Raw genomic sequence first — 144,179 nt, 5'->3', positions numbered from 1 at the left:
ATGTGCATATTAAGGATTTCTCAAGCATATTTGCAAGGTGCATGTTCATGCGTGGGAATGAAGCAGAATTTGAAAAGGTTTGGCATGAAATGGTTGCAAATTTGGGACTTAATGAGAATCGTTGGGTGACCGAGATATATGGGAAACGTAAAAGATGGGTAGAGGCGTATTTACGTGGAAATTTCTTTGGAGGGATGAGAACTACACAAAGGTGTGAGAGTATGAATGCATATCTAAATAGATTCTTAAAAATTCGTTTGCGACTGTATGAGTTTGTACAACAATTTGATAGAGCCATAATGAGAATACAGCAAAACGAGGCAAAGGCAGAGTTCGAGTCGAACAATTCTTCACCAGTGCTTTCGACCAAACTATCCATAATTGAAAATCATGCTACGACGGTATACACGAAAGAATCTTTCCTTAAATTTCGTGAGGAGATGAAGAATGCAGAGTTATTCTTTGTGGTAGGTCTTGTAAGTGATCATTCAATGCGGGCATACACATTATCTAAGTTCAGACACCCGAACTTAAATTGGGAAGTACAATTTTGCCCGGATATTGTAACATTAAAATGCTCATGCATGATGTTTGAGTCAATTGGCATCCCATGTTGCCACATGGTGGTGGTTATGAAGGTGGAGCATTTGGAAGAGATTCCTCAGTCATGTATTATGAAGAGGTGGACAAAGTTAGCAAAGGTGTATACAAGATCAGTACGAGTGAATGAGACGGATAATGACATGGATCGGTTTGTACGATATGGTTCATTGAGTTCGATGTGCAACAAGCTCTCCTACTTTGCGTCAGATACGTCATCTTCATTTATAGAGGCCAAAAATGAAATACAAAATTTGACGGCGAGAATGGAGGAACTCTATAACTATAATTTGAAAGGGAAGAAAATAGCAGCAGATGGAGCGACAAGCAATAACCAAGTTCGTGATCCAAATATTGTGAAAACTAAAGGGAATCCAGGCAAAGTGGCAATGAATGTTTAAAAGGGAAGACGATGTAGTCGTTGTAAAAGAGTGGGTCACACAATTCGAAAGTGTCCAGAAGCTACAATCCCTCAAAATGCTCAGCCGGGTTATATGGTATGTCATATTCAGTTAAAAATTGCCCCTAAGATTAATTTTGGTAGGTGTACTTAAATAAATGACTAACATAATTGTTTTGATGGCATTATGAGTACGTAGGAGGAAACTAATTTGTCTTCCCAATGTGACATTCAAATGGAAATGATGCCTTCAACAAATTCATCAGTTGACATTTTTGCAAGCATACATGTATGTACAATAGGCTTGTTATATAATTTCCAAACATTGATAACATCTAATTGAATAATAATTGACAACACTTAATTTTTGAAAAATGCAGGGAATGTTAGGGGAGCATTTGTCGAATGACCGATCTGACATGTACATAGATTGTGGTGAACTTAATAATGTAAGATCGGGAATAAAGAAACACTTTTGACATGAATTTGAGCTATGCATTATTTAATGATAGGTTTAATTAATTGGAATGGAATTGGACAGCTGAAAATAACAATGGAATGTGCATGTGCAGATAGCAGGATTTCAGCAACATGAACAAAATATGACAACACCATGTCAAGGTGGGGATCCAAACAAATATCCAAATATGGTGGAAATGCAACCTTTTTTTTATTCCTTAACGGAGTAAGGGATGGTAGGTATTAAATCAGTATTTTTATTAGTTGACGTTATCGCTTCTAGTAATGTGTACTTTTAACTTGACTATTTAATGAAAAGTTTGAATTTTGATCAAGAGTCAAGTTGATTGATAGACTGCAATATCCTCTACATCTATAATTTAATTGATTACAAGTGATAAAATGATTGGTAAATGGAGAAAACGATTCATTTATATCATGTCGAATAAAACGGTTAATTATGCAGATTTAATTAAATTCAATTGTGGTTAAAGTTTGACAAATTAGGTGGTTATGAGTTAACTATAGGAAAGTAATCAATATGATGTGTAATTCATATGAAACAAAGGTGTCGGTTGAGGGAATTCCCTCAACCGGTTGAGGGATTTTTCCACCAGTGCCTACCGGTTGAGGAATTTTCTCAACCAGTTGAGACAATTTCTCAACCGGTAGCCACTGGTGGAAAAAACCCTCAACCGGTCGAGAAAATTCCTCAACCGGTTGAGACAAATTCCTCAACCGGTAGAGGTATTTTTCCACCAGTGCCTACCGGTTGAGGAATTTTCTCAACCGGTTGACACTGGTGGAAATTGTCTCAACCGTTTGGTACATGCGGTCGACCGGGTAGGTCGACCGGTTGCATGCACTTTAAACAACCCTCAACCGGATGAGCAAATTCCTCACCCGGTTGATACCCATCTTCAACCGATTGCAACTGGTTAAAAAACGATCTACCCATTGAGAAAATCCGTCAACCAGTTTGCTATATTTGTCAACCCGTTCCCACTGGTCAAATCATTCGTCAACCGGTTGAGACAATTTCTTCATTGATCAACCGCTTTCCACAACTCAAAAAATTGGTCACTCCCTTTAGAAAAATATTCAATCACTCAATTGAACGCCGACACCGGGTCATTCTGCATCCAAAATTGTTTGAGGTGGTTGGGACAAATCCTGAATGAGTTCACACTGCATCCATAGGGTCATTATCAATATGAGGAATGTTCTCAACCGGTAGGCATAATGCGTATGCCTATGAAAAGTGGACTTAGCTAAATCGTTGGACTGGTTCTTACCGGCTGAACCTCATTCATCAACTGGTCTACTAATGTACTAACTATATATTTTTAGCATAGATAAATGAATATTTACAAATCTGATTAGGTTAAAGATCGTACAAAACACACATGTCGAACATGAATGATACCAATATATTACAATTTCATTTTGCCTACCATATTGAAAGAAGAGTATTTGGATAGTCAAATAAAATGGACTTAATCATTAATAATGTATGGTCATCGAATCTCACAACTTCCCAATAAACATGACCATATGTGGAGATGGAAATGATAAATATTAGAAAAATAACAAATATCATAATAATAATTTTTTCATTGCTCGTGTCGATGTCTTTGTACAAACAATAGCCACAATGGTTTGTTTTTCTCTATTTCCCTCGTGTAAAACTAAATCACATGCTATTTCTCGACGTATTTTAAGGGAATTACAAAAGTCGGATCTCGTCATCGAATCACCATTTTTGAATCTCTGCATATGTCTAATGACATGCACTCCACAGTCCCACCTAAGAAAGAGAAAAGAAAAGCAAAACAACTTATTGAATGGTTGTCTAATTATACATCAGAAAAAAGAATATTAATGTGAGTTATGTATTCATACTAACCCATTATCTTGGGTTGGAATCGAAGGAGCCCAATCAATGGAGAATTGGAAGACATCTTTCCCTATGTCATACAGTTTGAAGAACGTTTGACAAAATTCAACCTAATTTAGTTTGAAAGTGGTTAATAAATATAGAAGAGGAAAAAAAACCAAATAAACAGGAAAACAAAAAGGAGAAAGCATACCACTTTTTTCACACTCTTAAACCGGAACTCGTCCCGACTCTTCGATCGTAATGAATCCAAAATTTGGATATCAAAGTCTTTGAAGTCAATGACGCACAGATACCAATGACCAGGGCAATCGTCATGCATTGGAATAAATAGCTGTAAAGGTAGGAAAACAATATATATGACTTGGGCCACAAAAAATATAGTATATTATAGGTGAAAACATTACAAATAATTACTAACCTTCTCGCAATCATCCAATTCGCTAATGTACTTACTCACGATGGATGTTTTTCTATCGAAAAAAGGATGAGGACTCCCGCCCAAAATCATTTGCTAATAAGAAAACATAATACGAACATTAGTATATTGTACTTAATATGTAAGTAAACAACAAGAGAAATATGAGCTTACTGAAAATGTCGTGGGAAGATAGCATCTTATACTTCGTATGCCTATGAATTGTCTTTCAAAATAATTTAGCTTTGAGGCTTCTAGATTTATTACCTGTTGTTGAACAATAACTTCAATAAATTTATTTAACTAATATAGCACGCATTTGATATAAATGAAGTAGGTACTTACAACATCGAACAAATTTTGTCTAGGACGTAAGCAGTGAAAATCTCCACGAACTCCATGTTCATGACCAAAGTCAACAAGAACCTCACTAAAATAATAATATGTTCAAACAAACTTGAATAAATTGGAAGCATATGAAGGCTAAAATTGTAACAACACATCTATGAATGTTCTAGACACGACCAACCTTTTTTACAATGCTCTATTGAAAACATAATCAGCGACAAGAGATTGAAGTACATTGAATGATTGAGTATCCACCACGTCTTCACGAATGGACATGGGGATTGACTAAATCGAAAACAAGACATAATTATCAACTATATATGTTAAGTATCAAAAATAAGAACAATGAGATTAAACTATTTGTATTATACCTCTGATGCTTCGTGTTTTACCATCTTCCTTAATTTGTGTACAAACGGGGAGACCTTGAATTTACTTGGTTTCCTCTCCCTTGATGAACGTGTTTTCATGACATGATTAGGATAACCACATAGTGCTCGTAATGGTTCCTAAAATGGAAAATGCAATTAATATACATCTATTTACTATGTAATGGTTAAGTAGTTGTAAAGAAAATAATTTTTTCTTTTATATGATACATACCTTTCCATAATCTCTTCTACTCCTTTTGATTGGAAGTGGTAAAATATTTTCATTTTCGTCTGGAATGATATGCACTTCAATTGATGTAGCACATGCATCTTCATTCTTTTCATTCAAGTCCTCGGTGCATAACTTCTCATTTGACAAAGTGTGAAGATAATGTTCATTCACATTCATATTGTTCGTATCTTCCAAACTTCTCTCGCATGGGAGCATGTCATTCTTCGTTCCTTCCTCGTGAATTCTCAAAGGTTTTCCGCTTGACCTAAGGAAGAGACCTTTCACTGTAGTATAATTCTCCTCAAATTTAGCCAAAATTTGATCACAACTACTACTACTTGCACCATAAGCCATATCAATTAGATGTGTCTTTAATTGTTGAAAGGTTTTATCCATCTCCATTAAGTTCCCACCATCAACCTAGTCATATATACGAACGTGATTAATAACATCATAATACAAAGCTTCAATGCTAATATAGATAGTCACAAAGAATATTGTAAAACACTTACTCGTTTAATAACATCTTTGTTTTGATTGATTACAAATTTCTCATCGTCCTCATTCTCACTCGCCATTGTCGTTGCATTTCCATCAACGCAATCCCTTATCTCGTTTTCTATCACCCATATTTTGAGCTACAATATATTCATCAAAATATACTACATATCAGATTTTAAACCACTAAAAACTTAAATAAATAGTAAACGACTTTCAAAACTATAACTTACATTCTCATTTGCATATCCACCAAGTTTTTTCAATCTTCGTTTCCTGTCCAATACTTCATCATCTCCCCAAGCAGTAATCCGAGGAGAAGGTCGAGTATAAAGCGGTAGAAATTTCTCTTCAAATGATATATGCTCGTGGTAGAATAACTACGAGTATATTTGACATAGATATATAGTTAGTTCATAAATTATATTAAAACAAAATCGTATTTCACTATGATGTAAATTAATTACAAGGACATTACCATTAAAAACAATAAGCAACCGGAAACCCCACTTTGTTGTTTCTTCTTAAACTCTTCAATCCCGTGCACAAGATAGGACAACACAAATTCTGCCCAATTCATCTTCTTTATTGAATCGATGTCTTCCACAAGATGTAAGAAAGAACGATTCACAAAAAGCTTCATTGTTGGGCACAATAATGCACCCAACACAAATAATACAAAACGAACTTTAAAATCGTTTCCACCCTCTTTATCCTCCCTAATTTGATTTTCTAACATCACTAATGGCAATCGCCCTTTTTATCACAATATTTTTTACATAAATCATTCTTATGGCTAACATCTTTGTTCATGCCAATCTTGAACCCTCTTGCCCTCAATCCCATAATAAATTCAACATCAATGGGGGATAATTTGATACAAGTATTATACAACTTTAAGATATAAGTGTTCGGATTAAAACTATTTATCAACCAAAGACATAACCCATGATCAATTTTCCTACATCGAAGTTGCAAGAGGCTACCAAATCCTATTTCTTCTATGGCTGCCTTTTGCTTTGGTTCTAATTTCTCAATCACTCTAATCACTCGCTCGGGGGAGCATCGAGTCTGAAGATATAACTGAAAAGATACACAAACATCAAACATGTTTACATTAATATAATTTCCAACAAATACATAAGTAAAGAAATTAAATATTCATTACAAAAAAAAATTACCTTTGGAACCACACCCTTTTGAAGTGAATATTGTTTTGAACTTTCTTTCGACTTTGCCATGAAATTTTCTTTTTCTACTTTAGAAAGTGCATTCCACTTCTTGCCCAATTTTTTCCTCAACTACATTAATTGGTCACATAATTTAAATTCTAATTGTAAAATGTAATTATATTAGACATAGCAATATTACTCCTTACATCATCATTTATCTTCACTCCTTTATCCTTCTCTTTCATCATGGCTAATTGATCGTTACTACAAAACAATTTCAAACAAATTTAACTATAACAACCACAAAAATTACATTAAAAAACATATTATTTTACATATTTCTATTTTCCCTTACTAGTAATGTATCCAAGCGCCGATAGGCCTCTTTGGATTTCTAACAACTTCAAGACCATCGCGTTCGCTCCTAAAAATTAAATCAAATCGTTTAAGTCAATTTTTATAATATGATTTCGGATATAATAAATCGAACATACTTTCACCACCACATTATCTCAACATAAGTTTTTTTTCACATTTCAATAAATTTTATATTTATATCTTCCTACAATCAATCAAATGCCAATTAAAATACAAATACCATTACAACTACAACATCCTCCCTAAATCTTCGAGAAGAAGAATCTAGCAGAAAAAATAGCTGACCTGGACATCGGGAGAAATGAAGTCTAAGACTCGGATCTTGGCACCGACCTCGTCCACAATCCTGAGCTCGCGGTCCTTGAGGGAGACTTCTTTGATGAGCTCAAAGACGTCGGCTTGGAGGAGGTTGGCCCGGTTCACGGCGATGGTGGTCTCCACCCACCTGTGAAGACGTCTTTGATCCCGGTTGACGGCGAAGGTGGTCTCCACCTAGCTGTGGAGACGTCTTTGATAAGGTATGGGACCTCGGCCTCGAAGAGGTTGGCCCGGTTGAAGCCGACCGTGGTCTTCACCCAGCTGTGGAGAATCAATGGAGAGCAAAACGGGAAAAGGGAGAGAAAACAAAGATGAGAGCCGACCGTGGTCTTCACCCAACCGTGGTCTTCACCCAGCTGTGGAGAATCAGTAGAGAAAAATACGGCAAAAGGGAAAGAAAACAAAGATGAGAGCCGGCCGTGGTCTTCACCCAGCTGTGGAGAATCAGTGGAGAGAAAAACGGGAAAAGGGAGAGAAAACAAATATGAGAGCCACACAGCACAGCCAGCTACGGACGGGAAGAGAGCAAACTTGGGGGGGGAAGAGAGCAAATTTGGGGGGAAAAGGAGGAGAGATGGGGGAGAGAACGGGAGAGGAGATACCCGGTTTTTTAAATTTTTTTTTTTCATTTCCATTTGGATGCTAAGATCTAGTCATTTTGATCCAATGGCTGAAAAAAAATGGAGGCATGGTACCGAAGGAGGCATTGTAGAATTTCCCCGAAGTGAGAAGGTTTTTTTCTTTTTCTGACCACCCGGGAAATGGACTGCTTTGGGCGGCCAGATAGGACTGGGAGTGAGCTGGTTGTGGTGGCCAGATGGGACAGAATGATAGCAGCTGGGGAGGATAGTTGAAACGAGGCATTAGCAGGGTGATGGAGAAAAAGATGAGTGCTGGCAAACAAGCACATCTTGCAAGGGGAAGGGAGTTCCAGGTATGAGCACTGTGGACTTCCTATTCATCTCCTTATTATATCACTCCTCATGCATTTATCTGGTCATTTTATGGCTTTCCTTTGTTACTTGGGTATATTATTGCTCTGTTTTTTTTGTCGTTTTCTCCTGGTATTCACTTCAAAGATAAATCTGGATATGGTTTGAGTTATGCCACCGACCATGGAGCTCGTCTATTTCAGCATGAAATGGGTTCCCACATATTGAGTCTTTGTTTGTTTGTTCGTCATTTTGAACGTGCTCCGTTGGGGGGGGGGGGGGGGGGGAGAGGGGGAGGGTTCATCTTTGTATTTGGTAAGGGTCGGTACTCCCAGCGTGTAGGGATTGGCGCTCCAGTGTATGCGGCTGCCGCTGCCGCTCCTACTCCAATGACTGCTGCCGCACCAAAAACAATTGCTTCTTCTGCTCCTCCTCCTATTCCGATATCAACCGGCTCGCGGCACTGTTTGTCGTCATTTTTGCTCTCATTTTGCTTCAGCTTCGCCGCATCCATGCCTTCGTTTGCCTGCCCATGCTGCGGCTCACAAGTGGTCGCTCCCATCCCATTTCTCCATTCCATCATCGACATCAATGTGCAACCATTGTCCCTCTTCGTTAGGTTGTCATCCATTGACCTTCAACCTTGGGCTTGATGAGCTTATACTCATTTGGGCTTTATATGACTGGGTTTTATTGTAGGTTACTTGGTGTATATATATATATATATATATATATATATATATATATATATATATATATATATATATATTTATTACTCGAATCTTTGTTTACTTGGGACAGACCCCAATGGGCCAAGTATTTGACCCTCCTTAATTTTTTTTTTTTTATTTAATGTAATGTTAAAAATTTAATTTTATAAAAATTCTATTCTCAATTAACTTTCCAAAATTCACGTTTATTTTAATTTCCAATTTCTAAAATTCCAATTTTCACATTTATTTAGTCAATCATTATTATTTTCATTATTATTATTTTATTCTTTATTTTTAAAATTCCATCTTTAAATAATTCTTTAAAATTCCGATTTCCAAGTTTGATTTCCACTTTCCAAAATTCAAATTTTCACATTTATTTATTTAATCATTATTATTTTGTTATTATTATTATTTATTATTTTTTTTTTTAAATTCATCTCTAAATAATTCTTCAAAATTCTAATTTCCTAATTTAATTTCCAATTTCCAAAATTCCAATTTCCACATTTATTTATTCAATCATTATTATTTTCGTTATTATTATTATTTTATTATTTATTTTAAAATTCCATCTTTAAATAATTCTTCAAAATTCCAATTTCCAATTTGATTCCCAATTTCGAAATTCCAATTTTCACATTTATTTAGTCAATCATTATTATTTCGTTATTATTATTTTATTATTTATTTTAAAATTCCATCTTTAATAATTCTTCAAATTCCAATTTCCAAATTGATTCCCAATTTTCGAATTCAATTTTCACATTTATTTAGTCAATCATTATTATTTTCGTTATTATTATTTTATTATTTATTTTTAAATTTCCATTTTAAATAATTCTTCAAAATTCAATTTCCTAATTTAATTTCAATTTCCAAAATTCCAATTTTCACATTTGTTTATTATTATTATTTATTTTTTAAAAAAAACTTCATCTTCAAATAATTTCCAAGATTCCCATTTTCATAATTTAATTTTCATAGTTCCCAGTCTCAAAAAATTTTCAAAATTCTAATTTCTTTCAAATTTAATTTCCAAAATTCTAATTCTTAAATTTACTTTTAAAACTCCAATTATCAAATAATTTGCTAATTTCTTTCAAATTTAATTTTCAAAGTTCCAATTCCTTAATTTAATTTTCAAAACTCTAATTCTCAAATAATTTTAAAATTCTAATTTCTTTCAAATTTAATTTCCAAAATTCAATTCTTAAATTTAATTCTCAAGACTTCAATTTTCAAATAATTTTCGAGACTCCAATTTTCAAAAATCCAGTTTTCTCTCTAGTAGTTTTAATTCCACTCTGGTTCTCAAATAATCTTTTGTTTTTCTTGATTTTACATAAGTATGAATGCAATTTTCATAATTTCAAAATAATAGAATTTGTGAGACTAATTTGTGCAAGATATATTGGGTTTTGGTGGGGGCCCCACATATGAGTTTTCTTTTTGATTGTCAATTGTTATGTTTGATGAGTATTGCTTGATTTTTGTCTTGTTCTTTGATATGCATGTGATGATTTTATACTTGAGCTAACCCTATTTCCATGATAGCCATTATTAATTGCTGTTAAGGTACATCTCATCCCCATTTTGCTTATTCTTATGCATGATTCACTTTATTATTGGATTATTTCATTTTGATATCCATTGATCTCCTAATCAATTATCATGCTTGCTTCACCTTATTTAGTAGAGACACATTTTTAGGGCTTAGAGGGGCGCTATGGTTTTTATCGTACCTTCCCAATAAGTAACCTGACCCTCGAATCTAGGTTCGATTTTTCACAAACCTGCTTTTCCAAATAAGGAGTCACACTTAGGGTTATTTCTTTCTTATTTTGTTTTTCCTTTAAAAATAAAGCAAAAATAAGTGGTGACTCCAAGTCTTTTTCTAAAAATCATATTTTCACCAAACAAATAAAAAAGCAAGTTTCGCCATCGAGTGGGAACGCATCGAGCGAAATACGGGGTCCACACATATATTTGAAAAATGATTTCCAATGAAATACCAATTGAGCTTTGGCTGCAATGCTTATACCTTGTCATGGTCTGAACTTGGCCCGATCGTGGCTCCTACGCATGTTTTAATCAAATCAAATACTAGTTGTTATAACATACCCATACATATTTAATATAAACAAATTATTGTTCTTTCCCTATATAATAATACAATATGAATTATTGAAAAAAAAAAGTGGTGTTTGGAAACACTTTTTGTCTTTTGTTTTTTTGTTTTTAAAGTCTTCTATACAATCTAGTCATTTTTCTTAGCAAGAGAGGAGATTTATCTTATATTTTCTAAAAGGTTTTTTAAAATTTTAAAAAATTTGTGTTCTTAAATTAAAAAAATAATAATTTAAAAGTAGTTTTGAAAACATAATGTAAGTCTCTACTTGTATAAAAGTTTTGTTTTTATAAAAGAATAAAAATTAGAAGTATGTCCAAATTCCTACTAAGTCTTTAATATCCATTAGTGTTTGATTAATCTCTAAGATATAGAAATTGCTCTTTGATGAATTTTAAGTTAAACCCAATGACTATTGCATTGTCACAAAAAAAGAAAAAAAAGGGAAAAAAAACATTATTTTAATTTTACAAACAATATTACACTTTTATAATAACAAGTAGATTATTTGTTAACAAATGTAAAATCCATTTGTAATATGTAGCACAAAATACAATACAGTTGGAATATGCTACATTCTTCTTGCTCCTCTTCTACAAGTACTTCTTTTGAACCTTGTGATCGTCTTGTGAATGCTCTCTTCTACCATCGTTGTCAACCATTTAGGTTTCCTAATTAAGAAAATAAGACACCCAAGAGACAACCCAATTATCAATCCACATCCATATTCCATCAATGTGATTTTCCAATCAAACCCACTTTCAAACTCTGCATCCATTTCTTTTGAAGGCTCTAGTGTTTCATCAGCTATGCATTTCTTTGATAATGGAAATCCACATAGCCCTAAGTTCCCGTTGTATGAATCATTTCCAAATGTCTCAAATTGATTGCCTTGAGGTATAAATCCGGTGAGATTGTTTTGGGAAAGATTCAAAACTTCAAGAAATGTCAATCTTATTAATTCTTGAGGAATTCTTCCACTAAGCTTGTTTGAAGAGAGGTCCAATGATTCAAGCAACTTCAAATTCCCAAAAGATGGTGGAATATGTCCTCCAAGGTTGTTATGCGACAAATTGAGCCCTCGAAGTGAATTAAGATTTCCAATGGACTTGGGAATCTCTTCTTAGAATTTATTGCTTGATAAATCAATTGTTGTGAAAGTATTCAAGATTTTCAAAAATTCAATCTCCAACCCCTTTATTGTCACCATTACGGAATCTTGATAATAACCGTTCCCCATATATTTTCTTGTTATGTTGCGTTCATCTACATTCATTGTTGCTTTCAAACTTCTCAAATATATTTCAGGCAAGTCACCCTCGAAATCATTGTGAGCAAGATCAATGATTCTTAAGCTCATGAATGGGGATTTGATTTTGGAACGCCCTATATGACCATGGAAACTATTAGAACGCAAAACAAGAACTTGCAACTCTGGAAGAGTTGCCAACCAATGGGGAAATGTATCGTTTATCTTATTATTCCCAAGGTCTAGAACTTCAAGTTTTCTACAAATGATCAAAGATCAAGGTACTAGGCCTTCCAATTGATTATCGTTGAAATCAAGATCCCTGATAGCATTGCCCTTTAAAAATGTTTGAGGAATGTTGCCATGAAATCGATTCCTTCGTAAATTCAAAATTAAGAGATATTTACTAAAATTCCCCAAACAATGAGGAAGCATGCCAATCAAGTTGTTATTAGACAAATCAAGAATTTCCATGGAAATCGCTTTGCAAATCAACGATGAGATTTCTCCACTCAATTTGTTATGGGAGATTGAAAAGAAAAATGTAGAATTTGGAGGAGTTGGAAGTGGTCCTTGTAGCAAATTGGAATGAAGATCTAGAATACCTATATTTTTCCATGGAAGCATCTTAAACCCACTTATCGAGTTATATGAGAGATTCAAGTACCATAGTGTATCCTTTCCCATGTTCCATGACCATACTCTACTAATCTTATTGTTTGAAAGGTCTAGCGACTCAATGTTAGGTAAAATGGAGTTGGAATTGCCAGAGGTGGTCAATGAGAGCATGTTGTTTGAGAGATTAAGCTCAATAAGATTTCTAAGGTTTCTAAACTTGTTGTCTCCAAAACCTCACTCAAGTTATTTGAAGAAATATAAAGATATCTAAGGTTTATAAGCTTAAATATTGAACTTAGAATTGGCCCATGTAACTCATTCATATTCAAATAAATATTCTCCAATGAATCAAATTGGAATTCATCAATATGACCAATGAGTTTGTTATGACTAAGATCTAACACCACCAACGTTGACAGAGTATACAACAAGATGGTATTGTCTCGTTGAACAAGTTATATCCTAAGTTGACATGGGATAGACGGAAAATGAAAACTCATTCACATGAGAATGAATGACTCCTTCTAGCTGATTATTGGAGAAGTCTAAATCATAAAGGTTTGTTAGATTTCCAATTGATGGTGGAAACTGACCCCTAAAATTGTTGTTAGAAAGTCATAGTGAAATTAAATTTCTAAGGTTATTAAAAATATTTGGAATTTTACCACTAAAATGATTCCCAATAAGGTTCAAGGATGTGATTTGTTTAAGGTTCTCTAGGAAAGTGGGGATGGACCCTAAGAATTGGCAAATAGAGAGATCCAAAGTCTTTAAAGACTTTAAATTCCCAATTGAAGCAGGAACATCTCCACTAAAATTTGTGGAAGCTAGAACCAACTCTCAAAGGAAATTGTTCTCACCGAATCGTGGAAAATTTCCATTGAGAGCATTATTTCCCCATAAGTTGAGAACCTTGAGTTTTGGAAGATGAATGTCATGATCATGGAAACTCCCATGCAATCCACAGTCAGAGAGATCTAATGATATCAAAGAAGACCAATTTAGCAAGGAATTAGGAAAAACTGAAGAGATGGATATACCTTTAAGGTGAAGCTTCTACAACTTAGTTAAATTTTGAAGCAAAGAATTGAAGCCATGCGGGGCAAATTTTGCCCCATTCCCAGACAGATCGAGTGAAACCAAGTTGGAGAGGTGAAAGATTTCTGGTGAAATTAGGCTTGAAAATCCAGAGTCAGAGAGATTGAGATGCGTCAAGCTTGAGAAGGGGCCAACCCAGCGAAAACAGAGGACCCATTGAAGTCATTGAAAGCAAGGTTGAGCCTTCATAGGTGGGAAAGAAGAAGAGGGTACTATTGGAATGGATGGTGCCATAGAGCAGCTGCAATTGAGGTCTAGCCCACTTACATGGCCTGTCACCTTATCACATGTGACCCCATCCCATGAGCAGGAATCACTACCCTTCTTCCAAGACTCTGTTTTCGGATAAGAAGTGACACCATAGTAATTGCATCCCCAAAAACTAGAATTTTCAATAAGGAAAATGATTTCCTAAGGTGGAACAGAGCACGAGATTGGTGACAGGGCAGAGTTTGGTGGAATTAGAGAAAGAGAAAGATGAGGAAAGAAGTTGAGAGGATGAGAGAAAGAAAAGAAAACAGAGGAGGAAGAGTTTAGACATCATTCTTCCCAAAACAATTGAGAGAGAGTGGTGAGATGAGAGAAATGGAGATGGGTACACTCCAATTTATATGCAAATAATTCACTCTGGAAAACTTCTTGGAAATTTGAACTTACCCAAATAAGACTTTTCTTATTACGATTTCCAACACATTAATTGTGGTGTCCTTTCAAAGGGAACCTGTATGCTACGACTTTTCTTGTTAAAATTTCTCGTAACACATAAACCAAAAAGACACGTTTGCCTTTTGGTTTAGATAAAAGCAATTTTTTTTTAAAAAAAAAAAAACTCTTTAAATTGAAAGGGGAAGTTAATTGTAGTGAAGTACTCCATTTTTACGGTGGAAGTTCATCATCAGTAGTGGTCATGAAGCTTTTGGTATTTTTCTTTTAATTAGCAGTGGCATACAGACTACTAAGAAAGTGAAAAATCAAACAAGATCATGTAGTTAATGTAGAATAAAAACCTAGACCGAAGCACTTGGTTTTTTAACCACTATATTTATTGTAAGAGGGAAACCAAAAAGATATGTTTCCTTTTGGTTTAAATAAAGGCAATTTTTTTTAATAAAAAAACTTTTAAGTTTCATTGAAAAGCATTCTTCCATAAGTATCATTTTAAGAAAAAAAAAAATAGTATGTACATTTTTCCTTTATTAAAGGAAAAAATCCTAGTCCAATTACTTTTTCTTTTTATGAAAAATTCATTGATGTCTATTAAACAAGACAATTTTTAAATCTCATCCATAAGAGATTAAAATTTCAAAATGTTCGTGACTTATTTAGATCATTATCTTGTCCCTCTATATCCAAATATACAAATATATAATTTCAAAATTGTATCTCACTTTTTAACCCTATAAACAAACATAACCTTAATTTATGTCATAGCCTTTATAATCATCATAATCTACTTCTCAACTCCAATTATATCATAAATAGATTGAGGAGGTGCTAATTTTTTCAAATTGATTAGATGAAGTGTAGTTCAAAATAAATGATTTGATGAGACATGTCACTTGACTTTGACTTCTACGAGTCTAAGAAAGTGACAACACTATGAAAAGAATATATATGGCTAATTGAAGAGTTTACAACACGTCAAAAATATTTTCTTCCTAAAATATATATATTATAATAATAAAATAATAAATCATCCTGCAAAACTATCTTTTTAAGTCTTCATATGTATACTGTAAAGATAACGATTCGCTATCAATTACACTAATAGTAAACCTACTAGAACCTTTCTTAAGACCATAAAAGTCCATGAAAAATTAGATTAAGCATTTTAATTATTCATGAGTACCCTATTAATATATTTTGTTAGTTTACAAGCTTAAGATTCTAAGAAATTTGGTAATTGAATATGGTATTAAACCCTGTTTGGCGAGAATTTCAACGCATAATATTTTAATTAACCATTGAAAATAAGAAAAAACCTAAATTATAATAGTAATGATTTAATTTTTTTTAATATGTAATAGTTGACTTAATCGAACCTAACAATCTAATTTTATTCTCGAGAGACATTTAACCCCTTTTGTTATAAATTAAACTCTAGAATTACCTTCATTTTATCTTCTAACTTACAACAAATTGTTAAAAAAAATTATGAGAATAAATATTTTATACATTAACTATTGAAGAATTCAATTTTAATAATAGTAGAATTGAAAGTGAAATATAACTTTAAAAGGAAGACAACTGTTTATCAAATTGTTATTTAAATAATTATTGAAGATTTAAATTGGGAGGGGAAAACTATATTGATAGTGTTGTTTTCAACTAATTATTTAATTTTAGTATCAAATAAATATTTTTTTTTCTATCATATCAAACACTAAATGATGTATTGGATTTTCATCTAACACTAGTATAAAAACCGTACATCATAATTTGAATCACTCTAAAACATGTTCATCAGTGTGTTTTGTACCAACATAAAAGAAAGATATATACATTACAATTTTTATGTTTTCTTAATTAGTATTTATGGATACAAATCTTATCAAGAAAGTACTAAAGAAGGAAAAAATTGTGAAGAAAAATGATTTTTTATTGTTTGATTTCACTTTGAAAAAAAAAATCATATATAATTATAATTAATTAAAATTTTATATATTTTTATTTTATTTTATTTTATATAGAAAATAAAAAATAAGTAGAATGAGTTTAAAAACTCAAATAAAAATAATTTATTAACTTTATATTTATTTTTTCTTTTCTTTCTATTTTTCTTTAAATTTTTTCAAAAACTTCGAGTTCTTCATTTTCTTTTCTTTCTTATTGGAAAAGCATCTTTGAATATAAGGAAGAAATGGTCCCAGACCAGAAAAGTAGTGATCAACACTTGGTGAAATAATGAGATCCTAAAGCCTGTCAATATTAGATAATGACTTCTCAAGGTGGAGCACAACAAGGCTCCAGTCATGGGGGCATAGTTTTGTGGAATTAGAGAAGACAAGAAAATGATCCTGCCGTATTGGAAACTCCTAACTTGCAAATTCAGTCATGACTAAAAAACTCCTAACTTGCAAATTCAGGCATGACTCTCTTGAGTCATAGAAGTCATCTTCCTCTAACTAATTCATATATGTTGATTTATCATTTTTATCTTATGCACTTTGCTTTTCACCCACCAAATTCTATATCTTATTGATTTTACAAGTTTTTTTTCCATGTATTGGTATGTATTGTCCTTTTTTTTTCAATGAAATCATTGTTATTTTAACCTAATTATACGGGGGTTAATTTCATTTACCTTTCTGTGATGTCTTGGCTAAATATAATTAATGTCCACTGATTTGATTTCATATATCAACTACTCAAGAATTCAATTTTTTTTAAAAATATAAATTTAGAAGGACGACAATTATTTATCAAATTGTTATTTAAATAATCATTGACGATTTAAATTTAGAGGCTCCAATACTGAGAGCACATTTTTATGAAAAAAAATAATAATAACAGATGAGAAAGAAAATAACACAAAGCTAGACTTCTATGACTTGAACCATAGCTAAATTTGCAAGTTAAGAGTTTCCAATGGGCAAGATTAGGTAGGATATTGAAAATTCAAAAGGTAACATATTATGTAAGGTTAAAGTAGAATAATAATGTTTTTATGAATAGTACAACTAAAAGGACTATGAGAAAGCATCAACCAATAGCAACGAGAAGAAAGTATTTACTACATACATCTTCTCTAAGAATTGAATATGTAAGATGTCAACCATCGGCATCATTTGTTAGAAAACAATATTTCTAATTTTTTTTTTCTACATTAAAGCAATTTTGATGATCCGTCCCCTATGACAAAAAAAATTCACCGGATTCTTTACTAACAAAAACAAAAAGTGATGATACAAGTAGAATGAAAAGCTAAAAGATTTTGTTTTCTTAAAACTATATATATATATATGTAAATTTGAAAGTTATTATCTTGTATCCTACCTTATTCTTTTTAGACTTTATTATTATTATTATTATTATTATTATTATTATTATTTCCAATATGACTTTCTTGTATTTTGCACGTATAAGTGTTGTAACTTTTTATTTCCTTCCAGATTTTCTTTTTATTTTATTTTTCTCATGTTTTTCCTTAAATTTTTCGAACTAAACATAACCTATATGTTTTGATTTATCGTTATTATCTCATTCATTTTTCCTTTCATCTTCTAAATTCTATACCTTATCCATTTTTCAGTCATGGTTTTTGTATATACTAGTGTATAATGGTTTCTTTTAAAAGAAATAATTAAAAAAAAGTCATTATTAGCTCATGATGCACTTCCAACATATTTTTCAACAAGTTATGGGAAGAATTATTGAGCACTTGAGAATTCAATTTTAGAAACACTACAAAGTGAAAGCATAATCTAATTTTGGAAGGAAGACAACTATTTATCAAATTATTATTTAGTCTGTTCTTAAATATTTAAATTTAGAGAGGAAAGCTCATTTATAGAACCACATTTTTCATTTATTTATTTAATTTTAATAAATAAATATATATATATATACTTTGAATTTTTCTGTATCAAAAGTCAAATAATTATAATCATATCATATTTTTTTAAACCATGTATGAAACATAGTAGGTATGCAATTGTGGACCCTACATTTCAGCTCAATGCATTCACACTCAATAGCGAAACTCATTTTTTTTATTTATTTGTGAAAAAATGATTTTTAGAAAAAACTTGGAGTCCCCACTTATTTTTGTTTTATTTTTAAAGGGTAAACAAAATAAAAAAGAAAACTCTAAGTGTGACTCCTTATTTGGAAAATGCGGTTTATAAAAAAAAATCAAATATGGACTCAAGGATCAAGTTACTTATCGGGAAGGCAAGGTAAAGACCATAGTATCCCTCTAAGTTCCTAAAAACAGGTCTTTACTAATAAAATGAAGCAGGTATGAGAATTAACCGATAGATCAAGAGATACCAAAGTGGTGTTACACGCACGAGATTCATAACAATACAGAGAGAATGGTCGAAGTGAGTGTGTATGCGTACCTTAGCAGCAAGCACTAACACGCTGTCATAAAATGGGGTTAGTGCACAATAATGAACACAATGTATATTACACATGCCACTAAACAGAGTAAGAAGTCATCAGATATCACATTGCACTTCACTCAAACTTATTTTTGTTTTAAAACTTCTCTGATGTGGCCCCCCACCAAGGCCCACTTCATTATCTACCCCAAACAAATCAATAAATATTCAAAAACCGACAGGATATATAGAGGAATGATAAGTTTCCAAATCAAACAATAAGCCTGTAACATTCATACCTGAGAGTGCCCTTCTCCAGTAAGGTTTTGTTCAACTTCAAACGCCCCAAATCCTCCTCCAAAACCAAGGAAACTAATGAAATAGCATATCATCCTCTACTCTCCAAACACACAACTTTCTCTCTCTCTCGCTCACTCTCAGCTTGAAGACCTCCCCTCTGTAGCTTCTCCCTCAAGCTAAAAAAACAATCTCTCTCAAAATATCTCCTGTAGTCCCCACCTTTACCTGCAAAATGCTCCCCCAGAAAGATGAATCTCCTCCAAAAAAAAAAATCCATCTCTCTCTCTCTCAACCTCAGAGAAAAACCGTCCTCTCCCCTCAGCTTGCTTGCCCCTCAAGCTCCAACTCTTTTTTTAAAAAAAATATCTCTCCAAAACCCCCTGAAAGCACCACTACCCCGCTGGCTAGAATACGCTCCTCCTAACGGCAAAACCTCCTCTAGAATCACCCTTTACAAGTGTCAACCTTCTATTGGCTCCTCAAAAAGCACCATCTGATTCTCCACCAGCCAACCATGGATTGACACGTGGCTCCTTGAGAACCATCCACTACAGAGAAATATAATTTGTAGAGATGCAAAGAATGAGCTCTAAATGGGGTCTACACTAATATATGCTTTTTAATTTTGAAGTTCCTATTATATTCATTTATACCATCCAAGAGTGCTTGAATTTCTAAGCTTAGTTTAAAATTTAAAAATTGAGAATATCATTGTTTATTAATAATTTTTTTTTAGAAAATATAGATGTTAATTAATATGGTTTATAGCATTTCCTTTAAGATTATAATATTGATTGAGATGTCTTTGACTCACCATAAAAATACAATAATTATATTAATTTGATTGACTAATTGACTCAAAAAATAGTTTTTTTTTTTTTTGAAAAAGGATCAAACTTCAATATAGAAAAAAAAATGCTAATATTATAATTATGAGTTTTGACTATTCAATTTCAATTTTTAAATTGTTAAATATAAATATTTCTATATAATGATATACAATTTTATTTTATTTTTAGAAGAAATATATATTTTAGAAGAAAAAAAGCTCAATAACCTATCTTCTAACGCAATTTAAAAGTTTTTAAGATTGGAGACGTTGGTTGAGATGTCTATTGAGTCAAGGATAAAAATACTATAATTATATTAACTTGATTATCTAGTTGATTAGAAGGACAATTTTCTATGATGTTCATATAAGAAATATAAGATACAATAATTTTTCAATTATAGTAATTCACAAATATTTTAAATATTTACATATATATTAAAAGAAGAATGAGACTTCATGATAAAACAAATGGTTATAAGTTTTGGTATTTAATTTTAATTTTTTTAACTATTAATTTTCCTTTTCAAGAAATACTAATATTACTTTGTAATGTTATATAAAAATAATATTTAAAAAAAATTCAAGAAAGTTATTGGTTGAAATTGCCATCCTATGCTACACCTTCTAAGGAGAATAATAAGCATTTTTTAACATTTTTTATTTCACCACTATACCATAGAAAATTTTGCTAGCTTAGAAAAATAGAGTTATTTACCAATTAAAATGGGTGCAATTTTCTTTGCATAATATAATGATAAACATTTTCATTAACTGGTTTTTCAAATACCATTGTGGACCCTGCATTTTGGCTCATGCATTTCCCACTCGATGGCGAACTCGATTTTTTATTTTGAAAAATTATGATTTTTATTGATTAAGAAAAATTGACTTGGAGTCGCCACTTATTTTTGTTTATTTTAAAAGGGTAAACAAAATAAGAAAGAAAAACCCTAAGTGTGACTCCTTATTTTGGAAAAGGTGGTCTGCGAAAAAAACCAGATCGGGTTCGGGGGTCAGGTTACTTATCGGGAAGGTACGGTACAGACCATAGCACTCCTTTAAGTCTCTAAAGTCGGGTCTCTACTAATAAAATGAAGCAATCATGACAATTGATGAGGAATCAATGAATACTCAGAGTGATCATGCATATGTGGGAATCGGGACTTGCATAAAGAAAATGACTTGAGAGAATGTGGATGCGTACCTGGGCAACGAGCCACCATGCGCTATCAAGAAAGGAAGTTAGTGCATAATAACAATCACGAGATATATCACAGGGCATAATAAAATCTATCATTCATGGCAATTAAATCAATCAATTATAAATTCACTTATGTGGGGCCCCCACCAAAGCCCGATTGATCTTGCACGAATTAATCTCACAAATTCCATTATTCTGAAATTATGAAAATGACATTCATGCTTATATAAAGTCAAGAGGAACAAAAGATTATTTGAAACCCGAATGGAATTAAAAACAGTTAGAGAGAAAACTGGGTTTTTGAAATTTATTTTAAAATTGGAGTCTTGGGAATTGAATTTAAGAATGAGAATTTTGGAAGTTATTTAAATGTTGAATTTTTAAAAAATAAACAAATAAATAGGTGAGTAAAATGATAATGATTAAATAAATTGATATAAAAATTGAAATTTCGGAAATTGGAATTTAGATTTAAAAATCGAAATTTTGAAGAATAATTTAAAAAAATTGAATTTCGAAAAAAAATAAGTAAGTAGATAAATAAACGAAATAATAATGATGAAAATAATAATGATTAAATAAATAAACGTGAAGATTGAAAATTTTGAAATGAGAAATTAAATTTGGAAACCGAGATTTTCAAGAATTTGTTAATAGATAAAATTTTAAAAATAATCAACTAAATAAATGAACAAAGTAATAATAATAACGAAAAATTATAATTAAATAAATGAACATAAATAGTTGCATTTTTCTTTTTCTTTTTTTCTTTTAAGTTGGAAATTAAATTCGAAAAAAAAAAACTAGATTTTGAAGGAAATTATTTTGGCATGGAGTTTTTATATATACATGCATAATATATATATATATATATATATATATATATATATATATATAGATGACACGTAGGGAGCCATGCATAGCCCAAACATGCCAACCTATGCTTTATGTATGCCATCAAATGCAAATCATGCTGGTGGGACCCATTCCAAGATTCATTTCTCCATAAAGTTCTCTGCCAACATTATTTCATCAAACTTCCCAACCACTACTGGCATAATAAAGAGCCCCATCTGCAGTCACCACCGGCACTTAGAAATGGGAAAATGCAAACCTGGACATATAATCTGGCTCGTCCACCTCCAAAGACTCGACACAAACGCCCATTTCCGACATTACTCCATCATCATCATGAAATGGAGCCATAAACAGGGGAAAAGAAATAAAGAAAGAAAATAAAAAAAAAAAACACGAAAAGAAACAAAGCATGAACCTAGCTATGTATCATGGGCATTCAAAATGCTAGGAACAAACGGAATCCAAAGGAAATAAGAGCGCGATTTCGATACATTAAGTTCAGAAAAGAGCAAAGCAACAGATATTTACAAGAGATCAAAACATCCAAAGATAAGACCTAAAACAAAGCATGCTTATAAGGAGCAGATCTAACTAAGCAAAATGAGCAGGCCAGTAGTCATACCTAGAGTGATCTCCTCAAGCCTGGAGTTTCTCGGATACCCGTTTGGCTTCTCCTTCTTTTTCAGCTGGAAAATCCTCCATTCTGCTCCCGTCCCCCTTTTTTTTTCCTTTCCTTTTCCCCCTGCTTCCCAGCTCTGCCCCCCCCCCCCCCCCCCCCCCCCCAAAAAAAACCAGCCCCTCTCTAGCCCCTCGAAAAAATCCTACTTCCTCTTTGTGGCTTTTTCTTTTCTTTTTCTACAGCCATCCCCCCACCTTCCTGTTCTTGCATCAGCAGGTATGGCTCCCCTCTCTATCACCCACTTTCTTCTTTCTTTTCTCTGCAGCCCCGGTCCTTTTTCAGAGAAAGGGGGTCCCCCTTGTTTTTAAAAAAATGCCCAGAAGAGAGCTAAACTCTCCCCCCGGGCCCTCACCTTCACAGGGGTCTACAACCATGCACCAATTTATTATTATTATTATTATTATTACCTTTTATAGCTCTCAAATAACTTTTATGGTTGACCTCTTCTCTTTTTTATTTATTGATTTTGTGCATGGAGTGGATGTACATCCTTATTTATTAAAATGAACTTGATTGAAAAATGTTAAATCATATAATTTAGTTATGTTTCTTTCCCTAAATATCTATAACAAGTATTAAATTTATTTAAATATTTGGCATACATCACTAATAATAATGGGGCTAATGTTGTACATTTCCAAAGAAAATGCCAATTGGGCTTGGGCTCTGACTCATGGATCTTAAGTTAAAGCTAGCTTCAGCCCTTAGGTTGCAACATTGATTCTATCTTGTTGTGGCCTAAACTTGGGCCATGAACAAATTGGCTCCCATGCATGTTTTTAATAAAAACAAATACTAGTTGAAAATAATCCCTTCTATACATATTGAAATATAAACAAGATTCTTGTTCTTTCCTAATTAAGGTTCTTAAATAAATTGGGATGTAATGAAAAGACTAAATAGTTGTTTACAAGAGAATGGAGGACAACTCTTTTAAAAGAAGGAGCCAAAGGATTTAATTAAAGAAAGAGAGAGAAGGGTTAACGATTAGGCATACTAGAAAAATCAGCCTTTCTTTCCTATGGATTATCACATTTGAGTGTTGGCTTGAGAAAAAAGGCACTCCTTAACTTTGCCTTACATTGATTGGGGATTGGAAGGTAGGAACAACAAATCGATCAGTTGGAACCATGTCAATTGGAGGAATTGAATCATTTATTGGTTTGAACTTGAGGTCTCACTCATCTAGATCCCTATTGGTGAGAAAACCCATGGTGAGAAGCCTGACTGTCATCCCAAAAAGTGATCAAGGGCAACTAAAGTAGAACATATGATGTTACAGCCTGTTTGATAAAAAATGGAAATGTATCCAAATGTCTCCTAACTCTTTAATACTTATTTGTTAGTGTATGGTTTTCAAGATATGACAATTGCTTTTTGAGTTTTAAGTTACCATATTGATTGGAAAAATACTAAACGAATGACTATTGCATTATCACAAAACAATAATAATAATAATAATAATAATAATAATAATAATAATAATAATAATAATAATAATAATAATAATAATAATAATAAGGAAAAAGACATTATTTTAACTTTATAAACAAGATTGCACTTGTATAATGACAATATAGATTATTTGCTAACATAAGAATGTAAAAGCCATTTGTTATATGCAACACATAATAAAATGGGAGTGGAACGAATTAATTTCTTCTTGCTCCTTGCCTACAAGTGCTCCTTGTAGACCTTCTGATCTTTTTGTGAATGTTCTCTTCAATAAACCAAACAAACCGTTTAGGTTTCCCAGTTAAGAAAATGAGACACCCAAGAGACAACCCAATAACCAATCCACATCCATATCCCATCAATGTGATTTTCCAATCAAATCCACCATCAAACTCTGCATCCGCTTCCTTTGAAGATTCCGATGCTTCATCAGTTATGCATTTCTTTGACAATGGAAATCCACACAACCCTGAGTTCTCATTGTATGAATCATTTCCAAAAGTGTCAAATTGATTTCCTCGAGGTATAAATCCAGTAAGATGGTTTTCAGAAAGATTCAAAACTTCAAGAAATGTCAAACTTGTTAATTCTTGAGGAATGCTCCCAATAAGCTTGTTTGAAGAGAGGTCCAATGATTCAAGCAACTTCAAATTTTTGAAAGATGATGGGATATGTCCTGCAAGGCTGTTATGAGACAAATTGAGCCCTCGAAGCGAATTAAGATTTCCAATGGACTTTGGAATCTCTCCTTGGAATTTATTGCTTGATAAATCAATTGTTGTGAACGTATTCAAGATTTTCACAAATTCAATATCCAACCCCTTGATTGTCACCATTACGGAATCTTGATAATAACTGTCCCCCATATATTTTCTTGTCACATTGCCTTCGTCTACATTCATTGTCGCTTTCAAACTTCTCAGATACATTTCAGGCAAGTCACCCTCGAAATCATTGTAAGCAAGATCAATGATTCTTAGGCTCATGAATGGGGATTTGATTTTGGAACACCCTATATGACCATGGAAACTATTAGAGCGCAAAACAAGAATGTAGACCCTCAATTTTGTCCCTTTAACACATGTCTTTAAGTTCGTTTTCAGTGCTCCACAGTAGTTCCTTGGTGGCCCAGTACTACTCACCACTTACCTTTTTTTGAGTCACCTTGGAGACTTTGGTTGAGGGATTATTTGATTCCTTATTGTGACCCTTGGCAGCCCTAGCTTAGACTTAGGCTTTTCTTGTTTTTTTTTTAGGATAGCTTTTAGATACACTTGGCCCATTAGGCACCACCTTAGGCTCGCTTAGGTACCCTAGGCCCATTTAGGCATACTTAGCCCATTAGGCATCACCCTAGGCCCATTTAGACACCTTAGGTTCACTTAGTGCACCTTAGGCCCATTAGACGCACTTGGCCCATTAGGTACCGCCTTAGGCCCACTTAAACACTTTTCAAGGTTTAGTTTCATTTAGATTTGTTTTCTTGTTTTACTTATTTATTTATTTTATTGATTGCTTTTAAGATTAAGTGAGTTTTGATATATTTATATTATTTCATCATTATTATTATTTGTATTTTTGTTTATTTATTTTATTTTATAATTGCATGAAATGAGTTTTTATTATTATTATTATTATTATTATTATTATTATTATTATTATTATTATTATTATTATTATTATTGGTGGCTTGAGTTTGACACTTCGACTATTATTATATGTTGCATTAGTTTAATTCTTTTATTATTATTATTAAATATATCTAACATTTATTTATTTATTTTTAGATATGTATCTTTTTATCTATGTATTGATATTTTCCTATTTGGGATTTAAGGACTTCTTGAAATTTTAATGAAAGGAATGTTGACTTTGAATGACGGGAATAGTTTTGACTTCATGGATTCTTGCTTTCTTTTTTGGAATTTTTTATTTTATTTTATTATTGTTATTTTTCCATGTAGGTGGAGTCAATGGAAAGGTGTGCAGAAGACGCTCATGGAAAGGGATCACGCCGGTTTTGGAAGGGTGGATTCAGGGCAAGATAGAAGGACACTCATGGGAATGAATGAAGACAATTTTGTGGGGAAGATACAAAGGGAGAGAGGAGTTTTTTCTTTAGAAGGAAAGGAAATTTTCAGGGAAGAAAAAAGGAAAATAACGCAGCATGGAAGGGGAAAAGAGGATCAACTGAGGATTTTAGAAAAAGGGGGGAGCACTCTGCAGAGTGGGGGAAGAAGTTGTAGCCACACGGGGGGCCGAGGGATTTTTCTAGAGGTAGTGGCAGCCGCACCGGGAAAAAAAAAAAAGAAATTTTTGATTCCAGAGGAAGGAAGGCAATTTTCCAGAGAGTACCCACACGGCTGCAGGTTGAAGAGGAACTCACCATAGCCGCACCATCCATTGAGAACCAGCCGCACCACTTCTTTGAAGGAAGATTCAACACATATCTCCACGTAAAGGAGATACATTCACACGGCTGTCACTTGGAGAAACAAGCAATCCACGCACCAATAAAGCCTCCACGGGTGGCACTTTTGAGCACCATCTCCATGCTGTAACCTATTGCTACTTGTCCCTAAACACCATAGCAAACCAAACACCATTCAGATTGCTTTGGAGCAGGCAAAGCCGACCAGATTTGACTCATCATACCACCCGCTTACACAGCTGCCACTTTTGAAAAGAACATCCACGCATTCTGGACTTTGAAAGGAGCTCGCCATTTTGCCCAGAAACCAGCCACCAAGAAGGACTCCATGTGCGGGCTGCACCAAAGGGGATCACGCGGCCATAGAACATGTCATTCAATTTAAGGGGTTGCTGCTTGGAGGACATAAAGGAGACCACCAGATTCTCTCTCAAGGACAACACACTGTCAAGGAAGATTTCTCTCCACTAATACGCACTGTTTTGGTGACTGTGCAAGTATCTGCAGCCACCAGCCATGCATCATCCGAGTTGTTTATTTTAAATAAATATAAAAAATCTTGCTCGGTGGAAAGTGGTCAAGTTTTGAAAAAGCCCTTTGAGAATTTGCTGTGCATGGATATCCACCACACAAGTCACCTTTGGAATTGTTTTTTTTAATAAAAAACTCTTACTGGTGGAAAGTGGTCTCCACGTTTTAAGGTAAACTAATTCATCCCATTATAATTTTGTTTCATGAGATATTCAACTCAATTCATACTTGTTTAGGATTTTATCTATTATTTAGGTTTAATTATTTATAATAACATTATATTCATGATTTAGTTTTAAGATTATTCCTATTTGGCCTATGCATTTTAAATTTTATTTTATTCTTTATTGTAAATTCATATGTAGTTTAAATGTTAATTTTTAATTTTTTTTCTTAACTAAATAAACAAATTAATTTTGACTTATTATTCTAACTTGAAAATTATGATTTTTGTTTGATGTAGTTATAATTTATTTTCTTAGTTTGACAAATTAGTTTTTTAGTATTGGTTTGGTTAATTTTGTTAATAATGGAAAAGTTAAGATCTTTTAGAGTTTAGATAATTTGTTATGATAGTTAAAAAATCATTTTCTATGAATTGATTCTATAGGTTAGAGATTTAGTTTTAAAATCATTTTTGTTAGTTTTTAATTTTACCTTAGATTTAAGCACTCTTATAAAATTTTAGTTCATTGAAATAATTGATCATAAATATAAATTTATCTATTTATAAGTAAAATTGATTTTATAGGTTAGGGATTTAGTTTTTAAAAAAATCGTTTTATAAATTGATTCTATAGGTTAGATATTTAGTTTTAAAGATCATTTTTGTTAGTTTTTAATTTTACCTTAGATTTAAGCACTCTTATAAAATTTTAGTTCATTAAAATAATTGATCATATATATATTTATCCAACTATAAATTAATTAATTAATTAATTATTATTGATTTATTATTCCATCTTGAAAACTATGATTTTTGTCTAATGTGGTTACAATTCATTTTCTTAGTTTGACAAATTAGTTTTTTTTTAGTATTGGTTTGGGCAATTTTTGTTGATAATGGAAAAGTTAGGATTTTTTTAGAGTTCAGATAATTTGTGATGATAGTTAAAAATTTAGAATTTTGATTAGCATTATTTTTGTTCTCAATTAGGAAATTCATAATTTCATACGTTTTAGTTTTAATTTATCTTTTAGTTTAGATGTTATTAAAATTCAGTTTATTAGTTCAATTGATTCCATGCCACTCTTTTCATATCTAAAGGTTGTTAAATTTAATTCATGATTCATCCTTCTAGTTTATTAGTTTTAGAATTTAAGTCGGTTAATTTATTTCATTCTGCATTGATATATTCATGTTTTAAAATAAATAAAGAAAGAAATTATTTTACTCTTGATCGATCCTGTTTTAGTTGATATTTTTTAGAGTTTTAATTAATTCGTTTGGTTTCATATTGTTTAGTTAAGGTTAAGATTTTTTTTTTTAATTCCATTTTTCTATTAATTCTATGCTTTTAAATTGTAGGCTATTAGTTTAATCTATCCCCATGTTGTCATTTTGTGTTTAAGAATAGTTCATTTTAGTTTTGATTAATTTTATTTATTTTATGTGTTTTATTATTATTATTATTATTATTATTATTTCATTATTCATTTGTTTAGTTAGTCGATTAAATTTATGACTCCAAATCGTCAATATTAGTTGATACGTATCGTTTGTACTATTTTAAAGGTCATATAATATTTGGTGCTTGATTAAGTTTATCTTAAGATTAAATGTTGTTAAAGTTTCAGTGCTTGTAAGATCTAAGGTTTTGGTTTATCACTCTGGTCATCCTTTGTCAAAATCAATTTTTAGAGGCTATCGGAAAATAGTGAAGATTGGCCTACATTCCCACCACTTCAATTTTATCGGTTGTCAAAAATTCTACTTTGTGATTTGTTCTTTTTTTCTTTTGCTTGGTATTTTGATTCATACACTTTATTGCTTTCAAATTAATTTCTTTTATATAAAACTAATCTCAAAATCCCATTTTCCTTAAAAATTCATTTCAAAAATTCATTTAGAGTTTCTTAGAGTCAAAAGATCCCCTTAACAATCCATTTCAAAAATTCATTTAGAGTTCTTAGAATCGAAATCTCATTTTTTAAAATAATGTGCAACCATGTTTTGATCGGTTCACATCTTTCAAATAAAATTACAGTTTTGAATAAAACACGAATCAAAGCTTGTGGTCCCAAATAAATGGGATAATTCTAAGCTAAATTTGTGTATATCAATTGGGGAATTGGTGAAACCCCTACATAAGAAAATCTTTTCAAAAATTATTTTTGTTGCCACTTTTGTCACTTGTTGAAATTATGTCTATCTTTTTTTAGGAACTGTATACAAGATGAGTGTGATAATTAGTGTTTTCATATACTTTGATAATTTTTGCTATACTAATTAGATAACGAGCATGCTAGGATTTCTATATTTTATTATTTATTATCTAACCCTTCATGTCTTATGGAAGCGCATTGTAAGTTATCTATGTTATCCAGGTACGTCCCTTATCACCGACTTTCTAAATTTTGTAAACAATCATGTCACTATGAAATATGCATATGTTTGATAACCCTTAGGTGCTTAGATGTATGCTAGATTTGCTATGATTAAATACATGTTGTATGCTATACTTCTATACTAACTTTAATGTCTTGTGATAGCGCCTAAGAAGCAGTCCAGGTACGTACCCTAAATCTTCTTCATGATTGTGATTGGTTTTCCTGCTAAGCATGCTATTTTTCGAAATCACCTAGCCTACTTAGGTATCCATGATTAATCGGTTAATTGCTATATTTCCCCCAACTTAGTCAGTAGAGACCTCTTTAGGGCTTAGAGGGGTGCTACCTCCTAGAGGTACCTTCCCAATAAGTAACCTGATCCCCGGACCTAGACTCGGGTTTTTCAAAGACATGCCTTTTCCAAAAATTATGGAGTCACATTTTAGGGTTTTTCTTTCTTGTTTTATTTTCCCTTTAAAATAAAAATAAAATAAGTGGCGACTCCGACTTTTCCAAAAACAACATTTTCATTAAATAAAAGCGAGTCTCGCTGATCGAGTGGGGGCGCACGTGAAAAATGCGGGTCTACAAAGAACTTGCAACTCTGGAAGAGTTCCCAACCAATGGGGAAATGTATCATTTATCTTATTATTCCCAAGGTCTAGAACTTCAAGTTTTCTGCAAATGATCAAAGATCGAGGTAGTAGGCCTTCCAATTGATTACCATTGAAGTCAAGATTCCTAATAGAGTTGCCCTTTAAAAATGTTTGAGGAATGATGCCATGAAATCGATTCCTTCCTAAATTCAAAACAGAGAGATATTTGCTAAAATTCCCCAAACAAAGAGGAAGCATGCCACTCAAGTTGTTATTAGACAAATCAAGAATCCTCATGGAACTCGCTTTGCAAATCAACGATAAGATTTCTCCACTCAATTTGTTATGGGAGACTGAAAAGAAAAATGTAGAATTTGGAGGAGTTGGAAATGGTCCTTGCAACAAGTTGGAATGAAGATCTAGAATATATAATTTTTCCCATGGGAGCATCTCAAACCCACTTATTAAGTTATAAGAGAGATTCAAGTACTGCAGTGTATTCTTTCCCATATTCCATGACCATATTCCACTAATGTTATTGTTTGAAAGGTCTAGACTCTCAATGTAGGGTAACATGGACTTGGAATCGTTGGACGTTGTCAATGAGAGCATGTTGTTTGAGAGATCAAGCGAAGTGAGGTTTTTAAGTTTTCCAAAGTTGCTTGTCTCCAAAACGCCACTGAAGTTATTTGAAGAAAGAAAAAGATATCTAAGGTTTATAAGCTTAAATATTGAACCTGGAATTGACCCATGCAACTCATTCATACTCAAATCAATATACTCCAATGAATCAAATTGGAATTCACCAATTTGACCAGTGAGTTTGTTATGACTGAGATCTAACTGCACCAATGATGACATAGTATACAACCAAGATGGTATTGTCCCGTTGAACATGTTAAAGTTATCAGAGAAATATAAGTCCTGAAGGTTTGTGAGATTTCCAATTGATGGTGAAAGCTGCCCACTAAAATTGTTGCTAGCAAGTCCTAATGAAATTAAATTTCTAAAGTTATTAAAAAAATTAATAACCTTAGAAATTTTACCACTAAAATGATTCCTATCGAGGTGCAAAGCAATGATTTGTGTAAGGTTGCCTAGTGAAGCAGGAATGGAACCTGAGAACTCACAACCGGGCAGAGCCAAAACCATTAAAGACTTTAGATTTCCAATTGAAGAAGGGATGGACCCTGAGAATCCACAATTGTGGAGAACCAAAATCTTTAAAGACTTTAGATTACCAATTGAAGCGGGAAGCTCTCCACTGAAATTTTTGGATGATAAATACAACTCCGTAAGGGAATTGTTCTCACTGAATTGTGGAAAGGTTCCACTAAGACCATTATTCCACCGTAAGTCGAGAACCTCGAGTTTCGGAAGGTGAATGTCATGGTCAGGGAATCTCCCATGCAATGCACCATCAAGGAGATCTAATGATACCAAAGAAGCCCAATTTAGCAAGAACTTAGGAAAAATTGAAGAGATGGAAATACCTCCAAGGTGAAGCTTTTGCAATTTGGTTAAATTTTGAACTAGAGAATCGAAGCCATGCGGGGCAAATTCTGTGTCAATATTCCAAGAGAGATCAAGTGAAACCAAGTTGGAGAGGTGAGAGATTTTTGGTGAAATTGGGCCTGAAAATTCAGAGTCACAGAGATTGAGATGCGTCAAGCTTGAGAAACGACCAAACCCAGCTGAAATAGAGGACCCACGAAAGTTGTTGAAAGCCAAGTTGAGCCTTTGTAAATGAGGAAGATGGAAGAGGGTAGTGTTGGAATGGATGGTGCCAAAGAGCCAACTGCAACTGAGGTCCAGCTCAATTACATGGCCTGTCACCCAATCACATGTGACCCCATCCCATGAGCAGCAATCACTACCCTTCTTCCAAGACTCTGTTTTGGGATAAAAAGTGACATCATAGTAATCGCAATACCAAGAACTGGAATTATCAATAGAAAAGGATTGCTTAAAGTGGAGCAGAGCAATGGCCTGGTGATGTGGGCACAGTTTGGTGGAATTAGAGAAAGAGAAAGAGGAGGAAAAAAGTTGAGAAAACGAGAGGAAGAAAAGAAAACAGAGGAGGAGGAGGAGTTTAGACATCATTCTTCCGAAAGCAATTGAGAGAGAGTGGTGGGATGAGAGAAATGGTGATGAATACACCCCAATTTATATGCAAATAATTCACGGTGGAAACTTCATGGAAATTTTGTACTTAAACAGAAAAACCCAAACAAAACCTTTCTTGTTACAATTTCCAAACACATCAACTGTTGTGTCCTTTGAAAGGGAAGCTGCAAGCTACTTTTTTTGTTGTTAAAATTTGTGAAAACACAGAAACCAATAATAAAAATAAAATAGATGAAATAAAAAAAATCAATATCAATTATCTTTTAAAATTTTAAAATATAAAATATATGTATAACTATAAATTAAATTATTTAAATATTTATACATTTTCTATTATTTTGTAAGGTGAAAAATGAAGAGAAAATAAATGTTAAAAAACATGTTAAAAACTTATTTATTACTATTTTTTTGTGTATTTATCTTCTTTATACTTCTTTTCCTATATTTATGAAATTTTCCAACATTCTCATAAAATAGTAGGAAGTTCATCTAAATGTTTCTTGCCAATGTGATTTTTTTTTTTTTTTTTTTTGCCTTTTTCACCTATCTTAGAAAAAAAAAAATTAAACCACTAACTTATCGAATCTATACCTAACACGCTTTGAATTTGGATTGTTAAAATGTATGAAGGCATTTAAGTAATTGAATAAAAATACAAAGAAATAAGATCTATTAAAAAACATGTGATAATTTAAAAAAAAAAATTGATAATTCAAAAAATATTTTCAAATCCATATAGAAGGGAGGAATCAAAAGGGAGGAATCAAATAGGAAGTTGTCATTTGAATAAACAATTTTAACACTTGAATTAAATGTCTTAAAAAATATCATAGATTTGGAAATAGTTTTTGAAATGTCATATTTAGAAGAAAAAAAACTATTTTTTAATATATTATAGTTTTTGTCAAAATTCTCAAACAAATGAAAATAAAGGTCTTTTGGCTATGCTCCGTTATTTTCATGGTATTTATATGTTCTAATTTTTTATTTTAAATTACTTTTAAAAATTAATAGACTCATCAATGAATCTAATGTCACGTTATTTTCGGTTTATTCGCTGAGTGAGAAAACTTTATAAAAATATTGGAATTAATTATATAAAATATATAGTACAAAATAAATGACTTGACAAGACATGTTTTTTGACTTTGACTTCCATGAGTTGAGAAAGTGACAAAGCTAGCTAGGAGTTCACGGCAAAGATATTTTCTTACTAAAGCATCTTTTACAAAAATAAAAAAAAAATATAAAAAAGAGACTATAAATTATTCTCCAAAATTATCCATCAAGTCTTCTACGTAAAACAAAAAGGTTCATGAGAAAGCATGAACCATTGACTTAGAGTCAATAATGAAAATTAATAACTTGGGAGAAAATAGAACAGAGGAGCATGAGAGGGCATAGTTGGAATTCCTGCATATCAATTACTATGACCCAAAGAGCTGGACTTCTATGACTCAGTCTGGTCATGGCTGAATTTGCAAGGTTAAAGTAGAATAATAATGTTTTATTGATCAAATAAATGAAAGGAGAAACTCAAACCAAAGCACTCGTTTTTCTAACCATTTTGTTTTTCATGAAAGAGAGATAAAAACATTTTTTTTTTTTTTGGTTTAAATAAAAAAATAAATTTTTTTAAAAATAATATTAGGTTGTGTTTGGTTTATAAAAAGTATTAAAGAAAATACTAAGAAAAATAAAAGGAAATAAGAAATGACATAAAATTAAAAAAAAGAATATAAATTTAAAGGTGATCAATTATTTTTATATTCTTTTTTTCTTCGATTATCTAAAAATTGTAAAAACAAATACAAATATTTATAACTTTGACCACGATGGTAGATGAAAAAACAAAGGAAATGGGTAGGAGATTATATTTACTGTTTTTTTTTTTTTTACATATCCATATAAACACCTGCAATGAAACATGAAATATTGATGTAGTTACCATTTTCTTTTTATTAGCCTTTATTGTACAATAAAATATTTTTAATTTTATTTTTCTCTTTTCTTTATTCCTTTTAAATTTGATACCATCCTATGGTAATAATTAAGTGATAAAAGAAAATAATTTCTGTCTTGTAAGTTAGTATTACTGATAGTAGAATATCACAAGATTTTTGGTAATATTATTTGTGTAAAAAGTTTGAAAATGAAATTACCCCCTTGGATCGAAGAAAATATTAAAAAGATTAAAATTAAAATAAAAAGAAATTTAATAGTAATTATTTGATTTAATTTAAAATTGCAAAGAAAAATAACAATTCAAATTATTAAAATATTCATATCTTTTCAAAAATTTTATTTTTTGTTAAAGATAAAAGAGAAGAAAAAATAAATTTTAAAAAAATATGTAAACAAACTTATTAATTATAAATTTATTTCTTTTTTATTTAAAACCATAATATTATTAGCACTAGCACCCACCATAAATAAAACCGTCTGGGACCTTATTTTCTATGAATCATAAATTCATAGAAACTTCCCATGTCTCATTTTTCAACCATTGCTTTTTTACTTTCTTTTCTTATCTTTGATAATTCGAAACTTCTTAAACAAACAAAATAAATGACTCGATGAAACATGTTTCTTGACTTTGACTTCTATGAATCAATAAAATGACAAAACTATCTAAGAGTTTGTAACACCGTAAAGATTTTTTTTTTCTAAAGCATCTTTTGTAATAAATAAATAAATCATCTCCAAAATTATTAATTGAGTCTTCTAAATAATTAATTTAAAGAGAAAATTTATATCTATTAACTTAAAGATAGTGATCAGTCACTAATTACATTAATAGTAAAGTTATGAAACCTTAACCAATCAATTCCCTCTTAAGACCATAAAAAATCCATGAAAAATTAGATTAAGGATTTTAGTTATTCCAAAATATCCTAATTAATGATATTGGTAGTTTACACTATTGTACTTGTGGCCTTTAGCCAAATAAATAATGTGACAAGTAAATCTGGAAATAATTATATAGATTGTTGCCACTTTAATGATTAAAGGATATAGTTAAAAAGTAATTAATGTAAATTAATTATTTTCTTTGAAAAGTGATATATTAGTAAAGAAAGGATGATAAATAAAAAAGGAATAAAAAACAAAATTGTCATTTGAAAGAAGTGGAGTATTTTTTCAAATTTGCCATATCTTGTTCTTGATCATCTTTCCACGAAACTGTGTAGAAGCATCAACCATTGACCAGGCGTCAATAATAAAAAGTGATTTCTTAAATTGGACCACAACAAGGCTCTCGTAATGAGACACAATTTTGTGGAATTAGACAAAGATAAAGGAAATATCTTGAGAAAATAGAGCAGAGGAGCATAAGAGGGCATAGTTGAAATTTCCTGCATATCAATTACTATGACCTAGAGAGATTGACTTCTATGACTCACCAGAGTCAAGGCTGAATTTAAAAGTTTAGAGTATAATAATCTCCTATGAATTAGAGAAATGAAAGGAGGCAACTCAAATTAAAGCACTTGGTTTTCTAACCACTTTGTTTCTCGTAAAAGAGAAATAATAACATACTTTTGTTTTTTGATTTAAATAAAAAAACAAGATTTTTTAAAAAAAAAAAAAAAACAAGTTTTAGGGTGTTTGGTTTCTAAAAGGTCACCATAAATTTGTTTGGGCTCCACTCCTCACATTATTGGTGTGGAGAAGGAGTCTACAAGTGGAATTTAATGCACCAACCAAGTATGACTTTGAATAAAACCGTGTGGGTCCTAATTCATAATAATTTGTTTTATGTAGGCATACTACTTGTTTGGATTAGCCCATTCTATTCAAACCTAATATGATATTTATATGAAATTAAATATCAATATCAAGGTTTAAGTTAAGGTTTTTTTTTTTCTATATTTAATTTGGGTTAGACCTGGACAAAGATTCTAATTTAACTTAAACTTGATTTAATATTTTTATAATATTTGTAACCTATATTATCCTATATAATAATATTATTATTTTTAGATTTTTTAAGGAAAATATCATATTATAATTATATCATATATATTTTTTATTTTTTAAAAATATATAAATTTATTTATTTATTTATTTTTGTTATTATCTTGAAATTTTATCTCATTTACTATTTAAATTTTGGTACAAATATATATAAATTCTTTTCTAAAAAAAATATTGTTGATGGATTTTGAATCATATGAGTGAACTCAAATCTAAATCACTTACCTAATCTTAACATAAGGTTAGAAAAATGAGATATTGCCTTTACAGTCATCATAATCTATTTCTTGAATCGTTCAATTAAACCATAAAGAGATTAAAGTGATACTAATTTTTCAAATTGATTAAGTAGATTGTAGTTTAAAATAAATAACTTGATGAAACATGTTTCTCATAATCTATTTCTTGAATCCTTCAATTAAACCATAAAGAGATTAAAGTGATACTAATTTTTCAAATTGATTAGGTAGATTGTAGTTTAAAATAAATAACTTGATGAAACATGTTTCTTGACTTTGACTTCTATGAGTCAAGAAGTCACAAACAAGGAGTTTGCAACACGGCAAATAAATTTTCTTTATAAAGAATCTTTTGCCAATAAAAAATAAAAACCACAAATCATCCTCCAAAATTATCTACTAAGTCTTCTAAGTAATTAATTAAAAGAAAATTTTATATCTATCAACTTAAAGATAATGACCGACTATAATTGGATCAGTAATAAACTTTTTAGAACCTTGACCAATCAATTTCCTCTTTAGGTCATAGAAGTCCATGAAAAATTACATTAAACATTTTAGTTATTTCAAAATATCCTAATTAAAGTATATTGTTAGTTTATAACCTCTAGTCATAAATAATGTGACAAGTAAAGTAAATAGGGTAAATCAAATGTTCTCCCTAAAACTTTTATTGAAACATTTTTAAAAGTGATACATTAGTAAATAAAGTATGATAAAAAGTATATATATATATATATATATATATATAAGTGACATATCTTATTTTTTTAATTCATTATATCTTCTTTTCAATGCTTCAAGTGAAACCCATGGAAATATTGTTCAAAATTAGAATGACAATGTCTTGGTCATCCAACACAAAAATGTGTGAATTCCTTTTTTTAATAATGTTGAAATATAACATAAGAATATATAAGAAAACACCAACCATTGACTTAGGGTGGGAAAAGTATTTACTAATTTCACTCTTTTCCGTGAATATGATAATATTTCTAGAGTTTACTATGTGATAGAGCAATTTAGATGGTAGGGCCCAAAGAAGACTCGCAAAATTCTTTGCATATTAATTTCATTGTAGTTAACAAGTCTTCAATTTCTAAAATGGAAGTTTATCTTTACCTACCCAGAGGGGGAAAAAAATATACCAAGCATAATGAAAAACCAACAAAGATTTTGTCTTCTTAAAAATAAACACATTACAAATCAAGAATATTGTTAGTTTACTGTTGTACTTGTGGCCTCTAGCCAAATAAATAATGTGATGAGTAAGAGCTCATTTGGGAGTGATTTTAGAAAACGTTTATAACATTTTTAATGCTTGAAGGATAAAAAATTTTAAGTAATAAAAATATTAAAAATGTTTCATAAAATCATTATCAAACGGGTTCTAAATATGAAAACAATTATATAGATGGTTGCCACTTTAGTGATTAAAGGATATAATTAAAAAGTAATTAGTGTAAATTAATTATTTTATTTGAAAAGTGATATATTGGTAAAGAAAGTATGATAAATAAAAAAGGAATAAAAAACAAAATTGTCATTTGAAAGAAGTGGAGTATCTTTTTCAAATTTGTCATGTCTTCTTCTTGATCATCAACCATTGACTTGGCGTCAATAATGAAAAATGATTTCTTAAACTGGGCCACAACAAGGCTCTGGTAATGAGGCACAATTTTGTGGAATTAGACAAAAATAAGGAAATATCTTGAGAAAATGGAGCATAAGAGGGCACTGTTGGAATGTCCTGCATATCAATTACTAGGGTCAAGGCTGAATTTAAAAGTTTAGAGTAGAATAATAATCTCCTTTGAATTAGAGAAATGAAAGGAGGCAACTCAAATCAAAGCACTTGGTTTTCTAACCACTTTGTTTCTCGTAAAAGACAAATAATAACATAGTTTTTTTTATTTAAATAAAAAACAATATTTTTAAATAAAAAAACAAGTTTTAGGGTGTTTGGTTTCAAAAAAGTATTAAAGAAAATACCAAGCAAAGAAAATCAAAAGAGATAAAAAAAAAATTGTGAAACCAAGGTTTGGTTAATCTTGATTTTGATGATAACAAAACAAGGTTTAGAACTAATGATTATATTTCAAGTGTGATTAGGCAAGACGATTTCCAAAGTGACAATCACAAAGACAAATCAAGCCAAGAAGAAATCATGAAGAAGAAGACCACCTCAAAGAGAAGTATTTTTCAAGACCCAAACTTCATAAAATCTCTTTGTAAGGTTGTTGGTGCACTAGGATTTTCATGTATTACATTCTTTACTTATGCACCAAAATCATCCAAGAGTTATTTTGTTTTAAAAATCTTAAGAATTTAATGATTTCATGTTTTCAACTAAAACCTTGTATTAAATATTTTTCAAACTTGTTTTAAAATGTTTTAAGTTGAAAAAGGTTGGGTGTTGAACCAAAAAATGGTTCAATTGGTCAACCACCGGTCGAGGGAAGCCAAAAAGTTTCTCTCTTTCTTAGTGGCCTTCTCTTCCCGGTCAAGGTCCGGTTAAGGCTTAACGGTCACCTGCCAAGCATTTAATGCTAACGGCTAGTTAACCGGTCGACCCCTAACTCGATCGGTCGAACCCTCAAACGGCTAGTTTGGCTTTTCTCTTCTATAAAAAGGCTTCAATCTTCATTGTTTAAAAAGTTTTACCTTCTCAAACCTTTCTTGAATATATTTAAGCCTTGAAAGAGTGTTTTTGAGTGCACCATTGTTCTAAAACTTGCATATCCTTAGTGCACCTTTCAATCCTAGTTTTCTTGTATCATTTAAGCTTAAAGTTCTTGTGCTAGGATTTTTGTGAGATCATTTAATTGTAAATCTTTGAGATGAAGTTTTTCAAGAGTGGGATATCTCTTGAGAAGTGTAAAGGGTGTTTAGAGCCAAAAGTCCAAGAGGGTGAATTGGAATCATAATCCAATTGTATTGCTTGAAAGTTTGGTTTGGAAGCCTTAAAATAGTGGAACCTCAAGCTTGAGATTGAAGCTAGAGGAGAGTGGATGTAGGTCGGGTTGCACTGAACCACTATAAACTCTTGTGTTTGCATTCTCTCTTCCCTACTCTTTAATTTATATGCAATTGTTTTTATATTGCTTATTATATATACTTGCATATAATTGTCTCTTACATTCACATAGTTTAAATTTGTAAAAAGAGACCATCACCCTATTCACCCCCCTCCCCCCTAGGGTGATTACCATAGGTTGGATTAGCCTAATTTTCCCTACAAAAATGATAAAAAATTTTAAAAATAGATTTAAATGTGATAAATTATTTTTATATTCTTCTTTAAACTCATTTCACTTTTTTTTTCTTCTATATAAAGATTAAATGAATTAAAAATAAATAAATCTATAATTAATTTTAATTATATTTATTTTCTCTTATATTTTTTTTATAATAAACAAACATGAGAAAAAAAAAATTTAACATTTTTTTCTCTTATATTTATTATATTTAATTATAAATTAAACCTTGTTTAATGCCCATTACAACTATGAAAAGTTGGCTAGTGAATTGGGATTGAGAAAACTCAAAAACGCAGAGAATACTAAAATTAGACCAGCAATTGTATACTATTAGTGATGATGGTACCAAATTGCCTCCCATTGAATTGAATCGGGTTGGCCCAGGTCAAGTCAATAGGCCCAAATTCAGACCCAATAAGACGTGTGCAGTTTGGGCTGTACTGAGCTTTGAATCGTGTTCTAGGCCCAAATCTAAATTTGAGAAGGCCCAAATCCACCTATCTCCTCAAACTTGCTCAATCCAAATGCGTTTGCTTTCATCTTATAAATCTAATCAAAATTAGAAAATGCGAACTACCTATAGATTTAATCACAACGAACACACAAATAAGAAATATTAATATTTATTTATTTATTTAAAAAATAGTGGAAGTAACTAAATTTAAAAAAAATGAAAATAAAGCATGTGGCAGTAGTGTGGACCCCACTCAAGATTGTATACATTTGGCTGTTTTTTTAAATTTACAATTGAAGCTGAGTTTAATAATAAATAAAAGAGATAAGGTGATCAGTTGAATTTTTATATAATAAAAATTAATTTTGAAAATTAATTTTATTAGATTAAATTTCTATACATATTAAAATAAAAATGTGAATGAAAATGGATTCAATTTTTTTTTTTTTTATTTATGATTTTAGTTCCAGATTTTTTAAATAGAAAGTGAAAATAAAAATAAACTTTATTATTATAACGCCAAAAAATATCATTGGGTTTTTTTTTATCAAAATAAATATTAAAATTTTATTTCTTCGAATTAATAATAAATAATAAATTCAAAAAAAGTTATGGTAAATAACAACATTTTTATTAAATAATCAAGTATTATATTTTAAAAATCACACTATTCATAATAAATTAATAATATTTATTTATTTATTTATTTATTTATTTTGATAAAAAGATACGAGTATAAATTCATGAATATTAGAAACAAATTTCCGAAATCACCAACTTTTAAAAATGAATATTAGAATTTATAATTTTTTTATTAAAATCAATAATACTATTTTTAAAAATTACAATGCATACTAATATTTTTAAAATAAATATTAATATTTTAAAATGGTAAGAGATAAATATAACATGAATGAATATTAGTTTGTTTAAATGAATAATTATAAAAAAAAGTGCTTTTTCTTTATTGATTTTGTGCACTATCTTCAACCTTATTTATTAAAGTCATATTGATTGAAAAATGTTAAATTATATAATTTATTTATGTTTTTTTCTTCAAATATCTATAGCAATTATAGAATTGATTTAAATATTTAACATAGATCACTAACAATGATATTCTTTCAAATGAAAAGATATCAAGTGGTCCTTTCGTAAATTTTTCTTTTCCATAATGTGATAGTTGACATTTCTCAATAACATATATTTGAAAAATGATTTCCAATGAAATACCAATTGAGCTTTGGTTGCAATGGTTATGCCTTGTCGTGGTCTAAACTTGGCCTGGTCGCAGCTACTACACATGTTTTAATCAAATAAAATACTAGTTGTTATAATATACCCATACATATTTAATATAAACAAATTATTGTTCTTTCCCTATATAATAATAAAGTATGAATTATTGGAAAAAAAAAGGGTGGTGTTTGGAAACACTTTTGTCTTTTGTTTTTTGTTTTTAAACTCTTCTATAAAATCTAGTCATTTTTTTAGCAAGAAAGGAGATTTATCTTATATTTTCTAAAAGATTTTTTAAAATTTTTAAAACTTCGTGTTCTTAAATTTTAAAAAAAAAATTTTAAAATTAGTTTTGAAAGCATAATGTAAGTCCCCACTTGTATAAAAGTTTTGTTTTTTTTAAAAGAATAAAAATTAGAAGTATGTCCAAATTCTTACTAAGTCTTTAATATCCAATAGTGTTTGATTAATCTCTAAAATATAGAAATTGCTCTTTGATGAATTTTAAGTTATCATGTTGATTTGAAAAATATTGAACCTAATGACTATTGCATTGTCACAAAAAAGAAAAAAAGGGAAAAAGAAAATAACATTATTTTAATTTTACAAACAATATTACACTTTTATAATAACAAGTAGATTATTTACTAACAAATGTAAAATCTATTTGTAAAACATAACACAAAATACAATGCAATTGGAATGTGCTAGTTCCTTCTTGCTCCTCTCTTGCAAGTGCATCTTTTAGACCTTTTGATCTTCTTGTGAATGTTCTCTTCAACCATCGTTGCCAACCATTTAGGTTTCTCAGTTGAGAAAATGAGACACCCAAGAGAAAAGCCAATTGCCAATCCACATCCATATCCCATCAATGTGATTTTCCAATCAAATCCACCTTCAAACTCTGCATCCACTTCTTGTGAAGGCTCTAGTGTTTCATCAGTTGTGCATTTCTTCAACAATGGAAATCCACATAGCCCTGAGTTCCCGTTGTATGAATCATTTTCAAATGTATCAAACTGATTACCTCGAGGTATAAATCCAGTTAGATGGTTTTGGGAAAGATTCAAAACTTCAAGAAATGTTAAACTTGTTAATTCTTGAGGAATTCTTCCAATGAGCTTGTTTGAAGAAAGGTCCAATGATTCAAGCAACTTCAAATTTCCGAAAGATGATGGAATATGTCCTGTAAGGTTGTTATGGGATAAATTGAGCCCTCGAAGTGAATTAAGATTTCCAATGGACTCTGGAATCTCTCCTTGGAATTTGTTGCTTGATAAATCAATTGTTGTGAAAGCCTTCAAGATCTTCACAAATTCAATCTCCAATCCCTTGATTGTCACCATGACGGAATCTTGATAATAATATTCTCCCATATATTTTCTTGTCATGTTGCGTTCATCTACATTCATTGTCGCTTTCAAACTTCTCAAATACATTTCAGGCAAGTCACCCTCGAAATCATTGTGAGCAAGATCAATGATTCTTAGGCTCATGAATGGGGATTTGATTTTGGAACGCCCTATATGACCATGGAAACTATTAGAACGCAAAACAAGAACTTGCAACTTTGGAAGAGTTCCCAACCAATGAGGAAATGTATCATTTATCTCATTATTCCCAAGGTTTAGAACTTCAAGTTTTCGACAAATGATCAAAGATCGAGGTACTAGGCCTTCCAATTGATTATCGTTGAAGTCAAGATTCCTGATAGCATTGCCCTTTAAAAATGTTTGAGGAATGATGCCATGAAATCGATTCCTTCGCAAATTCAAAACAGAGAGATATTTGCTAAAATTCCCCAAACAATGAGGAAGCATGCCACTCAAGTTGTTACTAGACAAATCAAGAACTCTCATGGAACTCACTTTACAAATTAGGGGTGAAATTTCTCCACTCAATTTGTTATGGGAGACTGAAAAGAAAAATGTAGAATTTGGAGGAATTGGAAGTGGTCCTTGCAGCAAATTGGAATGAAGATCTAGAATTTGCATATTTTTCCATGGATGCATCTCAAACCCACTTATTGAGTTATAAGAGAGATTCAAGTACCATAGTGTATCATTTCCCATATTCCATGACCATACTCCACTAATCTTATTGTTTGAAAGGTCTAGGCTATCAATGTTGGGTAAAATGGAGTTGGAATTGTCGGACGTTGTCAATGAGAGCATGTTGTTTGAGGGATCAAGCCAAGTGAGGTTTCTAAGTTTTCCAAAGTTGCTTGTCTCCAAAACACCACTCAAGTTATTTGAAGAAAGATGAAGATGGCTAAGGTTCACAAGCTTAAATATTGAACTTGGAATTGACCCATGTAACTCATTCATACTCAAAACAATAACCTCCAATGAATCACATTGGAATTCACCAATATGACCGGTGAGTTTGTTATGATCGAGATATAATACCACCAATGATGGTAGAGTATACAACCAAGATGGTATTATCCCATTGAATAAGTTATATCCTAAGTCGACATAGGATAGACTTAAAAACCCATTTACAGGAGAAGGAATGACTCCTTCTAGCTGATTATCATACAAGTCTAAGTCCTGAAGATTTGTTAGATTTCCAATTGATGATGGAAGCTGACCACTGAAATTGTTGCCATGAAGGTGTAATGAAATTAAATTTCTAAGGTTATTAAAAACATTTGGAATTTTACCACTAAAAAGATTCTCATTGAGGTTCAAGGAAGTGATTTGTGTAAGGTTCTCTAGAGAAGCAGGGATGGACCCTAAGAATTCGCAATTGGAGATATACAAAGTCTGTAAAGACTTTAGATTGCCAATTGAAGCAGGAAGCTCTCCACTGAAATTTCTGGATGATAAATACAATTCCATGAGGGAATTGTTCTCACTGAATCGTGGGAAGTTTCCACTGAGATCATTATTTTCCAGTAAGTTGAGAACCTCAAGTTTCGAAAGATGAATGTCATGGTCAGGGAATCTCCCATGCAATCCACAGGCAGAGAGATCTAATGATATCAAAGAAGACCGATTTAGCAAGGAATTAGGAAAAACTGAAGGGATGAAAATACCTCTAAGGTGAAGCTTCTGCAGTTTGGTTAAATTTTGAACCAGAGAATTGAAGCCATGCGGGGCAAACTCTACTCCATAATTCTCAGACAGATCGAGTGAAACCAAGGTGGAGAGGTGAGAGATTTCTGGTGCAATTAGGCCTGAAAATCCAGAGTAGGAGAGATTGAGATGCATCAAGGTTGAGAAGCGGCCAAACCCAGCTGAAACAGAGGAGTAATTGAAGTCATTGAAAGCAAGGTTGAGCCTTCGCAGGCGAGGAAAGAGGAAGAGGGTACTATTGGAATGGATGATGCCAAAGAGCCAGCTGCAACTGAGGTCCAGCCCAATTACATGGCCTGTTACCTTATCACATGTGACCCCATCCCATGAGCAACAATCACTACCCTTCTTCCAAGACTCTGTTTTGGGATAAGACGTGACACCATAGCTATCGCAATCCGAAGAACTGGAATTTTTGATAGAAAATGATTGCTTAAGCTGGAGCAAAGCAAGGGTCTGATCATGAGGGCATAATGGTTTAGTGGAATTCGAAAAAGAGGAAAGAAGTTGAGAGCATGAGAAGAAGAAAATAAAACAGAGGAGGAGTTTAGACATCATTCTACCCAAAATCAATTGAGAGAGTGAGGTGGGATGAGAGAAATGGTGATGAGTATTTCTTCACTTTATATGAAAATGATTCACTCTAACTTTACCCTACTCTTCTTCGCTATGGAAAACTTCTTGGAAATTTCCAACTCAAATGGGGGACCAGAGAAGACTTTATTGTTAAAATTTCTCATTATAGAAAGACCACAATGTTACGTTGGTTGGTCTTTTGATATAAATAAAAATAATTTTTTTTTTCATAAAACAAATTTTAAATTTTATATCTCACATGTTAATCCTACCAAACCAACATAATCTAATTATATAAAAATTTTCATATATGATGATTAGACATAACTTAAAAAGAGAAGATAAAATATGAATTATTTTAAATTTTAAAAATAATATTCAATCCTAATAATTTGTCTTTTAATTGAATTTAAGTTGAGTTTAATGACTTTCCTTAATCTACTTAAAATAACTTCAACAATCTTAAAGAAAGGTCTTCTCGGAAATTTCCAGCTTAAACAGGAGCAATCAAAGAAGACCTTTCTTGTTACAGTTTCCAGCTCATTAGAGTTTTAATTATTATATTTTATCAGCACTGGTATAGATTGGGACTGTAAAAAATAAAAAAGAAAAAGAAATAAAATCAAAATACATCCTGTAGATTTGAAGTAGAAAAATGAAATTTTATAAATAAGATAAATGAAACCAGAGCACTTAGTTTCAGGGCACACTGGCCTTCATAACAAAGAAAGCAAAAAGAAAAATTTCTTATTAGTCTTTTTAAAAATTAATAAATAAATTTCATAAACAAAATTATTATAAAAGGTAAAATTCCACATTCCAAGAATTAACAAATTAAAGCTACATACTCATACGATTTCTAAAACCCCTTAATTAAGTCATAAATGGATTAAAGTGCTGATTATAATTTTTAAAATTGATTACGTGAAATGTGGTTCAAAATAAATGACTTTCTTGACTTTGACTTCTATGAGTCAAGAAAGTGACACAGCTAATTAGGAGTTTGTAACACAGATAAAATTTAAAATAATAAATCAAAATACAACCTGATGAGTTGAGGTAGAATAATGATATTTTATAAGTAACACTTGATACGAGTCCGATTTGTTAATTTAGGAATGACAATAAGAAGAGTTTAGTATAAGTTACTCTTGTTCCGATCTCAGTCCAATTCTTTACATCAAATCCTAAAACTTGTTCCAAACAATCGAAAAAAAAAATCTTTTATTAGGTATATTATGATAGATGTCCCAACATCATGCATATTAAAAAATGATTAAAAAAAATTAAAATCATTGCAAAAGAAAATAAAATGAAAGAAACTTGGCTTAAATAAAACAATTTTTTTTAAAAAAAAAAAAAACAAACAAACCTTTTAAAATTTCATCAACAAAACATTTTTCCTTTACTAATATTTAAGAAAAAACAATATGTACGTTTGGCTTTATTAGAAGGAAAAAAATCTTAATCCAATTACCATTTTTTTTTATTTGAAAAATTCATCAATGTAGTAATTTATTAGACAAGTCGATTTTTAAATGTACAGGAGATTAAAAATACTAGACCAGTAACTTATTTACACCCTTCTCTTGTCCTACCTATATCCAAATATGCAAATATATAATTTTAAAATTATATCTCACTTTTTAGCCCTACAAACAAACATAACCTTAATTTATGTTATAACTTTTATGTCATAATCTACTTCTCAAACTCCCCCAATTCTATCATAAATAAATCAAGGTGATGCTAATTTCTTCAAATTGATTAGATACATATAACTCAAAATAAATGATTTGATGAGACATGTCACTTGACTTTGACTTTTATGAGTCAAGAAAGTGACTCACGAGAAAAAAAAATTCATAAGATCCTTTTCATATTAACTCTATTATGGTCCCATCCTCCATTTTTAAAGTTGAAGCTATTTATTACCTATAGAAAGGAAAAGAAAGGATACCAAATAGAATGAAAAATTAGCAAAAACATGTTTTTTGAGAACATGTAAACTTAAAAGTTAATATCTTATATACCTTTTTCTATGGATGCCAACATCTTTTACCTTTCCTACCTTATCCCCTTTGGACTTTATTATTATTTTCTCTTTTTTCCTTTATTGTTTTTTTCCTCCATTACCATGCCTTAATATTTTGCTAGTACAAGCGCTGTAATATTTTGAGAAGTTTATATGTTTTGATTTATCTATTTGTATCTCATTCATTTTTCCTTTCATCCACTAAATTCTATATCTTAACCAATTTTCATTCTTGGTTTTTGCATGAACTAGTATATAATTGTCCTCTTTAAAAAAAATGAAAAAAAAACCACAACATTATTATCCATTTTCTTCCAATTATCTGCTTAAAAAAGTTATGTGAAGAAGGATTTAATGTAATATCCTGGACAAATAAATAAAATATAATAAGGAATTTATCTCCAATTATCTTAATTGATTTATTATAAAATAATAATAACAAAAATCAAATAAAAATGAAAATTATTTCATTCAAATTAAAAAAGTGGTATTACTATAAGGCACTGTCATTCTTTTGAATTCATACCAAGACCTTAAATAAGGTATAATTTTAATATTTGACTTTTTTTTTTTATTCTAAGTCATCCACCATAAATTGTTTGGGCTCCACTCCTTGCATTATTGGTGTGGAGGAGGAGTCTACAAGTGGAATTTAAGGCACCAACCAAGTATGACTTTGAATAAAACCGTGTGGGTCCTAATTCATAATAATTGGTTTGATGTAGGCATACAACTCGTTTGGATTAGCCCATTCTATTCAAAACTAATATGATATTTATATGAAATTAAATATCAATATCAAGGTTTAAGTTAAGTTTTTTTTTTCAATTAAACTAGTGTTATCTTATGCTCATTAATTATAGTGTCCCATGAGCTTGACTTCTATGAGTCAATAGAGTAATTTGTAAGTTAGGAGTATGTAATACAGCAAAGTCTCTTTTATATGAAACATCATAAATGGTCATGAAATTTTTGGAGTTTTTCTTTCAATCAACATTGGTGTAGGGACTAAGAAATTGAAAAATCAAACAAGATTATGTTGAGTTAAAAATGCTAGACCTATAACTTATTTAGGTCTTTCTTTTGTTCTTCCTATATCCATATATGTTATGATGTCCCTTGAGCTCAACTTCTATGAGTCAATAGAGTATTTTGTAAGTTAGAAGTATGCAACACGACAAAGTCTTTTTTATATGAAAGATCATAAATGGTCATAAAATTTTTGGAGTTTTTCTTTCAATCAGCATTGGTGTAGGGACTATGAAATTGAAAAATCAAAGAAGACTATGTTGAGTTAAAAATGCTAGACCTATAACCGTCTTTCTCTTGTTCTTTCTATATCCAAATATGTTATAATGTCCCTTGACCTTGACTTCTATGAATCAATAGAGTAATTTGTAAGTTAGGAGTATGCAACACGATAAAGTCTCTTTTATATGAAACATCATAAATGGTCATGAAATTTTTGGAGTTTTTCTTTCAATCAACATTGGTGTAGGGACCAAGAAATTTAAAAATCAAAGAAGATTATGTTGAGTTAGACCTATAACTTATTTAAGTCTTTCTCTTATTCTTCCTATATTCAAATATGTTATAATGTTATTTGAGCTTGACTTCTATGAGTCAATAGTGTAATTTGTAAGTTAGGAGTATGCAACACGGCTAAGTCTCTTTTATATGAAACGTCATAAATGGTCATGAAATGTTTAAAGTTTTTCTTTCAATCAGCATTGGTGTAGGGACTACAAAATTGAAAAATCAAATAATATTATGTTGAGTTAAAAATGCTAATATATAACTTATTTAGGTATTTCTCTTGTTCTTCCTATATCCAAATATGTTAGTGTCCCTTGAGCTTGACTTCTACGAGTCAATAGAGTAATTTGTAAGTTAGGAGCATACAACATGATAAAGTCTCTTTTATACGAAACATCATAAATGGTTATGAAACTTTTGGAGTTATTCTTTCAATCAGCATTGGCGTAAGGATTAAGAAATTGAAAAATCAATGAACATTATGTTGAATTAAAAATGTTAAACCCATAACATATTTGGGTCCTCTTATTCTTCCTATATTTAAATATGCAAATGCATAATTTTAAAATTATATCTCACTTTTTAATCCTATCAAACAAACATATCCTAATTATATATATAAATTTTTTTTACATACAATGGTTAGACATGCCCAAATAACATGAGAGCTCTTTGCTTGAGGACTCCTAATAATTTGTCTTTTATTTAAAATGGAGAAAATTAAAATTTCCAACTCAATTAAAAAAAATGGTTATAATTATGTTCACTAGCTATGTATTCTATTAGACCATTTATCACAATATTGGAATTAAGTTATAGCTCTTATGATCACTATAATCCATTTCTCAAACTCCCTTAACTAGATCATAAATAGATTAAAGTGATACTAATTTTTTCTAATTGATTAAGTAATTAAAATATAGGTCAACATAAAAAACTTGATGAGACTTGTCACTTGACTTTGACTTTTATGAGTCAAGAAAGTAACAATATTATGAAAAGAATATATATGGCTGATCCAGGAGTTTGCAACTTGGCGAAGATGTTTTCTTCCTAAACATTTATTACACAAAAAATAGAAAAAAAATTCATAAATTATCCTCCAAAATTATCTATTAAGTCTTCTAAATAATTATTAAAATATAAAATTTATATCTATTAGCTTAAAGATAATTGATTGACTACCAATTACATTAATATTAAACCTAAAACCTTGCCAATTCAATTCCTTCATAAGATCATAGTAGTTCATGAAAAAAATTAGATTAAGCATTTTAATTATTCCAAAATAACATAATTAATATATATATATATATATATATATAGAGAGAGAAGAAAAAAATAAGTAAAATGACTTTAAAGAACCATGTAAAAATTAATTAATTAATGTTATATTTATTTTTCTTTTTCTTGTGTATTTTCCTTGAAAACTTGGAAGTCTTCCTCTTTTTTTTTTTCCCCCTCTTATGGGAAAAAGCTTCCTTGAATATACATGGTCCCAAACATAAAAGTAATGATATGTGCTTACTTTAGTGATGAGATCCAAGAGCAAACACATCAAGGCTCTTGTCATGAGGGGACGGTTTAGTGGACAAAAGAGAAAGATGAGGAAGAAAATAAGATAGAGCTTGACTTCTACGATTCAATAGAGCCATGGCGGAATTTGCAAGTTAGGAGTTTCCAACACGGCAGAATAGAGATATTAAAAATTCAAAAAAGGAAAATAATGTTTTATGAATAGACAAATGAAAAGGAGAAACTCAAACAAAGCACTTGTTTGATTTTTGAAAAGTATAAAGAAAAATATCAAAAAAGAAATAAAGAAAAAAGAAATTGATAAAAAAATAAAAAAAATAAATTTAAAAGTGACAAATTATTTTTATATTCTTTGGAGGTAAATTTTATTTATTTTATATAATTATAGTTGAATCGCGGTAAAACTAATGACTAAATTAAAAATCAATAATATGTATTTTTTGTCTTTGATGCTATCAAATTAAATATACACGTGTTAATATTTTAAATTTTATTAATAGAAATATGTATGATATTTAAATATAAATATATTAAAAATGAAAAAATGTTCAATTATTTAATTTTATAATTTTTTAAAAATTCTATTATTTCTATTTAATATTATAAATTTTCTTAGAAAATAATATAATTTTTTTTGTTTGTTACATTAAGCATCTAAATGTATGTGGTTGAGTGCTTCTCATGGCTTTTCCTAAGCTTCGGGTCCTAAATTCAAGTCCTTCACCTGGAATTTCTTAAGCATGTTTTCTCTCCATAAACTTGAAAATATTAGAAAAGAAAATAATTAAGGTTATAGTTGGTTTTCGGGAAATAAAAGTTCAATAAATAACTTTTATTTACTATTTTAAATCCATTTTAATTATTTTAACATAAATATAAAGATCAAATAATTTTAAAATATATAAGTTTCTAACAATTTTCATTATATTTAATTTTTTTTTTTCATATAACAACAAAGTATGATAAATCATTTTCATTGGCATTTTCTTTCTTTTATGTAATATTTTCTAGAAACCAAACATACCCTAAAGGAATGTCAAGTTCTCTTTATTATGTTTTATCTCAAAGAAAAATAAGAAATAATTACAATTATTAAAAAAATTTAAGAATATATTTGATTCTCAAAACATTTGAAGAAAAATATAAAAAAAGAAATAAATTTTTAAAAACAAACAAAAATAATTTATTAAGTTTAAACTTTTTTTTTTCACTTTTTCTATTTTTTTTTTTTTCTATTTTTTTTCCTATTTTTTTTCTTTCACATTTTTCTTCAAATTTTTCAAAAACCAAACATAACCTTGATATTTTCCATGAACCAAAATGAGGCTTATTAATACTAAAAGTGAACTAGACATCTTTCTTTCCTTTTTGTCATAATTTCAATGTTTTAGGAATTTCTAAAAATAGAGAAATTCCCTGTGACAATCATAAACAAAAGGCTTAACAAGTAGTTTTTTAGGTGACTGAGGTATTAAATATTTGCTTCTTTTTTAAAAAATTATTTCAAAAAATTGAAACATTAAAAAAATGTAATACTTCATATTTCAAATTTTTAAAAGTAATTTTTAAAAACATAAAATAATTATATACGTTTTATATAAAAGTCTCTTTATCAAGCTGTCTCTATTTTTGTTTTTTAACCTTTTTAAAAAGAAAAAAAAAGGTAGTGTACCCAAACAAGACTTACGAATATAGGTGCAAAACACCATGTTATGAATGAAGATCTTATACAGGCAAAATCTTTAGTGGGAAATAATAAATAAAAAAAGAAAAAAAGAAAAAGGAAAAAGGAAATTAAAGATATTATGATGAAGAAAAACCTTCTTCGAGACACTGGGTTCTAATGTCTTGCATGAGGCGCTGAAGCAAGGTCGGGTTGCCGGTAACCATGGCATCAACACGCTCGACCAGCATTCTCTCCATCGAGGCTTCATCATCGACAGTCCAGGCGTACACCTTCTTGTTCCTCCTGTTAAAAACCTTGAATGAAATATTGAATAGAGAGAAGCTGGAAGCTGCTTGGAGAAATGTGGATAGAGTTGTAGAGGGAGGTCATACCCACGTAGAATTCTCACAAGCTTTTCATCAATCAATGGGTGGTAGACGCCGACGATTCCGGCAGCTTTCATTCTCAGTAAGTTGGTTCTAGCCCCAGTAGAAGGGTCCTTCATGACAATATAACCTACCTGCATGACAGTTAATGAGATTAACTAAAACTTCACGGCAGCCCGGGGAATGGTAGTTGAGCCATGTTATGCCTCTGGTACAGGTGCATAGTTGCTCTTCTATACTAAAATAACTTTGAAAAAGATAGCATGATCAAACAAACTAGATATATTTGGTTCCCTTTTTTTTTCCTTTTGTTGTTTTATATGCTAAAGATGAGCAAATACCCGATAATAGGTCAACAAGTACAGAAATAACCACTCCCAATGACTTAGGAATTTATGCTAAATAATACAAAGCAAGTTACATGATGTGATGAACATATCGTTCTCTATCCCAAGTGCTTTAGGGATTACAAAATCCCCATATAAATGCAAGATAAACCCAACAAGAACACAACCAAATCTGAGAGATCAAGTTGTAATATGAGATCGTAAAAGGAAACTTATTTTGATGAATAATAGCACCCAAAAGGGCTGGAAGAAAAGGAAAGAACCTGAGACTGCTTAACGGACACATGATGGTTTTTGTGTGTTCTTACAAGGTTAAAAACCTTGCCTACATGATAATAAAAGTAGTACTTGTTCTTACAAGGTTAAAAACCCAGGTTACTTGATACTACAAAATAGTAGTCCATAATGTATTTTCTTATTGGAGAATGGAGAGAGAGAGAGAGAGAGAAGACACAGAAGATGGAGGGGAGGGAGGGAGGAGGAGACAGGGGCTTATAATTTTCAAGAGAGGAGAAGCAGAGCACTAAGGTTTAGTACATTTTGGAGTAGAACCATAAAAATGATGAGAATACAAGGGTGAGCCATTAGTACAATTAGTTCATTTTGTGTTTCCAGTACAAAGTATGTAAGAATTTAACAAATCCCTTATCAAAATTATCACTTCTTCTACCAGGCCTGTACAGAACCAAAATCACGCGAGAATCTAATGTCTCCTTAATGAAGTGCCATTCAACTTCAAATCATTAAGCTCTATAACACTGAACCAGCTTATACAATGTTGATGTCAGATCTGTCATCATCCTCAAACAAAGTGCTTTTCTCTTAACAGAATTCTTAATTTGGCCATCTAAGCTCAAATGAACCTATTTACTAAACAAGAAACCTTTTTCCAGAGCTAAACAGCACGTCTCTTATTTTGATTTTATTAGGTAAAGGAAAGGTTATAGCCTAACATGCCTGTCTGCTTTAAAAGGTATAAGAAACTTGCACAGACCAATATGCGACTTTCTTAGAATTTGTAACCTTAATCCTGGGAAATTATCCTAAGACTAATTAAGGCTTCAAGATTTTGCGATTGTCATTCTTTTTACAACAATGGAAAAATACATGATAGGAATGACAAATAAACACAATTTCAATCTCTTAGCTTTTATACTGAGTTATTGTTCAAGAAAGGGAGCATATTTTCCACCAAGACTAAAGATACAACAGAGGCCAACCCAAGGGGGATTAACACATAGAGCCAAACTTGATCAGTCAAGCATATTGTATTTATCTCCCAAGAAGACATGAGGATATCAGTCCTAACACAGCCTACAAGTCGGTATTTCTTCAAGCTCGATAATGGCTACTCAGATTCCTCTATAACTAAAAGAAAACTAAGAATTTTGCTATCAACATTGAGCAATCGTATCTGAACCCATCTAACATTTTTTTTTTTCAGAAAAAAGAACATGAAGAGGAAAAATACTGTTGAACTGGTCCTTACCGTGACATCAGATGATAGTTTGATCACGTCCCTTGATAAACTGTCACTTTTAGCCCACACAACACAATTGCTACACTTTGTTCCCTTAACCTGAAAAGGTTCATAAAGGCCTTAGGCCTACATATCTTGGAAAGACATATATCTAAAATATGATTGACATATCAACTTGCAGAAAGCAAAACCATGGAAGATTCCCCAAAAAAATACCAAAATTCATAAGATAGTGATACATAGTTCCAAACTATATGAAACAATTTGTCCTCAACAAATCATGAATTCCCACATTAATTAATAAAAAATTAACTATCAGTAATAATATTTGTTTTCTCTTTGTAGTATATTGTGCAATAAAGATAAGTACGTCAAATTTATTTTATTGTGCATGTACATACACATTTTGGGAGTTAAAGGAGAAAAGAAAAAAGAAACTAAAAGAGGACAAAGAACAGAAACTTACAGCAGAAAGAATATCCTTTGCAAGCCCTTTTTCATATGAAGGAGGCCCAACCTTTGCATCCAGAATGACCTGCTGAACTGAACCTGATATCAACTAAGAATAGCCATTTGAACCATAATCAAACAAACCAATCAATGAAGCCTCAGAAGAAAAAGCAAGATTGTGGGTAGATATGAATGAATAGTATCAAGACATTTGACTCAAGTGCTATTAGGCATAGCTGCAACAAAAGACTGAATGAGAGTGATTGACATGGTGTGACAGTTACAAGTACACTAGTAAGAAGGGATATGAAAAGTAACTAGAGAAAGAGATCCTGAAAATACCATCAGAGCATCTTCAATGGTGGGTATCTTCACATCACTATACTCCCGGGGAATTTGATAAATGGTATCCAGCTCTTTTATCTGACAACCACAAACTAAAGTATATTCTCAATCAACAATACTCGTATATCTATCTGAAAAATAAGATATCTGGTGGGGATAATGTGATAAAATTGAAACATATTATTGGTTTTCTTAACAAGTTAAACTTAAAAATTCCAAAAGAAACTTGTTCTATGCAGTGGTTTATATGCTTCAAAACCAGAACTTTTTTTTTTTTCTTGTTTTTCCTGATAGGTACTTCCAACCAGAACATACAAGCTAGCAAACAACATAAGGATCAATGAAGTTACCAAAATAGCCAGAAGAAGGCCCTCATTAGAGGTTAGACAATAATGAACACTATATTTTGCTTCTAAAAGCCTAATGGCACTACTAAGTTAGAATTCAAATGATCCCTTTTATGACCTAGAACCTGTTTTATTAAGAAGTTAAACCATCTAGCTTCTAGATAACCGCAAAATATTCTTTAAGAAGCCTTCTGGTAGGAAATACCCAGAATATAAACCATTATAGTTTTCTTTTAGCATAAATTCATCAAATTTGTCATGTTACATCAATAATCTGATTAACCTTAGCTTTTGCACCAGAAAATTTTAAAAATGACAACCCCAGAATTGATATTGCAAAGGAATGAATCAGTTACTAAATCTGAACACATTGTTAATGACAACATTCACAAAATGACTTAATGCAGTTATTGGGAAGCCAAACCAGCAAACCTCACCTCCTTCATGCTCAAGTACCCAACTTTGGCAGTCATGTTACCAGATATCCGCTGCAACTCCCTGCCTGTGACATGTAAGAATCAAGTCTCCAAGCAGCATCCAGGATAATTCTAAGACAATCTAAGGTTAATGATGCTTGAAAATGAATTAAAAAGTCAGATTATTCTGAAGGATGCAGCATGCTGCAAATGATGTTCACCAAAAGGTTTGTTTCAATAAATAACTCTTCCTGCTCAAGGTATCTTTCCACTGACAAAAAAAATGTTCAAGATGCACCTTCTTCTTTCTTGCTATCGGTTATCTTAATGCAATTTCTCAAAACCTAAACCTCCAAAATCTACTATACAGGATTGTTGAAGTACAAAGTTTAGACACTAAATGAGATTTATCTATTGACAAGCAATGGTTTACCATAGTCAAAATTTAGTACTACAAACCTCACTAAGCGAAACAAAGCATATCTAGATTAAAATTTCATATGAATCAGTATTTTTTTTTTTTATGATAACTGAGGAACCTTCCACGGCCAAGCCCTTAGGACTCTCCATGGGGACCCAAACTTCAAGATGCTGACCGCAACCACAACAACCAGCACAAGTAAATCAGGGTATTTAACCAGTGGAAGGATTCATATAAATCAGTATATTATAAGTCCCAGAGCAGGAAATGTAATGAAGGTTCATCCTACATAACAAAATTTTACTTAAACACAGCAAAGCATTCTCTATTAACTAATTAAAGTCATTAATTTGCATAAGATGATAACCAGGAAGTGGATGGTGGCAAACCATTTTACAGTGAGGTGAAAGCAAAAAAAATACCTGTCATGAAGAGCAAACAAACCCCATCTGAAGAGCGAGAAACATCAATCTCAATGCAATCTACTTGTGAATGAAGAGCAATTCGATATGCATCCATCTGTAAATTGAAGAAGAAAGGAAAGGAAATAAGAATTAAAAACTTTCAGCATGACATATTTTTTTCAAAAAATGCATGACTGAAGATGCTGAAACATGTTAGTGCATCTATGGACAACCTTTTAACTAACATCAGAGGGACTGGCTGATTCTAGCACCATAATCCTCATTTATTTAATAAATATCGAAGAATGCTCACTTTTCAGTGACCATAAACCAATTAATGTTCAAGATCCTATTCAATAATTAGCAACAACATGGTTCTACATTCTTTTAGGCACAATATCAAGCTGCTGCAGGAAAAAAAAAAATCAAACCTAAAGTCGGTTTATACAGGGTTGACACCTTAGGCAACCCAACGTAAGACAAACTAATGTGTAGCGTGGACTAGTATTTCATTCTGCCCCAGTTCATCTTGATTTATTTGCAAATTATTCCAGAAAAATGCAGTCATACAAGGGTCAGAGAGAGGATCAACAACTTATTTCATTTGGCACTGAATCTTGCCATACCAGTTAGAGATATTAGCAACAAAAACTTCTCAAGTAATTTTTGGACCCTTCTCAAAAATAAATTTAGAATTTATCATAATTAAAACACTACAGAAGAAACTTATACAAGTTTTTAGGCCTAAAATAATATCATAGTATTCAATCCTAGATAAGGCTGTTGGAGGTGTTAAACTTACTTGCCTCATTTATCATATGTTACTCGAGAACTAGAATTGGAAAATAACTAATACATAACAAATAGAATCTCAGACCTCGAGACCTGGAAGATGAATTAGCATCTCAAATAGAACACTTTTATGAAAAAGGCAATAAAAATGGACATGAAATGCATACAGTGTTGGGGAAAGCCTTGGTCGAGTCACCACCATGAGCGCATACAAGAGGAGGATTATTCAACCAACCACACTTTCTCAATTGCATCTGTGTGACAATTATACAAAAAGGAAAACTAATTAGCCAATGCCTAATAGTAGAGTCAAACATATCCCCTCATTAAATAAAAATGTATTTCAAGTAAAATACTGTCAGCCAAGAAAGAATTTGGGCTTGTAGGTTCCATTTTCATTTTCTAGAAGTTGTGGTAAGTAAAATTTGTCAGAGAATTTGCTTCAATACCCTGTTTTCTAAATGTTAAAACCACAAGTCTTCAAAATGTTGCTCCCCGCCCATTAACGAAAGAGTAACCAAACCAATAACAAATTTAAGGTTTTCATCTTTTTAGAAAAAATTTGCTCAAACAAACTGTATTTAGAAAATCAATGCATATAATATAAAAATTGCTAAAAATAAGTTCTCCCAAATTAATATCAAAGAGAATATCTGCCAAGAATATTATCTACCAGGTGTCACTTCCATCCATTAATTTCAGCAAATAATAGATAGTTAATTAAAACAAGATACGAACTTTATCTTTCCCTGATTCACAACTTTAAATACTCAAAACAAAAAATCCAAATAAAACAAAGCATGGATTCGATCATCACATTCCTACAATACAGCTGAGCCTTAATACGGTTCATCACTTGGGCATATAAGTAACATACTAAAAATTCCACACTCTTTTTTTTATGAAAAACTCCCAGGTATTCAAATCTACAGAAAATTTTTCAGTAGGTATAAATTCCATAAAACAGACATTTGATTACCATATGGGCTCATTAACAACCTAAAACATGAAAATAAAACTTGGGTTTTGACTTCGATTGCAAATTTTCCATCGAAACAAGCAGAGACTTTCTCCCCCAAAAGAAACAACATATGGGTTCAAAACAAAAAGAGATTTTACAGTACCAGATTCCATTAATTCGAAAAGTAACAAGAAAATACCATCTTCTGGGTCGATCAAGAACCTGAAACATAGAAACAAAAACTGGGTTTTGACTGCAATAAATTCCTACCTGATGGAAACGTCTGAGTCGAAAATGGAAGAAAATGGGGGCACAATAGCGATGAAGGCAAGGCATATGATGATGAAACGTACGGATCTGAAAGATGAGATTCTCAGGTATCTCTGGCTCCGCCCATGTCTCTGAAGCTGTGGTTGCTTCTTCCCAATCCTAGAGATCGCCATTTTTTCAGAGTCAAAGGCTTCTGAGAGAGAAAATCAAAGGCATAAAGCCATGCTTTTGTGAAGAAATAGAAGTTCGGGGACTTTTTGGTAAATATCTGCAAAATTAATTAAATTCTTGTATTGTATTTATTTAGAAAAATGAATTTTTAATAGCAACGTCAAATATAAATCTGATAATAGTGTACAATTTTATTTAGTATTTATTGAGAAAATTAATAATATTTTATAAAAATGGATAATAATATGAATATTATTTATTATTGAATTTTCATTTACTTAGTTTAAGTATAACCCATATTTTTATATTATTCAATTTTTTATTTATGAAATAAAATAAAAATAATGTACCATTAAATTTTATATTTAGGAATGTATTTTAAAAATAATTTTATACTTAGTGAATGAATAAAAAATATTTATATTTAAATATTAGTCCAATATCAGAAATAAAAGATAAAATATTTTGCTTTTTTTTTTAAAATTAAGTTGAATAGATGGGGAGTTTGTACCACATGGCCCATCTGGCAGTTGCATTTTCATTTTCAGAAATAATTGAAACATGTTGTGAATTTGATATTTTTAAATTCCACATTTTTTAAGGAATATTTTTAAAAACAGTTTCTTACAATATTTTAGTTGATGTGTTTTGTTGGAAGCGTTTTTAGAATAATTACATACAAAGTTTCTTTTTGGGAAACACTATAAATAATTTTTCAATATTACAAATTATTTTTTAAACTTTTAAAAGTATTTTTAAAATTTTATCAAATATATAATTTTTTTTAAAATATTTTTTTAATTAAAAATATTTCCTAAATTACCACCAAATGCATAGACTTTATAATGGCTGTTAAGATAATGGTATAGTTTCTTATACCACTTCATTCCATTTCTATTACATATATAATTAAATAAATAATAATTTAATTTAATTTTTATTTTCTGTTTTAAATAATAAATAAAAAGTAGTGTACTTACCTTTAGAGAAATTAAATTAAATTTAAAAAATTAATTTTCATATTTAAGTTCTTAAATAAAATTATGTTCTTGAAAACAATTAAGAATCATTTAAAAAGTTATTAAAAAAAACTATTTCTTGATAACTATTTTTTTTATAGAAAAAAAAAAAAAGAATGTCATTAAACATACCTTTAGAGGTTGTGGTGAAATACTTTTTGGAATTGAAAAACATATTTGACGGATTTTGGAATAAAATCAATTATTTAAAAGTTAGTTTTTAAAAGAGGATAATTATTTAGAATATATTTGAGACATTTTCTAAGTATTTTTATAAATAAAAAATTGAGAATTAATTAAAAATTTAAAATAAGTCAAAAACTTTCACATTTTGTGGTTAAAGGGTGAAAAAATATTTTTTTATATTTAAATTTATAAAAAATGTATAAATCCTAAAACTATTCTAAATATTTCCATTAATTGTATGGTCATATAGTATGAGGATTAAAGGTAGTATTTTATATTTACATTTAATACATGAATGTTATTAGGATTAAAAATTTATATAAATAAAAAAATGAAAATTAAAAATATAATAAGATACATTTAAAATATGAAGCCCCATGGTCGGTCGAAGTGCATTGGAGGTAATGCCTTTCTTTGATGGAACTCAATTGCCATTTTTTAATTTATATTTATTGACAAAGGTATAAATTCCCTTATTTTACTTGTTATAAAAATTATGAAAAAAAATTTTAAATTATGGTGAAAAATTATTATTATTATTATTATTTGAAAAGAACCCCTTCTTTCCACCGTGGCAAGTTGCGAGTTGCCACGTCACAACCTTATTCCTGCTGTTAACAAGACAAATTTAAAAATAAAATAAAAGTAAAATAAAATAAAATTTCTTCTTTAAAAACAAGCTTTGTGTCGGTCTCACGAAAATTAAATGATTTCATTTCTGAAAAGGAATCGACACCAATTTCTAGGAGAAATTTAATGCTGCATGAGTCTGAAATTGTTTCAGTTTCAATCCACCGGGGGAATTTAAAGAGAAGAAGAGGCTTGAAGAAACCCTAAAGTAAATTTGGTTCATTTTTTTCCGGGAAAATTGGGCGGAGTTTTCTCGAGAAAATGCCGGTTTCCCCCACGAAGATCGGAGTTGGCCCTTGGTTCAATAAGAAGATCGTGGATCCTCTTCTCCAAATCCTTCGCAGGTCACTGCCTTTCTCTCTCGGTTGATTAGGATTTGGTGATATTGGAAGTAATTCACGTCTGTTTGTGTATGTTTCTGTGTAAATCAGTTCAAGGTTTGGATTTGAATAGTGTGTTTCTTTGTGTTGGATTTGAATTGGCATGCTTGAATTTTTAGGGCCTGTTTACTTGGGGAATCCAGAACTGTTGTCAGTTTCGGAAATTTGCTGACCTGCTTTCAAGGAATGATTTTTGGGGGATTTCCTGAAGATGAGACATGTCTACAAGACGTGAAAGGAATAGCTTTGAAAAATGCAAACACTTCAGCTATTAAAAAAGAGTTAAAAATTTTAATTCTTTAGAGAAAAAAAACTCTGAAAATGCCATTCCATTTCCACTACTAAGCAAGCTCAACTCTTTCAATGCTACTATATTAATCTTGTAGGGATATTATGTTTTGCTTATAATCTGCCTTCTGATGTTCTCTACTTGGATTGATTTTGAAATGCTTGTTGTTTGATCTAAAATTTGGTAGCAAACAATCGAGATTCTGATTTCTTCATGAATGATCGTTTTTTGAGGTATTGATGAGAAATTGGGTTGAATTTTCTTAGGGGGGCGGAGCCGAAGCAATTGGCTTTCTCTGCAGCTCTTGGGATTACTTTGGGAGTATTTCCTATATGTGGTATGTTGGTTTTGGGCATTTCTAATTTTATTTTAATAGCAGTATTTTGGGAATAAACTTTATTAAATAATCAAAAAATTATTTGTTTGAAATATTATTTTATCGTTCTAGCAGTTTGTATTCATCTTGACCCTGACTCAACTATATGAATTGAGTGCATCCAGATGATATCTTGATTTTGTATTGCAAATTTTATGATATTTTGATGCCATTCTATGACTTTGAACTTAAAGAGAATGTGGGTCTAGTAACCGTTTGGCAGAATTGTAACTTCTAGTGAAAATTATATTGAAAAGACCGATGTCTTCCAGAAAGAGGAGGCGGGTGGTTGTTTGGCGGGAAGTGTTGCTCACAGCCTAGAATTGGGTTGTTTTGGATTGGTGTTCAATGTCAAAGAAGTCTGGCTCATGGATTAACTTCATTGTTCACTGCCTAGAACTTGTTTTTTTTTTATAAGCAAACACAGAATTCATTAAAAGAAGGCTAAAAAGCCCCAAAGTATATAGGATGTATACAAGGCAGCTAAGGCCTTACAAGCAAAAAGGCCAAACACAAACCACCCCTTAACTGGAGGCTAGCCACTCCAGGAATCCTAAAAGGGAAGGCGGCTCCTCTTCCATATACAATTTAGCCCAACCCCAAATATTACATACAAAAGGATATATTTTTTTTTTTATAGATAAACAACAGAATATATTAGAAAAGGCTAAAAAGCCGCATGTAAACAGGGGGTATACACAAAAGCCCAAAACAAAGAGCTGAAATAAAAGAGGGGATAAACCTCGCCCACCCTCAAGTGGCCACAAGCCACTCCAAAAAGCCTAAGAGAGAATAGGTTTCCTCACCAATGTACATCCTAGCCCAACTCCACAAGTTACATACAAAAAAATTTTTGAATTTCTGAATATCTAATGACCCCCTCCTAAAAGCTAACCTATTCCTTTCCTTCCAAACCATCCAAAATATGCACAACGGGATGGAATTCCAGGTCTTTTTTCTTTTTTTTCCCACAAAAGAGCCCCTCCAACTAAGTAACACCTCTTTAACTGACTCTGGGAACACCCACTGAACTCCAAAAATGGCGAGGGCAATCTCCCAAAGAGTCTTAACCACTGTACAATGTAAAAGAATGTGATTCGCATTTTCCTCTTCATAGCCACACAAAAAACACCGGTTAGGGAGCTGCCACCCCCTTCTTTGAAGCTTATCCAAGGTGAGGATCTTCTCCCACGAAGCTTCCCAAGCAAAAAAAAGACACTTTTGTTGGATCCTTATCCATCCAAATGCGTCTGTTCAGGAAGGCACAGGCTGAGGAGCCAATCAGCATTTTATAAGCACCCTTAGCCTCAAAAACACCATTGCCTTCCCTTTTCCATCTCATAGAATCCTCCTCAGGAGATGTCCTGAAGTCCCTCAGCAGATTCAGCATATCTCCTATCTGGTCCAGCTCCCAATCATTGAAATCTCTAGCCAAGCTGAGATTCCAACCTCCTTGACCTAGGCTAGAGTCCCACACTTCACTTACTTTGGCATTCCTATGACCCGCCAAGGTAAACAGCTGTGGAAAAGTTTGAGAAAGCGCCTCATTGCCACACCACTTATCCGTCCAGAACAAAACTCTAGTCCCCTTCCCTACCTTAAAATCAATGCTCTCCCAGCACCAATCAGCCTCCTTCATGATCTCCTTCCACAATCCCACTCCATGAGACCCACAAACTTCCTTAGTCCTCCACCCACACCCCTCTTGACCATATTTCTCCCCTATCACCGTTTTCCAAAGATTATCCTTCTCATAGGCATATCTCCAAACCCATTTGCCTAGCAAGGCTTTGTTCAACAAGTCTATCTTTCGGATGCCTAATCCACCCTCCTCCTTAGGGCTACAGACCACCTTCCAGTTAATTAAGTGGGCTTTGCTCTCCAAGCTTCCCCCCCCCCCCCCCCCCCAAAAGAAATCTCTTTGGATTTTTTCAATCCTTTTTGCAACAGACTTAGGAATGTGGATAAGGGATAGAAGGTAGATGGGTATGTTGGCCAAAGTACTCTTGATAAGAGTAATTCTTCCCCCCTTCGAGATGTATTGTCTTTTCCACTGGACTAGTCTTCTTCTCATTCTCTCTTCCACCCCATCCCAGGAAGAAGAGGTTTTATGGTGGGCTCCAAGGGGCAGCCCCAAATAGACAGTGGGTAAAGCCCCCAATCTGCATCTTAGCTCAGCCGCCGGCTCCTCCAGCTCATCCACTTCCCCAACAGGAATTAGAACACTCTTGGCAAGATTAATTCTGAGGTCGAAAGCCGCCTCAAACCACGCCAAGATCCAGCTTAGATTGGTTACTTGCTCTCTTCTAGCTTTGCAAAAAATGATTGTGTCGTCAGCAAAAAGGAGATAGGAGACAGTCAGCTCCTCACCCCCTCTCCCCCGAAGCCTACAGCCGGAAAGAAAGCCCCCCTCACCAGCCCGTCTAAGAAGGGTGCTAAGCACTTCCATACCCAAGACGAAGAGATACGAAGAGAGAGGGTCTCCTTGCCGCAACCCCTTTGAGTTTGAAAAGAAACCGGCAGGCACCCCATTGATTAAGATGGAGAATTTAGCAGTGGAAATACACCACCACATCCAATCCATCCAACGAGACCCAAAGCCCATTTTCCAAAGCACCTTCATCAGAAACTTCCAATTGATGCTATCATAGGCTTTTTCAATGTCCAACTTGCATATCAACCCTTTCTCTTTTCTTTTGTGCCAGTAATCAATCACCTCATTAGCCACTAGAGAAGCATCCAAAAGAATATTTAAACCTCTGAATTGCTAACCCCCCCCCCCCCCGAAACATGCTGATGTTCTTCTTCCTTTTTCTTCTTTTGTTTTTTGTTTTTTGTTTTTAGGCTTTCTTGGATGACATTGAGAATGCTTTTGTATATGTTGTTGAGTATCAAAGCAGGCGCTCAGAGTAGTCTGGGTATCTGAGGTCTAATCCCACCCACATTTCTTTTTTGTGCATTTAGGAGCAGCATTATAACTATCACCAGAAATGAGAACTCCAGATTTTTAAAGATCATGAATTCATTTTTCATTGTAAACCTTTCTTGAATCCTCTGTTATGCTTTCCTTTCTTGATTCTTTCACTTGCTTCTTTTGAGTTATGTTCCATTATTGCATGTGCTGTTTTTACTTTTCTAGTGAATTACCATTCATGAAAGATATCCACCATGATTGTCTGGCTACAAAATAAATGAAGAAAATAACGTGAAAGTGCTATCTAGCAACAAATAGATGGATGTTCTTTCTACTTCTATATCTAAACTGATTAAAAGAGATGCAGAGGAAAACAATTTTTTGCAGACTAGAGTTCTATAGCAAGCTTGTTTCTCTCATTTCGTTCCTGCTCTGCCTTCTTACACAGACCCACTCAGGAGAAAATTAATATCTTTGTAGGTTTAGCGCCTATTTGTCTCTTTTGGTGCATTTGGGGAGAGCGAAACCGAAGAACGTTCCAAGAGGAAGAAATGTCAGATACGAGTCTAAGGAACCTCTTTTTTCGGTTTCTTCTAGAGTGGTCTAAACCTTTTCTGGACTTAGACTATCTCTCCTTTCTGATTTTTTTGGGTGATGGGGTTGAAGTTTAGCTGTTTCCTTTTTAGTCTGTTGTTGTTTTTGTGGCCTTGGGTTTGGCTTTCTTTGTATACTGCCTATGTACATGGGGAGCGCCCCCTTTTAGGCGTGTTTTAATCATAAATTTTCTCTTTGTCTATCAAAAAAAAAAATCTTTGTAGGTTTTAGATGTTTTCTAAAATGATGCTAGAATCCATAACTCCCTGAATCCGAATTGTCCTGTTTGCATACCTTTTCCTTCTCCTTTAATATATCATGCCATTTTCTCTTATTTATAGATAAGGTCATTTTTGCTTAGGCATTTTTCACCACTTCAATGCTTATTTTAAATAAATTAAGTGGTTGTGCTGATTGGTCAAAATTGGTGAACAGGCATAAGTTACTCAATTAACCAACCATGTGCACAATTCTGCTTGTATTTTCTTATGATATGGATGCATAAAGCTACTCGATGTAACTTGAGTACCTTGGATAACATCATATTTTTAGCTAATTTTGTTAATGACAGGGGTAACTGTGTTTTTGTGTGGAATGGCGATTGCATTGCTTGGATCTCTTTGTCATTCTCCAAGTGTGATGCTTGCTAATTTCATTGCTACTCCAATAGAGTTGAGGTAAATAGATGTTTCTTTTATGTGAAGTCATATTTTTTCTCTTCTGTTTCTCATTTTTTCTAGCTACAGGGTACAATTCAATTTTTAATCTGATGTTCATATGTAAAGTTGTACTTCTATTTGTTTATTTGAAAGCTAGATAAAGTGTGAAATTAAAGTTGCTCGGATGCAAATATATGACATGGATTTGGCACAAATTCTTAGATAGTATCTCATTTAAATTTTTAAGTTGGCACAAAATCTTCTTTTTTTCCAATTTTCTTTTTAAAAAGACCTTCATTATAATTTTTCTTTACTGTACATTACTACAAGTTCGCTGCATGTTTGATCCATTTTCTCCTTTACTTTTTGCATCATTTATTTTTTAGTTGCTTCATGTTGTCACTTAAAGGTTACAGAAATTCATATGATTGTCCTTTTTTTGTTTTCCGTATTATGCATGGTGGGTTATGAGTTACAAGTGCGATTATGGAAACTGCCCGATGGATTAACAAGGTATTTCAGAAAAATTGAAATTTTGGAATAATATAAATTACTTAATTAGTTAGTTGTGTTGGACAACCAATTTTCCTAATAGCATAAGCTTGTAGGATTTGCGTCCACAATGTATATCATGCACTCTAATACTCTCCCTCACGTGTAGCCTTCATTTTTGGGCTTAATAAGTTGGGTAAATAAACATGCAATGGTGAGCTTCAAATACTTGACCTTCCACCAAATAAGGCTTTGATACCATGTTGAACAACCAATTTTCCTAAAAACTTAGGCTTGTAGGAGCTGGGCCCACAATGGACATCATACACTTTAAAGAGTAAGACACAATTTGCTCATTCTACCTAATATAGAGCATTAATATAAAAAATGAGAAGGCAGACAATGTACAAATTACTTAAAAAGGGATGCCAACAAGTCCAAACTTCATTTGATGAATTTAGGCACACCTGGTGTTTGTCTAATGCTTGTACATGCTTTACAGATAATTGTCCATGGATGCTGTCCTCCACAGCTTTTGTTTTGTTGTCCATCTGTATGTTCTAATTGTTGTACCATGTTTTATATTCTAGTCTGGTGGTTCCCTTCTTGCGCTTTGGTGAAGTCATTTCCGGTGGACCTCATTTTCCATTGACGTCTGATGCTATGAAAAAGGTTTTGACTGGCCATGCTTCTCGAGAAGTCTTATTAAGCATCGTTCATGCGGTAGGTTGTCAATCACTATTTCTAAACTGATAGCTTCTCTCTTTCAACTAAGCAATTTTAAGGGATCCAATGAATATGACTTGCAAAATGGTAGATAAAGATGATGATTCAATCTTTTTGAGGACTGTCAGGGTTTGCATAATAATCAAAAGAACTGAAAGGGAGCAAATTAATCTGAGAAGATTGCAGAGAAATGTGGGGAGAGAATGTGTAATTATTTAGGAAATTGTTGTGGCCTACTTCTTTGTTTAACTCTTAATTAAATAGACTAAAATGGCAAAACTATCATTGATTTTTCCCCCTTTGAATCTATCCAAGATCTCATTAGAAATTGTAGAATTTTGATCTCACATTGTACTCTAATTGTATTTCACTCTAATAGTAAAATTTCCCGTTCACCTTTCTTTCTTTGAATCTGCAAGGTCTTACTGAATTTCAATTTTTGAGCAAATCTTTTGTAGTTGCTGGGATGGCTTGTTGCAGCACCCTTTATCTTGGTCATACTCTACCTAATATTTTTGCCGTGTTGCAAACTCCTGGTTCGCAAATTCAGTCCTGTTCCTTCAAGTCCGAAGAAGCCTGTCCATCCCCACATGGAAGTGAAGCTAAAGGTAAGGGATGTGTGATAAAGATTGTATTGAAACCATTTGCTTCATCATCCCCATTTACTGTAATAATGCCATTTGTGCTTCTAACATAACACTGCTTGTACATAAAACTTTACTGGAGTAAATGCATGTAATTATCCTTTATAAACATGTTGAATTCAGTATTGTTACCTGGTTGACTGTTTGGATGAATCTATGAAAAATGAAATCTGTGCTTTTCTTCTCATTCTGATTTCATTTGTGGCATTTGCTTAATTGGATTTCCATTCTTTTTCTTGAGAAACCGATTTCTGTATGATCCAATATATGATTTGGGTTTGAGAACATTGCATTATTACCATTGTGTCACTCTTGTTGAGTTGGTGGCTTGGATAGTTGATTATCAAAAGTTCTGAATCCAACTACATCCTCACCAAGAGCTTCTTAATCTTCTAAAAGTAGTATTTGATGGTAAGTTTTAAGTGTGTTTAGATGGAACTTTATGGTTATATTTGGTTCTCATAAAGTATTAGGGAAAGAAAAAAATTGATTATTTTTATTTTTATTTTTTATGTTTTATATATTATAAAAAATATGAAAGGAAATAGAATATAATTTAAATTAGTTAGAAATTTATATATTTTAAATTATTTAATCATTTTATAAAAAAGTTAAAATAAGTTAAATGATTTTAAAATAGCATATAAAAATAATTTATTGATTTTAAATATATTTTTTATTTTGCTTTCTTTTTTTTGGTGCTTTTCTTCTCTATTTTCTTTTGTTTATATTTTCTAGTAACCAACCGTAACCTATGAGTCTCCCACTTTACAATGTGATTTATCAACATAATTTTTGTTTAATTGCAACTTTTAAAAAATCATAATTATCCATAATTCTTAGACATAAAATTTCATAAAATGGTTTTGAGGAAGGTGTATTTCCTCTTGCAAAAGCAACTATCTATATTTTAAGGGCAATGCTTTGGCACCTTCACCCTTGGTGCCTTGTAAGTGGTCATAACCTGTTTCAACACGATGGTCTTGTAGATGGCCAATTCTTGCCTAATCTCTCGATCTATGTTATTTATTTATTTTTGGGGTGTTTGATATATGGGAAATACAAATATTTGATTAGAGGAAAGATCAACTTAATTTTTCTTTTTCAGTTTTTAATAACCGAAACATAAGATCAAAAAATTGTACGCATTTTCATTACTAAACAAATCGTCAATGTCTCCAAAATTTATTAGAATCTGGGCTGTTGTTGCGGATATTAGTTAGGCTTTGTTCAGGTCATTGTTTAACGAACTGGGCTAAACTGGTTTGAGGTCAAAGTGGCCCAATGGTGGCCCATAATAACGATGATGATGACTTGAAAACCATCACCGATTCACCACAACTACTTTTCACTTCTCAGAGTACTCAAGTGGGCCCCACTTGTTTTTTATTCAACAAAATAAACCATAAGAAAATTTTTGAATGGAACATGATTTAATCAATTACTATCTATTTTGTTTATTTATTAGACTATAAATTACTATTAATGAAAATATTTTTATAATAAAAACTAATTCATTTTTAGTAGTAATGATTAGTGTATAATGAATAATAATAATTTTTAGTAATAAATTCATTAAATAATTATAAAATTTAATTGCAATTACTAAGTCCAAAGAAAGAAATAATAAAGTGAAGAGAATAATACTTTATATGTTTAGTATTAATAACAAACTTAATAAAAAATTTAATTTTAAGTCATGGATTAAAAATAATGAAAATAATGATTAAAGATGTGAATGATACGAAAGATTTCTAGAAATAAAAAATAAAGGTAGTAAAGGTAAAGTGAAATTTTCATTTTAATAAGAAGAAACATAATTGTAAGGAAAAAAATGTCATTTTAAATAAAGAATATGTAAAATATTAATAAAAATAAATATAGGAAATAAATTTAAAAGTAGAAATATTGAAAATTTTGAATAAGAAATAGTAAAAAGTGCCTGTAAGTTTTTTAAAAATGGTATACAAGGAATATTTACAAATGCCCTAATATTAAAATTAGTATATGATGAAAAATAATAACTTTATTGTCTACTTAAAAAAAATATGCTTAACAGAAATTTCTAATGTATTTATGTTCATAAATTATTTTTATGATTTTATTTTTTAAATAATTTGACAACAAATAAGAAGGTTTTAAATGCTAGAGAGATATAACACCTATTCAGAAACTGTTTTTGAGAATAATTTTTTATTATTCAGAATAAAAAAAAAAAAAAAACATGTTTAATAATAATAGCTTGTTTTTAAATATTAAGAATGAAAAATAAAGTGTTTTTTAGGATTATTTTAGAAAATAATTATACAACTATTAGAGTAAATAAAAATAAAGCATTGGATATAAAAATTATTTTTAAAATATAATTAAAAATATTTAAAATATATTAAAAACATTTCAGGGTTTCAAATATGTTTTTGTTATATAAAATAGTAGAGAACAGTTTTCAAAAATTGTTCTCAAAAACTATTTTTGAGAACTAATTTCGAAAAGGGTTACTAAATAGGACATAAAATTTCTCAATCTTTTAAATTTTAGGTAATAGTGTTTATGTTGATGTAAATTTCAAAATATCAAAAGAGAAATGTGAAAAATATATATATATATATGAAAAAAATTAAGGCTATGTTTGCTTCCCAAAAAATTTGAGGGAACATATAAGGGAAATAAAATATAAAAAAAATGAAAAGAAAATAAAAAAAGAGATTCAAAATTAATAATTTATTTTTATATGTTTCTTCAAAACTTATTTCACTTAGTTTCCTTTATTATATAAATATTAAATAATTTTAAAACGTATAAATTTTTAATTATTTTTATTTTTAAAAAATATTTTATTATAAAAAATTATTTTTCTTAACATTTTTTTTTCCATACTTCCGAGAAATCGAAAAGACCCTAAGTAAATAAGAGATGTAAGAGAATACCAACCAATCCCACCCTTACCCAAAAACAAGGAAAGATTCCAAATTTTTTACTATCTTCCACTAAATGAAAAATAATTAAAAATAAAGAAGTGCACCAAAATCAACATCAATGATTCCTATCAAACCCACTATACCAACACCATGATTGCTAAAATACAATGAGGGTTTTAACTTTCTTGTCCTAGAAGTGCTGGTCATCCTCCGTGCAACTACCGAGAAAGTTGAAAGTTCTTTTCCTCACCCACACACAAAAAAATAAGGAAAAAGAAACACATTCCACTTATTGAAAAAAGATCCAAGCCCTTAAAACTTATTATTTAATTTTTACATAAAAATATTAAATAAAATAAAATAAATTTAAAATAGGATAAAAATAATTTATTAATTTTAATTCTATATTTTATTTCCTTTTCTCTTTTTCTTCTCTTTTATTTTTCTTCTCTAATTTCATTTGTACAAATTTTCATTTGAAAAACAGATAGAAATGTGGAAATTTCATGTTGCCTTCACACCTACCATCCAAAGGCCCTTTTTCTTTTCAACTTTCATCCTCTCTGTAGCCCACCATTGTTGAATGTCAAAAAGATTAGGAGAGAAATTTCATGACTCTTAGTACTACTGCCTCCTAGAAATTTCAACATATTTTCTTTCTATCTACCTACCATGATTAAAATTGTTTAGGAAGGTCACTTGAAGCCACTTATCTCTCCAACTTTTTAATAGGGATTACACCCTTTATTTTATTAACTAGACTTTACCATACTTATGCAAAGAGATTTTCAAATTCAATTTGTTATCAATTTTATATAATTTTTACATAATCATATGTGATATACGAGAATAAATATTTTGTTTTCATTCCTATTTTTCATTGAATAAAAATGAATTCGGTGATCTCAATTTTTGTGTTTGGATGCATTATGAATTTGGTGATCTCAATTTTTGTGTTTGGATGCATTATACGAATATAACAAATATTTATTTTTATGTCAAGGCCGGCTACATTAAATCCATTTTCTTTAAACATGCAGGAATTTAATAATATCAACTTGTGTGTTTGGATGCACCTAAAAATGCTAGGTTGAAATTATTAAAAATGCAACTTGTGGGTTTTAACTTTCTTGTCCTAGAAGTGCTGGTCATCCTTTCATGCAACTACCGAGAAAGTTGAAAGTTCTTTTCCTCACCCACACACCAAAAAAAAAAAGGAAAAAGAAACACATTCCACTTATTGAAAAAAGATCCAAGCCCTTCTAAAATTCGAAAACTTATTATTTAATTTTTACATAAAAATATTAAATAAATGAAATGAATTTAAAATAAGATAAAAATAATTTATTAATTTTAATTCTATATTTTATTTCCTTTTCTCTTTTTCTTCTCTAATTTCATTTGTACAAATTTTCATTTGAAAAACAGATAGAAATGTGGAAATTTCATGTTGCCTTCACACCTACCATCCAAAGGCCCTTTTTCTTTTCAACTTTCATCCTCTCTCTGTAGCCCACCATTGTTGAATGTCAAAAAGATTAGGAAAGAAATTTCATGACTCTGAGCACTACTGCCTCCTAGAAATTTCAACATATTTTCTTTATATCTACCTACCATGATTAAAATTATTTAGGAAGGTCACTTGAAGCCACTTATCTCTCCAACTTTTTAATAGGGATTACACCCTTTATTTTATTAACTAGACTTTACCATACTTATGCAAAGAGATTTTCAAATTCAATTTGTTATCAATTTTATATAATTTTTACATAATCATATGTGGTATACGAGAATAAATATTTTTTTTTCATTCCTATTTTTTATTGAATAAAAATGAATTCGATGATCTCAATTTTTGTGTTTGGATGCATTATACGAATATAACAAATATTTATTTTTATGTCAAGGCCGGCTACATTAAATCCATTTTCTTTAAACATGCAGGAATTTAATAATATCAACTTGTGTGTTTGGGTGCACCTAAAAATTCTAGGTTGAAATTATTATATATTTATTTTTTTAAGGTTATGTAATGTGGAAATGAGAATAGAAAAAAAAATTATGATAATAACCTTATATATAGTTAAAATAAATTTTATTTTTATTTTTTAAAAAAAACTCTCAAATGAGACATAGTTTAAAATAAATTTCCATTTTTATTTAAAAAACAAACATCTTTTAAGGCTTTTTTTATTTTAAAAAATAAATAAATATAATTACATAATATGTAAGAACATATAAATAAGTAAAATAAATAAACATGTATGTGTCTTATATTAATTATTTGAAATATAATAGAAATCTATGAGTATTGATTAGTTTTTTGCGGGCTTGAGTAACTTAACCTCAAAATGAGCTTAAATCACTTAATTTAACTTACTTAAATCTTAATTAATTAATTAGCCAAATATAAAAACCCAACTTATAAGATCTAGTACAATCTTACACTTTTATCAAAATACTCTTATGCACTTTTATGAATCTTAAATCTAAATTCCTTAAAACTAATGTGTCACCATGAATTAAGTACTCAAGTGAGGATTATCGGGATCCATAGAAAAATGTCAACTCACTTATAATCTAATTATAAAATTAATTCAACATTTCACTAAAGATAATCAATTGTACTCCAATATTTTATAAAATTGGAACAAGGTAAAACTCAGATCCATTACGCAGACTTTTCATTATTTGGTATCCACAATCTAATATGATAGTATTATTACTTATCAAGATTACTTTTAATATTAATTTTTACTTCACAATTACCAATTCAAAAATTGAATCCATTGCTTTGAACTATTGAGATCATCTAATCAAATTATAATTATAATTAAACATTATTCTAAGATACCGTGTAAAGGCCCTTAACTCCATACCTCAATCATTATTGCATTTATTTATATCATAAGCAAGTTGCACCTCCTACAAATCATGTAAATTAAAAATTATTTAAAACATCAAGGACCTTAGTGAATTTCTGTCCATTGTAGATATATTTTTACAATGCGAGTGGCCTTCCCACTCTTCATGCTATATTAGTCTTGAAAATAAGCTTAGAGCCTGCTTTTGTCCAAATCTGATTGGGAGAAAAAGGATCTTCAGAGACTATTTTCTATTCAAAAAGATAATTTTTAAATATCTCACTCTCGACTGGTGCGCCACCTCACATGCACAAGGACAATGATTCATTGAAAACGTCCGAGAAGCCACATGGGTGCCATCACCCATGAAAGGACAACCATGGATTCTTGGGCAGAGCAAAAGCAACTTGAATTTATAACAATTCTTTAATAGAAAAGAAAAAAAATAGGCCAATAGCTTTTCATGAAAGAAGTCCTTTATCTGTTCAATATTTTTAAATAATTACTTATGGTCACGGGAGCCGATATATTAATACTTGTACCCACAAATTTCTTTTAACATTAAATTGTTCAATTTTTTCGGCTAAAAAAATTAGAAATATTACTAAACCTTAATTAATAACAATGCATAAACCAAGGGAGAACTTAAAAAACACATTTAAAAAATTACTTATAATACTTCCCAAAAATACACCTGATTAATGATTTTCACATAAATATTTTGAGAGAAAATGTTTCAATTAAAAGTAATTTAAGTTAAAATATTGTGAAATGACACATATTAAAAAGTTTATTTAATAGTAATTTTAAAAAATACTTTTAACATTTTTATTATTTGAAAATTTTATTTTTTTTAAGTATTAAAAGGGGTATAAAGTTTTTTAGAATTATTATCAAATGGATTCTAAAAATTTGTTTAATAATAATTTTAGGAAGTATTTATAATTTTTTTTATATTTGAAAATAACTATTTTGATAATTTTTTTTTAAATATTATAAAGATTAAAAATATTTTTTAGAATGTGATTTTAGTGAAAATATTTTCTTTAAAATTGTTTTTTGAGAGAGTCATTTGAAAAGTGATTCATTACAAAATATTAATGTAATTTTTAAAATATTTAAAAGTGTTTTCCAATGCATTATTTTCCTTTAAAAACGCTTTTCATATTAAAACTTAAAAATGGTTTTTCGAAATACTTCTAAACGGACTGTGAGAGTCTCACAGCTTCATTGGAAAATAAAAGCATCAAATAAAAATGAAAGGAATAAATCAAAAAGGAAAAATGCTAGAAACATGGACATGACATAGATGTAAAAGAATAAAAGTACAATGAGAGACAGTGAAAAAATAAAAAAATTTGAAATCCAGAGTCGCAAGTCTCATTATTGAGGCCAGCTGTTGGTTCATGTGAACACACCATGATTCCATCTAAAAGCAATCTGAGAAAATGGACAGTAGTGGGCCTACTGGCAACCCCACAATTGGAATAGGACAATTTAGCTTTTAATCCACCCACCTCCATGCAAAGCTGTAAGCCACAATTGCTCACCGCTCCCTTTTTCAAAATAATATCTAGCAAAAGGTTGTAGGGATAGAAGAAATGATGGATATTTAGTTGTATTATAAAAAATAATAAATGAAGTTAAATATAATTAAAACTATATATTTTTAAATTATTTAATTTTTACATAAAAGTATGAAATAAATAAAATAAAATGAAAATAATTTATTAATTTCAATCCTATATTTTATTTTCTTTCCTTTTTTTATTCTCTTTTATTTTTCTTCTCTAATTTTATTTGTACAATTTTTCATTTGAAAAACAGATGTTTTAATTGCATTGATGATTAAGAAGTACGATCAAAGCTTTGTTGATTGTTCAGTGGAAATTATTGAAAAAACAGATATTTTAATTGCATTAATGACTAAGAGGTACAATGGAAGCTTTGTTGACTATCCGATGTGAATTCCCCGAAAATTCTTCTACAGGAATATGTGGAAATTTCATATTGCCTTCACACCTACCATCCAAAGGCCTTTTTCTTTTCAGCTTCACCCTCTCTATAACCCACAATTATTGAATGTCAAAAAGATTAGGAGAGAAAAGAGTCACATTCTTTTCCTATTTTCCTGACTCTAAGTACTATTGTTTCTTAGAAATTTCAACATGTTTTCTTCCGATCTACCTATCATGATTAAAACTGTTTAGGAAGGTCACCGGAAGCCACTTATCTCTCCAACTTTTTAATAGGGATTAAACATATACGAATTTGATAATATCAATTTGTGTGTTTCGATGCACCTAAAAATGCTAGATTGAAATTATTACTTTCTTTTTTTTTTTTAAGGTTATATAATGATGAAAATAGGAATAGAAAAAAATAATTTATAATAATATCCTGTTTAAAATATTTTTTATTTTTATTTAAAAAAACAAACATCTTTTGAGGTTATTTTTACTAAAAAAATAAATAAATATAATTATATAGAAGGACGTACAAATGTATAAATTAGAAAAATAAATAAACATGTATGTGCCTTTGTATGTATGTCTCTCAATGTTTATAGATATTAATTATTTGAAATATAATAAAAATCTATGAGTATTGATTAGTTTTTTGCAGGCTTGAGTAACTTAAACTCAAAATGAGCTTGAATCACTTAATTTAACTTACTTAAATCTTAATTAATTAATTAGCGCATATCCTATTAATTAATTAGTCAAATATAAAAAACCAATTTATAAGATCTAGTATAACCTTACACTTTTATCAAAATACTCTTATGCACATTTATAAATCTTAAATCTAAATTCCTCAAAACTAATGTGTCACTATGAATTAAGTACTCAAGTGAGGATTATCGGGATCCATAGAAAAATGCTAACTCACTTATAATCTAATTATAAAATTAATTCAACATTTCACTAAAGATAATCAATTATACTCTAATATTTTATAAAATTAGAACAAGGTAAAACTCAGGTCCATTATGCAGACTCTTCATTATTTGGTGTTCATATTCTAATATGATGGTATTATTACTTATCAAGATTACTTTTAATATTAATTTTTACTTCACAATTACCAATTCAAAAATTGAATCCACTGCATTGAATTATCGAGATCATCTAATCAAATTATAATTATAATTAAACATTATTCTAAGATACCATATAAAAGTCCTTAACTCCATACCTCAATCATTATTGCATTTATTTATATCATAAGCAAGTTGCACCTCCTATAAATCATGTAAATTAAAAATTATTTAAAACATCAAGAACCTTAGCGAATATCTTTCCATTGTAGATATATTTTTACAATGCGAGTGGCCTTCCCACTCTTCATGCTATATTAGTCTTGAAAATAAGCTTGGAGCCTGCTTTTGTCCAAATCTAATTGGGAGAAAAAGGATCTTTAGAGACTATTTTCTATTTAAAAAGATAATTTTTAAATATCTCACTCTTGACTTAGTGCACCACCTCACATGCACAAGGACAATGATTCATTGAAAACGTCGGAGAAGCCACATGGGTGCCATCACTCATGAAAGGACCACCATGGATTCTTGGGCAGAGCAAAAGCAACTTGAATTTATAACAATTCTTTAATAGAAAAGAAAAAAAATAGGGCAATAGCTTTTCATGAAAGAACTCCTTTATCTGTTCAATATTTTTAAATAATTACTTATGGTCACTGGAGTCGATATATTAATACTTGTACCCAAAATTTCTTTTAACATTAAATTGTTCAATTTTTTCGGCTAAAAAAATTAGAAATATTACTAAACCTTAATTAAAAACAATGCATAAACCAAGGGAGAACTTAAAAAACACTTTTAAAAAATTACTTATAATACTTCCCAATAATACACCTGATTAATGATTTTCACATAAATATTTTGAGAGAAAATGTTTCAATTAAAAGTAATTTAAATAAAAATATTGTGAAATGACACATATTAAAAAGTTTATTTAATAGTAATTTTAAAAAGTACTTTTAACATTTTTATTATTTGAAAATTTTATTTTTTCAAGTATTAAAAGGGGTATAAAGTTTTTTATAATTATTATTAAATGGATTCTAAAAATTTGTTTAATAATAATTTTAGGAAGTATTTATAATTTTTTTTATATTTGAAAATAACTATTTTGATAATTTTTTAAAAATATTACAAAGATTAGAAATATTTTTTAGAGTGTGATTTTAGTGAATATAATTTTTTTAAAATTATTTTTTGAGAGAGTCATTTGAAAAGTGATTCATTACAAAATATTAATGTAATTTTTAAAATATTTAAAAGTGTTTTCCAATGCATTATTTTCCTTTAAAAACGCTTTTCATATTAAAACTTAAAAATGGTTTTTCGAAATACTTCTAAACGGACTGTAAGAGTCTTACAGCTTCATTGGAAAATAAAAGCATCAATTAAAAATGAAAGGAATAAATCAAAAAGGAAAAATGCTAGAAACATGGACATGACATAGATGTAAAAGAATAAAAGTACAATGAGAGACAGTGAAAAAATAAAAAAATTTGAATCCAGAGTCGCAAGTCTCATTATTGAGGCCAGCTGTTGGTTCATGTGAACACACCATGATTCCATCTAAAAGCAATCTGAGAATATGGGCAGTACTGGCAGCCCCACAATTGGAATAGGACAATTTAGCTCGTGGACTCGAACAGTATTTCTCTTTCTTCTTCCATGAACTTTCATTCTTCCCTCTTGCCTCCAACCCAAAAGAAAGGACAATTGCCTGACAGAGGAGAAGAACAGTCATTTGCAACCAAAGACCCTTTCTTTTCGTTCTTAGCAGCCTCCTTGTAACTTTGCCAGATCCAGTTCAGAAATGGCTTCTTTTCAATGACCCCAAGAAAACAAAAGAAAATTGAAAAAGTGATAAAGAAAATCAAATGTAAGAAAGGGATAAGAGAGAAAAGTGAGAAAAAAATTAGTGGAGAGTACACCTACCTGCATTAGCTTTTAATCCACCTACCTCCATGCAAAGCTGTAAGCCACAATTGCTCACCGCTCCCTTTTTCAAAATAATATCTAGCAAAATGTTGTAGGGATAGAAGAAATGATGGATATTTAGTTGTATTATAAAAAATAATAAATGAAGTTAAATATAATTAAAATTAGTAATAAAATTATATATTTTTAAATTATTTAATTTTTATATAAATAAGTAAAATAAATTTAAAATAAAATAAAAATAATTTATTAATTTTAATCCTATATTTTATTTTTTTTCCTTTTTTTTATTCTCTTTTATTTTTCTTCTCTAATTTTATTTGTATAATTTTTCATTTGAAAAACAAATATTTTAATTACATTGATGATTAAGAAGTATGATCAAAGCTTTGTTGACTGTTCAGTGGAAATTATTGAAAAAACAGATATTTTAATTGCATTAATGACTAAGAGGTTCAATGGAAGCTTTGTTGACTATCCGGTGGGAATTCCTTGAAATTTCTTCTACAGAAATATGTGAAAATTTCATGTTACCTTCACACGTAACATTCAAAAGCCCTTTTTCTTTTCAGCTTCATCCTCTCTATAACCCACAATTATTGAATGTCAAAAAGAACAGGAAAGAAAAGAGTCACATTCTTTTCCTATTTTCCTAACTGTGAGTACTACTATCTCTTAAAAATTTCAACATGTTGCACCTCCTACAAATCATGAAAATTAAAAATTATTTAAAACATCAAGAACCTTAGTGAATTTCTTTCCATTGTAGATATATTTTTACAATGCAAGTGGCCTTCCCACTCTTTATGGTACATTAGTCTTGAAAATAAGCTTGGAGCCTGTTTTTGTCCAAATCTAATCGGGAGAAAAAGGATCTTCAGAGACTATTTTCTATTGAAATAGAAAATTTTTAAATATCTCACTCTCCACGGGTGCACCTCACATGCACAAAGACAATGATTCATCGAAAACGTCCCAGAAGCCACATGGGTGCCATCACTCATTAACGGACCACCATGCATTCTTGGGTAGAGCAAAAGCAACTTGAATTTATAACAATTCTTGAATAGAAAAGAAAAAAAATCGGCCAAAAAAATTAGAAATATTACTAAACCTTAATTAAAAACAATGCATAAACCAAGGGAACTTAAAAAATACTTTTTAAAAAATTAAAAAATTACTTTTAATACTTCCCGAAAATGCACCTAATTAATAATTCTCATATAAATATTTAAAAAAAAATACTATTAGAAGTAATTTAAGTAAAAATATTATCAAATGAAATATATTAAAAAATTTATTTGATAGTAATTTTAAAAAATATTTTTAATATTTTTAGTATTTGAAATTTTTATTTTTTAAGAGATAAAGTTTTTTAGAATAATTATCAAATAGACTCTAAAAACTTGTTTAAAAGTAATTTTAATAAATATTTCTAAATTTCTTAACATATGAAAATAATAATTTTGATAAATTTTTTAAGTATGATAGGGATTAAAAATAATTTTTTAGAATTATAGTAAAAAAACGGAAACTAAAGTGTTTTAATAAAAATATTTTTTTTTAAAGAATCATTTGAAAAGTGATTCATTATAAAATATTAATGTATTTTTTAAAATATTTAAAAGTGTTTTTCAATGCGTTAGTTTCCTTTAAAAATGCTTTTCATATTAAAACTTAAAAATGGTTTTTCGAAATACTTCTAAACGGACTGTAAGAGTCTCACAGCTTCATTGGAAAATAAAAGCATCAAATAAAAATGAAAGGAATAAATCAAAAAGAAAAAATGCAAGAAACATGGACATGGCATAGATGTAAAAGAATAAAAGTACAATGAGAGACAGTGAAAAAATAAAAAAATCGAAATCCAGAGTCGCAAGTCTCATTATCGAGGCCAGCTGTTGGTTCAGGTGAGCCCACCATGATTCCATCTAAAAGCAATCTGAGAAAATGGCAGCCCCACAATTGGAATAGGACAATTTAGCTTGTGGACTCGAACAGTATTTCTCTTTCTTCTTCCATGAACTTTCATTCTTTCCTCTTGCCTCCAACCCAATAAAAAGGAAAATTGCTTGCCAGAGGAGAAGAACAGTCATTTGCAACCAAAGACCCTTTCTTTTCGTTCTTAGCCTCCTTGTAACTTTGCCAGATCCAGTCCAGAAATGGCTTCTAGCAGCTCCTTGAAAGCGTCGTCTTCCACTTCTAATTGTGATGGTTATAATTATCATGTGTTCTTGAGTTTTAGAGGTGAAGACACCCGCCAGACTTTCACTGGTCATCTTTATGCTAATTTGGTTGCACGTGGAATTCACACCTTCAGAGATGATGAAGAACTTGAGAAAGGAGGAGATATCGCATCAGATCTCTCGAGAGCTATCAAAGAATCAAAGATTTTTATTATTATTTTCTCAAAACACTTTGCTGACTCCAAGTGGTGTTTGAATGAACTGGTAAAGATCATCGATTGTATGACAGAAAAGAAAGTGGTTTTGCCGGTTTTCTACCATGTGGAGCCAAGAGATGTACGAAATCAAAAAGGAAGTTTTGAAGATGCATTTTCGAAGCATGCAGAAGGTGCAGATCAAGAGAAGAAGAAGACAATAGAAACGTGGAAGAATGCCTTGAAGACAGCAGCCAACCTATCTGGATATCATCTGCAAAATCAGTAACTATATTTCTTTTCACCTCTACTAGATAAATTTTATCCTACTTTAATCATTTTATTTCTTTCTTTAAGCCTATCTGGAAACTTGCTTCATTCTATCACTATCAAATTTTAAACAAAATAGATGAATTGGTTGAGAAATTCTAAACTAGCCTAGTTTAAGATTGGATTGAGGCTTTACCGGTCCATTATTGAATCGAGTCTACTTAATATTAGATATATTACCCTCCTGCTTTGTCTTTCTGTTTGTTTATATGACCAATTTATTTTATACAACATGGTGAAGTTTTTTTATTCAAAGTATTTAAAAAAAGAAAAAAATCTGAATTATGAGATTTTATCAATATATAACATTTAATATTTTACCCACCATGATTTCATATAAACTTCATCATTTTAAGTTTAATAAAAAAATAATAATAATATTAAAATAAAATGTATAAAGCCTAAACATGAACTAATATTAATTTAATTTGATCTAAATTATCGTTAATATATGAAATAATAGCAATTGTATCAAGTTTTGATTGGTTTATGACTAATATTCAAACATACCTTTTAGTTATTACTTGAACGTTCATGTGGTTTTGCTTATTTTTATCTTCAAAATTTTGTTCATTCCTATGATTCAATATAAGGTTCATTTATTTGATTTAATTCATGTAGTTTTACATTTTTCAACCCTTTTTGATATTTTTTTCACGTGTACATGCGGTAGCATGACCTTGGATTTCATGGTGAGACCTACAAGTAAATCATTCTTTTATTTTATTAATAAATAGTTGAGATAAATAATTTAATACTGTCAGGACCTAGGGTTGGAGGAAAAATTACTACGAAATATTTGACTAATATTTGATCAATAAAAAAAAAGTCCAAATAGCTTCATTTATTTATTTTATTTATATTTTATCTTTTTCTTCTATTTTAATTTTGTTATTTTATGTTTTTTTTTTCATATTTTTCTTTTTCTATAGGAAAATTACTACTAAATATTTGACTAATATTTTATCAATAAAAAAGTCCAAATGGCTTCATTTATTTCTTTCTTTTTTTTCAAAAATCCTTTTCTTCCATTTCACTTTTCTATTTTATCCTTTTCATATTTTTCTTTTCTACTTTCATGTGATTATTATTATTATTATTATTACTGCTACTACAGTTTATAATACAAATACTATCAATATTAATTATAATTACTATTACTAATATCATTATTTTGTTATTGTTATTATGATTATTATCATCATTACCATCACTATCATCATCATCATCATCATCATATTCACTCTAATATATTCAAAAGCTAAAGCTTTTTAAGTGCTTAATATTGTAGTTTAATTTAATGAACACTTTTAGTAAGATATTATTTTAAAGAGTGAAAGTGTAAATGACATGTCTAAACTTTGAACCATTTTTAATGCTAGCTCAAAAGTGTAGTTTACAGGCTGCTTGCATGAAGGATTTTCTCATCTCTTTGGGATCCCTACATCTTGTTTGTAGTCAGTTATCTTATGACACCTTGAATGGTCATGTCTCTTTAGAGATCTAGAATTTATAGACAAGCCTAGTATAATGTTTAACCATTCTATATTTCAAAGACATTTGTGATTGTATATTGCCAATGAATTCCATGCTCACTCACCACAAAGATTCTCATGCACCTTCCTTATTATTTAGAGTCTCAATTTTCTTAGTATTTGTGCATAAATTGTTCAAAGACTTGTTCATCCAAATTTGCTACACTATAATGATCATATTTTTGGTATGATATTCTTCTTGGATAACCTGTTTTTTGATCTAATGATACATTTTTTTTTTTTAATAAAAGGTCCATTCCATTGATCATTTGGTTAGTTAGCCCTATGCTCAATCCCCAAAAACTCTTACTATATATATATATATATATATATATACTTAATTTACCAACTTTATTCTCATAATGAAAGCATTGTGAATATGAAAGCACTAACAAAAATGAGTCTCTATTCTCTTATGTTAATTTTCTTTAAGAAGTATTTCAAATCTTCTTCAATTAAATTCAAGGTTTTTAATCAACGAACAAATCATTAAAATAATGGTAAGTTGATAAAACATAGAAACAAGTGAATGAGGAATTTAAAGATCTTTTTTACTAAATAAAGGGGGAAAGAAAGTTATGTGAGAGCATAGTGGAGAGTTGTTAAGAATTCTCTTTAATCAAGAAAAGTATTACTAGATTAGGGAACTTGGATGCCAAATTGGAAGCTATCTTGAAGCTTGACATATCAAGAGTTATCTTTGTTTGTGTTATGATTATAGGATCCCTTATCATGAAGTCAAATAATGTTCTATACTAGTCGACTTCAATTTGAACCTTTCAACTAAGTAAGCAACTAAAGTTCACATTTTTCACTTTTTTCTTACTTGAATTTATAGCTAGGAATAATTAGAATGTACTTAAATAAGTAATTTAATAAATGGGTTTGATTTTTTTTCTATTACATTTTGTTGTTCAACTTTCTTTCATATTGATTATATTTGTGACAGATTCTAATACCACGTACTTTATGATTAATAGATCTGAGGCAGAGTTTATTAAAAGGATTTGTGAAGATATCGTTACAAAATTGAATCGTACGCCTTTATATATGGGCGACAACATAGTTGGAATGGACTTTCATTTGAAGCAGTTAAAATCACTTATAAAAGTTGAAATCGATGAGGTTCTCATGGTTGGTATCTATGGGATTGGTGGAATTGGCAAAACTACCATCTCTAAGGCTATTTATAATGATATCTCGTCTCAATTTGATGGTAGTAGCTTTCTTGGAAATGTTGGGGGGAAATGTGAAAATGATCTACTTAAATTACAAAAGACACTTCTTCAAGATATCTTAAAGTGTGAAAGGCCAAAATTCAATGATATTAACCAAGGAATCACTGTGATAAAGGAAAGGCTTCGATCGAAAAGAGTCCTTATTGTTCTCGATGATGTGGACAAGTACATGCAATTAGAAAACTTGGCCGGAAAATATGGTTGGTATGGTGCAAAAAGTATAATCATCATAACAACTAAAGAGAAATATTTGTTAGAACAATATGAAGTAAATGTATTTTATGAAGTACAAAAATTGAATCATGAAAAATCTACTGAGCTTTTCAATTGGTGGGCCTTCAAGCAAAATACTCCCAAAACTGGATTTGAAAGCCTTTCAAATAGTGTAGTGGAGTATGCTGATGGCCTTCCAATAGCACTTAAAGTTTTGGGTGTTTCTCTCTTTAAGAAGTCAACAGAGGAATGGGAAAGTGAATTGCAGAAACTACAAGAAATGCCTAACAAAGACGTCCAAAGTGTGCTTAAAGTAAGTTATGATAAATTGGATGGTAGAGAAAAAGGGGTATTCTTGGATATTGCATGTTTTTTTAGAGGAAAAGACAAAAATTTTGTTTCAAGAATATTAGGAAGTGTTGCAGAGGCTGTAATAAGAAATCTGGAAGATAGATGTCTCATTACTATTTCAGAAAACATTTTAGATATGCATGATTTATTACAACAAATGGGTCGGGCAGTTGTTCGTCAAGAGCCTGGAAAAATGAGTAGACTTTGGGATCCTAAAGATGTTGAGAGCGTGTTAACAAGAAATACGGTAAGAGTAAAATGTAACTTGTTTAAGAAATTGTATATCTATATAATTTGGTTAATTTTTGTACACCTTGTTCTTGGCTTATTATTGGCTTTTATTTTTTGTAGGGGACTAAAGCAATTGAAGGACTATTTGTAAAAGTTTCTACATTAAACCAAATACAATTTCCTGCAAATTTTTTCGCGAAGATGAGAAGTCTTAGATTGCTCAAAGTCTATGATATGATTGTGGGTGATTTGGATGATTTTGTGGTGGACCTTCCCAAGGATTTTGAAATTCCTTCCTTTGAGTTAAGATATCTCCATTTTGAGGGATACCCTTTACAATTCTTACCAAGGAATTTTCATGCAAAGAATCTTGTAGAACTTGATTTAATCGGTAGTAGCATAAAACAACTTTGGAAAGAGAATGAGGTAATATTTTTATTGTTATTTCATTAATAATTTTTATATTCATGTTAAAGTTCTTAAAAAATTATCTATTAAGGCATGTTATTTTGTTTTAGATTCTTGACAAGTTGAAAGTCATCGACCTTAGTTATTCAAAGGATCTCGTTGAAATCCCAAACTTTTCGAGTGTACCAAATTTGGAGATTCTAATTCTACAAGGTTGTATAAAGTTACTTCAAAATTCACCCATCACCATTATTATTATTAGAGTTATTATCTAACTATTTTCTTGAATATAATAGGGTGCACAAGACTTCAGAGTCTTCCAAGGAATTTTCATAAATTGGAACATCTTCGAAGTCTCTCTTGTGCGGACTGTTCAGAGCTAAAGAGTTTTCCGGAAATCAAGGGAAATATGAGCAAACTAAGAGAGCTTAATTTAAGTGGAACGGCTATTATAGAAGTACCATCCTCAATTGGACGTCTAAAGGCTCTTCAACACCTAGATTTGTCTTATTGCAAAAGCCTAAGAAGTCTTTCGGAGAGCATTTGCAATTTGAGCTCTCTTGAAACTCTCATCTTGGTAGGGTGTTCAAATTTAAAGGGCTTTCCAGAAATCAAAGATATGGAAAATCTAAAAAGGCTTGATTTGAGTTTTACAGGTATAGAAGAGCTTCCATCCTCAATTGGACATCTAAAGGCTCTTAAACACCTTGATTTGTCATGGTGCCAAAACCTTGTGAATCTTCCGGAGAGCATTTGCAATTTGAGCTCTCTTGAAACTCTCATCTTGGTATGGTGTTCAAATTTAAAGGGCTTTCCAGAAATCAAAGATATGGAAAATCTAAAAAGGCTTGATTTGAGTTTTACAGGTATAGAAGAGCTTCCATCCTCAATTGGACATCTAAAGGCTCTTAAACACTTGAATTTGAAATGTTGTACAGAGCTTGTGAGTCTTCTGGATAGCATTTGCAATTTGAGCTCTCTTAAAACTCTCATCTTGGAGGGGTGTTCAAATTTAAAGGGCTTTCCAGAAATCAAAGATATGGCAAATCTAAAAAGGCTTGATTTGGGTAGAACATGTATAGAAGAGCTTCCATCCTCAATTGGACGTCTAAAGGCTCTTCAACACCTAGATTTGTCTTATTGCAAAAGCCTAAGAAGTCTTTCGGAGAGCATTTGCAATTTGAGCTCTCTTGAAACTCTCATCTTGGCGGGGTGTTCAAATTTAAAGGGCTTTCCAGAAATCAAAGATGATATGGAAAATCTAAAAAGGCTTGATTTGGGGGAAACAGGTATAGAAGAGCTTCCATCCTCAATTGGACGTCTAAAGGCTCTTCAACACCTAGATTTGAAATGTTGTACAGAGCTTGTGAGTCTTCCGGATAGCATTTGCAATTTGAGCTCTCTTGAAACTCTCATCTTGGCAGGGTGTTCAAATTTAAAGGGCTTTCCAGAAATCAAATATGATATGGAAAATCTAAAAAGGCTTGATTTGGATAGAACAGGTATAGAAGAGCTTCCATCCTCAATTGGATGTCTAAAGGCTCTTCAACACCTAGATTTGTCTTATTGCAAAAGCCTAAGAAGTCTTTCGGAGAGCATTTGCAATTTGAGCTCTCTTGAAACTCTCATCTTGGCAGGGTGTTCAAATTTAAAGGGCTTTCCAGAAATCAAATATGATATGGAAAATCTAAAAAGGCTTGATTTGGATAGAACAGGTATAGAAGAGCTTCCATCCTCAATTGGATGTCTAAAGGCTCTTCAACACCTAGATTTGTCTTATTGCAAAAGCCTAAGAAGTCTTTCGGAGAGCATTTGCAATTTGAGCTCTCTTGAAACTCTCATCTTGGCGGGGTGTTCAAATTTAAAGGGCTTTCCAGAAATCAAAGATGATATGGAAAATCTAAAAAGGCTTGATTTGACGGAAACAGGTATAGAAGAGCTTCCCTTCTCAATTGGACGTCTAAAGGCTCTTCAACACCTAGATTTGTCTTTTTGCAAAAGCCTAAGAAGTCTTTTGGAGAGCATTTGCAATTTGAGCTCTCTTGAAACTCTCATCTTGGTGGGGTGTTCAAATTTAAAGGGCTTTCCAGAAATCAAATATGATATGGAAAATCTAAAAAGGCCTGATTTGGGTAGAACAGGTATAGAAGAGCTTCCATCCTCAATTGGTCGTCTAAAGGCTCTTCAACACCTAGATTTGTCTTATTGCAAAAGCCTAAGAAGTCTTTCGGAGAGCATTTGCAATTTGAGCTCTCTTGAAACTCTCATCTTGGCGAGTTGTTCAAATTTAAAGGGCTTTCCAGAAATCAAAGATATGGAAAATCTAAAAAGGCTTGATTTGAGGAAAACAGGTATAGAAGAGCTTCCATCCTCAATTGGACATCTAAAGGCTCTTAAACACCTTGATTTGTCATGGTGCCAAAACCTTGTGAATCTTCCGGAGAGCATTTGCAATTTGAGCTCTCTTAAAACTCTCATCTTGGCGGGTTGTTCAAATTTAAAGGGCTTTCCAGAAATCAAAGATGATATGGAAAATCTAAAAAGGCTTGATTTGGGGGAAACAGGTATAGAAGAGCTTCCATCCTCAATTGGACATCTAAAGGCTCTTCAACACCTAGATTTGTCAAGGTGCAAAAGCCTAAGGAGTCTTCCGGAGAGCATTTGCAATTTGAGCTCTCTTGAAACTCTCATCTTGGAGAGGTGTTCAAATTTAAAGGGCTTTCCAGAAATCAAAGATGATATGGAAAATCTAAAAAGGCTTGATTTGGGGGAAACAGGTATAGAAGAGCTTCCATCCTCAATTGGACGTCTAAAGGCTCTTCAACACCTAGATTTGAAATGTTGTACAGAGCTTGTGAGTCTTCCGGATAGCATTTGCAATTTGAGCTCTCTTAAAGCACTTGATGTCCAGGAATGTCCAAAACTGGAGAGAGTGGAGGTGAACCTAGTGGGATCTTTGTATCTAACTTGTTGGATTCTAAACCAAAGTGTAATCTGGTCGAGCGGTGGTGATCAACGGGTCGCCGAAGTGGAAGGAGAGGTCCTTAACCATCATGTTTCCTCCCTGTCATCACTGGTAGAATCATGTACAAGAGACTACAGAGACATCTCCGGTGATAGTTTCCACCTATCTGCACTGCAAGTATTATCCGTAGGTAACTTCAGTCCAATTCAAAGAAGAATCCTCAGTGATATTTTCCGCCAATCTTCATTGGCAAGTGTATCTCTTCGTAACTGCAATCTAATGGAAGAAGGAATCCCTAGTGGTTTTTGGAACCTATCTTCACTGGTAAATTTATCTCTAAGTAACTGCAGTCTAACGGAAGGAGAGATCCTCAATCGTATTTGCCATATTTCATCATTGCAAAACTTATCTCTGGATGGGAACCATTTTAGTAGCATACCTGCCAACATCATTCAGCTTTCTAAACTGAGAAGCCTCTGCTTGAATCACTGCCTGAAGCTTCTACAAATTCCAGAGCTTCCACCAAGTTTACGAGTTCTTGATGTCCAGGACTGCCCATGCCTGGAAACTTTATCAAGTCCCTCAAGTTTACTTGGTTTATCCTTGTTCAAGTGCTTCGAATCAGCAATTGAGGTATGATTTTCAAGAAATTTAACCTTTTTTTTTTTTTTTTCCTTTTTCTTTTTGACAAAAACACAAGATTTACACTAATATTTCTTACAGGACTATGACGGCAGGTTCTATTGCCAGGAGAAAGTCGAAATTTTAATGCCTGGAAATAATGGAATTCCGGAGTGGATAAGCCATAAGAAAAAAGGATCTGAAATAGTAGTAGAGCTTCCCGAGAATTGGTGGGAGGATAACAACTTTTTGGGATTTGCCTTATGCTCTGTTTTAGAATATGAAGAAATTTTTGAATTTTATTTTGAATATTATTTTGAATTGACCTTCCATCATTTTTATCCGGATGGTAACTTATCTGAATCCAAGTTCCGGGATCGAGGCGTGTTTAGCCGTAGACGTTGCTGTAATGGTGGTGAATCAAATGGAGTCTTGGTGGCATTTTATCCTAAGGTTGCTATTAAGAATAAGGGTTGGTCAAATGAATGGAGACATATGAAGGCTTCATTTCATGGTAAACGAGAGAAAGTGGAAGAGTGTGGGCTTCATCTTATATATAAAAAACAGAGATTCCAATGCCACCAACCATTGGCCTCGGTTATTGAGTGAAAATACAGATTTCAATGTTAACAGAAGTCTTGATGATGCAGAGAACCCACACAACAAAAAATCAAGACTTCTCTAGTTTTCAACCTAACACACTTTTCTTCACCCTCCTATAAGGTACGTCTTCTTTCTTTTCATTTACTAGACTAATATTCCGTTTTTTTTTCTTTTCTATTATTTAATTTTTAATTTTATAAATTTGTTTGCTTTTAGTTATCCCAAAATTTCAAGAAAAAATTGAGATCCCCAATTGTTGGGCTCAAAGACCTAAATTCTTTTTGTTTTTGTTAAAAATGTGTTAGGAATTCTCAAAAGCTAATCTTTGGAATGAGTTATTGGAAGGAAAGGAGCATATTTAGATATTAAAAGTCTTTAAGTCCAAAATTTAGAAGGAAAAAATGGAACGCATATATTAATTAACAAAAGGTGAAAAAAAAAAAAAGACTTTTGAATTAATTTTATATTCAAGTTTTAAAAATTATCATATGTTTTTAAAATGTAAGTCAAGTTGGTTGAATCAAGAATTAGTATTTATTTGTCTCCCATTTTGGTCCAAGTTTGACCCTAATTATAAATTAATTAGTCACATTTTTCATACTTTAATCGCATCCGTATTTTTTTATACCTAAACCATAATTTTTTTTGTACCTTAATCATATTCTTTATGCTCTAATCATATTTTGCGTTCCTTGATCATGTTGTTCATCTCATTATAACATTTTTTTATACTTTAATTATATTCTTCACACCCTAATCACATTTTTTTTGGTCTTATTACCTTAATCATATTTTTTTATATGCTAATGATATTTTTGACATTATAATGACATTTTTGTACCCTAATCATATTCTTGTACCTAGATCACAATTTTCATCTTTTTCTATCTTGATCACATTTTTCACATACTAATTACATTCTTCATTTTTTTTTACTTAGATACATATGTATACCCTAGTTACATTTTTGGTAGGTATACCTATTTTATGAAATAACTAAAATATCTATTTTTGAATCGTTACAACTTTGAATGAGAATTAAATATAAGTTAGTTTGTAGTTTTATCTATAAATACATAATCATTTAACATAGGAAAAAAATTAACAAAACAATTATAATTTTCTAATCTACACATCTTTTCTTCCTTAAAAAAATAATAGACATACAAAAATAAAAATAAAATTAAATCTAAAAAAAATAAAAATAACTTCTCTTAGATTTAATTATTTTAGATATTATTTTAATTTTTTAAAGATGATTTTTTAGAATTTATTAGTTTTAATTTTAATTTATAATTTAGCTTTTATTTTTTTATTTTTAATTTGAAAAAAAAAAAACCTCTTTGTTCAAATATCTTCTCTATTTTTGTTGTTAATTTCAATATATATATATATATATATATTAACAAATTCTATAAGAATGACTTGACTTATAGGTAAATCATCTTTGTTTATTTTTTACTTTGTTCATATAAATGGTTGTAATTCAATATGTGACGTGAATTTCTGTGATGATGGATTTGGATTAGTGGATGATCCCCTAATCTAAATGCTGGCCCATGGGTTTGGATTGCAAAAGATACTAATGCTGATGGACAGAGACACTATGCCTCCCAAGATGATGAAGAGAACCATATACATAAATTGTTGGAGCTTCTCTACAAATTTGTTCAATGGATTTACCGTAGAAGACACTAAACATGTATCTAAAGCTTTTGGTACGCCACCTTCCTATCTCTTCTTAGTTTATATTGTCTGATTAAGTGATTTAAATGGCTAAAAGACTTAATGTTATTACTCCATTGTACTAAATAGTTTTCATCTAAATGGCTTTAGGAGGAGGGTGAAGTATTCTCAAATTTCGGTATACAGATGTTGTTATTCTCGTATTTTTAGTGGTGATGTATTACGGAAGCTTTTATCTGACAAGGATGCATACAACCAATTCTTGCTTTCACTCGATTGGGTTAAAATTCAAAACAATGTGAGTTGGAATTTTGCTTTATGCAATCCATCTTCATTGTGATCTTATTACTTTAGAATATTTGCACATTTGTTTCCTATGATTTGGTATACAATTCTGTTTATATAGGGATTCACTTTGAAAATAAATAACTAAATTTCATATCTAAACACCTAAGATCGGGGCATATACTTTTTTGTTAACCCACTAAAGAGATAATGATTCTTTTAGTTCATCAGATTTTAGTTTAACCCAGATATTGCTTTGATAGATTTCTGTTGTATATTTCTATGTAACCTGGCATGTCAACAGTCAACCCATGAGGTGTTGCCAATCATTTCACTGTAAGTTGGTGCTATTCACTTGTGGACAGTGATGGTGCGGCTACACTAGTGCTAGGGAGCGGTAAGAAGGCAGTTGAGCTTAGACTCCAAGTGATTGCTAAGATTGCAGGATATGGTGATGCTACTCAGGTACTATTAACAAGTTAACTTACATCTGTCTTGATCTTGATATGACAACAGATGACTTGATACTAAAACATGATTGGCTTGGGCAGGCACCTGAGTTGTTTACAACTACCCCAGCCCTTGCAATACCAAAAGCTATTTCTAATGCTGGCCTGAAGGCTTCTCAAATTGATTACTATGAAATAAATGAGGCTTTCGCCGTAAGGATTTATTCTTGTGCTTGTTATACTTCTACCATCTCTTTTATCAATTAACAGTTTATGCTAATTTTATGATCTCATTTGTTTTCTGCAGGTTGTAGCTCTTGCCAATCAAAAGTTGCTTGGTCTTGATCCTGTGAGTGTTCTAGTTCATCGTCTCTACTATAACAGTTTATGGCCCAGGACGCCACCAGACTGCTACCATAAAACCCATATATAAATTGCAACATTTCTCTCCTGCTTGGCTTGGTTGCCAAACCCACTTCTCTACCCCTCACCCTTGATTGCCAAACCCATTTCCTCTTTCATCATTGTCGGTACCGAACTCATTCTTTTTTTTTTTTTTTCCTCTCTTGTAATAGCTGGCTGATTCTTCAAGCATTGTGGGATGCGGCTTGGTATTTTTTTCTTTCAACATTGGCACTTTGTTTTATTTTTTATTTTTTCGATTTCACTCTATTATTTTCTACCTTATGGCTTTCTCTAGGGTTTTGAATTGCTAGGGTTTCAAGTCACCAGAGGATTTGGAGGCTTTTCAGGTACGACTTCTCCATTTTTTTGTCCACTCATTACTGTAGAAATTTCAATTTGGTAGCTGATTTTTCTTCCTTTCTTATGGATTGAGATAAGCTCTTAAGTTTGATGATTTCTCAAAGATATTGTTGGTGTAATTTGAAGCCCTAAATGTAGGTATGAAAATTCCACCTGAGAGTGCCCCAAAAGGCTTTACTGGTGTTTTAGACAGGAAAGGTATGAAGATCATCCACCTACTTGGATATCATTGTGTTTTAGACAAAAAGACTTCTCCATATGAAAATTCATTTCTCAAAGATCTTTTACTCGTTCCTGTGCTTAGGTAACCCCTGATTTACAGATTCTAGATGGTGGAGAATAGATAGGCCTGAAGCATTTTAGGCCTGTAAAACCCTTGGGATCTAGTGACACTGGTAGGTTTATATGGTTTTTCTATTTTTTGTCCATCTTTTTGCCCCAATTTTGTAGGAATTATGTTCTATCCTATGGCTTCTATTTTGGAACCAAAGGATTTATTTACCTTTTAGGTCTAATTCAACTCCATTCATTACTAGGTGTTGAAAACTTTTCATTTTTGAGAAGTTGTGCTTCTGGGTATTTATTGTGTGCGGTTTATCTTGAAGAAGCTGCATCTATTAGTTGCAATTTGCTCTTACAGGAGGAGCATGTTACAGGTATGTTTCCTCTTGATTCTTTCATTCTCTGTTCCCATATATTTGTGTTAACTAGGTCATGTTTCAGGATGAATCTATGTTGATACGGTACTCTGGCAAAAAAGTGAAACAACTTAAACTAAGCAATGTTTCAAGAATTATTCTTGGACAGTGTACTGTAAGTTTATATAAATTGGAACCAGAGAACTTTTAGACCATTCTTGAATTCAAACTTACATCTTGTTCTTATATTTTCCATTCTGTTGTTGTAGTTCATCCAAATCTCTTTCTCCATTCATATCTACTCTTGAGTTAAGGCCTCAACCTTTCAATATATGCCACCGATTTTGAGGATGGTTTCTTCTTAAAAGTTGCAGCTAGAGTGAATTTTGTTGCTCCATAACTACTCTTCAATGTTTATTAGCATTACTTATAGTTGGTTCCACAATAGTGTGAGTCGTGTGACTAATATATATGTTTGTGTTTGTGAGAGTTTTTTCTTATATACAAATGGAATCTTACGAAGTTATGCTAGAAGTTTTTTTTTTTTTTTGAATTTCTATCATATTCTGATTTGGATTTATTTATTTCTTTTTCTTTGTTGGTTGCACCTTTTGATTTGCGAGAAAAGAGGATGAAAAAGAAAAAATCAAGATGTTCTTATTAATTTAACCATCTGATTCTCTTTCAAGGTGGAATATGAGGGAAATTTGAAGGAAATCCTTGGTTACACTAAGGATGATGTGGTATCAAGTGACTTTGTGGGAGACTGCAGGTGAGGCAAATCTTACAATATCTCTTTTTCTTCCTCATCTTCAATACTTTGCTTATTTTGCAATTGAATTGTATAATCAATTGCCCTTTGACAGGTCTAGTATTTTTTTAGGCCAAGGCTGGAATTGTGCTGAATGACAACTTTATCGAGTTGGTCTCTTGGTACGATAATGAATGGGTTTACAGGTAATTTTCACTGAATGTTCATAATTTAAGCCACTAGTTATAAATAATGAATATATAGTTAAATGAACTACTTCCAATGTGCTGTCGAGCTTCTTTTTTTTGATGATTCAAATATGTAAATGTAAATCGATCACACCTGCATCATTGTTCAAGTTGCATTTTCTGAATACCTACAAAAAGTTGGTTAGCTACAAGGTCAGTTTTCCTGGGATGTGTTAGTTTATACCTTTGAAACAAACAAGTAGAATCTAATTTGCATTCCAGTTTGGGGATTAACACCATTGGAAAATAACACCTATTTCTTTGGCAAAGTTGAGGGCCATAGCATATGGGCAATGCATAGATTTTCATGATTTTGGCGGTTAAGTGCCAATGTCCATGAATGTCTGGGGTGTGGTGGGACTCCAGGAGAAGGTGTTGCGAGGTGAAGAGGCCATGCAACTCCTCTTTGCAGTTGACAAGGAGGGAGTTATCTTTGGCATCTCAGGAATGTATGCTTAGGCAAGAAGACAAAAATAGAGTTGAAGGAAATTGAACCCTCAATGAATTATGAGGAGAAATAGGGAGGGAGGGAGTGGGAGATGTGGGCTGAAAAGGGAGTGGTCCAGATGTTCCAATCCCTACAGTTAAAATCATTAGATCCTATTAAAATTTGGAACTTGTTTCCAGCTGTTCTACATCACTGTGAGGTTTGTCAAAGCAGTGATTTTACTGTTGTTGAAATTAAAAAATAATGTAGCATTTCTATTCATGTGTTTCAGTTGGTTAAGAAGAAGATGGAACAGTCCAGTGATAATAGTTGGAGCAGAAGATGAGGAGTACCAATTGACTATGGAGGACATTGATTCGAGTTTTGTGTTCATGTACATCCTGTAACAGAGGAGGATGTTAAAGGAGAAGCTCAATATAAACATACAGATTTTGTAAAAGCAGGTATGAGGTAGATGAAATTTGTGTTACATATTCTAATAGATCTGTGGAGTTCTGATTTTACAGACATGCTTACATGCTATTGTAACTGTTTCTAAACCTTATCTGGTTTTAGAAAACACATGAGATATCTTTTTGGAATGGTGTTCTTTTGTCAACAGATCATCACATCCATTAACGTTACTGTGTTTCAACTCATTATTGAGGAAGTGTGCAACAAGTTGACTGTAGCCATTAGTTTAGTGCTAGCATTTTAATGCCAGCATTATTGATTTGGGGGGTTAGGTTTTTACTTTTATACTGGATCTAGTAGGAACTTTTATCGGGATGTGCAGAATCATTAAATTGTATACAATATGCAACATTTGAAGTTCTATATATGGTTATCTGACAATTGTTTCAAAACAGAACACCTGATTAATCCAGTACTGGTACCCCATTTTCAATTGAAAAACTGGGATTTCCACCAGAATGGAATTAAGTACTTTATATTGTGTTTCTTTTATCTCTATCTGCTACTTCTGTATCTGTCATTGATCAATCCATGTGTGATATTCTGCATCATCTTTGCTAGTGGAATCAGAATCAAAGCTGTGTACTGAAAAACATATTTCCTTTTCTGTTTTTTTGGCAGTGGTGCTGAAGATGCTGCTTAACTGGTTGTCCATTAAAGGTGTTCAGCTTGAACACCAGAAGGTTCAACCTGGAAACATATCAATTCTTTGATACTGTTAAGAAACACTATGGCATCCGCATTGAATGCATGTTTCCAGAGTTCAGGGCTTGGTGAGTGTTGCCGTGTGAGGAAAGTGAGACCTCGCCTTCTAGCTGGCAAAATTTAATTTGTAAATGTTTAGTCTCATTGATGTAGTTGTTGCAATGGTAATGCAAAGCAAGTGCAAACATGACAACTTGAACTCTCAAGGACAGTCAATGACGCAAATTTGCAGAGTCAATCAACTTTAGTTGTGGATATGTTGTATTGTTCATTGTGCTTAAGTTCTGAAAAGCTATTTCTAATGCTGGCCTGAAGGCTTCTCAAATTGATTACTATGAAATAAATGAGGCTTTCGCCGTAAGGATTTATTCTTGTGCTTGTTATACTTCTACCATCTCTTTTATCAATTAACAGTTTATGCTAATTTTATGATCTCATTTGTTTTCTGCAGGTTGTAGCTCTTGCCAATCAAAGGTTGCTTGGTCTTGATCCTGTGAGTGTTCTAGTTCACCGTCTCTACTTTTTTTTTTTTTAACCTATGATGACTTACTATACATTGAATTTGTTTACTTCAGTTTTGTACAATTTTATTTTCCTGAGCATTTTCCAGATTTCTGCCTCTACAAGCATGTGCTCTTTTGTGGATTCAGGAAAATGTCAATGTTCATGGTGGATCTGTATCTTTGGGACATCCAATAGGTTGCAGTGGTTCTCATATCTTGGTCACATTGTTAGGGGTATATTCATGGCAGCTTATCTTGGTTCTGCATAAGTTAAAAGATTTTTTTCAATACAACCAAATACTTCCTTGACATGCAATTCTCTCTCAAACCTCTGATTTTCTTCTTTTCTGTATTGAAAACCATGTGGGAGATTAAGGTAATCTCTGGAAATGTGGGGAGACATTAATCACACTACTAAAAAGTGAGATATAGTCGCGTAATTTTAGGAAGGGTCGACAACATCCACAACTAAAAAGTATATATATAATCTCACAGCTATGCAAGTCGCAGTTGCAGAGTCCTTCCCACCAGACATATAGTTTCCTCTTTCATCATTGTCAGTACCGAAATCATTGTTTTTTCTTTTTCTCTCTTGTAATAGTTGGCTGATTCTTCAAGCATTGTGGGATGCGGCTTGGTATTTTTTTCTTTCAACATTGTCACTTTGTTTTATTTTTTATTTTTTCGATTTCACTCTATTATTTTCTACCTTATGGTTTTCTCTAGGGTTTTGAATTGCTAGGTTTTCAAGTCACCAGAGGATTTGGAGGCTTTTCAGGTACGACTTCTCCATTTTTTTGTCCACTCATTACTGTAGAAATTTCGATTTGGTAGCTGATTTTTCTTCCTTTCTTATGGATTGAGATAAGCTCTTAAGTTTGATGATTTCTCAAAGATATTGTTGGTGTAATTTGAAGCCCTAAATGTAGGTATGAAATTTCCACCTGAGAGTGCCCCAAAAGGCTTTACTGGTGTTTTAGACAGGAAAGGTATGAAGATCATCCACCTACTTGGATATCATTGTGTTTTAGACAAAAAGACTTCTCCATATGAAAATTCATTTCTCAAAGATCTTTTACTCGTTCCTGTGCTTAGGTAACCCCTGATTTACAGATTCTAGATGGTGGAGAATAGATAGGCCTGAAGCATTTTAGGCCTGTAAAACCCTTGGGATCTAGTGACACCGGTAGGTTTATATGGTTTTTCTATTTTTTGGCCATCTTTTTGCCCCAATTTTGTAGGAATTATGTTCTATCCTATGGCTTCTATTTTGGAACCAAAGGATTTATTTACCTTTTAGGTCTAATTCAACTCCATTCATTTATAGGTGTTGAAAATTTTTCATTTTGAGAAGATGTGCTTCTGGGTATTTATTGTGTGCGGTTTATCTTGAAGAAGCTGCATCTATCAGTTGCAATTTGCTCTTACAGGAGGAGCATGTTACAGGTATGTTTCCTCTTGATTCTTTCATTCTCTGTTCCCATATATTTGTGTTCCTAGGTCATGTTTCAGGATGAATCTATGTCGATACGGTACTCTGGCAAAAAAGTGAAACAACTTAAACTAAGCAATGTTTCAAGAATTATTCTGCACAGTGAACTGTAAGTTTATATAAATCGGAACCAGAAACAACTTTTAGACCATTCTTGAATTCAAACTTACATCTTGTTCTTATGTTTTCCATTCTGTTGTTGTAGTTCATCCAAATCTCTCTCTCCATTCATATCTACTCTTGAGTTAAGGCCTGAACCTTTCAATATATGCCACCGATTTTGAGGATGGTTTCTTCTTAAAAGTTGCAGCTAGAGTGAATTTTGTTGCTCCATAACTACTCTTCAATGTTTATTAGCATTTCTTATAGTTGGTTCCACAATGGTATGACTAATATATATGTTTGTGTTTGTGAGAGTTTTTTCATATATACAAATGGAATCTTATGAAGTTATGCTAGAAGGAATTTTTATTTTTTTGAATTTCTATCATATTCTGATTTGGATTTATTTATTTCTTTTTCTTGGCTGGTTGCACCTTCTGATTTGCAAGAAAAGAGGATGAAAAAGAAGAACTCAAGATATTCTTATTAGTTTAACCATCTGATTCTCTTTCAGGGCGGAATATGAGGGAAATTTGAAGGAAATCCTTGGTCACACGAAGGATGATGTGGTATCAAGTGACTTTGTGGGAGACTGCAGGTGGGGCAAATCTTGCAATATCTCTTTTTCTTCCTCATCTTCAATACTTTTCTTATTTTGCAATTGAATTGTATAATCACTTGCCCTTTGGCAGGTTGAGTATTTTTTATGCCAAGGCTGGAATTGCTTTGAATGACAACTTTATCAAGTTGGTCTCTTGGTATGATAATGAATGGGTTTACAGGTAATTTTCACTGAATGTTCATAATTTAAGCCACTAGTTATAAATAATGAATATATAGCTAAATGAACTACTTCCTATGTGCTGCTCAGCTTCTTGTTTTGATGATTCAAATATGTAAATGTAAATTGATCACACCTGCATCATTGTTCAAGTTGCATTTTCTGAATACCTACAAAAAGTTGGTTAGCTACAAGGTCAGTTTGCCTGGGATGTGTTAGTTTATACCTTTGGAACAAACAAGTAGAATCTAATTTGCATTCCAGTTATGTGGATTAACACCATTGGAAAATAACACCTATTTCTTTGGCAAAGTTGTGGGCTGGGGGTTTGAATTTTTCTGACATAATATGCAACTAGTTTTCATATAATGTTAGGGGCAATGCATAGATTTTTGTGATTTTGGCAGTTAAGTGCCAATGTCCAAGAATGTGTGGGGTGTGGTGGGATTCCAGGAGAAGGTGTTGCGAGGTGAAGAGGCCATGCAACTCCTCTTTGCAGTTGACAAGGAGGGAGTTATCTTTGGCATCTCAGGAATGTATGCTTAGGCGAGAAGACAAAAATAGAGTTAAAGGAAATTGAACCCCCAGTGAATTATGAGGAGAAATAGGGAGGGAGGGAATGGGAGATGTGGGCTGAAAAAGGAGTGGTCCAGATGTTCCAATCCCTACAGTTAAAATTATTAGATCATATTAAAATTTGGAACCTGTTTCCAGCTTTTCTACATCACTGAGAGGTTTTTGAAAGCAGTGATTTTACTGTTGTTGATATTAAAAAATAACGTAGCTTTTCTATTTATGTCTTTCAGTTGGTTAAGAAGAGGATGGAACAGTCCAGTGATAATAGTTGGAGCAGAAGATGAGGAGTACCAATTGACTATGGAGGACATTGATTCGAGTTTGGTGTTCATGTACATCCTGTAACAGAGGAGGATCTTAAAGGAGAAGCTCAATATAAACATACAGATTTTGTAAAAGCAGGTATGAGGTAGATGAAATTTATGTTACATATTCTAATAGATCTGTGGAGTTATGATTTTACATACATGCTTGCATGCTATTGTAACTGCTTCTAAACCTTATCTGGTTTTAGAAAACACATGAGATATCTTTTTGGAATGGTGTTCTCTTGTCAACAGATCATCATATCCATTAACATGACTGTGTTTCGACTCATTATTGAGGAAGTGTGCAACAAGTTGACTGTAGCCATTAGTTTAGTGCTAGCATTTTAATGCCAGCATTACTGATTTGGGGGGTTAGGTTTATACTTTTATACTGGATCTAGTAGGAACTTTTATGGGGATGTGCAGAATCATTAAGTTGTATACAATATGCAACATTTGAAGTTCTATATATGGTTATCTGACAATTGTTTCAAAACAGAACACCTGATTAATCCAGTACTGGTACTCCATGTTCAATTGAAAAACTGGGATTTCCACCAGAATGGAATTAAGTACTTTACATTGTGTTTCTTTTATCAATCCATGTGTGATATTCTGCGTCATCTTTACTAGTGGAATCAGAATCAAAGCTGTGTACTGAAAAAAAATATTAATATTTCCTTTCCTCTTTTTTTGGCAGTGGTGCTGCAGATGCTACTTAGCTGGTCATCCATTAAAGGTGTTCAGCTTGAACACCGGCAGGTTCAACCTGGAAACATATCAATTCTTTGATACTGTTAAGAAACACTATGGCATCCGCATTGAATGCATGTTTCTGGATGCTATTGAAGCTCAGGGCTTGGTGAGTGTTGCCGTGAGGAAAGTGAGACCTCACCTTCTAGCTCGCAAAATTTAATTGTTAAACGTTAAGTCTCATTGATGTTGGTTTCAACTATAGTATGTAGTAGTTGCAATAGTAATGCAAAGCCAGTACAAACTTGACAACTTGAAATCAAGACAGTCAATGACCCAAATTTGCAGAGTCAATCAACTTTAGCTCCTTTTTTTTTTTCTTTGTGTTTCTGCAAAAACCTGAGTCTTCCAAGCAACATTTGTAGGTTGGAGTCCCTTAAAGACTCGATCTCAATCATTGCTCAAACCTGGAGACATTTCCGGAAATCATGGAGGACATGCAAGAGTTGAAAGACCCCGATTTACGTGGAACGGCTATAAAAGAGTTACCATCATCCGTTCAACATATAAAGCGTCTTAGATCTTTGGATTTGAGTAATTGCAAGGACCTTGAGACTCTTCGACACACCATTTATGATTTGGAATTTCTTGAAGATCTGATCGCCCATGGGTGTCCAAAACTGAAGAAGTTTCCTAGGAACTTGGGGAATCTGAAAGGCTTCCGCTCCTTAGAAAAACTAGATTTGAGTTATTGCGATGGGATGGAAGGAGCAATCTTCAGTGATATCGGTCAATTTTATAAGCGGAGAGAGCTTAATATCAGCCACTGCAAGTTGCTTCAAGAAATTCCGGAGCTTCCATCAACTTTACGAGAAATTGATGCTCATGATTGCACGGCCTTGGAAACTTTGTTTAGTCCATCAAGTCCACTCTGACCTTCTTTCCTCAAATTGTTGAAATCAGCTACTCAGGTACGATGTATTAGATATAAAAGTTCTTTGATACCAAGTATGCTTTGTATTTGATGATGGTGATTAAACTTTTGTGCAGGATTCGGAATGTGACACACAAACGGGAATCAGTAAAATTAATATTCCAGGAAGTGGCGGAATTCCAAGGTGGGTATTACAAATAGTGTTACAACAACTACCCCTTGGATGTGGGCTCATCATCGGACCAGGGCAATTATTCTTTTCTTTAATTATCAGGGCAGTGAGTGGCTTCAAATAATGCAGTTGTATGTTGGAGGAAATACATCCCCTTCTGATTCAGTGTATAATAGGTTTCTTGATAGAAAGTAATGGCTTCGAAAGAACATGATAGATTTGTGTCTGCTACATATGTTGTTGTACAATCTAGGCAATTAAAAGCAAAATAACAAATGTGATCTCAGTATGTCATTTTACTGTCTTCTCATCACTCTAGAATGTTTGCATGCCGGTTGTTGTACGTTTGTTAACTATATTAGGCTTAAAACTATAGTTTGGTCCCACCCTTGTCTCCCTTTCTAGTTTAGTATACCTTACTTGTAATTTAATATATATATATATAGTAATAATAAAATGGGAGATAATGAATAAAGTAAAAAAAGAAATTCAAATAAGATTATAGGCAAGCAAAGTCTAAGAGCCAAATGATGATCATTGAAGACTAAAAAAAGAAAGAGTGAAAAGTGATAAGAAAAGAAAATGTAAGAAAAGCGAGTCTTGAAGAAATATTTTTTCAATTAAATTTTTTTATTGTATTTTTAATATTTACCGGAGAACTTGAGGAATAAAAATATATAGAGAAAAGCAACTCCAAAAGCATGAAAAGAACAAAAGTAAGAGGAGAAAAATTGAAGGCAAATAACAGCCTAACACTCAATGAGAATCAATAAGAAATAAGAGTGAAAAATATCTATTTGTTGAGGTTTCAACTCTTATGATTTTAACGTTATGTTTCATTACATGAAAGAAGAAAAAACCTAAATAAAAATAATTTTTCATGTTTGATTTTTTTTTTTATAAAAAATATAAATGAAAGCTAAATATATTTAATATTAATTACAAACTTATATATAATTAAATTATTTAATCTTTACATAAAAGGATTGAAATAAGAAAAATAAGTTTGAAGTAGTATAAAATACTAATTCATAAACTTCTAATATTTTTATTTTCTTTTATTTTTTTCAGTTTTTTTTAGTTTCTATTTTCTTTAAACAAAAGTAATAGAAGAAAATTTTAATATATATATATTTTGTAATTAAAGTTGAGTATAACAATTCTTTAGTAGAAAAAAAATTAAGTCAATAACTTTACATGAAAAAATTCCTTTATCTTTTCAATTTTTTAAAATAATTACTTATGGTCTTTGGAGCCAATAGTATTAATACTTGTACCCATAAATTTCTTTCAAGATTAAATTATTCAATTTTCTCGGCTAAAAAAATAGAAATATTATTAAACCCCAATTAAAAACAACGCATGAAGCAAAAAAGAGAGACTTTTCTTTATGTGTAATTTTACAAAAGAATTGTATGATAAGTTAGTGCTTTATCAATAAAAAATAATTATAATTGAAACATTTTAGTTGATTATAAATATTAATACATGTGTTCCCATAGACTCGCACTTTTAACGACTTGGATTCAGCAAGTGTTTAATCCTCCAACCTGCGTTTTAGGCTAGAAGTCACAATTGCTCACCGTCCCACCTTTTTGTATTTGAACAACTTTGTTGACTATAGGTGGGAATTCCCCATATATTCTTCCATAGAAATCTATGAAAATTTCATAGTCCCTTTTCACCTACCATCTTAAGACCCTCTTTCTCTTCAAGTTCATCCCCCTCTGTGTAATTTCATTCACTTTTCTATTCATGTTTATTAATTTTTTTTATGATTATAATTTTGACCTTTACCCAAATATGTAATTAAAAATAATTATATTAATTGTCGTGGCCTTTGAGTGACTCAATATATGGTTAAAAATTAAATGGGTGGAGAACGACAACATGGATCAAGGAATTTTGCATGAAAAAATTTATATAAAAGAAATAAACAATATAAGGAAGGCTACTTAGAAATTATTTTGAAAAGGAAACTGAAAAAGAAAAGAAATAAATATAATTATATAGAAGTAGATAATAATAAATAAATATGCATCTGTGTTTGTATGTGCTTGTCTATTTAATTACTAATAGTTATTAATTATTTAGAATATATAAAAAAACTTATCATTATGGTAAAATATATGTATAAATCTTAATCACAAAAGAAAAAACATTACAAATAAAGCTATATACAAGTCATTCAAAAAATATCGCTAATATGTCCTATTCCAAAAACAATGAGTTGATTTATCTATCGGGATGTAAAAATAATAAATAAATAAAAAATGTGTAGCAGCATTTATTTTACTAGCAACAAAAGTATAGAAAAAAATAATACATATCACCAACAAAAAAAATATTTGTTTTTAATAGGGAATTTCTCATATTCACAATTAATTATGTCATCCAGTTATATTTATTTTAATTTTATTTATATATATAATAGGAAAGTCGTTCAATCAACTCCTTCTAAACAACTAAATGATGATAAAAGAAATCGCGCGCTTTAACAAACCGAAGAAAAATGACATTGCAATAATGATGATAAAAGCAAATGAAGATTCAAAAAGAAAATCACATCAAAAAAGAAAAAAAAATGACAGCTGCAATTCAGTTCCACCGATGATTGAGGAATAGCTTTTTTGACTATCATGGGGGATCGATGGAAGCTCCTCCACAAAAATCCTTGAAAATTCAAAGTATCCAAAGACTTTTTCTCTTCCACTTTGTCCCATCTGTAATCCACTATTGTTGAATGTCAAGGAATGGGAGAGAAAAGAATCACATGCCTTTCCTTTTTATAGACTAGAATGCTGCCATTCCCTTCGTGAAATTTCAGGCTTCCTTCTTTCTTATCTGCCCACCTACTAATATTTAAGTTGCTCTTGCTTAGGAAGGTCATTGGAAGCCACTTACCTTCCCAACTTTTTACTAAGAAACAACTTGCTATCCTCAAGTCTGAAGAGAAATCGAGCCTCACACTCTTGTGATGTTGAGAGACCAACAATGGCTCCCACATGTTCCCTAATAGCTAGCCTTCATGAGTCCCCTAATAGCTTCCATAGTAACATTCAAAAGTTTCCTAATATTAGCTTCCATAGTAACATTCAAAAGTTCCCTCCCTTGTGATGTTGAGAGAAACCAACAATGGCTCCCACATGTTCCCTAATAGCTAGTCTTCATGAGTCCCCTAATAGCTTCCATAGTAACATTCAAAAGTTCCCTAATATCCCTATTGGAGTAATAAGGTTGAAAGAAAAATACAAATAATTATATAAAAGAAGATAAAAATTGAGGAAAATTAAAATTTATTGTCTTCCACCGTTCTGTTATTCAAATATTACATAATTTCTTATTTATAGATGCTCATGCTTGATAAAATAGAATTTTTTAATGACAAAATATAAAAAACCTTCTAGGACTTAACTACTCAAATATAAAAACTCTAGTACAATCACTTAAAATAAAATATTTTCTTTCACTTGTAGTGATTAAATCTAATTCTAATTTTTAAAACTTTCTAAATCAAGTTTAAATTCCCAAAATGCATTCTTAAACTTGATTTTTTTTTACTCCAATTAGCATCCTTAACCCTCTAAAATCTTCAAACTTGAGAGGCTTGGTAAAAATATCCATATTTTGATCTTGAGAATTTTCAAATTTTAATTGCACTTCCTTCTTCATAATACATTCTCTAATAAAATGATATTTTGTATTAATGTGCTTACTTCAATCATAAAAAGATTAATTTTTTTCTTTATAATGTAATCAATGATTTCTTGTTCACATTGTGGATGCCTTGTTACTTGCAATGCTTAATCACCAATATTTTTTTGTATCTCTTTACTCCTCTTTTTGCATTCTTCTTTGTTTATATAACTATATTACTTCTATTGTCTTTTTCCCTTTTAGAAAGGATTTTAGTTCTCGTGTGTCATTCTTCCTTATTACTTTTATTTCCCCATTTATAGCATCTTTCTATCTTTTATCTTGAATTGTTTCTTCAAAACCTATTTTTTTCAAAATCTATGAAAAGACAAAAGAGGGTCATATTATTTTTATTTTTTGTTATTTCATAAATCTCTCATAGGCTTGTAAAATTGGGTGTCCTTTTACTTGAGCTTTATAATATAGATAATGTTGTAGAGCTTTGTGAATTGACAGAGGTAGTGAGTAGTAATTTCTTGCAAGCTTTCTTTTATTTATTCTTCTTCTTCATAGAGGAGAGGAGTATCATAGTTGCCTCCTTGAGTACTCCAATCTCATGCTTCTTCTTTGTTAAATTTGGCATATTTATTAATAATAATATTTTCATTGTTTGGATTATATAACTTATAGCCTTTGGAGCTTGAATTATAACCAATGAAAATATATTTCCTACTCTTGTTATCTAACTTTGATTGTTGTTGATCCAACACATGAGCACAAATAATGCTTCCAAACACTCTCAAATGTAAAATACCCGACTTTCTTCAATTCCAAGCTTATTGTGGTGTTTTCTTTCATACATTTTGATTAGGAGAATAATATGACTAATAAACTGCACAATCAATTGCTTTGGCAAAAAAATCTTTAGGCATCTTCTTACTTTTCAACATACTTCGAACCATGTTATGGATGGTTCTATGTTTTCTTTCAATTATACTATTTTGCTATAGAGAATATGACACCATTAAAGGTTGATGAACCTTGTGATTTTCACAATATTATTTAAATTCTTTTGATATGAATTTACCTCTATTAGTGCATTAGATTGCTTAATTTAAGTTGACAATTTTGTTCCATTCTTCTTAACTTAGGAATTTTTTTAGTTTATTGTCTTACCCTCCTTTAAAGACTCGATGTTATAGCATGATCAATTATAAATAACACAAGTATAGAAAAATTTGGAAAAGGTTAATAATTCTAAATTTTGGCTTAATATGGACTTTAAGGAAATTTAATTAAGCATAAAGTAATTTTCTTAATTATTGAATTAAATTTGATCTAGTGCTCAAGCATACAAAATTGGCACTTAAGTGGTGGGAGCACCCAAACACTGTTTGAGACTACTCAAGTGTTGTGCTCAAGAGCTTGCAAGAGCGGCTAAAAAAACTCAAGCACTAGAAGCACTTGATTGATTGAGTGGAAACTCAAAATTTTCTTCTAAGAGTTTGAAGACAAACTTTTTGTACCTTATCAACTTCTTTGTATGTATTTTGTAATATCTCTCAGACTTTCTTGGAGTTGATTGTATTTGAAATCTTCTAAAAGTACCTTCATCCATTGATTGATAGTTGATGTTAAAAGTTTTTTCTCTCTCTTCCCCATATCTTTCAAAAAATCCATTTGATTTGGGGGTAGAATGGTTTCATCTTGTGTCTCTTTGTAGCCTTTCTCTATAACCTCCCATGCAGCTTGTGAACCAAGCAAAGCCTTTGTCTTGATGTTAAAATTATCGAATTTTCTTTGCTAAGTTGGGGGCTTGAAACAAATGCATCCCATTAGCCATCTTTTTCATATGGCTTTGATAGCAATTTGTTGGAGTAATAGGGTTGAAAGAGAAACACAAACAATTACATAAAGGAAAATACAAAATTGGGGATAATTAAAATTTTATTGTCTTCTATCACTTTCTTATTCAAATTTTACATAATATTTTATTTATAGATACTCACATTCAACAAAATAGAAACTCTAAATGACAACTATGGAAACTTTCTAGGACTTGACTACTCAAATATAGAAATAAAAACAACTACTCAAATAAAATATTTTCTTTGACTTGTAGAGACTAAATCTAATTCTAATTTTTAGAAACCTTCTAAATCAAGTTTAACTTCCAATTACTTTCACCCCTTAAAAGGTTATCTTGAGTTTTAAAGGTTAAGACAACCACTACAATTTCACTAATCACCTCTACAAAACTTTGGTTAATAAGGGTATTTGCACTTTTAGGGATGATAAACTTAAGAGATGAGAAGCAATTACACTGGAACTCTTGAAAGTCATTGAAGAATCAAGGTCTTCCATAATTGTTTTCTCTACAAATTGTGCGTATCCAAGATGGTGTTTGGATGAGTTGGTAAAGCTAATGGAGTATAGGAAAGATCTGGTACAAATTGTTTTCTCAATTTTCTATCATGTGGGTCCATCCCATGGACGAAAGCAAATATGAAGTTTTGGAGAAGCCTTTGTCAATTACGAATAAGATTGAAAGGATAAGGTATAATATACTATATGGGAAACTTTAATAATAACTTTAATTCCCTTTCAACTTTTATTTTAAGGATAAGGTATTATATTATTATTAAGCCCTTTTATTAGCTCTTAAAGTTCTAGGTTTTCTCTTATCTAACAAGTCAATACCATAATGAGAAAGTGGATTGTGCAAATTGAAAAGATAACCAAAAGCAAAAATTCAAAATGTGCTTAAAATAAGCTTTGAAGGACTAGATCATACATAAAGGAATATGATCTTTAATATTGCATGTTTTCTTAAAGGTGAAGGCAAAGATTTGTTTCAAGTATATTAGATGGTTGCAATTTCTATGTAGAAAAATGAGTAAGGAACTTAATTGATAAATGTCTTGTAACTATTTTAAACTATTGAATACATATGCATGATTTGATACAACAAATGAATTAGCAAGTTGTTTGTGAAAAGTTTCTTGATGAACCAAACAAATGGAGCAGATTGTGGGATCCCCATGATATTGAGCATCTACTTATTGTTATGATAAACCCCTTAAAAGTATGACATGATATAACAAATGTGGATTTATTCTTTATGAGCATTATGACCTGCATCTTTTGCATTGAACATGAATTAGGTGCATTAGAAATTACATGGAAGATCCAAGTTATATGTTCCTTACAAGTTGATAATTTGTTCATAGTTAATTCAAAGTGTAAACAATCCATTAGAGGTTGTAGTGTACTACCTTCTAATTGGAGAGATGATTGATCTTAACCATTAGGTTAGGGGTAAGTCATGACGTAAGGCTATTAAATAGTCATAACTTCACTAAGCTGCTATGTTGTATTGTCTTTCGACTTTGAAAGAATACTGAACTTGTATCAAAGTTAGCAGTGACTTTGGCCTATAGGTGAGATCCTATAGTGATTATATATTTCCTATGGATTTGGTCACTATTGATGGAAGCTAGTTGCAATAGGTATTCTCAATAGAAGCATCATGATTTCTCATAAACTCTAAGACAATGTATACCTTTGGGTAATCCTAAAGATGTGTGTTTAAGTAAACTATAGTCATAATCATTCCTTAAGCTGAACTTGACATAAACTCTATGTGAGCGAGGACATGTTAGTTGATCATACTATAGGAAAATTTGCAATTCAAGGATGGTAGAGGTAATCTTGAGAGGTTGATAGCTTTCACCTTGTTAGATTATAGACATTGGTTCATAAGGAGATTGTACAAAATGGATAGCAAGTCACATATTCGAGCACTTATTGTCTCATTGTAATATACATAGGGTATTGGAGTACATTTGACTTTCTATACTAAAATGTACGTTAAGTCAACTTCAAAATTGGATAATGAGAGAGCTAGTATTAATCTATGGGTCTCAATGGTCCTCGTTCAAACTCATAGATCTTAATGACACAGTTTATCATGATGAGATTAAATTTTGGTTTACTTATGTGCATAAGGACATTTTGGTAATTGCACAAGGTTGCATAGGAATTAATGGATGACATATTTGGAACGGGCTTATTGATTAGTTAGAAACTTGATGGGTTAGTTAATCAATTAAGACCTTTTTTAGGCTTGATTAAGTGACCCAAGCCCAAGATGGACTTAAGTCACTTGAGCCAAGTAGAAACCTTATAAATACCCCTTACAGGATTAAGGATTTAGGTTTTTTCATTATTCTCCCTATGTTTCAGAGAGAGAGCCCTATCCTCCATCCTTCAGACTTCCCTCAAATGAGTGTCAAGCTTCGAGGTTGAGTCATCAGGTGGAAGATCATGGGTTTGCAAGATCATTTTTACTTCTAAAGTGGTTTATGGGATTCTTTATCGTAAGGATTAGATCTAGGAACATCCAGATCTAAGTAACCATCCTAAACATGTAATCTAGATCATGCAAATTGTTTTAAATGTCATGCTTTTGTTATGTATAAGATCTAGTAGCCTTAGTAGTAGTTTCATGCACCTAACTTGATCGTAGGATTTGGGACAAAGTAATGCGGAGTTCTTTACACTTAAAACATACAAGGTAAAAGCTAAGTGCAAAAATCACTAAAGATCTAACTAGTTGAAAATATAAACTTCAATAATATCGTTCTTATATAAGAACATAACTATATATATATATATATATATGGAGGGAGAGAGAGAGAGAGAGAGAGAGAGAGAGAGAGAGAGAGAGAGAGAGAGAGAGTTAGTTTGATTTATGTTTGTCTTATCTTCAATATTTTTCAAGGAATAAAAGGAGTTCAAACAATATTCATGGACTTGTCTAAGTTAAAAAGGGTACATTTCAATTCAAATGTTTTTGCAAAGATGACTAGATTTTGATTGCTCAAAGTTCATTCAATTCAAATTTCTATCTAATAATCTCGAGTATCTCGAGGATGAAGATATTCTAGAGAAGTATGATGCTATAATGAAATATATTTCTCAAATATGATCTGGCTTGGATTTTGAAATTCCTTCTTATGAGTTAGGGTATCTTTGTTGGGATGGATATCCTTTATATTTTTTACCATCAAATTTTGATGGAGACAACCCCACTGATGAACTTCAAAGTGTAGCAACAAAAACAACTACGACAAGGGAAAAATTTATTATTATAATTTAATAATGACTTTATTTGCTTTATATTAATTTGAAATTTTTGAATGATTTTTCTTTTATTGAAACAAATTTTCTTTTGGTACAATATCTTGAAAAGGTTAAGGATCATTGTTCTAAGTTTTTGAAAGAAGCTTATTCAAATAACGGGATTCTCAAACATGTCAAGTTTAGAGACACTAATTCTTGACCGTTGTGTAAGCTTAATTATGATTCACCCATCTGTTGGAGTTGTGAAGAAGCTAACTACCTTATATTTGAATAGGTCCCATAAGCATAAGGGTTTCCCAAGTAGCATCTAGTAGAAATCTCTTGAAATTCTTGATCTGTCTTAGTGTTCAAGCTTTGACAAGTTTCCTGAAATCCAAGGAAATATGACATCTTTGTGGGAACTATATTTGAACGGAACTGCTATTAAAGAGCTCCCAAACAACATTGCCAACTTGGAATCTATTTGGTTTCTTGATCTCTCTAATTCTGCAAAGTTCAAGAATTTTCCTGACGATGGAAGGAATATGAAAAGCCCAATGGAGCTTCATTTAAATAATACTACTATTAAAGAACTCCCATATAGCATTGTCAACTTGGAATTTGTTGAGATTTTAATCTCTCTAATTGCTCAAAGTTTGAGAAATTTCCAAAGAACAGAGGGAGCATGAAAAGTTTAGGGGAGCTTTATTTGAACAATACTACTACTATTAAAGAACCTCCCAAATAGAATTGGCAACTTGGAATCTGTTTGGTGCCTTAATCTTTCTTATTGCTCAAAGTTCAAGAATTTTCCTGATCATAATAGAGGGAATATGAAAAGTTTAAAGGAAATTCATTTAAACAACACTGCTGTTAAAGAATTCTCAAACAACATTGCTAACGTGGAATCTCTTGAGAGTCTTGATCTCTCTAATTGCCCGAAGTTAGAGAAATTTTGAGAGAATGGAAAGAATAGGAAAAGTTTAGAGGAGCTTTATTTGAACAATACTGACATTAAAGAACTCCCAACAAGTGTTGGCAACTTGGTAAATCTCATCTTGATGGATGTCATACTCCTGAACGATACATAAAATTAATGAAAATACTGAATTTCCAGGAGAATATTAGAAATCATTCACAGGAGAAACAGAGTGGTATTAGAGTACTTTCTAGAGAAACAGAGGGAACATGAAAATTTAAGGGAGCTTTATTTAAACAATACTGCTATTAAAGAACTCCCAACAAGTATTGATAACTTGGAATCTCTTTGGATTCTTGATCTTCATGCATGCTCAAACTTGCTGATCTTCCTCCAAGTCTACAAGAAATAGAGATGATCCTTAAATAACAAGTAGTTGGAGACAACAGCAAATGAAACGTCAACCCAAAGTAGTTCTGCCGAGACCAAGTTCAAGCCGGATCAGACTGAGAGTCTAAGAGTCAAACTTGTCCATGCGGAGTGCGTGAAATAAGGAATTGGACCGCAGTTTGGTGCTAGAAGACATGTCGGAGGTAGCAATGGCAGCCACCGAGCGGACCTGGGAAGGAATTAGGTCAGAGTGGGAGGCATCAATATCTCGGAGCAGGTGGTAGGGAACACAGAGTCGCTCGTGAATTTGGATCTTGTTGGTAGCGATGTCAAGGACTCTGTAGACCTGAATTTTGCCCGAGTTGATGATCTCGGCCGAAGGCGTGTCACGAGGTGGATGGTGAGTTTGGATTTCCCGGTGCCGGGCTCCCATGATGACGATGACCTTGTGCTTGGCGTGATTACGGCCCACTGTTGAATCCATGCGAGCCCACCCGATTCGTCATAAGGTGGGCTTTAACGATATCGTCTGTGAGTAGGAGCGTTTGAACTTTACTGCAATATGGATGATAAATGGTGGATATGGGAAGTTTCATAGGAAGAAAAGTGTTGGTTGTTTTGTGCAGTACTGCACTGGTACATCACTTTACGACAGAGACCTAGTTGGGGCTTCTTAATCTCAAGGAATTACTTGTCATGGTGCTATTGGAGATTCATATGATGATCAAAGCGGAACGGGTCAGACTTAGAAAATCCAAACTCTCCTTCGACCTCGCCATACGCTTCCCGTCGAGATCATCAACTCAGACAAAATGCAAGTCTGCAAAGGCCTTGACATCACCACCAACAATATCAAAATGCACGAGCGACTCGGTCTTTCCCACCATCTGCTCGGAGATCCTGACTCCTCCCACGCGGAGCTAACTCCTTCCCAGTTCCGCCCAGAGGCTGCTGCTGCTATCTCCGACATCTCTTTTCATCCCAAACTGCCAATCCACGCTGATGGCTCGAAGATCGGTTTGAATCCGAGTGTCCACCCAATTAAGATACTACTGTTGTTTCCCTACCCAATCTAGTGAAAGAGCCATAATGTAAGGGCTTTTTTAACTTCTTCAGCAAGCTTTAAAAAACAATTCTAATTACAAAAGTACTGATAAATCAGCCACACTTTTTGTCACGTTATAATTTATCTATTTGAGTCCTATCTTCACAATTTTCATATAAAATTAAATTTAAATTAAAAGTATTTTTTCAAAAAATATCTTATATAATTCTAAAAAATTAAATTTATATTAAAATTATTTTTTTAAAACATTTTTTTATTAGTCATATATATATATATATTAAAAAAATTAAATTTATATTAAATAATTTTTTTAACATATATGATTAATAAAAAAATTATGAAAAAATATCTTAAATTTTTTTTAAAAAAATTTTGTGGAATTATTGGAGTTGTCTATGTAAATTTTCAATTTTTTAATGGCTTGGACATTCACGGTTATAAAAAAAAAATTCAATTTTTTAAACGTCTGTCGTATGAAAGGTATCTCGAAAAGAAACGTATTCTAATATCATAAAAAAAATGTTATAAATTAGAAAATATCGGACAATGTGTTACATTTTTAAAAAGTAATTTTAAATTCACGGTACTTTTGTAAAAAATCCCACGCTGTAAAAGACGGAGATCCCACAAACTCAATCACCAAATACGTTGTCAACCTCTTCTTTATTCGTCCAACTACTTCTATCTTCTTGAATTATTCATTCAAACCATAATGAAAATTTAATAGGTAGTGAAGATGCCAGATTGTGTCCTTCCTATGTTTGCATTGTTTTTTTATGTAGTTGGATAGAAGTCAAAGATGGTGATGTGGATGTCACACGGCGATGCAGCTTTTCCATTAGATGTTAAAAATTTGCACTATTTGGATTAGATCGCTTAGTTTGCGCCGATGGGAGTGGATCAAGGTGAGTTGAGTTGCGTGGCAAGTGCTCTTTTTCGGGTAAATTCGTATGGAAGACCCGCCATTGGTAGGTGGCTTCATTTTAAGCGGATGTTATTGGTAGGTGCCTTTATTTTAGGCGGCCTCAGGTAGCTCATCTTCCTATCCCTTTGTGGTTAAGTAAAGGTTTTATGGTAGACATAATGGGTATACATATGCTACATACATGAAATTTCTTCATTTTAAAAAATAATAAATATATGAGAATAAAACAAACATAGGTAGTTCCTTTTCCCATGCTCTATCCCTTGAGATGCAAGTATTCCATTGATCTTACATGTGCCTACAATTGGTCACATGCTCATGGAAGTTTACATAATCATTGATCTTACCAATTGTATGGAAGACTTGTGATAGTGATGGAACAAACAAAATTGTGCCCATGAACAACTTGAATCTAGATGACCCCCAATGGCCCATGTTTAGAATGGGTACATATTCCAAAAATATTAATAACATCATCTATAGAGCTTCTTGTTTCTATCAATGATAAAAATACCATTTTTTATGAAAATATTAAAATGTGAATTTTACAAATTTATCAGGAAATATCAATTTAACAAATATGAGTAGAATGGAAATTCATAAGAGCTTATAAAATTGTTGGAAAATTAAAAAAAAAAAAAAAAAAAAAAAAAACAATACAACAAAGTAATAATAAAGATGTTTTGTTCAAAATAATAATATATATATATATAATATAATTTGTAACATTCAATAATAATATAAAGAGTTTGAAAATATATTTTTTATTAAGTTATTTATCTATTTTATATGGTTTGGATATATTCAAAATATTAAAAAAAAAATGAGATGATATATTTTTAATTATTTTTCAAAAATATTAATAGTTTTATTTATAATTAAGTTTATTTTTCTTATATTTAATTAATATGAAAAGGGTATAAAGACTCATTAAAAATTATCATAATGGTTTTATATTGTTAACAATAAATTAGAATTAGAATATTAGTAAAGTATAGGGTTCCATGTACAAATTAAGAGTTGATTATAAATTCCTCCCTATTGATATAGGAGACTTCCACCTTATCGATATAGGTGACTTCCTCACTATTGATATAGAACTCATGGAGTTTGATTTTGTTGAGAATTGTGTGAGTTATGAGTTATGAGATAAAAATAAATTTGAAAAGTTGAAAATTAATGGATTTTTTTTAGATCTACTTTTAATTTAATTAATTGATTCTATATAGTTTGTTTTGTTTTTTGGTAAAGCTTCTTTGGAAAATTTTACATTTAAATTTTCTTGAGAAACAAGAGAGAAATATTGTTAAAAACTAAACCTATATTTGATTTTTTTATTTTATTTTAATGTCAAACTTGCTAATTTATAGTAAATTTATTTCTTAGTCAAATTGCATAAAATTGGGTAATTTGATTTATTTTTAACTCAATGTTCAACAAAATTTTTATAAGTAAATTTGGAATGAAAAATCATATTCAAATATTATAAAAGTTAAAAGGTTGAAAAGATAAAAGAGGAAAAAGTGACCTTTCTTATTAACAAAAAAAAAAGTTTAAAATTTTTCATTAAACAAAAAAGAATTATTAGAATAAATAATAAAATAAAATAAAAAACCAAACAAACAAATAATTATGTCTTAATATTCATTTATGTCTTAAAATTTAAGAAAATTTTAATTAGATGAAACAACTATAAAAGAGCTACCATCATCAATTGAACATCTGCAAGGGCTTCAAGATGTGTTTGGATTGTTGCATAAATCTTGAAAGTCTTCTAAAAAGCATTTGTAATTTGAGATCTCTTACAACCCTTTAAGTCAATTAGTGTTCAAAACTCCAAAAGTTGCCAAAGAACTAGGGGAGCCTCCAAAGTTTAGAAGAGTTTCATGCTACATATTTAGATTCAATTAGTTGTCAGTTGCCTTCTTTATTAGGTTTATGTTCATTAAGAATATTAGATGTGAGTGTTTAGCTAGATTAGCAATTCCAAACAAAATTCCTAAGTGTCTCCTAACTTGATTTTTCCAATCCTTCTATGGACTACTTGGCTAATGGAGATGAATTTGTTAAATTTGTCAAGACCAAGGTTTGTAGTTAAGGTTGGAATTTGATGGATTTGAATCAACCATTGTATTTTAATATTGTTTTTTTCTTAAAGATTTTTTTAAGGAGTTAGGAAAGTTTAGAAGGCATTTTTTTTACCAAGTGTTCAAAATACCCTATTCCAGGATCGATCCAACTTACTCTTTTTTTATGAAATCTCATCCGTTGGATCAGGGGCTTCCTTCATTTAAAAACCCAAAATTTGCTTCCTATGTTATAGAGAAAGATACAGCAGCAACCATCTCCTTTGGTTCTCTTCTCCATTCCTACTTTGGGGTGTTTGGTTGCCAAGAAAATCCAACTTTCCTATTGTTTTCCAAACTATTTTCAATGGATTTTCTTAAGGAAAAAATGGATTGATTCTCCATTCATTCATCTCTCAATTTCTAGTCTATTTGAGTTTGGGTAAAAACCTATCTTCTTCTTGTGTGGATTCAAGAAGAGGTCGAGATCGAGCTTAGTGTGGACTCCAAGTGTGCTCCGGAAGAAGGTGAGAAGCTAAAAGTGGAAAGTACTAGTCAAGTGGTCTGGGAAGGATTGGTAGATTTGAGCTAAGTAAAACCTTGTATTCGATTTTTGTTCTTCATACTAGATGTTTTCGATCAGTTGTAGGCCCATGGTTTTTTATTTCTTCGAAGATTTTCCACGTTAAATTTTGGTGTCATTGTCTCTTTATCTCATTCTCTACCCTTTGATTTATTTTTAGTTTTTGACATCATTGGTTACTTGAACATATATGTTGAATGAAAGAAAAATGAGTTGAAATAGGTGTGATTATCCATTGAATATCTTGATTTTTTTTTTTTTGTTCATTTTTGTAAATGATATCTTGTAGTTATTGGAAATAAGTTAAAGAAATAATTGTTTTATGGGAGTGTTGAAACATTTGCATGTGACTTGCATTTGAATTTGTTAGGAGAGTGTTGTTGCATCCATTTTGTATGTGATATTTACTTTGTGTTGCAAAGTGTTTGAAGAGGAAAGTAGAGATTTGTAGAAATTCAAGGTTAGGTAATTTGTTGGGAGATTTTTAAAATTGTTCAACAACACCTATTCACCCCCACCCCCACCCCCACCGCCCTTCCTCGTAGGTCTAGTTAATTATTGAGATTCACCTTTCATTATATTTACAAAAGACAAATCTAATTCAAGGAGCAATCCCTAATGACATTTGCTGCCTATATTCTTTGAAAGTATCAAATCTAAGCAAGTGCAATCTAATTGAAGGAGGAATTCCCAGTGAAATTTACCACCTATCATCACTTCAAGCATTAGATCTAGATGGGAACCATTTTAGTAGTATGCCTGCTGGCATCAATATACTTTCTGAGCTGAGAGTTCTCAACTTGAATCACTGTCAAAAGCTTCTACAAATTCCAGAATCACCATCGAGTCTGCGATTTCTAGATATACACAGTTGCACATCACTGGAAACTTTAACAAGTCCATCAAGTCTTGTTCCGTCTTGTCTGTTCAAATGCTTCAAATCAACAATTCAGGTATGATTTTCATGGCATTTAACCATTTTTTTTTCCTTTGTCCAGACATGAGATTTACACTGTACTTTCGTGCACGATTTTGAACGTGGTATTGTTATTCCAATAGAGTCGTATGTCTCGGTAGCAGCTGTTCGAATCATCAACTTAGAATTTGTATTTCTATTAGTGGAAATCCAGGGTGGATAAGGAATGATCAAAATGAAGGATCTAAGGTATCAAGAAAGCTTCCTCTGAACTGGTACAAAAATAATGACCTCTTAGGATTTGCTTTATGCTCCGTTCATGTTCCTCCTGACAAGGAATCTGAGGATGGACTTGATGATGATGGTACTTGGAGTTTAAAATGTGAATTAACTATCGAGGATGGTCATCAATTTAAAGTCGTAGTTCCTTTATCGTTTCAGTGCTGGTGCGATTGTGACATTGGTGATGATGTATCAAGTCAAGTGTGGGTGACATATTATCCTAGGATTACTTTTCCCAGCAAGTATGCCTCCAATAAAAGGAGGGCCTTCTTGAAGGCTGCATTTCAGGGTTACTTCAATGGTGAACCAGTCAAAGTGGAAAATTTTGGGATCCATCTTGTATACACCCATGAACAGGAGCCCAGCAGATGAGCCACACCATGATCTCATCAAGCTCGAAGCCCAATAAAACTTGCTTCAAATAATAAGTCACCCTCCTTTCTCACAAAACTGATTTAAAGGGTTGATTAAAATTTGCAAATAAGGGGTTTTACATACATGATAGAGTTAATTTGGCAAAGTAAATGTGTTAAGTTTGTCAATTGCAGACTAAAATGGGTTAGCATAAGGACATTGAATCTTATTCAACAAGAAAGAGTGCTCAACCTTTCTGCCACACTCATTGAGGAAAGCTGATTCAAATTACAAACTAAAAAAAATGGAAGTGCACATAACATTGTTATACCAATCGACCTTTTTTCTGCAATATCACTTACTATAATTAGGTGTGTAGATTTTTTGGGTTTTCTATGTTGAACATTTATGATGCCAAAATAAGGATCTCTTTGCTGTTTGTTTTGAGTAAGATTGGATCATTACTCACAAACTTAGCATTGATATCAGAGACGAAATGATATTTTCTTACTTATTCTACCTCTTTCTTTTTTTCTTACTTATGCTACCTTTTTCTTTTCAATGAAAAATGAAAATTCACTGTCATAATGGACTGTTACTCCAAAGAACTGGATATTGTTTATTGAAAATTGTCTTTTCTATACCACCTGTGTGGGTTCTCTTGCACATGATATTGTCTTGTGTTGTTTTTTTAAATGCTTAATTAAGTTAAAGAGCGAGGCTGAAGAATTATATTTCATTCTTGATAGGATACTAGCTAATGTATATTTTAAATTTGACAACCCGCCAGAACTTATAGGTAAATGTATTACGTAATTAATATGCCTTTTTGCCTTATTCAATGTTCTTAGGTGTTTTTTTATCAATATAATTTTTAGATGTCGACATCCAACTATATTATACTTCTACAACCTATAAAATTATATAATATTTCTTCATTTACCAGAAGAAATTCACATTAAATAATGAAATATTAGAATTAATTATTAATTAGATTATGAACCCAACTTGGTGCGTTGTTTAGCATCTAAAATATTTCCATTGGTCGATGCAAATTTAATTACTTAACAAAATTAGAAAGCATTCAGTTGGACTTTTCAAGATAAAGTGAATGATGTGTAACAACCTCAAGCCATTCTAGAAAAATTAAAAAAGTAAAATAAATGGCTCTACGAAAAGTAAGAACTAGCAATATAATTTGATTTAAATGCCAAAAAGTATAGGAAAAAGCAATTAATGAAAGATTTAAATGCCAAAGGGAAGAAGTAAAGATACATAATTGTGAAGTACAATCATTTCAGCTACACAAAAATACAAAAATGACATTCAAGATTTAAGACTTTGTTGACTTAAAAGGTATTAATTGCCCTCATCAAAATTTAGTGCTTCCTTAACCATGACGTCAAATTTTCTTTTCATGCTGTTTTTTCTTTTTCTTTTTTAAATTTATTATTGTAAGTGAAAGCAAATTTTGTATCAAAATTCATTTCCAACTTTTAGTTTCTAACATCTCTACATCAAAAAATAATTCTAACTGAATGAACTTCAACTTGATGTTGATATTAAGACTTGTCGAAGTTCATTGAACTTTAACTCATTTTCATTAAAAAAACACACTTCATAAAAGAAAAGAAACTAAATAATAATAATAATAATAAAAGTAAAAACAAATGTAGAAGAAGAATACTGCATAAATTAAAAAGCAGAATGGTTATTATTACTTAAGTCAAAAACTAAAAAAAAAAAATGAAAAATAATAACACTGAAAAGGGAAAAGAGAGGTATGAACAAGCATGGCCATGTCAGCCGCACAATTTTGTTGACTATAGGGTAGTGCATATCTTTTTTAAAAATTCCAGAAAAATTTCAAGGATATAGGATAAATGTTCTTCTCATATATTAATATAAATTTTACATCCAACTATATTGTCATTTTTATATTGTTTGTTTGCATTTACAAAATTCCTAGCCCTTTTCCCGTTAGTTAAATTTTCAGTGTACTAAATACATAATTTGGCAAAAGTTGTTTTTATCTTCCCTCCAACAAGAATCAATCTTACTTTTTAAGAAGGTGAAAGAATAAGCTCCCAAGAAAGAGTCCTCAAGAAAATGAGCTATTGTATTTTAATATAACGATTAAGTGAGTGTGAATAAAGAAATCAAAAGTTGGTTGGAAATTCAACTCAATTTTTATTATAACTTAGCTTTTAGTCTTGTCCACTTTCAAGTGTGTAATCTTTCTTTAACAAAAACTTAATTTGCTATTTTCTTCCCAAGTTAAATTTTGTCAACATCCAAAATCCTCCAAAGAAAGTTGGATGATTTTAAATTATTTATGTTTAAATTAAATTGTGCTTTCAAAGTATCCATTTTTTAAAAAGAAGGGGATAAGACTTGATTTGTGATGTATTTATAAACGGTTGTAATAGGGGATAAAAGACTTTTTCATTAAAGCTAAATTGGAGTCATAGTTTATTTCCATTGTCACCTAATTCATATCTTAATATCATTCACATTACCACTATATTTTAACATTTAAATTATTTTCTTATAGGAGAGGTCCAAAAAGTGTAAGAGCCAAAATGAATAAAAGGTTAGGTAAATGTCTTACCTAATTAATATGTTTTTTTTGCCTTATTCAATGTTCCTACGTGTTTTTTTATTAATATACTTTTTAGATGTCGACATCCAACTCTATTATCCTCCCACAGCCAATACAATTTTATAATATTTCTTCATTTACTTATTAAAATATTATGCACAAGAAATTCACATTAAATAATGAAATATTAGAATTAATAATTAATTAGATTATTAACCCAACTCAATCCGTTGTTTAGTATCTAAAATATTTTCAATGGTAGGTACAAATTTGATTACTTAACAAACTTAGAAAACATTCAGTTGGGCTTTTTAAGATAAAATGAATGATGTGTAACAACTTCAAGCAATTCTAAAAAAAAATAAAATAATAAAATAAATGGCTTTAAGAGAAAGTGAGAACTAACAATATAATTTGATTTAAATGTCAAAAAACTATAGGAAAAAGCAATTATGAGATATTTGAATGCGAGATAAAGTAAAGATACATAATTGAGAAGTACAATCATTTCAACTACATAAAAATGAAAAAAGGACAATCAAAATTTTTGACTTTGTTGACTTAAAATATCAATTGCCCTCATCAAAATTTAGCGCTTCCTTAACCATGACATAAATTTATTTTTTTCACCTTTTGTTACATTGCTTTTTTCTCTTTTCTTTTTTTTTTTTTAAAAAAAAATTAATATTTTAAGAGAAAACAAATTTTGTATCAAAATTTCTTTTCTACTTTTAGCTTCTAACATCTCTCCACAACAAAAAATAATTCTAATTGAATCAACTTCAATTTAATATTGATATTAAGACTTGTCAAAGTTCATTGAACTGTAACTCATTTTCATTAAAAAGCACACTTTATAAAAGAATAGAAACTAAATAATAATAATAATAAAAACAAATGTAGAAGAAGAATACTGCATAAATTAAAAAGCAGAATGGTTATTATTACTAAAGTCAAAAACTTAAAAAAAAAAAAATGAAAAATAAGAACACTGAAAAGTGAAAAGAGAGGTATGAGCAAGCACGGCCATGTCAGCCACACAATTTTGTTTACTATTGGGTAGTGCACATCTTTTTTAAAAATCCTAAATCATGGTCGGTATGAGCAAGCATGGCCATGCCAGCCACACAATTTTAATCACAATTTTGTTTGCACCATCTATTTCAAGGATATAGGATGGGTTTCTCCCACCCACCATGATTAAAATATTCTGGTAGAAAACCACATTAATAATGACAGCCATTAGAGGTACCACCCACCCACCATGATTAAAATACTCTGATAGAAAACTACGTTAATAATGACAGCCAAAAGAGGCACCACCCACCCACCATGATTAAAATTCTTTCCAATAAGTTTCCTACCCTTTTCTCAAGGCTAAGTATCACCCTTCCCCTCCTTCATACCTTGAAGAGCAATCAAGCCTCAAACTTTTCTGTAGTTTGGACCCAAAAATGGCTTCCATTTGCAACCAAATAGCCTCTTCTTCTACTTCTGTCATTCGATGGAATCACGATGTTTTCTTGAGTTTTAGAGGTGAAGATACTCGTTACAAGTTTACTGATCATCTGTATGCAGCTTTGGTTAATAAAAGCATTCGAACTTTTAGAGATGATAAACTCAAGAGAGGAGAAGAGATAGCTCCGGAACTGTTGAAAGTTATTGAAGAGTCGAGGCTTTCCATAGTTATTTTTTCAGAAAATTATGCTACTTCTAGATGGTGTTTAGACGAGCTGGTGAAGATCATGGAGTGTAGACAAAAAATTAGACAAATAGTGGTACCAATTTTCTACCACGTGGATCCGTCCGATCTTCGGAAACAAAAGGGGAGTTGTGGAAAAGCTTTTGCCAGCTATGAAAGACATGGAAGGGATTCCAAGGAGAAGATACAAAAGTGGAGGGCGGCATTGACTGAAGCAAGTAATCTATCTGGATGGCATCTCTTTGAAGGGTGAATTTAACTTTCTTCCATTTTTCATTTATAAGTGGATTTTATTTACAAGTATATGATTTTTTTATTATTATTATTGTTAGTAATTAGAATAGAATAACAATTATATTGAATCTCTAATTATAATAAATGATAAAATAATAGGTGGAACTCATTAAATGTCAATTAAGAAGTTTTAAAATTTTAGATAAATTTAAGAGAATAATTAATAATAAAATAATTAAATTTAATCTTTCAACTTTCAATAAGTAGTCCATTGATCATACAAAAATGAACCAGTTTATTTGAAAAACTATTTGAATAATTATACAACCAACAATAAAAAGTTAAAAATAAATAAAATGTACTAACATTAAATTCATTAAATTCTTTTGCATCTATAAAACAATTTAATCAAATAGTAAATAATCCATTAATCTTATATTTTAACCATATTTGTTTCAAAAAAAAAAATAATTAACTATGAAACAAGTAGTCGTAACAAAATTATTAATCAATTTTAGTTGAAAATAATTTGACTAGTTGTCTTTCAAGTAATAATAATTAGATTGTCAACAAATTTGAAAAAATAATATAGTGAAACTTCCATAAATTAATACCATAAAAATTAAACTAACATTTTGTATTATCTCTATCAATTTGTTATGTACACTACTCTCAATTTACAAGTAATTTAGAGACTGTGTCCACACCAAATTGATTATCTATCTAAAAACAATTTGTATGTATCAAATATTATATTAACTAATATGTTGAGTTGTATTATCTATATATATATATATATATAACAAAAAAATTAATTTTAAGTTAAGATTTTTTATTTCACTAAGTGATTAATATAAGCAAATTAAAAATGAAAGAGAATGTATGAAAGAAATGAATTTGATATCATAGGATATGTGCATCTCATATAAAATATTATATCTTATGTATAATCGATATAAGAAATAGATTAGAAAGTGATCCTATTTTATTTTATTTTTTGTTTTATTGTCAACTAAATATGAAATAAAATCAATTATATGAAAACTTATTTTATCCTAAATCCAATCAAAGGATGGAATAGAATATAATCCCACCTCTTATCTTTGCTCATACTATATCTCATAAACTAAACATAATGTAAAGAATATGATTTTTATTGGATATATATATATATATATATATATATATATATATATATATATATATATATATATATATATATTTGTTTCGATACGCATTTGTGTAGTCATGGCCTATTTTAAATGTGCTAGAATCAATGATAATGATGGTTGGAAATTTGGATATATTTAAAGTACTAGCTTGATTCATACTTAGTATCCAAAAAAAATTTAAAAAGTAATGATTTTAAAAACTATTTAAATAAATAAAAAAAATTATGATCTTAAATTTTAAAATTTTTTAAAGTGATTTTTAAATACATAAGGTAAACCTATACTTTTTATATAAGATATTATACTTTTATATAGAAGTTTTTTATTTTAAAAATAAAAAATAGGAAATTTATCCAAACAAACACTTAGTAAATTCATTTATTTTAATTCAATTTGTATAATTTAATATTGTTATTTTCATTTTTTGCATGAAGAATGTATAGAACTTATGGAGTTTGATTTTGTTGAGAATTGTCTGAGTTATGATTTATGAGATAAAAGTAAATTTTTAGATTTTAAAATTAATGAATTTTTTTAATCTACTTTTAATTTAAGTAATTGATTTTGTATAGTTAGTTTTGTTGTTTTGAAAATTTTACTTTTAAATTTTCTTAAGAAATAAGAGAGAATACACTTTAAAACTAAACATGTATTTGATTTTTCTTTTTTAATGTCAAACTTGCTAATTTATAGTAAATTTATTTCTCAATCAAATTGCGTAAAATCGAGTAGTTGATTTATTTTAAAGTCAATAGTCAACAATACTTTTTATAAGCAAATTTAGTTTTATTTGGAATGAAAAATCATATTCAAATGTTATAAAAGTTAAAAGGTTGAAAAAACTTTTCTTATTAATAAAAAAATTCAAAATTTTCATTAAAAAAAAAAAAAAGAATTAATGATAAGAAAAAACAAAAAACAAAAAAAAACCAAAAAACAATTTTATCTTATGTCATAAATCAAGTTTTTTTAGATATAGGTTTCTTAAAACTTAAAACCTCTTGTATCAAGGCGTTGACTATCCCTTGCTACAATGAAACTCTTAATATTAAAAAAATATAAATATATGTGGAATGTTAAGATATATATATATATATATATATATATATCTTAACATTCCACAATTTATATTTTTAATAATTGATTTTTATTTATTTATTGATAATATTTATGATTAAAATATTTAATATTTTATAAATAAAAATACATTATAATTCTAAATAATATATATTATAATATAATATAAAAGCATTTATTTATATATTTTATATTATATTAACTAATATTATGCTTGAATTGTATTATATATATATATATATATATAATTTTTTTTTTGAACAAAAATTTTAATTGTAAGTTAAGATTTTTTATTTCATAAAGTGATTAATATAAAAAATTAAAAATGAAAGAGGATGGATGAAATAAATAAATTTATGATCATAGGATATGTGGATCTCAGCTCTCAATAAAATTATCATATCTTATATACAATGGATATAAGAAATGAACCAAAACCCGGTCCTATATATATATATATATATATTGTTCCATTGTTAATCAAATATGAGATAAAATAAATAATATGATAACTTATTTTATCCTAGTGCCAACAAAAAATAGGTTTAAATATATTCTCCCACCTCTAAATTATCTTTTCTCATATTATATCCCACAAATTAAACTTGATGTATTATATATATATATATATATATATATATAAAATTTATGTAGTCATCGGTTGTTGGAAAACTTTTTAAATGTGCTAGAATCCATGATAATAATTGTTGGAAATTTGGAAGTTTTTTGTTCTTTTATAATTTATAGCTCATCACTCTCCATATGTACTTTATAATTTGCAGATATGAGTCAAAGCATATCAAGGAAATCACTGAGAATGTATTCAAAAGATTGAATTGTAAACAATTTGCTATCGACTCTAAGTTGGTTGGTATGGATTCTCGTGTTAAAGAGATAAGTTTGCAATTACATTTGGAATCAAATGATGTTCGTATTATTGGAATATATGGAATTGGTGGAATAGGCAAAACAACCCTCACCAAAGTTGTATATAACCAATTCTTTTATGAATTTGAGCATGCGAGCTTTCTTGAAGATGTTAGCGAGATTTCAAAAAATCAAGGGTTATTTCATTTACAAAATCAACTTCTATGTGACATCCTAGATGTGGGAGAAAATAAATATATAAGTACAATTGGCCAAGGATCTAATATGATAAGAAACATTCTCCAATGGAAAAGAGTTTTTATTGTTTTGGATGATGTTGATGATTCAGATCAATTGGAATCCTTAATTGGAAATCATGATTGGCTTGGAAAAGGAAGTAGAGTCATCATAACAACTAGAAATAAGCATTTGCTAACAGTGCAAAGAGTGGATGAGTTATATGAGGTTGAGAAATTAAATTTTGAAGAAGGTTATGAGCTCTTTAATTGGCATGCCTTTAGACAAAATTTTTCCAAACAAGATTTTATAGATCTCTCGTATGATGCGGTATCTTATTGTCAAGGCCATCCATTAGCTTTGAAAATTCTAGGTTCTCTTTTGATTGATAAGACAAGACCTCAATGGCAAAGTGAATTGCAAAAATTGAAAAGAGAGCCTTCTGAGAAAATTCACAATATCCTCAAACGAAGTTTTCATGGGTTAGACCACACACAAAAGGATATATTCCTTGATATTGCATGTTGTTTTAAAGGAGAAGATAAAAATTTTGTTTCAAGAATATTGGATGGTTGCAATTTTTATGTAGAAAGAGGATTAAAAGATCTTAGTGATAAGTGTCTTATAACCATTCTAGAAAATAGGATAAATATGCATGATTTAGTACAGCAAATGGGTTGGCAAATTGTTCGTGAAAAGTTTCCTAATGAGCCTAGCAAATGGAGCAGATTATGGGATTCCGAAGATATTGAACATGCATTTGCAACTAGTAAGGTAAAAACCAAGTTATAGACATACTTAGGCTTTATGGGAATATATGAGCTTTGATTATATCACTTTATCGGTATGGTTTTAGTTATGTTTTATCTCTTTTGTTCTTACCTTATCCTTTACTTTTATTTTTCAGGCAATGGAAAAAACAGAGGCAATATTCCTGGACCTGTCAAGATCAAAACAAATGCAATTTAATACAAAAGTTTTTGCAAAGATGAAAAAACTTAGATTGCTCAAAGTTTATTGGAGGGAGAATTGTGGTTTTATGAGAAAGGAGTATAAATTGATCATTCCTAAAAACTTTGAACTTCCTTCATACGAGCTAAGATATCTTCACTGGGAAGGATATTCTTTGAAATCTTTGCCATCAAATTTCTATGGTGAGAATATTGTGGAAATCAATTTGCGGAATAGTAATATAAGACAACTATGGCAAGGGAATAAGGTATGATTACGTTTGGTATGTTACTATTGTACTTTGCCTTATATTTTTTATTGAATTTTATTTATTAATTTTTTTATTTTTTTTATTTTTACAGTGTCTTGGAAAGTTAAAGGTCTTAGATTTATCAGAATCCAAGTGGCTCATTGAAATTCCAAACTTCTCAAATATACCAAATCTAGAACAACTAATTCTTAATAACTGTAGAGGTTTGGATAAGATTGACTCATCTATTGAAATGCTGAAGAACCTTAATGTTCTGAAGTTGAGTAGGTGCAAAAAGCTGACAAGTTTGCCAAGTAGCATGCAGTACTTGGACTCTCTTGAAACTCTTCATATAAATGGTTGCTCAAACTTGGAGGAATTCCCGGAGATTAGATGGAGTTGTAGGAAAGGCTTAAAGGATATATATTTGGATAGTACTCCTATCAAAGAATTGCCCTTCTCAATAGATGATCTCACCTTAGTTCAGATATTATCTATGGTTGACTGCAAAAACCTGAGGAGTCTTCCCAGCAGCATTTGTAGTTTGAAATCCCTTCAAGGACTCTATCTCTATGGCTGTTCAAACCTAGAGACTTTTCCAGAAATCACAGAAGACATGACAAATTTAGAACATCTTACTTTATCAGAAACAGCTATAAAAGAGTTTCCATCAACCATTCAACACCTAAAACAGCTCAAATTGCTGTATGTGGGAGGCTGTTCAAGACTAGAGAAATTTCCCAAGAACCTGGAGATTCTGAAAGATTCCCTAGCAAATCTAGATCTTAGCAATAGCAATCTGATGGATGGAGCAATCCCCAATGATGTATGGCGCCTATCCTTGCTGGAACATTTAAATCTGAGTGGAAACAATTTTCGTCACATACCTGCTGGAATAACTCAACTTCGTAAGCTGAGATACCTAAAAATCAGTCACTGCAAGATGCTTCAAGGTATTCCAGAGCTTCCATTAAGTCTAAAATGTATAGAAGCACATGATTGCACCAGCCTGGAAAGTTTATCAAGTCCATCAAGTCTACTATGGTCTTCTCTTCTCCAATGGTTCAAGTCAGCAAATTTTCAGGTATGATTCTTATTTAACAAGCATATCAAACTTTTTATGCAAACACCGGATTTACATGTTATTGTTAATTCTGCAGGATAAAGAAGCGCATGCAAATAATGCAGGAATTATAATTCCCGGAAGTAGTGGAATTCCAGGGTGGGTATTGCATCAGGAAATGGAAAGAGAAGTAAGAATAGAGCTTCCTATGAATTGGTATAAGGATAACCACTTCTTGGGATTTGTTTTGTTCTGTCTTTCTCAAAATGGCAATTGTCTTCGTTTAACCTGTGATTTGAAACTGCATGATGATGATTCATATGAAGTTGTGGATCGTGTTGAGTTTCCTTCCATATGTGGATACTGCAAGATTAATGATGATGTATCAGATGAATTGTGGGTAACATATTATCCTAAGATTTGTATTCCAGAAAAGTACCATTCCAATGAGTTCAAGCACATTCAGGCTTCATTTTCTGCTGCATCAATACTTCATGATTATGATATCAAAAGTTGTGGGATCCATCTTATATACTCTCAAGATCATCAGCAGCAAAATACCCTGTTATTAGATTTTCTTGGCACTCAAGATGATGATCTTCCCAACAATTTTCAGGACGACGATATTGAATCCATAGCAGAAGATACTAATAATGGTAATGTTAAGAGAAGCCGTGATGATGCAGAACAAAACCAAGCAGAGGAGCCACCCCATAAAAGGTTGAGAATATCCTTCCCTATCTTCGTTTCCGTCGCTCAAGCTGTCACGAAAATTTTTCGGTAAGTCATCTTCCTTTCACTTCTTAGTTACTACTAGAACATGTAGAGCATATAATGCTTGTACGTCGTATGATACCACACAACTTCTTCAAATTTAAAAAATGGGAAGTGCCAACAGGTAAATGACAGAGTTAAATTTGTCCTTTTATATAGTTTAAATGTCACAAAGTGATTTGAAGGCTTTGAGGTTCTTTATCATATCCTTTTCTCATTTTTCTTATTTATTTTTTTTGTAAGGTAGACAAAAATAGTTTAAAGGACTAGGACCAACTTAATTAGAAATTCTAAAGCTTTAGGGAGTTTTGAATCCTAATCCTTGGACTAAAGATAACTTCTTTTTAGTATTTTTAGGACTTATTTTTAGAAACTCAGATTTGGAATGTGTTATCAAACTCAAAAAAGGAAGAGCATATGCAATTTAGAAATTAAATTTGCAATATATTTAGCCTATGTTTGGTTATTAGAAAATATCAAGAAAAAATAAAAAATATTAAAAAAAATGATTTTCTCATATTTTGTTTCACCAAAAAAAATATGAATATATATATATATATAATTAAAATTAGTTAGAGATTTATGAATTATTAAATTATTTAATCTTCATATAAGGAAAATAAAGGAAATGAGTTTGAAGAAGTATATAAAAATAATTTATTAACTTCAAATGTATTTTTTTATTTTATTTTTTTCTTTCCTTCTATTTTTCCTTTCTATTCCTTTGTATTCTCCCTCAAATTTTTTGGGAACCAAAATTAGCTCTAGGATTAGACATATATTTATTTCCACCCACTAATCTAAGTTATCAATAAAATTAAGATGGTTGATCTGGCTAGATCAAATCTTTTATCTAAAGATTTTTTGTATTAATAGTTAACAGACATGGCATGTTTATTAAATTCCTTACCATATATTGCTCTATAATTCAAATACGTTTTAATGTATGATTTATATAAACCAATAAATATAAAATAATGCATACTCAATTTGCTCTTACCCTTATCCACCCTTATGATTAGAATCAGCAAATATGGAATCATCTTATACATGCCCATGATTATGATATGCTCATAGAATTTTGGATGATCATTGATCAAGAGTAGAAGATCCTAATATTAAAAGTTGTTGAAATGATGCAAGTTCCAATGGAATTCGAATTGGAATTGGAAGCTATAAGATACTAATATTAAAAGTTACTATAATGATGCAGGTTCCTGTGGAATTGGAATTGGAAGCGATAGCTGCTATGAGAGGAGCAAGAAGACCCATCGATTAATAACCCCTTGCTTAAATTCAAGCACCTATTCCTACATTAATAATAGCAATATGGGACAAGACTTTTGTTTCAACAACTTCTTTGTCCTTGTTGATTTTGATTTGCATGCATCTTTGAAACATTGAGAATTTTGCATGTTTCAAGTCATTCACAAGCTCTACCTCAAGAATGCCTCCAAATGGTATCCTGAAGGACTCATTGGTAAGTCATCTTTACTTCTTCTTTAAGTTTCAATGTCAAAGGGATTAAATTAAATAGCTTAAATTATTTATCTATCTTCATTAGCAATTCTTTAAGTTCAACACATTTTGTCCCACAATCTAAAACCAGTATTTTTATTCTCATGTGCTTGGTACAAACACCCAGTTAGTGTCACTAAATTTCTGTCCTTAAGCACTCTGGTTTAAAAATCCATAAGCCTAAATTTTAAAATCATTTTGATTTTATCAGAGGAACTCATAAAATATATAGCTAACCTTCTCATTACTTATTGTTGAAACATTATAAACCTTTTTTTTTCTGAAAAAGTTTAATGCAGGAAATTACACTACAGTTTCTTGGACCTAGGCTGAGGACTTGATTAATGTAGGTGTGATATATATCTTTGGCGCCTAATCGATAAAAGGTATGTTAGTTTAATTTGCCCATCTCAATTGAAATTCCAATTTTAATTAAACGTTTCCTTCAACTATTTTTTGGTTACAAATTGATAGAGTTTACAAAGCAAGAATAAGAATGCTTTAGAATGTATGGACAGGTAGGTTGAATGTCCTCCTCAACAACATACGAGTTAATGATAAAATTCTAACAATTTGTTTTTCTACACAAAAGCTTTTGTTTAAATTAATTTTTTAACTCACAAGCTGATGGTAATGTTGCATATTTTAAATTCTTTAAGTATGTTTTCATTTGAATAATATTTTGGAAACATAATTTAATTAAGATCACACTGACCTGAATTTTACTCCGATCATGTATGATCTCATTAATAATTTTAAATATGCATTGCTACATTGTGCATGCGAAAGTGAAAACTTTTATCTTACGGTACATTTTTAGGTGGATGTTTCTAAAGACCATGGATAAAGTCAATCTTTAAATGGGAGTCCCTTGAGAAAAATGACATTGCAGTCTACAAGCATAAGATTTTAGAGAGTGCTTGGGTTGGCCAAAGCATATGCAGGAGCCTTGACTTACAAGCAAGAAAAAACATTAGTGATTGTTGGGTGGCACTAGCTAGAATGTTACTATCAATCTATCTTGAATGTATGATAGTCTCCAAACATGAGTTCTTAACAGCTTGATCCAAGATGCATGCTACTATCCATCTTGAATGTATGATAGTCTCCAAATATCGTTCTATGTTTTCAGCTATGAGATGTGTGGCTGGCACTAGAATGAACATTTTGTTGATGGTGTAAACATACACAATATGGAACATAATGATCTTTCATATGTATAAAATGCATTGTTGTCCTACTACCTCAACATTAAGCTTGCTTGGATTCCAGAAAGTTTAAAGGAAAAAAAAATACTAAAGAAAATTATTTTCTCATGTTTAGTTGTACTATAGAAAATATATATATATATATATATATATATATAAAATTGATTACAAACTTTTGTATTTTCAAAATTTTCAATTTTTATATCCAAAAATTAATATAAGTAAAATGAGTTTAAAGTAGTATATGAAATTTTTTTTTTTCTTTTACTTTTCTTCTTTATTTTCTTTCCCTTACTTTTTTCTTCAAATTTTTCAAAAATCAAACATAGCATTAGAGATTTTCTTATATGTTTATTGGATAAATATTATAACCTATCAATTTTTAGATACATCACATGATCTAACACAATATTCAAGACATGCAATCCATGGTTATCAGTGTCCTATTAGATATCTAATAAGTTTTCACTTAATTTGGCATTCTTTTAATTCCTACCTTTTTTAAAAAACCTATAATCATTAAGTTATATTTTGTTCCCGAAAAGCATTAAAAAATGATAAAGAAAAATAATTTTCTTATATTTGATAGTGTTAGAGTAAAGTTCGTTTCAGTCAATAACAATTAGTTTCAGTCTGTAACATACAACCTACCTTGCTTGTAATGCATTGTATCTCATTCTGTTAAAACAACCCACTTGGATCAGTTGCAAGTCTTGAAGACTCAACTACTTAAAGACGTGAGAATGTGATAGGAACATAACATTTACAAAAAATAAAACATTTTGTTGTCCTTCCTAATCTCTCTCTCTCTCTCCTGTTTTTCTTCTTTCTTAATATGGTATTAGAGCAGGTTCTATCCTAAGCCATGGAAACCTCCTCGACAACGTCCATGGAGAACACTGCAAGAACCACTAGCATTCTTCCAATTTTTCTTCCTCATCCAATCTTGTCCAAGTTAGACAACAAAAACTTTCTGGTATGGCGAAAACAAAAACTAATGACATCAAAAGGTCACAAACTTCAAACATTTCCTTTCTAAATCAACAGCTTTGCCCTCAAAGCTTCTGTCTCCAAATGATGAAAATCAATATCTCATTAACCCTAAGATTCAAGATTGGAAACAACAGGACCAACTCATCATGTCATGGATTCTTGCATCCGTATCAAATGCTCTTCTAACACGTATGGTAAACTGTGATACTTCAGCTCAGATATGGAAGATGCTTAAACAATATTTTGCCACTCAAGTACGAGCCAAAGTAACCCAATTGCACAATACGAAGAAATGTGACCTACCTATAAATGACTACCTGCTCAAGATCAAAAACATTGTTGATCTCCTTGCTTTAGTCGATCATAATCTTTCTGATAAAGATCATATAGATGAAATCTTTAAAAAGATTACGTCAAGAATATGAAACCTTCATCATCTCAGTAAGTTCAAGAATTGATCCATAGACACTTGAAGAGATTGAAGCATTCCTTCTTGCCCAAGAAACTCGTAGTAAGAAAAACATCAAGATTCCAAAATTCTCCACTCCCGGTTTAGCTCATCTAGTCACATTTAATGGCCCCTCAAACTTCAAGCAAAGACTTGACAATAGAGTTTACAACATGAACTCACCTACATTCTCTGGAAATGGAAGACACCATAACCGTGGGAACTCATCTCAATGAGGAAAAGGAAGATTTGGCAGAGGTTCTTGGAGAAACAACAATAAACCTCAATGTCAGCTCTATGGTAGAATGAGGCATGTAGTCATGCAATGTTATTACAGATTTGATTAATCCTTTATTGGTCCCTCACAACTTCAAGGATACCATCCTTAAGGAAACATAGCCCACCTTCCACAACAACCTTCTAAACACATCTTCCTAGGATTCCCAACTTCATCAACAACACACCTTACAATACCACTAGCAGTAGCCCACCCACACCAAAAATGACAAAACTAGTCCCCAAATTTTGGAGCAACAAACCATCTCACACCTTATCTCAACAATCACAAGAAGTGGGAAAATGAATGGAAATCAAGTTTTAAGATCATTGGTTTTTGTGACCTCCCTAAATGGGAAGTTTATGCCGATGGATGATTGGATGTAAGAATTCATTTTCAGGATCCCCACTAAATCCTTTCGAAAAGGAATTTTATGTGTCATTTAAATTAAGTCTTATATACATCATCATGTAGGGTTTCCCTTCTTTATATTTTGTTTACACATGGAACAAATTTTGTAAGAGAAACTTTCTCTTCCTTTTTAGGCCAAAAAAAATAGGAGTATATACACTTAAATTTCTAATTCCAAAGTATTTTATCAATATTAGTTAGTGTTTGCCGTTGTTTTGTATGTAGCCTAATCTTATATCTTTTTGTCTTATTCAATTTTTCTAGCCTTTTTTTTTTTTTTAACCAAAGACATTACCAATTTATTATTCGACCACACACATAAAATTTTGTAATATATTTTTCATTCACTTGTTAAAATATTATGCATAAGGAATTTACATTAAATAATCAAATCTTAAAATTTATAATTAATTAGATTATTAACCCAACTCAATCAGTTATTTAGTATCTAAAATATTCCTAATGACGGATGAAAATTTTGTTACTTAATTCAATTGGGCTTCTTATTGAGAAAGTGAGAACCGACAATATTATGCTAGATTATAGGTGTTCATCACAATATAGAATGGTGGTTTCTTGAGTTCAATGAATTAATTTTACTAAAATAAATATTTTTGTAAGGTAATGAATGTGATCTATTTCTTAAAAGAGAATTGATGAAAGAAGAAATTTATTGTTGAAAATATATTGAGAAAAGTTTTTATATAAGCTCTAGTGGGCTCCTTTTGAAAATGAAATTTATATATCACATAGGATGCATATGTCATATGTACAAGTGGGAAATAAACATAGCTAAAATATTTAGCAACTTGTAAGATTAGGAATCAAGTTTTAAAATAACTAGTTTTTCTTCAAATTGATAAATGGTAGTTTTTTCATTCATACTTTCATTCGTTCATGTATAGAGTATATATAGAGGGTAATCGTCATTCTAAGAATGGGAAAGAATGATACAGGGAAAGAATGATATAAGGAAATAACAACTAATATCCTAATATCTCAACTTTCCTAATATCTCAATATTCATAATATCTCAACTTTCCTAATATCTAAACATTCCTAATATCTCAATACTAAATAATATAAGGAAAGAATGATATAAGGAAAGCATTCCTAATATCTCAACACTCCCCCTCAAGTTGGTGCATAGATGTCACACATGCCCAACTTGTCTAAAAATTTTAAGAACACTTGACTTGAGATAGCTTTGGTAAGGATATCGACCAATTGATCTTCTGATCGAATCTTAGGCAATTCCACAATTTTATCATCCAACTTTTCCTTAATGAAGAATCTATCCACCTCGACATGCTTTGTACGATCATGTTGTACTGGATTATGAGCAATGTCACATGCGGCTTTATTGTCACAAAACAATTAGATTGGTTGCCTAGATAGGTAACCTAAATCCAATAAGAGAAGTCTTAGTCATAATGCCTCACAAAGTCCTAGAGTCATACCTCTAAATTCCGCTTCTGCACTTGAACGAGCGACAACATTCTGCTTCTTACTTTTCCATGTCACAAGATTACCACCTACAAAGGTAAAGTAACCAAATGTAGATCGCATATCATCCACTGCACCAGCCCAATCAGCATCAGTATATACTTCTATACTCTGATGATCAACATTTTTAGCGAACAAAATTCCCTTCCCAGGAGCATTCTTCAAATACCTCAAAATACGCATGACTGCATTCATATGTTGCTCTCCAGGATTATGCATGTATTGACTCACTACACTCAATGCATAAGTAAGATCTAGTCTTGTATGAGCTAAGTACATTAATCTTCCCACAAGTCTCTGGTATCTTCCCTTATCGGTTGATACTTGATTAGGCTCAACACACAATTTCATACCTTCTTTTATTGGTGTATTAACAGGTTGACATCCCGACATTCCAGTCTCCTGTAAAAGATTTAAGGCATACTTTCTTTGAGACAGAAAAATTCCTTCACTTGATCGAGAAACTTTAATCCCAAGAAAGTATTTCAGATGACCTAGATCTTTCATTTCGAATTCTCTAGATAGATAATTTTGTAGAGCTTTTCTTTCTTCAGGATCATTTCCTGTAACTACCATGTCATCCACATATACGATGAGTGTCGTAATCTTACCATGTTGCTTTTTCAGGAACAAAGTGTGATCTGAATTACTTTGACGATAGCCAAAAGCTCTCATTGACTTTGTGAACCTTCGAAACCATGCTCTCGGGGATTGCTTCAACCCATACAATGACTTCTTCAATTTGCACACCTTCTGACATTGCTTTTCTAACACCATGCATCCTGGTGGAAGATCCATATATACTTCTTCAGATAACTCGCCATGCAGAAAGACATTTTTCACATCAAATTGTTGTAATGGTCAATCTAGGTTTGCAGCTAAAGACAGTAATACTCGAACTGTGTTGATCTTAGCTATAGGTGCAAATGTCTTTGTTTAGTCAATTCCATAAATTTGAGTGTACCCTTTTGCTACCAGTCTTGCTTTAAATCGTTCAATACTACCATCTCCCTTTTTGTGCAATGCATATCCAACAAACACACATTGCAATGCATGGGAAGTTAACTTGGTGCGTTGGTGCTTGTGTAGATGCACAAATGCCACGCAACCAAAAACACGAGGAGGTAGATTTGGGACGGTTGGGGCAACTATAGCATTAGTAAGAGCTTGGAGAGGTGTTTGAAAGTTAATTGAGCTAGAAGGTACCCGATTGATCAAGTATGCGGCAGATGTGATTGCTTTTCCCCAATAAGATATCGGTGTTTTTGCTGTTATCAAGGAAACATGAACAACCTCTAACAAGTGCCGATTTTTTCGTTCAGAAACTCCATTTTGCTGGGGTGTATTGGAACAAGTAGTCTGATGAATGATGCCATGTCCTTCCAAATACTTTTGAAGATCAGAACTTTGATATTCTCCACCATTATCACTACGCAGAACCTGAACCTTTGCATTGTACTGAGTTTCAATCATTTTATGAAAATTTTGAAACAACAAGTTCACTTCATATTTGGTCTTCATCAAGTATAACCATGTCATTCTGATACAATCATCAATAAAAGTAACAAACCAACGTGAGCCACTCAAAGTTGGGACTTTGGATGGGCCCCAAACATCAAAATGTATATCCATAAAAGGAAACGGACTTTTATTCAAAATTAACGGAAACGAAGCACAATGGCTTTTAGCCAATTCACAAATATCACAACGGAAATCATAAATATCACTCTTTGCAAGCAAACTAGGAAACAATTTTTTTAAATAACCAAAGGAATCATGTCTCATACGTTGATGCCACAACCAAATTTCAGACTTTTTCTTCTCCCCCTCAGATCCATCTGTCATCAAGGCTTGTTGCAACTTATTTGAATCATTTGACCGCAAGTCCAAGTAATAGAGTTTTCCCCGCTTAATACCACAATCAATCGTCTGTCTTGTTTGGATGTCCTTAATCACACAAAATTCAAGCTAAAAAATGACAATACAAGATAAGGCTGTAGTGATTTGAGAAACTGACAAAAGATTGTAATTTAAAGATGGAACAACTAAAACAGAATCCAAATTCAAAAGGATCCTTCCCCAATGACTGGGGTTGTGTTACCATTAGTTGTGGAAAGAATTTTTTGTGAGGAAGGTCTAAAGGGTGAAACCTGTCTAGAATCAAAAGTCATATGATCTGTAGCACCAGAATCAATTATCCATGCACTATTAATAATAGGTGTAAAAGTATTTAAAAACTTACCACCATAATCAGTAGCGGCTACCAATGCAGAGGCTTTCTCAGCAACATTAGCCTCTGTTTTTATTTCGGCAACAGTTGCAGTCAAGGTTTTCTTGGAATCCTTCTTCCGTTGATCACAATTATTATCATTAATAACAAAGTGTTGATAGCCTAAATATGATCTAAAGGTCCATGGTTCAAACCCTCGGTTCCTCATTGTTTTCCTGGTCATACCAAGAGTCGTTGCTTTGAAATTGTGGGATATCCAGACTAGTGGGACTAGTCTTATTGCAGTGAGTGCATTTGAAGGTTGACTTATCAATATTAGGGCTTGTCTTAGGATGGTTGATCGCTGTCGGACTACCATAGCGACAAAATATCTAGGATTTTAGTTACATGGCTCTGATATCATCTTCAAATTGATAAATGATCGTTTTTTCATTCATACTTTCATTCGTTCATGTACAGAGTATATATAGAGGGTAATCACCATTCTAAGAATGGGAAAGAATGATACAAGGAAAGAATGATATAAGGAAATAACAAATAATATCCTAATATCTCAACTTTCCTAATATCTCAATATTCCTAATATCTCAATATTCATAATATCTCAACTTTCCTAATATCTAAACATTCCTAATATCTCAACACTAAATGATATAAGGAAAGAGTGATATAAGGAAAGTATTCCTAATATCTCAACAGTTTTTGGGACCTTTCTATGACTCTTTTAAAAAGTAAAACTTATAAATAAAATTTGGATGCAAGAATTCATTTTCTAGAACTCCGCTTGATTTTTATTTAGTTTTTTTTTGGCTAAAAGAGACTTTGAAAATAAAAATTCCAAGAATGATGACCTTCATCTCTTAAAAAGATGAAATATAATTTCTTTTGAACAAAAAAACTCTTTTAACAATTTTTTTATTCCTATCTCACATCAAGCACCTTTTGAATAAATTGTTCAAGGGAAAAAAAATATCAAAATAAGATTATTTGTGCAATTTTTAATAAATGGAAATTGTTTTCCAAAAATGGGTATTTGAGAAATCAAATACCCATATTTTGGGTTATATGAAAAATTTTCAAATGTTTTGTTTCTAAAATGTCAAGATGAAATTTTGCTTTATTTGAGAAATTAAAGTACCAAAAGTTAAGGAACTAACAACACAAATAGTTGAATTAAAATTGTAGTTGACAAGATCTTATTAAATTTATTTTGATTTTAAATGGAGAATTTTCATGTTTGGTACCTAAGAAACTCAATAAGAGAAATGATGACCAAAAATAAATATAGGATAAGCTAATTTTTTTGCTTTGCTTATTTTGAATATTTACTTTGTTTTCTTCTATTGACTATAAATATTGACTTTATATATTTATAAAAATGTAACTTCCAATTTTATTATCCTTTTATATTTACAAAATTCTATGGTCTTTCCCTATTACTTAATTGTCAATGTACTAAAAATTATTGTTAAACCAACAATAGTCAATATTGTTTTCCAAGAAGGTGAAGTGATAAGCTCATAGCAAGAAGTTCCCAAGAAAATGATTTATTGTATTTTAATACAAACATTAGATGAGCACAAAGAAATCAAAGGAAAAGGTTCTCAAGAAAATATTTTAATACAAACATTACATAAGCACAAAGAAATCAACATTGTTTGGAAAATTCAACTTAGTTTTTACTAAAAATTAAATGCACTATTGTCTTTATTTAAATTTTATAGTCAATATCAATGGTTTAACTTTATTCAATGCGAACTCTGATCCATATCCATGGCACCAAAATAAAGAAATATGATGTGGAGCACCTTGTGAGAAATTTTTTCTAGTGGGTTCACTTTGAAAATGAAATTTATATATATTATATTTGATGCATATGTTGCATGAACAAGTAGGAAATAAATTTGATCAAAAAATTTAGTTAGTAACATGACAACTTTAATAAATTTCTATATTAACTTCCTGTATATGCAATGTCCACCAATAATAGAGGAAAATAATTAGGAATCAATTTTTAACGTTATTGATTTTTGTAACCTCCCATGGATCTTTTCTGAATGCATGTGAAGTTTATATACCATGTGTGAATGTAAGATTTCATTTTCAAGATCTCCGCTTGATATTTAAAAAAAATAAATAAATTATATGTCATTTAAATTTTCATGTACAACTATCATGTCCAAAGAAAAGTTTCTCTTCTATATATTTTACTTATGTGTGGAACTGGTTTTGTAAAAGAAACGCTTTTCTCATGTCCTTTTTATTCAACCTAAAAATTAATTATTAGGAATAAATACAACTAAATTTCTTATTCCAAAATAGATTATTAATTAGTATCTGTCATCATTTGTATACAGGTATTGATTATTGAATCTTACCAAACTCCCTTTAATAAATAAATCAAGGATCAAATTTATTACCTCTTAACCACCTCAATAAAAGCTTAAGAAAATAAATAATAAATATTTTATATATTAAAAAAAGGTTCGGTCCATGAAAATATACTAATCTAGATTAAATCTTTTATAAAACATAAATTTTTTTAATGATATAGGGTCTATTACATGAGGAATTCTTATTTTTATTTGAATGTTAAACGTTAAATATTTTTCAAGTTTTAATAAAATTAGAAAATATATTTTGTGGTTGCTTCAAAAATTGATGCTTTCTTTTATGATTTGCATTTTAAAGTTTCACAAGCAATGAACTTCTTTCCATTGTTAAAATGCATACACTTTCTTTTAGAATTGGTTATGACAAAATTACTTTTAACCTGTAGCACTTTGTTAAAGTACTTATATTATAAATGCCCTTTTACTTATTATTTATTATTTATATTTAATTAATAAAAATAACATTTTTTTGTGATGTTTTCAGTAATATATTATATAACAAAATTCGATAGAAGTATAGACTAAGTGATTGTTTAAGAATAATTTTAAGTGATTGTGGACCCCGTATTTTGCTCAATGTGTTTCCATTTAATGGCGAAACTTGTTTTTTATTTATTTATGAAAATTTGATTTTTAGAAAAAAAAAAAAACTTGGAGTCGTCATTTATTTTTATTTTATTTTTAAAGGGAAAAACAAAATAAAAAATAAAAACTCTAAGTGTGACTCCTAAAGGAAAAATAGATCTGTGAAAAACCAAGTCTGGGTTCAGGGGTCAAGTTACTTATTGGGAAGGTACGGTAAAAAGTTGTAGTATCCCTCTAAGTCCCTAAAAATAGGTCTCTACTAAAAAAGGTGAAGCAAGTGTGACAATTGATAAGGAAATCAATAGATACCAATGAAATTATTAAATAATAAAACGAATCATACATAAGAATAAGCAAAGTGAGAGTAGAATCATACCTTAGCAACAAGTAATAGTGCGTTATCATGGAAACAAGGTTAGCTTAAGTATAAAAATTATCATATGCATATCAAAGAGCAAAATAGAGATCAAGGAATATTTATTAAGCATAAAAATCGACAATCAGAAAAGAAAACTCATATATAGGGCCCCCGCCAAAGCCCAATTGGTTTTTCCATGAATTAATCCCACAAATTCCATTGTTTTGGAATTATGAAAATCATATTCATGCTTGTTTAAAATCAAGAGAAACGAAATATTATTTGAAAATCAAGGAAAATTTGTGAAAGTGTTTACTTGAAGGAAAATGTAGCAAGTTTATTAAAAATGAGAGTTTTTTTTTTTTTTTTTTTTACCTAAAACCCTAATAAATGATGAAAAGTTGTAGCATTTAAAAATATTTGAAATTTTGAATGGAATTAAAACTATTTGAAATAAAACTAGAGTTTTGAAATTTATTTGAAAATTGAAGTTTCGAAAATTAAATTTAAAAATTGAAATTTTGAAAATGAGAGTTCTCAAAATTAAATTTAAAAATTGGAATTTTGAAAATTTATTTGAGAATTGGAGTTTTGAAAATTAAATTTAAGAATTAGAGTTTTGGAAATTAAATTTGAAAGAAATTGGTATTTTGAAAATTAATTGAGAATTACAGTTTTAAAAATTATTTTTAAGAATTAGACTTTTGAAAATTAATTTTGAAAGTGATTTTCTATATTTTAAAAGTGACTTCTAACCCCTTGAATCACTCATAATTTAGCTTCTAGTCTTGTCCACTTTCAACGTGTAACCTTTCCTTACAAGAAAATTAATTTGTTATTTTCTTCCCAAATTAAATTTCTTCATGAAAGGAAAAAAGAAATTCATAGGAGACGTGCATTCCATATTCCATATAAAATATTATATCATATATATATAATAGATATAAGAAACATGCTAGAAACCAATCCTATTTTATTTTATTTTTTATTTTATTGTCAACAAAATACGAGATAAAATAAACAATAGGCAACTCATTTTGTCCTAAAGCCAACCAAAGATGGGATAGAATATAGTCCCACCTCCCTCTTATATTTGGTATAGAATATAGTTCCACCTCTTATGTTTACTATATATATATATTTGTTTCGATAAGTATTTGTGTAGTCATGGGTTGTTTTAAATATGCTAAAATAGATGATAATGATGGTTGGAAATTTGGATATATGTTAAAGTAATAACTTAAAAGTAATGGTTTTAAAAATTATTTTATAAAATGAAAAAAAATAATAATACCTTAAATCTTAAAAAAAAAAATTATAATGATTTTTAAAGCATTAATGTAAACCTATAATTTTTATATAAGATATTCTACTTTAAATAGAATTTTTTATTTTAAAAATATAAAATATAAAATATATCCAAATAAACACTTAATAAATGTATAGAATTTATGGAGTTTGATTTTGTTGAGAATTGTCTTAGGTATGATATATGAGATAAAAATTATTTTTCATATTTGAAAATGAATGGATGCTTTTGGATCTACTTTTAATTTAATTAATTGATTCTATATGGTTAGTTTTGGTTTTTTTTTTTTTTTTGGTAAAGCCTCTTTTGAAAATTTTGAATTTGAATTTTCTTGAGAAATAAGGGAGAATAGAATAAAACCTAAACCTATATTTGATTTCTTGTTAATGTCAAACTTGTTAATTTATAGTAAATTTATTTCTTAGTCAAATTGTATAAAATTGGATAGTTTGATTTATTTTTAAGTCAATATTCAAAAAAAAAACTTGTTATAAGTAAATTTGGTTTTATTTGGAATGAAAAATCATATTCAAATATTATAAAAGTTAAAAGGTTGAAAAGTGTAAATTTTTTCATTGAAACAAAAATATTATTTGAATAAATGATAAAATAAATTAAAACAAATAGTACTGTCTTATGTCATAAATCAATTTTTTTGAGATACAGGTCCCTTAAAATTTAGAACCTCTTGTATTAAGGTGTTAAGTATCCCTTGCTACAATGAAACTCTAAACATTACAAAATATAAATAACCATTAATATATATATATATATATATATATATATATATATATATATATATATATATATATATATATATATATATATATATATATATATATGTATATATATCAATATGAGATAGCTTTATTTGGAAATCATTCTACCATTTATATTTTTAATAAATAATTTTTATTCATTTATTGATAAAATATTTTTAATATTTTATAAAAAAAATTACATTATAATTCTAAATAATATATATTTTATTATGTTATTATATAAAAACATTTATTTATATATTTTATGTTAATCTTAAATAAGGAAAAATGGATTTGACCCACTAATTTGATTTTTGATTGTAAGTTAAGATTTTTGATTTCACAAAGTGATTAATACAAACAAATTAAAAATGAAAGAAGGGATGAAGTAAATAAATTTAAGATCATAGGACATGTGGATCTCATCTCTCAATAAAATTACCATATCTTATATATAATACATATAAAAAATTTATATTAACATTTAATTGTAATAAAAAAATTTAATATTAATAATTCACTAATTTTTAAATCTAATAAAATTTTAATTGTAAGTTAAGATTTTGATTTCACAAAATGATTAATATAAATAAATTAAAAATGAAAAAGAAGGGATGAAATAAATAAATTTAAGATCATAGGATATGTGGATCTCATCTCTCAATAAAATTATCATATCTTATATATAATAAATATAAGAAATAGACTAGAAACCAATCCTATAAATTTTTGTTTTTTCATTGTCAACTAGAAACCGATTATATATATATATATTCATGCGCTGTTGGAAAACTTTTTAAACATGCTATAGAATCCATGATAATGATGGTTGGAAATTTGGAAGTTTTTTTTTGTTTATATAATTTATAGCTCTCTCTCATCACATGTGCTTTACAATTTGCAGATATGAGTCGAAGCATATCAAAAAAATCACTGATAACATATTCAATACATTGAATTGTAAACAATTTGATGTTGGCTCTAAGTTAGTTGGTAGGGATTCTCATGTGAAAGAAATAAATTTACGAATGCATTTGGAATTAGATGATGTTCCTATTATTGGGATATGTGGAATTGGCAGAATAGGTAAGACAACCATCACCAAAGTTGTATATAACCAATTTTTTTTATCAATTTGAGCATATGAGCTTTCTTGAAAATGTTAGAAAGATTTTCAAAAATCAAGGGTTACTTCATTCACAAAATCAATTTCTTTGTGATATCCTAGAGGTGGGAGAAAATAAATATGTAAGTGTAATTTGCCAAGGATCTAATATGATAAAAAACATTCTCCAATCTAAAAGAGTTTTTATTGTTTTAGATAATGATGATGATTCAGATCAATTGGAATCCTTAGTTGGAAACCATGACTGGCTTGGAAAAGGAAGTAAGGTCATCATAACAACTAGAAACAAGCATTTGCTAACAGTGCAAAGAGTAGATGAGTTATATGAGGTTGAGAAATTAAATTTTGAAGATGGTTATGAGCTCTTTAATTGGCATGGCTTTAGACAAAATCTTCCCAAACAAGATTTTAGAGATCTCTCATACGATGGAGTGTGTTACTATCAAGGCCTTCCATTAGCTTTGAAAATTCTAGGTTATCTTCTGATTGATAAGACGAGACCTCAAT

General features: G+C 30.8%; 6 protein-coding genes, 2 long non-coding RNA genes and 2 pseudogenes across 46 annotated transcripts; 4 read left to right on the top strand and 6 right to left on the bottom strand.

Moving 5' to 3' along the window:
• Positions 1 to 3,093: 3,093 nt before the first annotated feature.
• On the bottom strand, positions 3,094 to 3,867 carry LOC117905834. Its single transcript, XM_034818697.1, has 4 exons — positions 3,778 to 3,867; positions 3,550 to 3,690; positions 3,366 to 3,426; positions 3,094 to 3,266 (listed from the first exon to the last, which is right to left on the bottom strand). The coding sequence occupies exons 1-4, from the start codon at positions 3,865 to 3,867 to the stop codon at positions 3,205 to 3,207; spliced, it is 354 nt and encodes a 117-aa protein (XP_034674588.1). The 3' UTR covers positions 3,094 to 3,204.
• Positions 3,868 to 4,001: 134 nt separating this feature from the next.
• Positions 4,002 to 4,657, bottom strand: LOC117907967. The gene is made up of 3 exons (XR_004650100.1): positions 4,494 to 4,657; positions 4,120 to 4,204; positions 4,002 to 4,041 (listed from the first exon to the last, which is right to left on the bottom strand). It is a non-coding gene; the product is annotated as an uncharacterized LOC117907967 (long non-coding RNA).
• Positions 4,658 to 6,617: 1,960 nt separating this feature from the next.
• Positions 6,618 to 7,554, bottom strand: LOC117907756. Its single transcript, XR_004650048.1, has 3 exons — positions 7,059 to 7,554; positions 6,751 to 6,819; positions 6,618 to 6,659 (listed from the first exon to the last, which is right to left on the bottom strand). It is a non-coding gene; the product is annotated as an uncharacterized LOC117907756 (long non-coding RNA).
• A 16,845-nt stretch (positions 7,555 to 24,399) lies between these two features.
• On the bottom strand, positions 24,400 to 25,038 carry LOC117905833 (receptor-like protein 9DC3). Its single transcript, XM_034818696.1, has one exon. The coding sequence runs from the start codon at positions 25,036 to 25,038 to the stop codon at positions 24,400 to 24,402; it is 639 nt and encodes a 212-aa protein (XP_034674587.1).
• A 17,147-nt stretch (positions 25,039 to 42,185) lies between these two features.
• Positions 42,186 to 45,242, bottom strand: LOC117905832 (receptor-like protein 9DC3). The gene is made up of 2 exons (XM_034818695.1): positions 44,648 to 45,242; positions 42,186 to 43,129 (listed from the first exon to the last, which is right to left on the bottom strand). The coding sequence occupies exons 1-2, from the start codon at positions 45,240 to 45,242 to the stop codon at positions 42,315 to 42,317; spliced, it is 1,410 nt and encodes a 469-aa protein (XP_034674586.1). The 3' UTR covers positions 42,186 to 42,314.
• A 6,797-nt stretch (positions 45,243 to 52,039) lies between these two features.
• Positions 52,040 to 58,886, bottom strand: LOC117906074 (annotated as a pseudogene).
• A 1,862-nt stretch (positions 58,887 to 60,748) lies between these two features.
• LOC117905914 lies at positions 60,749 to 67,880 on the top strand. The gene is made up of 5 exons (XM_034818788.1): positions 60,749 to 61,005; positions 61,597 to 61,667; positions 65,786 to 65,891; positions 66,956 to 67,088; positions 67,550 to 67,880. Exons 1-5 carry the CDS (start codon positions 60,923 to 60,925, stop codon positions 67,712 to 67,714), a joined length of 558 nt encoding a protein of 185 aa, XP_034674679.1. The 5' UTR covers positions 60,749 to 60,922; the 3' UTR covers positions 67,715 to 67,880.
• Positions 67,881 to 80,468: 12,588 nt separating this feature from the next.
• On the top strand, positions 80,469 to 101,669 carry LOC117906571 (probable acetyl-CoA acetyltransferase, cytosolic 2). Of its 36 annotated transcripts, none has more exons than XM_034819654.1 (15): positions 89,389 to 89,490; positions 90,900 to 91,088; positions 91,207 to 91,354; positions 91,707 to 91,806; positions 91,893 to 92,003; positions 92,098 to 92,139; positions 92,366 to 92,401; positions 92,491 to 92,542; positions 93,092 to 93,211; positions 93,883 to 93,965; positions 94,077 to 94,150; positions 99,483 to 99,654; positions 100,261 to 100,422; positions 100,679 to 101,224; positions 101,304 to 101,669. In XM_034819654.1, the coding sequence occupies exons 3-10, from the start codon at positions 91,272 to 91,274 to the stop codon at positions 93,891 to 93,893; spliced, it is 555 nt and encodes a 184-aa protein (XP_034675545.1). In that variant the 5' UTR covers positions 89,389 to 89,490; positions 90,900 to 91,088; positions 91,207 to 91,271; the 3' UTR covers positions 93,894 to 93,965; positions 94,077 to 94,150; positions 99,483 to 99,654; positions 100,261 to 100,422; positions 100,679 to 101,224; positions 101,304 to 101,669. The 36 variants fall into 36 exon arrangements, 29 of the variants coding, with proteins under 29 accessions (XP_034675527.1, XP_034675532.1, XP_034675536.1 ...); XM_034819653.1 differs by having other exon boundaries at positions 94,060 to 94,150; XM_034819649.1 differs by lacking the exons at positions 99,483 to 99,654; positions 100,261 to 100,422; positions 100,679 to 101,224; positions 101,304 to 101,669 and adding exons at positions 94,912 to 95,083; positions 95,715 to 96,155; positions 96,250 to 96,291; positions 96,449 to 96,610 and having other exon boundaries at positions 93,882 to 93,965.
• Positions 101,670 to 121,622: 19,953 nt separating this feature from the next.
• Positions 121,623 to 131,316, top strand: LOC117906243 (disease resistance protein RUN1-like). Of its 4 annotated transcripts, XR_004649784.1 has the most exons (8): positions 121,623 to 122,173; positions 125,190 to 126,285; positions 126,419 to 126,730; positions 126,825 to 127,796; positions 127,873 to 128,555; positions 129,763 to 130,029; positions 130,357 to 130,453; positions 130,888 to 131,316. XR_004649784.1 is itself a non-coding variant. In XM_034819222.1 (6 exons), exons 1-6 carry the CDS (start codon positions 121,677 to 121,679, stop codon positions 129,791 to 129,793), a joined length of 3,591 nt encoding a protein of 1,196 aa, XP_034675113.1. In that variant the 5' UTR covers positions 121,623 to 121,676; the 3' UTR covers positions 129,794 to 131,316. The 4 variants fall into 4 exon arrangements, 1 of the variants encoding a protein (XP_034675113.1); XR_004649785.1 differs by having other exon boundaries at positions 130,367 to 131,316; XR_004649783.1 differs by having other exon boundaries at positions 130,357 to 131,316.
• Positions 131,317 to 143,574: 12,258 nt separating this feature from the next.
• The window catches only part of LOC117905831, a 1,006-nt pseudogene continuing 401 nt past the window's right edge, over positions 143,575 to 144,179 (top strand).

This window comes from Vitis riparia, chromosome 18 (genome assembly GCF_004353265.1).
Source record: "Vitis riparia cultivar Riparia Gloire de Montpellier isolate 1030 chromosome 18, EGFV_Vit.rip_1.0, whole genome shotgun sequence".
Lineage (NCBI taxonomy): Eukaryota > Viridiplantae > Streptophyta > Magnoliopsida > Vitales > Vitaceae > Vitis > Vitis riparia.
The sequence above is the reverse complement of the archived record's forward strand: the minus strand, read 5'-3'. Positions and strand labels throughout refer to the sequence as shown.

Excerpts from the sequence above, each read along its gene's own strand:
- LOC117905834 (XM_034818697.1), bottom strand. The coding sequence starts at position 3,867 with ATGATTTTGGGCGGGAGTCCTCATCCTTTTTTCGATAGAAAAACATCC. Across the intron at positions 3,427-3,549 it reads TTAAGAGTGTGAAAAAAGTG|GGAAAGATGTCTTCCAATTC; the intron begins GTATGCTTTCTC and ends TGTATGACATAG. Across the intron at positions 3,267-3,365 it reads ATTCCAACCCAAGATAATGG|GTGGGACTGTGGAGTGCATG; the intron begins GTTAGTATGAAT and ends TCTCTTTCTTAG.
- LOC117905833 (XM_034818696.1), bottom strand. The coding sequence starts at position 25,038 with ATGGTGACAATCAAGGGGTTGGATATTGAATTTGTGAAAATCTTGAAT.
- LOC117905832 (XM_034818695.1), bottom strand. The coding sequence starts at position 45,242 with ATGTCTAAACTCCTCCTCTGTTTTATTTTCTTCTTCTCATGCTCTCAA. Across the intron at positions 43,130-44,647 it reads GCAGAAGCTTCACCTTAGAG|GGCGTTCCAAAATCAAATCC; the intron begins GTATTTTCATCC and ends ATGGTCATATAG.
- LOC117905914 (XM_034818788.1), top strand. The coding sequence starts at position 60,923 with ATGCCGGTTTCCCCCACGAAGATCGGAGTTGGCCCTTGGTTCAATAAG. Across the intron at positions 61,006-61,596 it reads CTTCTCCAAATCCTTCGCAG|GGGGGCGGAGCCGAAGCAAT; the intron begins GTCACTGCCTTT and ends GAATTTTCTTAG. Across the intron at positions 61,668-65,785 it reads GGGAGTATTTCCTATATGTG|GGGTAACTGTGTTTTTGTGT; the intron begins GTATGTTGGTTT and ends TGTTAATGACAG.
- LOC117906571 (XM_034819632.1), top strand. The coding sequence starts at position 80,658 with ATGGCTTCTAGCAGCTCCTTGAAAGCGTCGTCTTCCACTTCTAATTGT. Across the intron at positions 84,790-84,893 it reads GCGTGTTAACAAGAAATACG|GGGACTAAAGCAATTGAAGG; the intron begins GTAAGAGTAAAA and ends TATTTTTTGTAG. Across the intron at positions 88,780-88,869 it reads GCTTCGAATCAGCAATTGAG|GACTATGACGGCAGGTTCTA; the intron begins GTATGATTTTCA and ends TATTTCTTACAG.
- LOC117906243 (XM_034819222.1), top strand. The coding sequence starts at position 121,677 with ATGGCTTCCATTTGCAACCAAATAGCCTCTTCTTCTACTTCTGTCATT. Across the intron at positions 122,174-125,189 it reads GGATGGCATCTCTTTGAAGG|ATATGAGTCAAAGCATATCA; the intron begins GTGAATTTAACT and ends TATAATTTGCAG. Across the intron at positions 126,286-126,418 it reads ATGCATTTGCAACTAGTAAG|GCAATGGAAAAAACAGAGGC; the intron begins GTAAAAACCAAG and ends TTTATTTTTCAG.